This window comes from Anguilla anguilla, chromosome 8 (genome assembly GCF_013347855.1).
Source record: "Anguilla anguilla isolate fAngAng1 chromosome 8, fAngAng1.pri, whole genome shotgun sequence".
Taxonomy (NCBI): Eukaryota; Metazoa; Chordata; class Actinopteri; order Anguilliformes; family Anguillidae; genus Anguilla; species Anguilla anguilla.
This window is the reverse complement of record NC_049208.1, coordinates 50,815,018-50,939,485: the sequence shown is the minus strand read 5'-3', so window position 1 is coordinate 50,939,485 and position 124,468 is coordinate 50,815,018. Positions and strand designations below refer to the sequence as shown.

Genomic DNA, 124,468 nt, shown 5'->3' with positions numbered 1-124,468 from the left:
TAAATCTGTATTGAGCCGGACTGAGCCAGTTCGATCTGCATTGGGCTGGGCTGAGCTAAAGTTAACAGCTGAGAGTTGTGTGTTGTTGAACTCCAAGTCGCCTGTGAGAAAGAAAACAGCACCTGTATTCCAATTAACAGAGAGAGAGAGAGGGAGAAATGGTAAGAAAGGGATGGAGCAGGGTGTGGTCACGAGGAGAGAGGGGAAAGAGGGATGGCGAGGAGGAGAGAAAGAGAGACAGAGGAGCAGCAGCAGCACGAGACCTTTCTATCTGTGTTCTCCCGTCGCCGTGGTAACAGCGGCCGACCGCTTACACACACACTCGCGCGCGCACACACACACACAGGAAGCGTCGCGGAGGACAACAGGAAGTGCCTCGGCTCCAGCGCCGACGAGCCGAGAATTCCAGGAAGTTATTGTACTTTATGGAAGGGGCCGAGGAATGCGGGGACGTCTACGCGCTGGAGGGCCAGCGGTATCGCGGGGGCCCCGGGGGGGGGGCCCGGGCGCTTTGAAGATAACGGGGGCCTGTTTGATGGCCGCGCCGTATTGTTGCTGGCTGAGCTGTTTGTTGCTTTATCGCCGCCCCCCCCCCCACCCCCCACCCCCCACACCCCCCCCATCCACATCTCGAGTCCATGAGTCACGGCAGAAGCAGTGACAGCGTCCCGTCAGGCAGGAATGTCAAACTATTATAACTGCGGGGCAGCCAGGTCCAACCCTGGAATGCTGGGTATTTATTTCTGTGTCACTGAAGAAAAAGAAAAAAAAAAGAGAGCACTTAACTTTGACTTTGAGAGAATGGCCAGGATGATGCATGTCGCCACTGATTGTAAGCATCAAAAGGGGCTCTAATTTCAAGAGACTTCAACAAATATTTCAGCGCAATATCTGTTTTTATTTTATTGTTTTTATTATTATTCTTTACACTGACAGGGGAATATCTTGGATCCGAAAATGGCAGTTCAACATAAAATATGCACACCGCCAAGTTTTACAAAGCAAATATCCGACCAGTGCATGGCACATTATTCCCTGGTCCCTTCAGACGGCTTACCCTTCTCAGCATCGCCCTCCCACAATGCACTGCTACATACGGCTGTGCCCCAGAGCAGATCGAGTTTCCTGTGTAAATTCCTCTTGGCGCTGGGTGTTTGATCTCTCAGAGCAGCACCTGTCTAATGAGGCCCGGCCTCGAACCCGGAGCCCCCGACCCGCGACCTTTGACCTCTTCCTCCTAACGCGTGGACAGAGCTCCCGGAGAGGGGGGGGGTGGTGGTGGTGGGGGTCAGGCCCACTGCTGTACATCACAAGCAATGGGAATCGTACATACGTCTGTCTGCGCTACTTTCTGTCTGTCTTCACTATGCATGTGGGAGGTAGAGTGTGTGTGTTTGTGTGCATGTGTGTGTCTGTGTATGTGTGTGGCTGTGTGTGCATATGTGTGTGTGTGTGTGTGTGCATGTGTATGCGCATGCATGCATGTGTGTGTGTGTGTGAGAGTGTGTGTGTGTGTACATGTGTGCATGTCTAATTGTGCATGCGCTTGTGTGTGTTTGTGTGAGTGTCAGTGGCTGAGTGTGTATATGTTTGTGAGCATTTGTGTGTGTGTGTGTGTGTGTGTTTGTGCATGTGTGTGACCGTTTGTGTGTGTGTGTGTGTGTGCGTGTGTTTGTACATGTGTGTGACCGTTTGTGTGTGTGTGTGTGTGCGTGTGTTTGTACATGTGTGTGAGCGTTTGTGTGAGCGTCTGTGTGTGTGTGTTTGTGTCTGTGTGTCTGTGTTTGTGAGCGTGTGTGAACGTTTGTGCGGGCGTTTGTGTGTGCGTGTGTGTGAAAGACAGCGAGTGTAAGTGGCTGAGTGAGTGAGTGTGTGTGTTGACACATTGGTGTGTAGTATTTCAGTGAATGGGTTTGTGTCGGGGAGAGTTAGGTGTAGAGCACTGCTCTTTGACTCTGGCTGATTGTGTGCGTGTCAGTGGAGAGGTTAACGACTTTAACCCCGTCAGCGCTGGGCAGCACAGAAGGTGCCGAAAGATGTGCCAAAACAAGCCGTGTTCAGCAGGAACTAAATAAGCAATTATCCATGACAACAATGACTGAAAACTACACTGAATCCAGAGAACACCCAACAACCTGGTTTCAAACCGAAGCACAATCCAAATGGGTAATTTTGTATAAAAACAAAAGCTGCTTTAGAAGTTATTTGAGAGCTTTAAAAATTGAACATTGCCTGAAATCGGAGGGGATCCAGGCTCCCCAGGTCAGACAGGCTGAATGTGGAAGCAAATGAGGGAGCGTCTATCTCTATTCTGATTTTCTACCACTTACTCTCTGCTCTGACCTCAAAAGGTCAGGAATGAGCACCGCAGTACTTCACTGTGAGTGTTTGGCGCCCTCTAGCGTTCACTGTATTTAATATTCTCAGAATCTGTTTAATGTCTGACTGTGAGTGTTTGGCGCCCTCTAGTGTCCAGTGCATTCATTATTCTCAGGATCTGCTAAAGAAACATAGAACGACGCTACCCAGTCCAGCTCCGGGAGATCTACTGTCCTGCAGGTTTTAACTTTAGCCCTCACAAAGCACACCTCATTCAACAGCTCTAGCATGAGTACTTAAATCTGGCCCTCAAATCCAAATCCGACTCTGGTTTTCTTTTCCCCCTGATAATTAACTTAACAATAAGTGCTACTGATTGGCCAAACTGTATTCACACCTGACTCCCAGGTAAAGGGAGGGTGGAAAACCAGCAGTTCTTGGACCTTGAGGGTCGTGATTTGAGTAACACAGAGCTATAGACCTCGTTGAGCCGCTAATTAGTAGAACCTGGCGTGCAAAATTAGGGTTGAAATGAAAACCTGCAGGACGGTAGATCTCCTGTAGCAGGGTTGGGCAGCCCTGGTCTGGAATGACTGAATTACTCAGCTTGAGAGGGTGGGTCACCCACAGAGCTGAGAAAACACTGTATAACCCTGCCGTTGTGTTCAGGGTGAAAAATAAATGCTTTTCTTCAGCATGAGTTCGAGGACCATTGCTGTATAAACTGTACGTCTTCAAATGACTGCTTTTGGTCTTCCCATTAAGTACCAGTAGCGCTGACTATCTATAGCTGCGGTTTTACTCGTTTATTTTTTAATAAACTTCCTCTGTGTTTGTAGTCACGAGAGGGGGGGGGTTTGCCTTCACTGACACCCCGTCATGTTAATCGAATGGTTTTTTGTTTTTTTTCTTCGTTCAGCGCAGCTCAGTACAGACACCTTTCCTCACTTCAGTGTCCGCCCTGCCCGGTCTGTGAGATGGACGTCTACAGCAACGCTGAAATAGTGTTCTCTCACCTGGAGGAGAGGCAAGCGGCAGATCTCTTCAAAGGTGAGACCTTTCTTTACAGTACATTACATTACATTACAGGCATTTGGCAGACGCGCTTATCCAGAGCGACGTACAGCAAAGTGTATAACCAAAACCAGGAGCAAGTGTGTTGAATACCCTAGAGGGAAGTACAGTTCCAAGTGCAGGGAACGACTGCATAGACTTTCTCTTTTGCTCCTCTAATTCTTTGAGGGAATACAGCTGAGGTCTGCGCTTGGTCCGCTCCACTGGCTTGGTTCTGGGTACCTCTCCTCACAGAGATCAGGTAGCATTCAAACCCAAAAAGTTAGACAGCAAACAGTTATACGTTCAGCAATATTTAGTCTCCTTCAACAGTCATTTTATGCCATTGTCTTACTGTGTAGGTGACTTGGAATAAAATCTCTCAGTCACTCTTTCAAAAACTACTTATGTAGTTATGTACCAAATTAGTTCAGTTGTCACAGTCATGTTATGTACTGCGTATCCTACCGGAGTTCAGGACTGTGAGCATAGCATTTATTTTATAACCCAGGGGAACCCCTCTAAAATGAATACTAACTTCTTCACATCTTATTGCAAATCATTTTGTTATCAGCTTTCCTTTATATATCGTCAAGTAACAGTGCATTATATTTAATGGACCGAGAAAGAGGCCCCTTTCTTCAAACTCGCTGTCAAACTGCCAGCGCACTTTCACAGTTATTCACTTTCCTTGTGTTGCCCTGTTTGGCCTTCCTTCTATCACACAGATGCCGAACACAGGAAATGTGTGTGCTTTAGTGTGAAGGGCTACAGCATGAGTAGATGGATTGTTGTTCTGAGATGTTTTAGAAACTGTGCTGTGCTGCTCTGAAAATGAAGCCTGCAGTCGGTTTTGTGAAATATGTTTTTGATATTTTCAGTCAGTGTTCTAGATCTCATCGCTGTCCATCACCATTGGCAATTGTTACAGCAGCATTAGAATGTTCAGTTAAGAACGTTCTAATCACGTATTTGTGATCTTACAAATCGAAGGGTTCAAAATCTCCCTTTCTTCCACAGGAGATCAGGATATCTATGCCAATGCTGCTGAGCAGGAGTCAGGAGAGAAACAGAACTGCCCTGTCGGTTAGTATATTCAGTATATGCATCAGAACTCCCTTAGTTCACTTTATTTACGACGTTTACAGAGAGACAGATGCTGTTCTTCATTTTCAAAAAATAGTTTATTCGTTTCCATGGAGGACCACATTGAAAATAAACATTTTCAGTAATGATTTCATGACATATCCTCTGGGCTCAAATATGCTATATGTTATATTTTGTGCAATTTATGAATTTTAGCACACAAAAAGTTTGATCCAACAGAAACCATATAACAAGTTTTAGTAGAAATTTTCGAGTAAATAACAAGCACTACAGGTTCCAGTGATGCACTTCTGTACTGCTGTTACTATTAAAAGCAAACAGCACGATTGTGATGTTATTCTGTGTTCATTGTTTTATATCTTATGTCTATATTAATAACAGACTTTGAGTGCTTTATGTCTTCTGTAGATGTAATAATGAATCCTCACAGAGATCAATATAGTCTGATTTATTAAACAAAATAATAAAAATTGATATTATAAAAAATATATATTATTTTGCCCTCTGAAAGGACATATCTTTCACACCTCTTGCATGGTGACTTGTCCAACATTGATACAATAAACTTCAACAGGTGCTCAGAAATGATAATGTTGTCATTTAATTTACAACATACAGCATATTGAGAAACAAAAACTTTGTTCCATTAACTGTTTAAAATCTTTTGACAAATTTGGCTGAAACCTCAGCTGAAACCTATTTTGTTTCACCGCACAGCCACCTGTACTTTGGCCCGGAGGACAGTTTGGCAAAACAGTAATTTAACGGGTGGTCCAGGTCAACGGCTTGGGTTTTCCCCGATACTGCTTCAGGATTACAGGGAAAAAGTTTTGGGGTAGGCAGACCTGTTATTTTTTGTGACAGATGTATAACCTTCAAGACTTTTTGACCGGTGGAAACAGGCGAGGCTGGAAAAGTAGCAGACGCATGGTGTTCTTAAGCGTTTTCTCACTTTGTTACGGCATGGTCTGGACGGGCAATTAGCCAGATCATGAGTGTGCCTTTGTGACTCATGGCTGTGTGCAGGGTTAGTGAAGAGGGTACCGTCAAATCTACAAGGCATGCATTGCATAACATGTCAACGTTTAAGCTTTTATTCAACTTGGTTTTGATATCAATAATTCAGTTCTAACTAATTATGATTCAAATGCTTGATTTTAACAAGAAATAACTTGAATTCCTGATGTAAACAATTCAGTTTTAACTTGTTAAAATAAGTATTCTTGATATCAAAAACTGAATTTAAAATAGTTCTAATGTTAATGAGCTTCATTGACACGTGTCAGTCTAGGCAGAGCAACATTCTTAAAGGACCAAGAACGAAAATAAGAAAAACACAGAAATAATATTCTATAAAATCCTCTTGAGAGTGTAACAATATGCAAGAAAATGTGGAGTTGCTTTATGATTATACCTTTGGCCCATAATTATAACTTTTAAATGTCAAGCTGAACATATAAACAGGTTTCATGCTCTCAGAGTTGCATTTACGTTTTTCCTTTCTACTCTTGATATTGAGAATTGATTTTTAACTAGTTAAAATTGTTATTCTTGATATCAACAATGGAATTTTAACTAGTTAAAACAGGAATTCTTGACATCAATAATTGAATTTTAACTAGTTAAATCAGGAATTCTTGACATCAATAATTGAATATTAACTAGTTAAAATTTAAATTTCCCATTTAACTAGTTAAAATTCAGTTGCTGATATCAAGAATTCTAATTTTAACTAGGATGGTACGGTGATGCAGTGGGTAGCACTGTTGCCTCACAGCAAGAAGTCCCGGTCTGGGCCTGTCTGTGTCGAGTTCTCCCCGTGTCCGCATGGGTTTCCTCTGGGCACTGGGGTTTCCTCCCAGGCTCACACGGTCCAAAGACATGCAGGCAGACTAAATGGGGCTCTAAATTGCCCATAGGTATGAGTGTGTGGGTGAATGGTGAGTGAATGGTGTGTGTGTTCTACGATAGATTGACGTCCTGTCCAGGGTGTATTCCTGCCTCTCACTCAATGCACACTGGGATAGGCTCCAGCACTCCCTGTAACCCTGCCCAGGATAGCAGGTATAGATAATGGATAGATGGATGGATGGATGGATGGATAATTTTTACTAGTTAAAATTCAATTCCTGGTATCAAGAATTTCAATTTTAATTAGTTCAAATGTAATACTTGATTTCAAAAATACCTATTATAACTAATTAAAATGTAATTCTTGATATAAAAAACAAGTTGAATAAAACCTTAAATGGCTTGCCATAAAAACACCTTTTTCCAATTTCCAAATGCACACCATCTTCCAGCTACCACTTTGCATACTCTGATAAACTCCCCTGTTCATGGTTCTGCCTACCAATGTGCAAAATTGTATCAGAGAATGATTGATCTCGAGACTAAACAGACAGAATCATAGAGATAGATAGGTAGGTAGGTAGGTAGGTAGGTAGGTAGGTAGGTAGGTAGGTAGGTAGATAGATAGATAGATAGATAGATAGATAGATAGATAGATAGATAGATAGATAGATAGATAGATAGATAGATAGATAGATAGATAGATAGATAGATAGATAGATAGATAGATAGATAGATAGATAGATAGATAGATAGATAGATAGATTGATTGATTGATTGACTGACCTGGTGTAACATTGATATAAAACTCATGTTTACTGGCTGTAATGCTCCCTGGCATGCCTCCTGTTTGTTGTGTACAGAACACACAGGCTCCTCTCCTCTTTCTGCAGCTGGGAACGGTGGCGCCCCCTACAGGTGCAACCTGGCCGTGCTAGCTGCACTCTGCCTAGCTCTGCTGGGTGGTCTTAATGCTCTGGGGATCCTGTGTGAGTGTCACCAGCTTCCCTCTAGTCACCATTAACCCTCCTCTGAGCCACTACTATAATACTTAACAACACTTAACTTAACAACAACAATAATAATAATAATAATAATTCTCATTACAGATGGTATCACACAATTTAAGTTTCATGAGACTACAACATTAAGTTTTGGAGCCAAACAACGGTAAATATAAATCTTCTAATTCAAATTCCCACCATTTCTTAAATCTGCCTTCCTGCCACAGACGTTCAGAAAAGCAACCGATCGGATGCCCTGGAGGAGGAGAACAGGGAACTCTCCATCTCTCTGTCTTCTGTGGAGCAGAGGCTAGCAGGTCAGTCTGAAGCCGCAGACTTGTGGCTGAACACATACATGTGAAGAAGCACACATATGCCTAACTTTTAAACAGTCAAACTTAATTTAACAAGAATACTGTACCTTTATAAACTTCAGTTCTTAACGTACTATTTGAGGGGTAGATCTTGGAGAGGGAAAGGCTCACGGGTCACTTGGGAAAAGCTAATAGAAAAGCACATCGTCCATTTTCCTTTAGTGGTGCAGAATGTCCTATCCATTGCCTTCCAGACGACATACAAGACCAGTGTTTATACGACCAGTGCTACCCACTGAACTGCCATGCCTCCTATATATATATATATATATATATATATATAAATCCATCCATCCATTATCTATACCTGCTTATCCTGAGCAGGGTTGCTGCGGGTGCTGGAGCTTATCCCAGCATGCATTGGGCGTGTCCGTGTGGGTTTCCTCCGGGTACTCCGGTGTCCTCCCACAGTCCAAAGACATGCAGGTGAGCTAATTGGAGACTCTAAATTGCTCAAAAGATTGGCAGCCTGTCCAGGGTGTATTCCTGCCTCTCGCCCAATGCATGCTGGGATAGGCTCCAGCACCCCCTGCGACCCTGCTCAGGATAAGCAGGTATAGATAATGGATGGATGGATTGATATATATGTCTAAATATTTGCAATAGATCTACAAAAATAAAGACTTACGAAAAATCTGAGTTATGGTGAATAATATTCCTCTTTATATGACTCAGGAACCGAAAGAAAGTTGGAGGAACTGCAAGTGAGACACAGAAATGCGTCAGAAACACTCTCTGCTTATCGAGGTAAGAGAACTGATGCTACATTTTATTAACTTTTTATTTTATAAATAAAAAATAAAAACACAAAGTGTCTTAGTAAGGTGTTGGGCAACCACGAGCTGCCAGAGAGGCTTCAATGCACCGTGGCATAGATACTGCAAGTCTCTGGAAGTCCGCTGGGGGGGTGGAACAACATTCTTCGTCAAGATATTTCTTAATTTTGTGTTTTGATGGCGGTGGTGGAGAGCGCTGTCTTAGAGGTTGGCCCCATAATTTCCCACAGGTCTTCATCTGGGTTGAGATCTGGTGACTGCGAAGGCCATAGCATGTGATTTAGATCATTTTAATACTCTATTCAGTGACCCCTTGTGCCCAGAGTATGGGGGCATTGTCGTCCTGGAAGACACCACTCCCGTCAGGATAGAAATGATAGGATAAATGTGATCAACTCAGAATAGCTTTGCATTAATTTGCAGTGGCCCTCTCTAAGGGGACAAGTGGATCCAAATCATGCCTCCCACAGCATAACAGAGCCACCAGACCCCCTCACTGTAGGAGTCAATCATTCAGTGCCACACGTGCACTCACCCACTTATCAAAGACATGGTGAAGGATGACTCATCTGACCACATCGCCTAAATGCCCGTACATGTCTTTGCGTGGGCAGAATGGCAAACTCAGACTTCTTGATAAGCTACTTTCAGGTTCACAGGTTAGAAGCTTCCATGAATGGGGTGGACCTCCCTGCCACATGTGAATTGAGCTCTGATGTGTATGACAAAAAAACTATACAAATTATGAGTATTAATTTTATTAAAGTAGCATTAGAAATGTAGCAAATGATTTTACGTTGCTCAGAAGTATGTACTCACAAATGGTCATCATAGCCAACAGCCTTGTTAGTACTTAATTGGGAGAATTGCTGGAAAAGGTTATAATGGTGGTGACCATGGTGCGCCAGTAGACATTGGGGTCTGTGTTTCCTCTTGACGAAGTGGAGACTACTTGTGGGCAGGGGGAAGTTTTTACTGGGGAACAGGGGTGCCACCAGGGATTTTGGCTCCATGAAAAGATCTCACATTGGGCCAGAAAATCCTGTACTCAAATATTTTTTGAGACCCCCTGTTAGTCAAGGCCCCATTCATTTGAAGGTGACAATACACCCTAATCGTATACCCTTATGCATTTGGATTTTTGTTTCTTTTGCACTTTTTGGTAGGAAGTCTTGTAGGCTTATAGACAGAATTTGCTTCATGTGTTTGGGGTAACATAGGGGAGAGTCCTACGCTTAGTTTTTTGTTTTATTTTATTTTTGTTAATTACTTTATTAAATTTGTGGAGGTTACACCATAGCCTTTTTATTTCGATATTTTTGAAGAGATACAGTTTTCGTAATAAACGACTTAAACTATGTTTCCTTTTAAATATTTCATTCTTTTTGGTTTATTTAAACCCATTTTCACAAGTCTTAATGACATAATCGCACCTGAGATATTTTCGTTTTTTTGAAGAAAACAAACACAAACTAAAGCTATTTTGGTTTTGATTAGACAGAAACAGATGTACATCAGCATCTAAACCATTTCAATTCAATTCATTTTACAGTTTGTATGTCAGCAGATTCCAATACCAGGCCTGATTTCTGGTATTTTTGCATTTCGAAGAAAACCTTCCATAAAACAGGGAACTGAAACCATTTTGGTTTCAGTATTAATTTGAGAGTGAGGCCCTGTGTAAGGGAGTGTGTCCACTAAGCTTTTTTTCTGAGTTCCAGAACTTTCTTTCAACAGTTCTCAGCAGGGTCCCAGTGCTAGCCTCTGGATAATGGGCCTCAGCTAGCACCTTTTTTGTGTGGCCACTCTGAATGCGAAAAAAAAAGGTTAAAAATTTTTACAACTATTCAGAAAGGCACTGTGCCCTTTTGAGAACTGAGAAGCTTAGAGGAAATGCCCTGACACAGGAAACAGACGAACACCGCTGTAAACTCGGACACCACATTTGTGTATCACAGCAAGCAGAGGTTATCTTTATTTAATGTAGAGAATATGCAGAATGTTATGCCTAAAGTGTGACAGTGTAGTATAATAGCTAAGGAGTTGGTCTTGTAACCTAAAGGTCGCAGGTTTGATTCCCTAGTAGGACCCTGCAGTTGTACCCTTGAGCAAGGTACTTAACCTGCATTGCTTCAGTATATATCCAGCTGTATAACTGGATACAATCTAAGTCGCTCTGGATAAGAGCGTCTGCTAAATGCCTGTAATGTAATGTTAGACGCCACTGTACCATATTGATCTCTGGCCCCTTGTCTCTATATCACACACAGCTATGGACGGATGTGCATGCCTCACTGGATGGAGAATACATCAGGGAAAGTGTTACTTCTTCTCCACTAAGAAGATGCACTGGTCTCAAAGTCAGGAGTACTGCACCTCGAAGGGGGCACATCTGGTCATCATAAAAAACCAACAGGAACAGGTGAAGGAAAAGAACCCGGCCAATCAGGATCAGGAATGTCATGTGTCATGTGACAGTGGCAGAATCATGTATAGTTAATTGTGTCTTGTGCGTGATACAGTTTGATGGAACAGGGCAAGAAGACAATATCTTGAGACTTTTGTTTAAGCTTCTCTGGTTCTCTCTCGCTTCTCTCTCAAAATGCACAAAATAAAAATGTTATATAGTCCTGCTTTGTTTTCAAGGCAAGCGTTGCATGAAGGCAGAACGAGTTGAAATCGTATTGCATCAGAATTCTGTGTGAAAGCCTTGGTGATCAATAAGCTTTGGAGATATTTGTGTCGACCCACTTGGCGCTGTTCAGATATTTTTTGAGTTAATCTCTTCATTCCTCTTTTTCGTTGAGCAGAATTTTGTGTCGTCCAGTATTCGTGAGACGCACTGGATTGGGCTGAGCGACCGGGACACAGAGGGGCAGTGGGTCTGGGTGGACGGTACGCCTCTTGACAGAAGCGGAACCCAGTAAGGCCCCTGTGCATAATTCCCCTAATGCAGGGGTCTACAGCCCTGGTCCTGGAGAGCTGCAGGGTCTGCTGGTGTTTGCTTTTTAGTGTTAAATACAGTATCAGGATAAAAATAATGTAAAGTAAAATAAATAGGTGGGGCATGCTGGAGATTCTAAACCAGAGGGATACACTCTCGCCCCAGGAGAACCAAAGGGTGTGCACGCTGTGCTGTTATTCAGTTTATTTTCATTTGTGTGTGTGTATGTGTGTGTGTGTGTAGGTATGTATGTGTGAAGTAGTTGCTAATTGCTAACTGCTAATTGCAAAAACCATTACCAGCTACCCTGCAGCTCTGTAAGAGCAAGAGAGAAGACAAGATAAGCAAAGGGCAGTAGGACTGAAAGGAGGAGTCATGGTTGATGGCTTAGGTCTGTGGGGCTGCAGTTGCCCCTGCTGGGGCAGGTTACCACATGTCTCTCTGCCCCCCTGCAGGTACTGGTGGGAAACAGAGCCGGACAACTGGATGGACTCAGGGGACCCGTCCGGAGAAGACTGCGCCAGTCTGGGGGACGACAACCCTGCTTACTGGTTTGATGCTTCTTGTGGAAAAATAAAAAAGTTTGTCTGTGAAACACTTCCTCGAATTTGAACGAATCAGGCCCAGAATATCTTGTTTCGCCCTGAGGTGGCTAATCAGCAGCCACATCCTCTGAAGCACGGGCTCTGACTCATAAAAAGACTAATATGCTGTCAGTATTTTAAAGTTCATATTTATATATGTCCATGAATACATCAGCAGGCCAAGCATTTTTTGTCAGTGCAGTGGTCATCTTTCTAAATCTGTGCTTTCCTATTAAAACTATGTGAGCTATTTTACCAGTGTGCCATTTGCATTGGGTGCCTGTGGGTCACTCTGGATGAGAAAGTCTGTTAAACTCATGTTATGTAATTCTGGATGTTTCCATAAGTGCCTCTCTTGTATCATTTGTATTTCTAGCATTTGTTGTGTCTGCAGATTTTGTGCTGTGGGTACTGTTTGTAATATCCATAGTAATTAAGTGCTGTAAATGTACCTGTGGACTCCCTGATGTGTCCTGTGGTATAGTGTTACGTGCCATGTGTTTCTTTTGTGTGGACTTCCCTGCCTTCACCTGTCAATCACCATCCACCAAGTCCCACCTTCACCAATCCCCACCCTCCGTGTCAATTCTGGACAACCAATCAGAACTCGCCACCTCTGCTATATAAACCGTGACTGTTTGTAATAATGGATGTCTGACTTGTTGCTCTGTGTTGTGTAGTATTTGACTCTATGTTAATCACTCATTTGAACTTGTCTTGTTTTGTGTACACTTCCAAGGCTTGGGACAGGTAAGACTGGGGGCTCCTGTACATATGCCCGTAGGCTATGTTGTGTATAGATCCACTAGTCCTTAGGGATGATTACCAACCAATTGTGTTTTCAGTCTGCTAGTTAGAGTAGATAGGCCTTTTGTTTGTGTACTTGATACACTAGATTAAATTACTCTCTGGTTTAGCTAGCTTGTTTTTCTGTTCTTTTGGCAACATCCAGCGTCCGTTGACCCTGGTAGTGTGTGTCTGGGATGTTGTATGTCCGGTAGTAGTTTGTTGCACCTTTTTGTTTTGTTATCACAGTAAAACACCCATGCACTGAGTTGCTGCTTTTGTCTGTGTTTGATTTATTGTTGTTACCATCTATACAGCCTTAACATCTCCCGGCTATTTTAACATCCAGTTACATACCCCATGCACCCCTAGACCCATGGGGTCGTAACATATAGTCTTATGTTGGCAGTTACGTACAAATCATTTTGCTTCTTTATGAAAGTTACTGTATGTTTTTTAAATTGTCAAATATGTCCCAAACTGGAGTATGTCCAGACTTCTTGGGTCATGTACAACTAAAGGTGTAAATAAATGAGTAGGTCACCTACATGCTGAAGGGACGAGTGCCTGGCGCCCTCTAGTGTTCTGTGTTTTCTATGCCTCTGTTTATTATTTTTTCCTGGCTTTGCGGTCATAAATTCAGTGTTTATGGTTAGAGCATCTTTCCCCAGGGATCCCATGAACTAAGATTTTTATTAATTTAAAAATGTGAATGTCTATAATTAAAAATTCCATTATATAATAATCATAATAATAATAACACAAATAATAATAATAATATTTGTGTGTGTGTGTGCATGCATGCTGTACTTTGCCAAAAGAGGGTGCTGTTGCTATATAAATCTGAATAATAACAGCACTTCAAGTTCTGAAACATTTATAACACAATACATGTGTTGCACAAATATAAATTATAAATATGTGCTTTGACCAGAATCCAGAAGTAATGGGGGACCATCTGGATTAAATCAGAGCTCTTGGGCCTGTTGCTAATTCCCACATACGCCCGGCTCAGTCTATGTGTGCGTGTCAGTGGAGAGGTTAACGACTTTAACCCCGTCAGCGCTGGGCAGCACAGAAGGTGCCGAAAGATGTGCCAAAACAAGCCGTGTTCAGCAGGAACTAAATAAGCAATTATCCATGACAACAATGACTGAAAACTACACTGAATCCAGAGATCACCCAACAACCTGGTTTCAAATAGAACCACCCAATCCAAATGGGTAGTTTTGTATAAAAACAAAAGCTGCTTTAGCAGTTATTTGAGAGCTTTAATAATTGAACATTGCCTGAAATGGCAGGATCTCCAGGCTCCCCGGGTCAGATGGGCTGAATGTGGAAGCAAATGAGGGAGCGTCTATCTCTATTCTGATTTTCTGCCACTTGCTCTCTGCTCTGACCTCAGAAGGTCAGGGAAAATGAGCACCGCGGTACTTCACTGTGAGTGTTTGGCGCCCTCTAGCGTTCACTGTGTTTAATATTCTCAGAATCTGCTTAATGCCTGACTGTGAGTGTTTGGCACCCTCTAGTGTCCAGTGCATTCATTATTCTCAGGATCTCCTAAAGAAACAGAACGACGCTACCCAGTCCTGCTCCGGGAGATCTACTGTCCTGCAGGTTTTAACTTTAGCCCTCACAAAGCACACCTCATTCAACAGCTCTAGCATGAGTACTTAAATCTGGCCCTCAAATCCAAATCCGACTCTGGTTTTCTTTTCCCCCTGATAATTAACTTAACAATAAGTGCTACTGATTGGCCAGACTGTCTTCACACCTGACTCCCAGGTAAAAACCAGCAGTTCTTGGACCTTGAGGGTCGTGATTTGAGTGACAAGGAGCTACAGATCTTGTTGAGCTGCTAATTAGTAGAACCTGGTGTGCAAAATAATGGTTGAAATGAAAACCTGCAGGACGGTAGATCTCCAGCAGCAGGGTTGGGCAGCCCTGCTCTGAAATGACTGAATTACTCAGCTTGAGAGGGTGGGTCACCCACAGAGCTGAGAAAACACATTCTGTATAACCCTCCCATTCTTCTCAGGGTGAAAAAGAAATAAATAAAAATCCAGAGTTTAACGGCAGTGAAAATCTCTAAAATGAATTTTGAGTTTGTGGATCACTGCTGTATAAACTGCACGTCCTCAAATGACTGCTTTCGGTCTTCCCATTAAGTACCAGTAGCGCTGACTGCGGTTTCCTCGTTTATTTCTCAAATTTTCTGTCTGGCGAGAACATATCACCACTTCCTCTGTGTTTGTAGTCACGGCGGGGGGGGGGGGTTGCCTTCACTGACACCCCGTCATGTTAATCAAGTGTTTTTTTTCCCCATTCAGCACAGCTCAGAACAGGCAGCTTTCCTCACTTCAGTGTCTCCCTGCCGAGTATGTGAGATGGACAAAGTCTACGGCAACGCAGAAATGGTGTTCTCTGACCTGGAGGAGAGGCAAGCGGCAGATCTCTTCAAAGGTGAGACCTTTCTTTATATTACATTACAGGCATTTGGCAGACACGCTCTACTCTAATTCTTTGAGGGAATATAGCTGTTGTCTGTGCTTGGTCCGCTCCTGTGGCTTGGTTCTGGTACCTTTCCTCTCAGAAATCAGAGCTTACGTAGGTAGCGTTCATACCCAAAATGTTAAACAGCTAGCACTTATACTTTCAGCAAGATTTAGTCCCGTTCAACAGTCATTTTATGCCACTGTCTTACTGTGTAGGTGACATGGAAAAAAATCTCTCAATCACTCTTTAAAAACCTACTTCTGTCAGTGTGTTGCTTCTTTTGTAAATTAGTTCAGTTGTCACAGTCATGTTATGTACTGCGTATCCTACTGGAGTTCAGGACTGAGAGCATAGCATTTATTTTATGACCCAGGGGAACCCCTCTAAAATGAATACTAACTTCTCCACATCTTATCTGTAATTACTTTTTAATCAGCTTTCCTTTATTTATCATCAAGTAACAGTGTATTATATTTAATGGGCCGAGAAAGAGGCCCACTTCTTCAGGCTCGCTGTCAAACTGCCAGCGCACTTTCACAGTTATTCACTTTCCTTGTGTTGCCTTGTTTGGCCTTCCTTCTTTCACACAGATGCCCAATGCAGGAAATGTGTGTGCTTTACTGTGAAGGGCTACAGCATGAGTAGGTGGATTGTGGTTGTGAGATGTGTTTTAGAAACTGTGCTGTGTTGCTTTGAAAATGAAACCTGCAGTCGGTTTTGTGAAATATATTTTTGAAATGTTAAGTCAGTGTTCTAGATCTCATCGCTGTCCATCACCAGTGGCAATTGTTACAGCAGCATTAGAATGTTCAGTTAAGAACGTTCTAATCACGTATTTGTGATCTTACAAATCGAAGGGTTCAAAATCTCTCTTTCTTCCACAGGAGATCAGGATATCCATGCCAATGCTGCTGAGCAGGAGTCAGGAGAGAAACAGAACTGCCCTGTCGGTTAGTATATTCAGTATATGCATCAGAACTCACTTATTTCTCTTTATTTACGACGTTTACAGTGAGACAGATGCTATTCTTCATTTTCAACAAATTTGTTTCCACGGAGGACCACATTGAAAACAAGCATTTTCAATGATTTCATGACATATCCTCTGGGCTCAAATATGCTATATGTTATATTTTGTGCAATTTATGAATTTTAGCACAGACAAAAAATTAGATCCAACAGAAACCATATAACAAGTTTTAGTAGAAATTTTCGAGTAAATTACAAGCACTACAGGTTCCAGTGATACACTGCTGTACTGCTGTTACTATTAAATGCAAACAGCATGATGAATTCTGTGTTCATTGTTTTATATTTTATGTCTATATTAATAACAGACTTTGAGTGCTTAATGTCTTCTGTAGATGTAAAAATGAATCCTCACTGAGATCAATATAGTCTGATTTATTAAACAAAATAATAAAAATTGATATAATAAAAAAATGTATTATTTTGCCCTCCGAAAGGATATACCTTTCACACCTCTTGCATGGTGAATTGTCCAACATTGATACAATAAACTTCAGCAGGTGCTCAGGAATGATAATGTTGTCATTTAATTTACAACATACATCATACTGACCAACATTGGGTTAGAAACATTGTTACATTAACTGTTTAAAATCTTTTGACAAAGTTGGCTGAAACTTCAGCTGAAACCTATTTTGTTTCACCGCACAGTCACCTGTACTTCGGTCCAGAGGACAGTTTGGCAAAACAGTAATTTAATGGGTGGTCCAGGTCAACGGCTTGGGTTTTCCCCGATACTGCTTCAGGATTACAGGGAAAAAGGTTTGGGGCAGGCAGACCTGTTATTTTTTGTGACAGATGTATAACCTTCAAGACTTTTTGACCGGTGGAAACAGGCGAGGCTGGAAAAGTAGCAGACGCATGGTGTTCTTAAGCGTTTTCTCACTTTGTTACGGCATGGTCTGGACGGGCAATTAGCCAGATCATGAGTGTGCCTTTGTGACTCATGGCTGTGTGCAGGGTTAGTGAAGAGGGTACCGTCAAATCTACAAGGCATGCATTGCATAACATGTCAACGTTTAAGCTTTTATTCAACTTGGTTTTGATATCAATAATTCAGTTCTAACTAATTATGATTCAAATGCTTGATTTTAACAAGAAATAACTTGAATTCCTGATGTAAACAATTCAGTTTTAACTTGTTAAAATAAGTATTCTTGATATCAAAAACTGAATTTAAAATAGTTCTAATGTTAATGAGCTTCATTGACACGTGTCAGTCTAGGCAGAGTAACATTCTTAAAGGACCAAGAACGAAAATAAGAAAAACACAGAAATAATATTCTATAAAATCCTCTTGAGAGTGTAACAATATGCAAGAAAATGTGGAGTTGCTTTATGATTATACCTTTGGCCCATAATTATAACTTTTAAATGTCAAGCTGAACATATAAACAGGTTTCATGCTCTCAGAGTTGCATTTACGTTTTTCCTTTCTACTCTTGATATTGAGAATTGATTTTTAACTAGTTGAAATTGTTATTCTTGATATCAACAATGGAATTTTAACTAGTTAAAACAGGAATTCTTGACATCAATAATTGAATTTTAACTAGTTAAATCAGGAATTCTTGACATCAATAATTGAATATTAACTAGTTAAAATTTAAATTTCCCATTTAACTAGTTAAAATTCAGTTGCTGATATCAAGAATTCTAATTTTAACTAGTTGAAATTGAATTCTTGATATCAAGAATACTAATTTTAACAAGGACGGTACGGTGATGCAGTGGGTAGCACTGTTGCCTCACAGCAAGAAGTCCCAGTCTGGGCCTGTCTGTGTCGAGTTCTCCCCGTGTCCGCATGGGTTTCCTCTGGGCACTGGGGTTTCCTCCCAGGCTCACACGGTCCAAAGACATGCAGGCAGACTAAATGGGGCTCTAAATTGCCCATAGGTATGAGTGTGTGGATGAATGGTGAGTGAATGGTGTGTGTGTTCTACGATAGATTGATGTCCTGTCCAGGGTGTATTCCTGCCTCTCACTCAATGCACACTGGGATAGGCTCCAGCACTCCCTGTAACCCTGCCCAGGATAGCAGGTATAGATAATGGATAGATGGATGGATGGATGGATGGATAATTTTAACTAGTTAAAATTCAATTCCTGGTATCAAGAATTTCAATTTTAATTAGTTCAAATGTAATACTTGATTTCAAAAATACCTATTATAACTAATTAAAATGTAATTCTTGATATAAAAAACAAGTTGAATAAAACCTTAAATGGCTTGCCATAAAAACACCTTTTTCCAATTTCCAAATGCACGCCATCTTCCAGCTACCACTTTGCATACTCTGATAAACTCCCCTGTTCATGGTTCTGCCTACCAATGTGCAAAATTGTATCAGAGAATGATTGATCTCGAGACTAAACAGACAGAATCATAGAGATAGATAGGTAGGTAGGTAGGTAGATAGATAGATAGATAGATAGATAGATTGATTGATTGATTGATTGATTGACTGACCTGGTGTAACATTGATATAAAACTCATGTTTACTGGCTGTAATGCTCCCTGGCATGCCTCCTGTTTGTTGTGTACAGAACACACAGGCTCCTCTCCTCTTTCTGCAGCTGGGAATGGTGGCGCCCCCTACAGGTGCAACCTGGCCGTGCTAGCTGCACTCTGCCTAGCTCTGCTGGGTGGTCTTAATGCTCTGGGGATCCTGTGTGAGTGTCACCAGCTTCCCTCTAGTCACCATTAACCCTCCTCTGAGCCACTACTATAATACTTAACAACAACAACAACAACAGCAACAATAATAATAATAATAATAATAATAATTCTCATTACAGATGGTATCACACAATTTAAGTTTCATGAGACTACAACATTAAGTTTTGGAGCCAAACAACGGTAAATATAAATCTTCTAATTCAAATTCCCACCATTTCTTAAATCTGCCTTCCTGCCACAGACGTTCAGAAAACCAACCAATCGGACGCCCTGGAGGAGGAGAACAGGGAACTCTCCATCTCTCTGTCTTCTGTGGAGCAGAGGCTAGCAGGTCAGTCTGAAACCGCAGACTTGTGGCTGAATGCATACACGTGAAGAAGCACACATACGCCTAACTTTTAAAGGTCAAACTTAATTTAACAAAAATACTGTACATTTATAAACTTAAGTTCTTAACGTACACTGGGCAGATCTTGGAGAGGGAAAGGCTCATGGGTTACTTTCTCTCTTGGCTTCACTCATTTCAGTGTGCAAACAGAAAAGACTGAAGTACCTGTGTACTGTGGAATAAGCTAATGGAAAGGCACATGATTCATTTTCCTTTAGCGGTGCAGAATGTCCTATCCATTGCTTTCCAGACCACATACAAGACCAGTGTTTATACAACCAGTGCTACCCACTGAACCGCCATGCCTCCTATATATATTATCCATCCATCCATTATCTATACCCGCTTATCCTGAGCAGGGTCCCGGGGGGTGCTGGAACCTATCCCAGTATGCATTGGGCGAGAGGCCGAAATACACCCTGGACAGGCCGCCAAACTATCGCAGGTCTATATATAAATATATACAGTACTGTGCAAAAGTTTTAGGCAGGTGTGAAAAAATGCTGTAAAGTAAGAATGCTTTCAAAAATAGAAATTTTAATAGTTTATTTTTATCAATTAACAAAATGCAAAGTGAGTGAACAAAAGAAAAATATAAATCAAATCAATATTTGGTGTTGGTTGTGGAGAGTGACGTCTAACAGGTTGGCCCCAAAATTTCCCACAGGTGTTAATCTGGGTTGAGATCTGGTGACTGCGAAGGCCATAGCATGTGATTTAAATCATCTTAATACTCATCAAACCATTCAGTGACCCCTCGTGCCCAGTGTATGGGGGCATTGTCGTCCTGGAAGACACCACTCCCGTCAGGATAGAAATGATAGGATAAATGTGATCAACTCAGAATAGCTTTGCATTAATTTGCAGTGGCCCTTCTCTCTAAGGGGACAAGTGGATCCAAATCATGTCTCCCACGGCATAACAGAGCCACCAGACCCCCTCACTGTAGGAGTCAATCATTCAGTGCCACACGTGCACTCACCCACTTAACGAGAATATGGTGAAGGATGACTCATCTGACCACATCGCCTAAATGCCCGTACATGTCTTTGCGTGGGCAGAATGGCAAACTTAGACTTCTTGATAAGCTACTTTCAGGTTCATTTGCACCCATGCAAATTTTGATGATACCTGTGCTGCAGTACATATATATGGATTCAGATAGGTATATACCAAAAAGGATAACAGGTAGAGGAGAGATCACAGGTTAGAAGCTTCCATGAATGGGGTGGACCTCCCTGCCACATGGGGGCGCTTGTATGTAGCTCAGCCACCCTATGGACCATGCCCAAGTCCTGGCCTTTTGACCTCTTGGACAGAGTTGCATTTTGCCCCAAGCTTCAAACATTTGTTCACCGACTGTGCAAACGTGTTATTTTGTGGAGACTACTTGTGGGCTGGGGGAAGTTTTTACTGGGGAACAGGGGTGCCACCAGGGATTTTGGCTCCATGAAAAGATCTCACATTGGGCTAGAAATCCTGTACTCAAATATTTTTTGAGGCCCCTTGTTAGTCAAGGCCCCATTCATTTGAAGGTGACAATACACCCTAATCGTATACCCTTATGCATTTGGAGTTTTGTTTCTTTTGCACTTTTTAGTGGGACGTCTTGTAGGCTTATAGACATTACATTACATTATGTATAGACATTATAGACATTACATTACATTACATTACAGGCATTTAGCAGACGCTCTTATCCAGAGTGACGTACAACAAGTGCATTAGTTCAAGGTGCAGAGGTGCAAAAGAAACACACTAGAGTGAAGTAAAGATCACAGTGCCAGAAGTGACCACATAAATCAGGACTCCAACCCTGTAGAGTAACCTGTTCAGCAAACAAACAATCCTGCCAAGTACAAACTAGCACTGAAATCACATTTGCCTAATCAGAATCAGACAAAAACAATCCTGCCAAATAAAAACTAACATGATTGTATTAGCCTAACTAGGTACATTGAGCTAAACTATAGGTTAGGGAGGGGTGGGGAGAGGTGCAGCCTGAAGAGATGAGTCTTTAGTCTGCGTTTGAAGGTAGTCAGATTCTCTGCTGTTCTGACCGCCACGGGGAGGTCATTCCACCAGCGAGGGGCCAGGACAGACAGCAGACGGGAGCGGGAAGTACAGACACGAAGAGGGGGAGGTTCCAAGCTTCCAGATGTGGCAGAACGGAAAGGTCGGGCTGGTGTGTAGGGTCTGATGATCCTCTGGATGTATCCTGGTGCTGACCCCTTAGCTGCCTGGTATGCAAGCACCAAGGTCTTAAATTTGATGCAAGCCATAACAGGCAGCCAGTGGAGGTCAGTGAGCAGGGGGGTGACATGGGAATGTCTGGGGAGGTTGTAGACCAGACGCGCTGCAGCATTCTGGATGAGCTGCAGGGGTCTGATGGCGGATGCTGACAGACCAGCCAGCAGCGAGTTGCAGTAGTCCAAGCGGGACAGGACCATCGCTTGAACCAGGAGCTGGGTTGCGTAGGTGGTGAGGAAGGGGCGGATTCTCCGGATGTTGTACAGGAAGAACCTGCACGTTCGACTCGCTGTGATGTTCTGAGAGAGGGACAGTCTGTTGTCCATCACCACTCCGAGTTTTTTTGTGGTGGGTGATGATGACACCACGGTGTCTCCTAGGGAAATGGAAAAGTCAAGGAGGTTAGAGGATGGAGCAGGGATGAAGATCATCTCTGTCTTACCTGGGTTCAGCTTAAGATCGTGGTTATCCATCCAGCTCTGGATGTCCCTCAGGCAAGCAGAGATGCGAGCGGAGACCTGTGTGTCAGAGGGGGGAAGGAGAGAAAGAGTTGAGTGTCATCGGAAGGTTGACACCCAACTCTTGGAATTTGCTTCATGTGTTTGTGGTAACATTTGTGGTAACATAGGGGAGAGTCCTACGCTTAGTTTTTTGTTTTATTTTATTTTTGTTAATTACTTTATTAAATTTGTGGAGGTTACACCATAGCCTTTTCATTTCGATATTTTTGAAGAGATACAGTTTTCGTAATAAATGACTTAAACTAGGTTTCCTTTTAAATATTTCATTCTTTTTGGTTTATTTAAACACATTTTCACCAGTCTTAATGACATAATCGCACCTGAGATATTTTCGTTTTTTTGAAGAAAACAAACACAAACTAAAGCTATTTTGGTTTTGATTAGATAGAAACAGATGTACATCAGCATCTAAACCATCTGTCATCGCAGCAAGAAGAGGTTACATAATCTCCATTCAATTTACAGTTTGTATGTCAGCAGATTCCACTACCAGGCCTGATTTCTGGTATTTTTGCATTTCGAAGTAAACCTTCCATTAAACAGGAAGGTTTGATTCCCTGGTAGGACCCTGCAGTTGTACCCTTGAGCAAGGTACTTAACCTGCATTGCTCCAGTATATATCCAGCTGTATAACTGGATACAATCTAAGTCGCTCTGGATAAGAGCGTCTGCTAAATGCCTGTAATGTAATGTTAGCAGATGCCACTGTACCGTATTGATCTCTGGCCCCTTGTCTCTATATCACACACAGCTATGGACGGAAGTGCATGCCTCACTGGATGGAGAATACACCAGGGAAAGTTTTACTTCTTCTCCACTGATAAGATGAACTGGTCTCAAAGTCAGGAGTACTGCACCTCGAAGGGGGCACATCTGGTCATCATAAACAACCAACAGGAACAGGTGAAGGAAAAGAACCCAGCCAATCAGGATCAGGAATGTCATGTGTCATGTGACAGTGGCAGAATCATGTATAGTTAATTGTGTCTTGTGCGTGATACAGTTTGATGGAACAGGGCAAGAAGACAATATTTTGAGACTTTTTTTTTTTTTAAGCATCTCTGGTAAAGGTACATTTTTTAATTTTATAAATAATGAAAATGCACTGTTGTATAGCCCTGCTTTGCTTTCATCACAAGGCAAGCGTTGCATGAAGGCAGAACGAGTTGAAATCGTATTGCATCAGAATTCTGTGTGAAAGCCTTGGTGATCAATAAGCTTTGGAGATATTTGTGTCGACACACTTGAGGCTGTTCAGATATTTTTTGAGTTAATCTCTTCATTCCTCTTTGTCGTTGAGCAGAATTTTGTGTCGTCCAGGATTAATGAGACGCACTGGATTGGGCTGAGCGACCAGAACACAGAGGGACAGTGGGTCTGGGAGGACGGTACGCCTCTTGACAGAAGCGGAACCCAGTAAGGCCCCTGTGCATAATTCCCCTAATGCAGGGGTCTACAGCCCTGGTCCTGGAGAGCTGCAGGGTCTGCTGGTGTTTGTTTTCGCCTTAAAATCAGCGACCGGATCAGCCCTGAGAAACCAGGGCCCAGTTTCAGGAAGCAGGATTACCGGGTTAGCTGGAGAACTGCTCTGAGTAAAACCCGGAACCCTCCCAAACCTGGAACATGGACTGAAGTCAAAATAGCTGTTCCAGGTTTCACTCAGCGCAGTTATCCAGCTAACTCAGAAATCCCGCTTTGTCCAATACCCTCCAGGTGAGGTGCGTTATCTGTGTAACCGCTTGCCTTATTTAATCAGCTGGGTACAGGGTAACAACAAAAACCAGCAGATCCTGTAGCTATCCAGGAAGGGTCGCCAACTCCTGCCCCAGCAGAGACTTGACAGAATTCCTACACTTCAGGATAAATTTATTTATTTATTTTGTTTTTTTTTAGTACCATTGACAGACACTTTAAATTGACCTATGCATTACATTCAGTTTATGGTAATTACTGTTAAATGCAGTATCAGGATAAAAATAATGTATAATAAATAAAGTAAAATAAATAGGTGGCATGCTGGAGATTCTAAACCAGTGGGATACACTCTCACCCCAGGAGAACCAAAGGCTGTGCACGCTGTGCTGTTATTCAGTTTATTTTCATTTGTGTGTGTGTTTCTGTGTGCGCTTGTGTGTGTGTGTGTGTCTGTGTGCACGCATGTGTGTGTGTGTGTGCGTCTGTGCACGTGTTTGTGTGTGCACGTGTGTGTGTAGGTATGTATGTGTGAAGTAGTTGCTAATTGCTAACTGCTAATTGCAAAAACCATTTCCAGCCACCCTGCAGCTCTGTAAGAGCAAGAGAGAAGACAAGATAAGAGAAGGACAGTAGGAGCTGGACTGAAAGGAGGAGTCATGGTTGATGGCTCAGGTCTGTGGGGCTGCAGTTGCCCCTGCTGGGGCAGGTTACCACGTGTCTCTCTGCCCCCCTGCAGGTACTGGTGGGAAACAGAGCCGGACAACTGGATGGACTCAGGGGACCCGTCCGGAGAAGACTGCGCAGCTCTGGGGAACAGCAAAAAACACACTGATTACTGGTTTGACAGTTCTTGTCAAAACATGAAAAAGTTTGTCTGTGAAACACTGCCTCGAATTTGAACGAATCAGGTCCAGAATATCTTGTTTCGCCCTGAGGTGGCTAATCAGTAGCCATATCCTCTGAAACACGAGCTTAGACTTATAAAAAGAATAATATGCTGCCAGTGTTTTAAAGTTCATATTTATATGTGTCCATGAAAACATCAGCAGGCTAAGCATTTTTTGTCAGTGCAGTGGTCATTTTTCTAAAGCTGTGCTTTCCTATGAAAACTATTGTATGTTTTAAAAAAATGTATATGCTTGAAATGTATGCGTTTTAAGCACATTGATAACATTTAAATTTTCGGTTTTATACTATCTGAGCTATTTTGCCAGTGTGCCATTTGCATTGTGTGCCTGTGGGTCACTCTGGATGAGAAAGTCTGTTAAACTCATGTTATGTAATTCTGGATGTTTCCATAAGTGTCTCTTGTATCATTTGTATTTCTAGCATTTGTTGTGTTCACAGATTTTGTGCTGTGGGTACTGTTTGTAATATCCATAGTAATTAAGTGCTGTAAATGTACCTGTGGACTCCCTGATGTGTCCTGTGGTATAGTCTTATGTTGGCAGTTATGTACAAATCATTTTGCTTCTTTATGAAAGTTACTGTATGTTTTTAAAAATGCCAAATCTGCCCAAAACTGGAGTATGTCCAGACTTCTTGGGTCATGTACAACTAAAGGTGTAAATAAATGAGTAGGTCAGCTACATGCTGAAGAGACATGACGCTTGTGATGAGTGTATGGCGCCCTTTAGTGTAGTGTGTTTTCTATGCCTGTTCATTATATTTTTGCCTGGCTTTGCGGTCATAAATTCAGTGTTTATGGTTAGAGCATCTTTCCCCAGGGATCCCATGCACTAAGATTTTTATTAATTTAAAAATGTGAATGTCTATAATTGAAAATTACATTATATAATAATCATAATAATAATAAGAACACAAATAATAATAATAATATTTGTGTATGCGTGTGCATGCATGCTGTACTTTGCCAAAAGAGGGTGTTGTTGCCATATAAATCTGAAGTATAACAGCACTTCAAGTTCTGAAACATTTATAAAACAATACTTGTGTTGCACAAATATAAATTATAAATATGTGCTTTGACCAGAATCCAGAAGTAATGGGGGACCATCTGGATTAAATCAGAGCTCTTGGGCCTGTTGCTAATTCCCACAGGCGCATACGCTCAGACTATGTGTGCGTGTCAGTGGAGAGGTTAACGACTTTAACCCCGTCAGCGCTGGGCAGCACAGAAGGTGCCGAAAGATGTGCCAAAACAAGCCGTGTTCAACCAGAACTAAATAAGCAATTATCTATGACAACAATGACTGAAAACTACACTGAATCCAGAGATCACCCAACAACCTGGTTTCAAATAGAACCATCCAATCCAAATGGGTAGTTTTGTATAAAAAAGCTTTGTAAAAAAGCTGCTTTAGCAGTTATTTGAGAGCTTTAAAAACTGAACATTGCCTGAAATGGCAGGGCCTCCAGGCTCCCCGGGTCAGATGGGCTGAATGTGGAAGGAAATGAGGGAGCGTCTATCTCTATTCTGATTTTCTGCCACTTGCTCTCTGCTCTGACCTCAGAAGGTCAGGGAAAATGAGCACCGCGATACTTCACTATGAGTGTTTGGCACCCTCTAGCATTCACTGTGCTTAATATTCTCAGAATCTGCTTAATGCCTGACTGTGAGTGTATGGCGCCCTCTAGTGTCCAGTGCATTAATTATTCTCAGGATCTGCTAAAGAAACAGAACAACGCTACCCAGTCCTGCTCCGGGAGATCTACTGTCCTGCAGGTTTTAACTTTAGCCCTCACAAAGCACACCTCATTCAACAGCTCTAGCATTAATACTTAAATCTGGCCCTCGTTTCCAAATCCGGCCCTGGTTTTCTTTCCCCCTGATAATTAACTGAACAATTAGTGCTACTGATTGGCCAAACTGTCTTCACATCTGACTCCCAGGTAAAAATCAGCAGTTCTTGGACCTTGAGGGTCGTGATTTGAGTGACAAGGAGCTATAGACCTCGTTGAGCCGCTAATTAGTAGAACCTGGTGTGCAAAATTACAGTTGAAATGAAAACCTGCAGCAGCCGTGTTGGGCAGCCCTGGTCTGGAATACTGAATTCCTCAGCTTGAGAGGGTGGGTCACCCACAGAGCTGGGAAAACACATTCTGTATAACCCTCCCATTCTTCTCAGGGTGAAATTTAAAAAAAAATATCCTGAGTTTAACAGCAGTGAAAATCTCTAAAATGATTTTTTTTCAGCATGAGTTTGAGGATCACTTCTGTATAAACTGCACGTCCTCAAATGACTGCTTTCGGTCTTCCCATTAGGTACCAGTAGCGCTGACTATTTATAGCTGCGGTTTCCTCGTTTATTTTTCAAATTTTCTGACTGGCGAGAACATGTCACCACTTCCTCTGTGTTTGTAGTCACGTAGCGGGGGGGGGGGGGGGGTTTGCCTTCACTGACACCCCGTCATGTTAATCAAGCGGTTTTTTTCCCCATTCAGCACAGCTCAGAACAGGCAGCTTTCCTCACTTCAGTGTCTCCCTGCCGAGTATGTGAGATGGACAATGTCTACGGCAACGCAGAAATAGTGTTCTCTCACCTGGAGAAGAGGCAAGCGGCAGATCTCTTCAAAGGTGAGACCTTTCTTTACATTACATTACATTACATTACAGGCATTTGGCAGACTTGCTTATCCAGAGCGACGTACAACAAAGTGTATAACCAAAACCAGGAGCAAGTGTGTTGAATACCCTACAGGGAAGTACAGTTCCAAGTGCAGGGAACGACAGCATAGACTTTCTCTTCTGCTCTACTCTAATTCTTTGAGGGAATATAGCTGTTGTCTGTGCTTGGTCCGCTCCTGTGGCTTGGTTCTGGGTACCTTTCCGCTCATAAATCAGAGCTTACGCAGGTAGCGTTCAAACCCAAAATGTTAAACAGCAAACACTTATACTTTCAGCAAGATTTAGTCTCGTTCAACAGTCATTTCACGCCATTATCTTACTGCGTAGGTGAATTCGAAAAAAATCTCCCAATCACTCTTTAAAAAACTACCTCTGTCAGTGTGTTGCTCTTTTTGTAAATTAGTTCAATCACAGTCATTTTATGTCTCAAAATAGTGTACTGCATATCCTACTGGAGTTCAGGACTGTGAGCATAGCATTTATTTTATAACCCAGGGGAACCCCTCTAAAATGAATACTAACTTCTTCACATCTTATCTGTAATTACTTTTTAATCAGCTTTCCTTTATTTATCGTCAAGTAACAGTGTATTATATTTAATGGGCCGAGAAAGAGGCCCGTTTCTTCAAACTCGCTGTCAAACTGCCAGCGCACTTTCACAGTTATTCACTTTCCTTGTGTTGCCCTGTTTGGCCTTCCTTCTATCACGCAGATGCCGACCACAGGAAATGTGTGTGCTTTACTGTGAAGGGCTACAGCAAGAGTAGATGGATTGTGGTTGTGAGATGTGTTTTAGTAATTCTTCGATTTTCGAGTAAATAACAAGCACTACAGGTTCCAGTGATGCACTTCTGTACTGCTGTTACTATTAAATGCAAACAGCACGATTGTGATGTTATTCTGCGTTCATTATATCTTAAGTCTATATTAATAACAGACTTTGAGTGCTTTATGTCTTCTGTAGATGTAAAAATGACAGGATCAATATAGTCTGATTTATTATACAAAATAATAAAAATTGATATTATAAAAAATACTATTTTGCCCTCCGAGAAGATAAACCTTTCACACCTCTTGCATGGTGACTTGTCCAACACTGATACAATAAACTTCAACAGGTGCTCAGAAACGATAATGTTGTCATTTAGTTTACACCATACAGCATACTGACCAACATTGGGTTAGAAACTTTGTTACATTAACTGTTTAAAATCTTTTGACAAATTTGGCTGAAACTTCAGCTGAAACCTATTTTGTTTCACCGCGCAGTCACCTGTACTTTGGTCCAGAGGACAGTTTGGCAAAACAGTAATTTAATGGGTGGTCCAGGTCAAAAGCTACGGTTTGGTTTTTCCCCGATACTCCTTCAGGATTACAGGGAAAAAGGTTTGTGGCAGGCAGACCTGTTATTTTTTGTGACAGATGTATGACCGTCAAGACTTTTTGACCGGTGGAAACAGGCGAGGCTGGAAAAGTAGCAGACGCATGGTGTTCTTAAGCGTTTTCTCACTTTGTTACGGCATGGTCTGGACGGGCAATTAGCCAGAGCATGAGTGTGCCTTTGTGACTCATGGCTGTGTGCAGGGTTAGTGAAGAGGGTACCGTCAAATCTACAAGGCAAGCATTGTAAAACACATGGCAAAATCGTTTGAGCTTTTATTCAACGTGTTTTTCATATCAAGAATTCAATTTTAACTAGTTATAATTCAAATGCTTGATATCAAGAATTCAATTTTAACTAGTTACAATTTAAAATGCTTGATATCAAGAATTCAATTTTAAAAGAAATAATTTGAATTCCTGATGTCAACAATTCCATTTTAACTTGTTAAAATAAGTATTCTTGATATCAATAATTGAATTTCAAATAGTTCTAATGTTAATGAGCTTCATTGACATGTATCAGTACAGGCAGAGTAACATCCTTAAAGGACCAAGCACCAAAATAAGAAAAACACAGAAAACATATTCCACAATGTCCTCTGGAGAGTGGAACAATCTGCAAGAAAGTGTGTAGTTGCTTTATGATTATACCTTTGGCCCATAATTATAACTTTCACATGCCGAGCTAAACAGCCTACATGCTCTCAGGGTTGCATTTACGTCATGCCCTTCTACTCCTGATATTGAGAATTGAATTTTAACTAGTTAAAAATGTTATTCTTGATATCAGCAATTGAATATTAACTAGTTAAAATTTAAATGTCCCATTTTAACTAGTTAAAATTCAATTGCTGATATCAAGAATACTAATTTTAACTAGTTGAATTTCAATTCTTGATATCAAGAATACTAATTTTAATTAGGATGGTACGGTGATGCAGTGGGTAGCACTGTTACCTCACAGCAAGAAGTCCCAGTCTGGGCCTTTCTGTGTGGAGTTCTCCCTGTGTCCACATGGGTTTCCTCTGGGTACTCCAGTTTCCTCCTACAGTCCAAAGACATGCAGGTAGACTAATTGGGGACTCTAAATTGCCCATAGGCATGAGTGTGTGGGTGAATGGTGAGAGTGTCCTGCTATAGATTGCCGGCATGTCCAGGGTGTATTGCTGACTCTCACCCAGTGCACACTAGGATAGGCTCCAGCACCTCCTGTAACCCTGCCAGTATAGATAATGGATAGATGGATGGATGGATGAATAATTTTAACTAGTTAAAATTCAATTCTTAATATCAAAAAAGAAGAGTTGAATAAAACTTTAAATGGCTTTCCATAAAAACACCTTTTTCCACTTTCCAAATGCACACCATCTACCAGCTACCACTTTTCATCCTCTAATAAACTCCACTGTTCATGATTCTGCCTACCAATGTGTAAAATTTTATCAGAGGATGATTTATCTCAAGACTAAACATTTCTGGCATTACCTGATTGTCCTCAATTTTGAAATGTTTGATATCGTGAAACCTAATAGAATGACTTTTTTTTTTATTTCTGCTGAATACTGCTTTATACAGCTTAACTAACATGAGGATTTGATGCAAAATAAATATCATCTTAATTTTGGAAGGATTTAGACTATTGAATCAGATAGAGATAGAGAGATAGATAGATAGACAGACAGACAGGCAGACAGACAGATAGATAGATAGATAGATAGATAGATAGATAGATAGATAGATAGATAGATAGATAGATAGATCTGGTGTAATATTCAGATAAAAGTCATGTTTACTGGCTGTAATGCCGAGAGTAAACTTCACTATGGCAGTTGATAATGATATCACACTGAGATTAAGTCATACCTCCGGGTTGTTGTGTACAGAACACACAGACTCCTCTCCTCTTTCTGCAGATGGGAAAGGTGGCGCCCCCTGCAGGTGCAGCCTGGCCCTGCTAGCTGTACTCTGCCTTGCTCTGCTGGGTGGTCTTACTGCTCTGGGGATCCTGTGTGAGTGTCACCAGCTTCTCTCTAGTCACCTTCTTACCAGGCTAACCCTCCTCTGAGCCACTACTATAATACAACAACAACAACAACAACAATAATAATAATAATAATAATAATTCTCATTACAGATTTAAGTTTCATTTAATGACAACGTTAAGTTTTGGAGCGAAACAACAGTAAATATAAATCTTCTAATTCAAATTCCCACCATTTCTTAAATCTGCCTTCCTGCCACAGACGTTCAGAAAAGCAACCGATCGGACGCCCTGGAGGAGGAGAACAGGGAACTCTCCATCTCTCTGTCTTCTGTGGAGCAGAGGCTAGCAGGTCAGTCTGAAACCGCAGACTTGTGGCTGAATGCATACATGTGAAGAAGCACACATACGCCTAACTTTTAAACCGCCAAACTTAATTTAACAAGAATACTGTACATCTATAAACTTCAGTTCTTAACGTACTATTTGAGGGGTAGATCTTGGAGACGGAAAGGCTCACGTGTCACTTGGGAAAAGCTAATAGAAAGGCACATCGTTCATTTTCGTTTAGTGGTGCAGAATGTCCTATCCATTGCCTTCCAGACCACATACAAGACCGGTGTTTATATGACCAGTGCTACGCACTGAACCGCCATGCCTCCTATATATATATCAATCCATCAATCCATTATCTATACCCGCTTATCCTGAGCAGGGTTGCTGGGGGTGCTGGAGCTTATCCCAGCATGCATTGGGCGTGTCCGCGTGGGTTTCCTCCGGGTACTCCGGTGTCCTCCCACAGTCCAAAGACATGCAGGTGAGCTAATTGGAGGCTCTAAATTGCTCAAAAGATTGGCAGCCTGTCCAGGGTGTATTCCTGCCTCTCGCCCAATGCATGCTGGGATAGGCTCCAGCACCCCCTGCGACCCTGCTCAGGATAAGCAGGTATAGATAATGGATGGATGGATTGATATATATGTCTAAATATTTGCAATAGATCTACAAAAATACAGACTTATGAAAAATCTGAGTTATGGTGAATAATATTCCTCTTTATATGACTCAGGAACCGAAAGAAAGTTAGAGGAACTGCAAGTGAGACACAGAAATGCGTCAGAAACACTCTCTGCTTATCGAGGTAAGAGAACTGATGCTACATTTTATTAACTTTTTATTTTTTATTTATAAAATAAAAACACGAAGTGTCTTAGTAAGGTGTTGGGCAACCACGAGCTGCCAGAGAAGCTTCAATGCATCGTGGCATAGATACTACAAGTCTCTGGAAGTCCGCTGGGGGGGTTGGAACATTCTTTGTCAAGATTTCTTAATTTGGTGTTTTGGTGGCGGTGGTGGAGAGCGCTGTCTAAGAGGTTGGCCCCATAATTTCCCACAGGTGTTCATCTGGGTTGAGATCTGGTGACTGCGAAGGCCATAGCATGTGATTTAGATCATCTTAATACTCAAACCAAATCAAACCATTCAGTGACCCCTCGTGCCCAGTGTATGGGGGCATTGTCGTCCTGGAAGATACCACTCCCGTCAGGATAGAAATGATAGGATAAATGTGATCAACTCAGAATAGCTTTGCATTAATTTGCAGTGGCCCTTCTCTCTAATGGGACAAGTGGATCCAAATCATGCCTCCCACAGCATAACAGAGCCACCAGACCCCCTCACTGTAGGAGGCAATCATTCAGTGCCACACGTGCACTCACCCACAAAGACATGCTGAAGGATGACTCATCTGACCACATCACCTTTTTTTTCACATCTCTGTAGACCAGTGCCTGGGGTTTTTGCACCTTCGAACTCGCACAAAACAAAGATGCCAACCACAAAGTTGTCATTAAGGTGTTGTATTGGCTGAAATAGCATCACATGTGCACTTTATCGAGTGCGGCACTGGAGCATTTGCGGTGACTCATTTTAAACAACCCATGCACTGCCTCCAACAGACAGCAGCCTAAATGCCCGTACATGTCTTTGCGTTGACAGAATGGCAAACTCAGACTTCTTGATAAGCTACTTTCAGGTTCATTTGCACCCATGCAAACTTTGATGATACCTGTGCTACAGTACATATATATGGATTCAGATAGGTATATACCAAAAAGGATAACAGGTAGAGGAGAGATCACAGGTTAGAAGCTTCCATGAATGGGGTGGACCTCCCTGCCGCATGGGGGCGCTTGTATGTAGCTCGGCCACCCTATGGACCATGCCCAAGTCCTGGCCTTTTGACCTCTTGGATAGAGCTGCATTTTGGCCGAAGCTTCAAACATTTGTTCACCGACTGTGCAAACTTGTTCTTTTGATAAGACAGTAAAAAACATTCACTGTTCTTCGCTAATTTGAGTGTGAGGGCACACAGACTCTCTGTTCTCTCCTGCATCAGACATAAAGAGAAATCTGGAGGAGCTGCAAGTCAAGCATACAGATCTGTTGAAAACTATTTCCCATTACAATGGTGAGTTTTTATCAGAAATCAGAGTCTAAAGGGGTAATTTTTTGTTCCATCATGTGAATTGAGCTCTGATGTGTATGACAAAAAACTACAAATTATGAGTGTTAATTTTTATTAAAGTAGCATTAGAAATGTAGCAAATGATTTTACGTTGCTCAGAAGTATGTACTCACAAATGGTCATCATAGCCAGCAGCCTGGTTAGTACTTAATTGGGAGAATTGCTGGGAAAAGGTTGTAATGGTGGTGACCATGGTGCGCCAGTAGACATTCTGGTCTGTGTTTCCTCTTGACGAAGTGGAGACTACTTGTGGGCAGGGGGAAGTTTTTACTGGGGAACAGAGGTGCCACCAGGGATTTTGGCTCCATGAAAAGGTCTCACATTGGGCCAGAAAATCCTGTACTCAAATATTTTTTGAGGCCCCTTGTTAGTCAAGGCCCCATTCATTTGAAGGTGACAATACAACCTAATCGTATACCCTTATGAATTTGGATTTTTGTTTCTTTTGCACTTTTTGGTAGGAAGTCTTGTAGGCTTATAGACAGAATTTGCTTCATGTGTTTGTGGTAACATAGGGGAGAGACCTACGCTTAGTTTTTTGTTTTATTTTATTTTTGTTAATTACTTTATTTACTTTGTGGAGGTTACACTATAGCCTTTTTATTTCCATATTTTTGAAGAGTTACAGTTTTCATAATAAATTACTTAAACTATGTTTCCTTTTAAATATTTCATTCTTTTTGGTTTATTTAAACCCATTTTCACCAGTCTTAATGACAAAATGGGATAATGGGCCTCAGTTAACACCTTTTTTTTTGTGTGGCCACTCTGAATGGGAAAAAAAAGGTTAAATTTTTTTTCAACTATTCAGAAAGGCACTGTGCCCTTTTGAGAACTGAGAAGCTTAGAGGAAATGCCCTGACACAGGAAACAGACGAACACCGCTGTAAACTCGGACACCGCATTTGTGTATCGCAGCAAGCAGAGGTTATCTTTATTTAATGTAGAGAATATACATAATGTTATGCCTAAAGTGTGACAGTGTAGTATAATAGCTAAGGAGTTGGCCTTGTAACCTAAAGGTCGCAGGTTTGATTCCCTGGTAGGACCCTGTAGTTGTACCCTTGAGCAAGGTACTTAACCTGCATTGCTCCCGTATATATCTAGCTGCATAACTGATTACAATCTAAGTCGCTCTGGATAAGAGCATCTGCTAAATGCCTGTAATGTAATGTTAGCAGATGCCACTGTACCGTATTGATCTCTGGCCCCTTGTCTCTATATCACACACAGCTATGGACGGATGTGCATGCCTCACTGGATGGAGAATACACCAGGGAAAGTGTTACTTCTTCTCCACTGAGAAGATGAACTGGTCTCAAAGTCAGGAGTACTGCACCTCGAAGGGGGCACATCTGGTCATCATAAACAACCAACAAGAACAGGTGAAGGAAAAGGACCTGGCCAATCAGGATCAGGACTATCATGTGTCATGTGACAGTGACAGAATCATGTCGTGTTCTCAGTTAATTGTGTCTTGTGAGTGATACAGTTTGATGGAACAGGGCAGAGGGAATGTCAACATTTTGACACTTATTGTTTTTAAGCTTCTCTGGTAAAGGTACATTTTTTAATTTTATAAATAATGAAAATGCACTGTTGTATAGCCCTGCTTTGTTTTCATCACAAGGCAAGCGTTGCATGAAGGCAGAACGAGTTGAAATCGCATTGCGTCAGAATTCTGTGTGAAAGCCTTGGTGATCAATAAGCTTTGGAGATATTTGTTTCGACCCACTTGGCACTGTTCAGATATTTTTTGAGTTAATCTCTTCATTCCTCTTTTTCGTTGAGCAGAATTTTGTGTCGTCCAGGATTAGTGAGACGCACTGGATTGGGCTGAGCGACCGGGACACAGAGGGACAGTGGGTCTGGGTGGACGGTACGCCTCTTGACAGAAGCGGAACCCAGTAAGGCCCCTGTGCATAATTCCCCTAATGCAGGGGTCTACAGCCCTGGTCCTGGAGAGCTGCAGGGTCTGCTGGTGTTTGTTTTCACCTTAAAATCAGCGACCGGATCAGCCCTGAGAAACCAGGGCCCAGTTTCACGAAGCAGGATTACCAGGTTAGCTGGAGAACTGCTCTGAGTAAAACCCGGAACCCTCCCAAACCTGGAACATGGACTGAAGTAAAAATAGCTGTTCCAGGTTTCACTCAGCGCAGTTATCCAGCTAACTCAGAAATCCTGCTTTGTCCAATACCCTCCAGGTGAGGTGCGTTATCTGTGTAACCGCTTGCCTTATTTAATCAGCTGAGCACAGGGTAACAACAAAAACCAGCAGATCCTGTAGCTATCCAGGAATGGTCGCCAACTCCTGCCCCAGCAGAGACTCAACAGAATTCCTACACTTCAGGATTTTTTTTTATTATTTTTTTTTTAGTACCACTGACAGATGCTTTAAATTGACCTATGCATTAACATTCAGTTTATGGGAATTACTGTTAAATACAGTATCAGGATAAAAATAATGTAAAGTAAAATAAATAGGTGGGACATGCTGGACATTCTAAACCAGAGGGATACACTCTCGCCCCAGGAGAACCAAAGGCTGTGCACGTTGTGCTGTTATTCAGTTTATTTTCAATTTTGTTCTTGCTTGTGTGTGTGTGTGTGTGCATGTGTTTCTGTGTGTGTGTATGTATGCATGTGTGAAGTAGTTGCTAACTGCTAATTGCAAAAACCATTACCAGCTACCCTGCAGCTCTGTAACAGCAAGAGAGAAGACAATATAAGAGAAGGACAGTAGGAGCTGGACTGAAAGGAGGAGTCATGGTTGATGGCTCAGGTCTGTGGGGCTGCAGTTGCCCCTGCTGGGGCAGATTACCACGTGTCTCTCTGCCCCCCTGCAGGTACTGGTGGTCAAAGGAGCCGGACAACTGGATGGGCGCAGGGGACCCGTTCGGAGAAGACTGCGCAGCTCTGGGGGACCACAACGGAAACCACACTTCCTGGTTCGACGCTTCTTGTCGAAACATGAAAAAATTTGTCTGTGAAACTGCCACGAATTTGAACGAAGCAGGTCCAGAATATCTTGTTTCGCCCTGAGGTGGCTAATCAGTAGCCATATCCTCGGAACCACTTAGACTTATAAAAAGAGTAATATGCTGTCAGTGTTTTAAAGTTCATATTTATATATTTCCATGAATACATCAGCAGGCTAACCATTTTTTGTCAGTGCAGTGGTCATTTTTCTAAAGCTGTGCTTTCCTATGAAAATTATTGTATGTTTTAAAAAAATGTATATGCTTGAAATGTATGCGTTTTAAGCACATTGATAACATTTAAATTTTCGGTTTTATACTATCTGAGCTATTTTGCCAGTGTGCCATTTGCATTGTGTGCCTGTGGGTCACTCTGGATGAGAAAGTCTGTTAAACTCATGTTATGTAATTCTGGATGTTTCCATAAGTGCCTCTTGTATCATTTGTATTTCTAGCATTTGTTGTGTCTGCAGATTTTGTGCTGTGGGTACTGTTTGTAATATCCATAGTAATTAAGTGCTGTAAATGTACCTGTGGACTCCCTGATGTGTCCTGTGGTATAGTTTTATATTGGCAGTTATGTACAAATCATTTTGCTTCTTTATGAAAGTTACTGTATGTTTTTAAATATGTCAAATCTGCCCTAAACTGTAGTATGTCCAGACTTCTTGGGTCATGTACAGCTAAAGGTGTAAATAAATGAGGAGGTCACCTACATGCTGAAGGGACATGATGCCTGTGATGAGTGTCTGGCGCCCTCTAGTGTTGTGTGTTTTCTATGCCTCTGTTTATTTTATTTTTTTACTGGCTTTGCGGTCATAAATTCAGTGTTTATGGTTAGAGTATCTTTCCCCAGGGATCCCATGCACTAAGATTTTCATTAATTTAAAAATGTGAATGTCTCTAATTAAATATTCCATTATATAATAATTATAATAATAATAAGAACACTAATAATAATAATAATATTTGTGTGTGTGCGTGCATGCTGTACTTTACCAAAAGAGGGTGCTGTTTCCATATAAATCTGAAGAATAACAGCACTTCAAGTTCTATAACATTTATAACACAATACTTGTGTTGCACTTAGTATTTGAACCAAGACACAAATATAAATTATAAATATGTGCTTTGACCAGAATCCAGAAGTAATGGGGGACCATCTGGATTAAATCAGAGCTCTTGGGCCTGTTGCTAATTCCCACAGGCGCATACGCCCGGCTCAGACTATGTGTGCGTGTCAGTGGAGAGGTTAACGACTTTAACCCCGTCAGCGCTGGGCAGCACAGAAGGTGCCGAAAGATGTGCCAAAACAAGCCGTGTTCAACAGGAGCTAAATAAGCAATTATCCATGACAACAATGACTGAAAACTACACTGAATCCAGAGATCACCCAACAACCTGGTTTCAAATAGAACCACCCAATCCAAATGGGTAGTTTTGTATAAAAACAAAAGCTGCTTTAGCAGTTATTTGAGAGCTTTAAAAATTGAACATTGCCTGAAATGGCAGGATCTCCAGGCTCCCCGGGTCAGACAGGCTGAATGTGGAAGCAGATGAGGGAGCGTCTATCTCTATTGTGATTTTCTGCCACTTGCTCTCTGCTCTGACCTCAGAAGGTCAGGGAAAATGAGCACCGCGGTGCTTCACTGTGAGTGTTTTGCGCCCTCTAGCGTTCACTGTGTTCACTATTCACAGAATCTGCTAAACACCTGACTGTGAGTGTTTGGCGCCCTCTATTGTCCAGTGCATTCATTATTCTCAGGATCTACTACACAGATGTTTTTTTTTTTTTTTCTTTGTTCAGCGCAGCTCAGTACAGACAGCTTTCCTCACTTCAGTGTCCGCCCTGCTGAGTATGTGAGATGGACAATGTCTACGGCAACGCTGAAATAGTGTTCTCTCACCTGGAGAAGAGGCAAGCGGCAGATCTCTTCAAAGGTGAGACCTTTCTTTACATTACATTACAGGCATTTGGCAGACGCGCTTATCCAGAGCGACGTACAGCAAAGTGTATAACCAAAACCAGGAGCAAGTGTGTTGAATACCCTAGAGGGAAGTACAGTTCCAAGTGCAGGGAACGACTGCATAGACTTTCTCTTCTGCTCTACTCTAATTCTTTGAGGGAATACAGCTGATGTCTGTGCTTGGTCCGCTCCTGTGGCTTGGTTCTGGGTACCTCTCCTCACAGAGATCAGGTAGCATTCAAACCCAAAAAGTTAGACAACAAACAGTTCAGCAATATTTAGTCTCCTTCAACAGTCATTTTATGCCATTGTCTTACTGTGTAGGTGACTTGGAATAAAATCTCTCAGTCACTCTTTCAAAAACTACTTATGTAGTTATGTACCAAATTAGTTCAGTTGTCACAGTCATGTTATGTACTGCGTATCCTACCGGAGTTCAGGACTGTGAGCATAGCATTTATTTTATAACCCAGGGGAACCCCTCTAAAATTAATACTAACTTCTTCACATCTTATCTTTAATTACTTTTTAATCAGCTTTCCTTTATATATCGTCAAGTAACAGTGCATTATATTTAATGGACCGAGAAAGAGGCCCGTTTCTTCAAACTTGCTGTCAAACTGCCAGCGCACTTTCACAGTTATTCACTTTCCTTGTGTTACCCTGTTTGACCTTCCTTCTATCACACAGATGCCGAACGCAGGAAATGTGTGTGCTTTAATGTGAAGGGCTACAGCATGAGTAGGTGGATTGTGGTTGTGAGATGTGTTTTAGAAACTTTGCTGTGCTGCTCTAAAAATGAAACCTGCGGTTGGTTTTGTGAAATATATTTTTGAAATTTTCAGTCAGTGTTCTAGATCTCATCGCTGTCCATCACCAGTGGCAATTGTTACAGCAGCATTAGAATGTTCAGTTAAGAACTTTCTAATCACGTATTTGTGATCTTACAAATCGAAGGGTTCAAAATCTCTCTTTCTTCCACAGGAGATCAGGATATCTATGCCAATGCTGCTGAGCAGGAGTCAGGAGAGAAACAGAACTGCCCTGTCGGTTAGTATATTCAGTATATGCATCAGAACTCCCTTAGTTCACTTTATTTACGACGTTTACAGAGAGACAGATGCTGTTCTTCATTTTCAAAAAATAGTTTATTCGTTTCCATGGAGGACCACATTGAAAATAAACATTTTCAGTAATTATTTCATGACATATCCTCTGGGCTCAAATATGCTATATGTTATATTTTGTGCAATTTATGAATTTTAGCACACAAAAAGTTTGATCCAACAGAAACCATATAACAAGTTTTAGTAGAAATTTTCGAGTAAATAACAAGCACTACAGGTTCCAGTGATGCACTTCTGTACTGCTGTTACTATTAAAAGCAAACAGCACGATTGTGATGTTATTCTGTGTTCATTGTTTTATATCTTATGTCTATATTAATAACAGACTTTGAGTGCTTTATGTCTTCTGTAGATGTAATAATGAATCCTCACTGGGATCAATATAGTCTGATTTATTAAACAAAATAATAAAAATTGATATTATAAAAAATATATATTATTTTGCCCGCCGAAAGGACATATCTTTCACACCTCTTGCATGGTGACTTGTCCAACATTGATACAATAAACTTCAACAGGTGCTCAGAAATGATAATGTTGTCATTTAATTTACAACATACAGCATATTGAGAAACACTGGGTTAGAAACTTTGTTCCATTAACTGTTTAAAATCTTTTGACAAATTTGGCTGAAACTTCAGCTGAAACCTATTTTGTTTCACCGCACAGCCACCTGTACTTTGGCCCGGAGGACAGTTTGGCAAAACAGTAATTTAACGGGTGGTCCAGGTCAACGGCTTGGGTTTTCCCCGATACTGCTTCAGGATTACAGGGAAAAAGTTTTGGGGTAGGCAGACCTGTTATTTTTTATGACAGATGTATAACCTTCAAGACTTTTTGACCGGTGGAAACAGGCAAGGCTGGAAAAGTAGCAGACGCATGGTGTTCTTAAGCGTTTTCTCACTTTGTTACGGCATGGTCTGGACGGGCAATTAGCCAGATCATGAGTGTGCCTTTGTGACTCATGGCTGTGTGCAGGGTTAGTGAAGAGGGTACCGTCAAATCTACAAGGCAAGCATTGTAAAACACACGGCAAAGTCGTTTGAGCTTTTATTCAACTTGGGTTTGATATCAAAAATTCAGTTTTAACTCATTCTAATTCAAATGCTTGATATCAAGAATTCAATTTTAACTAGTTACAATTAAAAATGCTTGATATCAAGAATTCAATTTTAACAAGAAATCATTTGAATTCCTGATGTCGACAATTCAGTTTTAACTTGTTAAAATAAGTATTATTGATATCAAAAATTGAATTTCAAATAGTTCTAATGTTACTGAGCTTCATTGACACGTGTCAGTGTAGGCAGAGTAACATTTTTAAAGGACCAAGAAGCAAAATAAGAAAAACACAGAAAAAATATTCTACAAAATCCCCTTGAGAGTGGAACACTGTGCAAGTAATTGTGGAGTTCCTTTATGATTATACCTTTGGCCCATAATTATAACTTTGAAATGCCGAACTGAACCTGCAAACAGGTTTCATGCTCTCAGAGTTGCAATTACGTCTTTCCTTTCTACTCTTGATATTGAGAATTGATTTTTAACTAGTTAAAATTGTTATTCTTGATATCAACAATTGAATTTTAATTAGTTGAAACAGGAATTCTTGACATCAATAATTGAATATTAACTAGTTAAAAATTTAAATTTCCAATTTTAACTAGTTAAAAGTCAGTTGCTGATATCAAGAATTCTAATTTTAACTAGTTGAATTTCAATTCTTGATATCAAGAATACTAATTTAAACTAGGACTGTACGGTGATGCAGTGGGTAGCACTGTTGCCGCACAGCAAGAAGTCCCGGTCTGGGGCTGTCTGTGTGGAGTCCTCCCCGTGTCCGCATGGGTTTCCTCTGGGCACTGGGGTTTCCTCCCCGGCTCACACGGTCCAAAGACATGCAGGCAAACTAAATGGGGCTCTAAATTGCCCATAGGTATGAGTGCGTGGGTGAATGGTGAGTGAATGGTGTGTGTGTCCTGCGAAAGATTGACGTCCTGTCCAGGATGTATTCCTGCCTCTCGCTTAATGCACACTGGGATAGGCTCCAGCACCCCATGTACTGGAGGTAGGTAGGTAGGTAGATTGATTGATTGATTGTTTGATTGATTGATTGATTGATTTACCTGGTGTAACATTGATATATAACTCATGTTTACTGGCTGTAATGCATGCCTCCTCTTTGTTGTGTACAGAACACACAGGCTCCTCTCCTCTTTCGGCAGCAGAGAACAGTGGCGCCACCCGCAGGTGCAGCCTGGCCCTGCTAGCTGTACTCTGCCTCGCTCTGCTGGGTGGTCTCACTGCCCTGGGGATCCTGTGTGAGTGTCACCAGCTTCCCTCTAGTCACCTTCTTACCAGAGTAACCCTCCTCTGAGCCACTACTATAATACTTAAAAAAACAACAACAACAACAACAATAATAATAATAATAATTCTCATTACAGATGGTATCACACAATTTAAGTTTCATTAGACTACAACATTAAGTTTTGGAGCCAAACAACGGTAAATATAAATCTTCTAATTCAAATTTCCACCATTTCTTAAATCTGCCTTCCTGCCACAGACGTTCAGAAAAGCAACAGATCGGATGCCCTGGAGGAGGAGAACAGGGAACTCTCCATCTCTCTGTCTTCTGTGGAGCAGAGGCTAGCAGGTCAGTCTGAAACCGCAGACTTGTGGCTGAATGCATACATGTGAAGAAGCACACATACGCCTAACTTTTAAACGGCCAAACTTAATTTAACAAGAATACTGTACATCTATAAACTTCAGTTCTTAACATACTATTTGAGGGGTAGATCTTGGAGAGGGAAAGGCTCACGGGTCACTTGGGAAAAGCTAATAGAAAGGCACATTGTTCATTTTCCTTTAGTGGTGCAGAATGTCCTATCCATTGCCTTCCAGACGACATACAAGACCAGTGTTTATATGACCAGTGCTACCCACTGAACCGCCATGCCTCCTATATATATATATATATATATATATATATATATATATATATAAATCCATCCATCCATTATCTATACCCGCTTATCCTGAGCAGGGTTGCTGGGGGTGCTGGAGCTTATCCCAGCATGCATTGGGCGTGTCCGCGTGGGTTTCCTCCGGGTACTCCGGTGTCCTCCCACAGTCCAAAGACATGCAGGTGAGCTAATTGGAGACTCTAAATTGCTCAAAAGATTGGCAGCCTGTCCAGGGTGTATTCCTGCCTCTCGCCCAATGCATGCTGGGATAGGCTCCAGCACCCCCTGCGACCCTGCTCAGGATAAGCAGGTATAGATAATGGATGGATGCATTGATATATATGTCTAAATATTTGCAATAGATCTACAAAAATAAAGACTTACGAAAAATCTGAGTTATGGTGAATAATATTCCTCTTTATATGACTCAGGAACTGAAAGAAAGTTGGAGGAACTGCAAGTGAGACACAGAAATGCATCAGAAACACTCTCTGCTTATCGAGGTAAGAGAACTGATGCTACATTTTATTAACTTTTTATTTTTTATTTATAAAATAAAAACACAAAGTGTCTTAGTAAGGTGTTGGGCAACCACGAGCTGCCAGAGAAGCTTCAATGCACCGTGGCATAGATACTACAAGTCTCTGGAAGTCTGCTGGGGGGGTGGAACAACATTCTTCGTCAAGATATTTCTTAATTTGGTGTTTTGGTGGCGGTGGTGGAGAGCGCTGTCTTAGAGGTTGGCCCCAAATTTCCCACAGGTGTTCATCTGGGTTGAGATCTGGTGACTGCGAAGGCCATAGCATGTGATTTAGATCATTTTAATACTCATCAAACCATTCAGTGACCCCTCGTGCCCAGTGTATGGGGGCATTGTCGTCCTGGAAGATACCACTCCCGTCAGGATAGAAATGATAGGATAAAGGAGATCAACTCAGAATAGCTTTGCATTAATTTGCAGTGGCCCTTCTCTCTAAGGGGACAAGTGGATCTAAATCATGTCTCCCACGGCATAACAGAGCCACCAGACCCCCTCACTGTAGGAGTCAAGCATTCAGTGCCACACGTGCACTCACCCACAAAGACATGCTGAAGGATGACTCATCTGACCACATCACCTTTTTTTTCACATCTCTGTAGACCAGTGCCTGGGGTTTTTGCACCTTCAAACTCGCACAAAACAAAGATGCTAACCACAAAGTTGTCATTAAGGTGTTGTATTGGCTGAAATAGCATCACATGTGCACTTTATCGAGTGCGGCACTGGAGCATTTGTGGTGACTCATTTTAAACAACCCATGCACTGCCTCCAACAGACAGCAGCCTAAATGCCTGTACATGTCTTTGCGTGGGCAGAATGGCAAACTCAGATTTCTTGATAAACTACTTTCAGGTTCATTTGCACCCATGCAAACTTTGATGATACCTGTGCTACAGTACATATATATGGATTCAGATAGGTATATACCAAAAAGGATAACAGGTAGAGGAGAGATCACAGGTTAGAAGCTTCCATGAATGGGGTGGACCTCCCTGCCACATGGGGGCGCTTGTATGTAGCTCGGCCACCCTATGGACCATGCCCAAGTCCTGGCCTTTTGACCTCTTGGATAGAGCTGCATTTTGGCCGAAGCTTCAAACATTTGTTCACCGACTTTGCAAACTTGTTCTTTTGATAAGACAGTAAAAACATTCACTGTTCTTCGCTAATTTGAATGTGAGGGCACACAGACTCTCTGTTCTCTCCTGCATCAGACATAAAGAGAAATCTGGAGGAGCTGCAAGTCAAGCATACAGATCTGTTGAAAACTATTTCCCATTACAATGGTGAGTTTTTATCAGAAATCAGAGTCTAAAGGGGTAATTTTTTGTTCCATCATGTGAATTGAGCTCTGATGTGTATGACAAAAAACTACAAATTATGAGTGTTAATTTTTATTAAAGTAGCATTAGAAATGTAGCAAATGATTTTACGTTGCTCAGAAGTATGTACTCACAAATGGTCATCATAGCCAGCAGCCTGGTTAGTACTTAATTGGGAGAATTGCTGGGAAAAGGTTGTAATGGTGGTGACCATAGTGCGCCAGTAGACATTCTGGTCTGTGTTTCCTCTTGACGAAGTGGAGACTACTTGTGGGCAGGGGGAAGTTTTTACTGGGGAACAGGGGTGCCACCAGGGATTTTGGCTCCATGAAAAGATCTCACATTGGGCCAGAAAATCCTGTACTCAAATATTTTTTGAGGCCCCTTGTTAGTCAAGGCCCCATTCATTTGAAGGTGACAATACAACCTAATCGTATACCCTTATGAATTTGGATTTTTGTTTCTTTTGCACTTTTTGGTAGGAAGTCTTGTAGGCTTATAGACAGAATTTGCTTCATGTGTTTGTGGTAACATAGGGGAGAGTCCTACGCTTAGTTTTTTGTTTTATTAAATTTGTGGAGGTTACACCATAGCCTTTTTATTTCGATATTTTTGAAGAGATACAGTTTTCGTAATAAATGACTTAAACTATGTTTCCTTTTAAATATTTCATTCTTTTTGGTTTATTTAAACCCATTTTCACCAGTCTTAATGACATAATCGCACCTGAGATATTTTCGTTTTTTTGAAGAAAACAAACACAAACTAAAGCTATTTTGGTTTTGATTAGACTGAAACAGATGTACATCAGCATCTAAAACATCTGTCATCGCAGCAAGAAGAAGTTATGTAATCTCTATTCAGTTTGCATGTCAGCAGATTCAACTACCAGGTCTGATTTCTGGTATTTCTGCATTTTGAAGAAAACCATAAAATAGGGAACTGAAACCATTTTTGTTTCAGGATTAATTTGAGAGTGAGGCCCTGTGTAAGGGAGTGTGTCCACTAAGCTTTTCTTTCAACTGTTCTCAGCAGGGTCCCAGGGCTAGCCTCTGGATAATGGGCCTCAGCTAGCACCTTTTTTTGTGTTGCCACAAAAAAAAGGTTAAAGTTTTTTTCAACTATTCAGAAAGGCACTGTGGCCTTTTGAGAACTGAGAAGCTTAGAGGAAATGCCCTGAAACAGGAAACAGACGAACACCGCTGTAAACTCAGACACCGCATTTGTGTATTGCAGCAAGCAGAGGTTATCTTTATTTAATGTAGAGAATATGCAGAATGTTATGCCTAAAGTGTGACAGTGTAGTATAATGGCTAAGGAGTTGGTCTTGTAACCTAAAGGTCACAGGTTTGATTCCCTGGTAGGACCCTGCAGTTGTACCCTTGAGCAAGGTACTTAACCTGCATTGCTCCAGTATATATCCAGCTGTATAACTGGATACACCCTAAGTCGCTCTGGATAAGAGCATCTGCTAAATGCCTGTAATGTAATGTTAGCAGACGCCACTGTACCGTATTGATCTCTGGCCCCTTGTCTCTATATCACACACAGCTATGGACGGATGTGCTTGCCTCACTGGATGGAGAATACACCAGGGAAAGTGTTACTACTTCTCCACTGAGAAGATGAACTGGTCTCAAAGTCATGAGTACTGCACCTCGAAGGGGGCACATCTGGTCATCATAAACAACCAACAGGAACAGGTGAAGGAAAAGGACCTGGCCAATCAGGATCAGGACTATCATGTGTCATGTGACAGTGACAGAATCATGTCGTGTTCTCAGTTAATTGTGTCTTGTGAGTGATACAGTTTGATGGAACAGGGCAGAGGGAATGTCAACATTTTGACACTTATTGTTTTTAAGCTTCTCTGGTAAAGGTACATTTTTTAATTTTATAAATAATGAAAATGCACTGTTGTATAGCCCTGCTTTGTTTTCATCACAAGGCAAGCGTTGCATGAAGGCAGAATGAGTTGAAATCGCATTGCGTCAGAATTCTGTGTGGAAGCCTTCGTGATCAATAAGCTTTGGAGATATTTGTGTCGACCCACTTGGCACTGTTCAGATATTTTTTGAGTTAATCTCTTCATTCTTCTTTGTCGTTGAGCAGAATTTTGTGTCGTCCAGGATTAGTGAGACGCACTGGATTGGGCTGAGCGACCGGGACACAGAGGGACAGTGGGTCTGGGTGGACGGGACGCCTCTTGACAGAAGCGGAACCCAGTAAGGCCCCTGTGTATAATTCCCCTAACGCAGGGGTCTACAGCCCTGGTCCTGGAGAGCTGCAGGGTCTGCTGGTGTTTGCTTTTTAGTGTTAAATACAGTATCAGGATAAAAATAATGTAAAGTAAAATAAATAGGTGGGGCATGCTGGAGATTCTAAACCAGAGGGATACACTCTCGCCCCAGGAGAACCAAAGGCTGTGCACGTTGTGCTGTTATTCAGTTTATTTTCATTTGTGTGTGCGCTTGTGTGTGTGTGTATGTGTGTGTGTGTGTAGGTATGTATGTGTGAAGTAGTTGCTAATTGCTAACTGCTAATTGCAAAAACCATTACCAGCTACCCTGCAGCTCTGTAAGAGCAAGAGAGAAGACAAGATAAGCAAAGGGCAGTAGGACTGAAAGGAGGAGTCATGGTTGATGGCTCAGGTCTGTGGGGCTGCAGTTGCCCCTGCTGGGGCAGGTTACCACATGTCTCTCTGCCCCCCTGCAGGTACTGGTGGGAAACGGAGCCGGACAACTGGATGGGCGCAGGGGACCCGTCCGGAGAAGACTGCGCAGCTCTGGGGGACCACAACCCTGCTTACTGGTTTGACGCTTCTTGTGGAAAAATAAAAAAGTTTGTCTGTGAAACACTGCCTCGAATTTGAACGAATCAGGCCCAGAATATCTTGTTTCGCCCTGAGGTGGCTAATCAGTAGCCATATCCTCTGAAGCACGGGCTCTGACTCATAAAAAGAGTAATATGCTGTCAGTATTTTAAAGTTCTATTTTCTATATGTCCATGAATACATCAGCAGGCCAAGCATTTTTTGTCAGTGCAGTGGTGATCTTTCTAAAGCTGTGCTTTCCTATTAAAACTACTGTATGTTTTAAAAAATGTATATGCTTGAAATGTATACATTTTAAGCACATTGATAACATTTAACTTTTCAGTTTTATACTGTGTGAGCTATTTTACCAGTGTGCCATTTGCATTGTGTGCCTGTGCGTCACTCTGGATGAGAAAGTCTGTTAAACTGATGTTATGTAATTCTGGATGTTTCCATAAGTGTCTCTTGTATCATTTGTATTTCTAGCATTTGTTGTGTTCGCAGATTTTGTGCTGTGGGTACTGTTTGTAATATCCATAGTAATTAAGTGCTGTAAATGTACCTGTGGACTCCCTGATGTGTCCTGTGGTATAGTCTTATGTTGGCAGTTATGTACAAATCATTTTGCTTCTTTATGAAAGTTACTGTATGTATTTAAAAATGTCAAATCTGCCCAAAACTGGAGTATGTCCAGACTTCTTGGGCCATGTACAACTAAAGGTGTAAATAAATGAGTAGGTCACCTACATGCTGAAGGGACATGACGCCTGTGATGAGTGTATGGCGCCCTCTAGTGTTGTGTGTTTTCTATGCCTGTTCATTATATTTTTGCCTGGCTTTGCGGTCATAAATTCAGTGTTTATGGTTAGAGCATGTTTCCCCAGGGATCCCATGCACTAAGATTTTTATTAATTTAAAAATGTGAATGTCTATAATTGAAAATTCCATTATATAATAATCTTAATAATAAGAACACAAATAATAATAATAATAATAATAATAATAATAATAATATTTGTGTATGCGTGTGCGTGCATGCTGTACTTTGCCAAAAGAGGGTGCTGTTGCCATATAAATCTGAAGAATAACAGCACTTCAAGTTCTGAAACATTTATAACACAATACTTGTGTTGCACAAATATAAATTATAAATATGTGCTTTGACCAGAATCCAGAAGGAAAGGGGGACCATCTGGATTAAATCAGAGCTCTTGGGCCTGTTGCTAATTCCCACAGGCGCATACGCCCAGCTCAGACTATGTGTGCGTGTCAGTGGAGAGGTTAACGACTTTAACCCCGTCAGCGCTGGGCAGCACAGAAGGTGCCGAAAGATGTGCCAAAACAAGCCGTGTTCAGCAGGAGCTAAATAAGCAATTATCTATGATAACAATGACTGAAAACTACACTGAATCCAGAGATCACCCAACAACCTGGTTTCAAATAGAACCATCCAATCCAAATGGGTAGTTTTGTATAAAAAAGCTTTGTAAAAAAGCTGCTTTAGCAGTTATTTGAGAGCTTTAAAAACTGAACATTGCCTGAAATGGCAGGGCCTCCAGGCTCCCCGGGTCAGATGGGCTGAATGTGGAAGGAAATGAGGGAGCGTCTATCTCTATTCTGATTTTCTGCCACTTGCTCTCTGCTCTGACCTCAGAAGGTCAGGGAAAATGAGCACCGCGATACTTCACTATGAGTGTTTGGCACCCTCTAGCATTCACTGTGCTTAATATTCTCAAAATCTGCTTAATGCCTGACTGTGAGTGTATGGCGCCCTCTAGTGTCCAGTGCATTAATTATTCTCAGGATCTGCTAAAGAAACAGAACAACGCTACCCAGTCCTGCTCTGGGAGATCTACTGTCCTGCAGGTTTTAACTTTAGCCCTCACAAAGCACACCTCATTCAACAGCTCTAGCATTAATACTTAAATCTGGCCCTCGTTTCCAAATCCGGCCCTGGTTTTCTTTCCCCCTGATAATTAACTGAACAATTAGTGCTACTGATTGGCCAAACTGTCTTCACACCTGACTCCCAGGTAAAAATCAGCAGTTCTTGGACCTTGAGGGTCGTGATTTGAGTGACAAGGAGCTATAGACCTCGTTGAGCCGCTAATTAGTAGAACCTGGTGTGCAAAATTACAGTTGAAATGAAAACCTGCAGCAGCCGTGTTGGGCAGCCCTGGTCTGGAATGACTGAATTCCTCAGCTTGAGAGGGTGGGTCACCCACAGAGCTGGGAAAACACATTCTGTATAACCCTCCCATTCTTCTCAGGGTGAAATTTAAAAAAAAATATCCTGAGTTTAACAGCAGTGAAAATCTCTAAAATGATTTTTTTTCAGCATGAGTTTGAGGATCACTTCTGTATAAACTGCACGTCCTCAAATGACTGCTTTCGGTCTTCCCATTAGGTACCAGTAGCGCTGACTATTTATAGCTGCGGTTTCCTCGTTTATTTTTCAAATTTTCTGACTGGCGAGAACATGTCACCACTTCCTCTGTGTTTGTAGTCACGTAGCGGGGGGGGGGGGGGGGGGGTTTTGCCTTAACTGAAACCCCGTCATGTTAATCAAGCGGTTTTTTTCCCCATTCAGCACAGCTCAGAACAGGCAGCTTTCCTCACTTCAGTGTCTCCCTGCCGAGTATGTGAGATGGACAATGTCTACGGCAACGCAGAAATAGTGTTCTCTCACCTGGAGAAGAGGCAAGCGGCAGATCTCTTCAAAGGTGAGACCTTTCTTTACATTACATTACATTACATTACAGGCATTTGGCAGACGCGCTTATCCAGAGCGACGTACAACAAAGTGTATAACCAAAACCAGGAGCAAGTGTGTTGAATACCCTACAGGGAAGTACAGTTCCAAGTGCAGGGAACGACAGCATAGACTTTCTCTTCTGCTCTACTCTAATTCTTTGAGGGAATATAGCTGTTGTCTGTGCTTGGTCCGCTCCTGTGGCTTGGTTCTGGGTACCTTTCCGCTCATAAATCAGAGCTTACGCAGGTAGCGTTCAAACCCAAAATGTTAAACAGCAAACACTTATACTTTCAGCAAGATTTAGTCTCGTTCAACAGTCATTTCACGCCATTATCTTACTGCGTAGGTGAATTCGAAAAAAATCTCCCAATCACTCTTTAAAAAACTACCTCTGTCAGTGTGTTGCTCTTTTTGTAAATTAGTTCAATCACAGTCATTTTATGTCTCAAAATAGTGTACTGCATATCCTACTGGAGTTCAGGACTGTGAGCATAGCATTTATTTTATAACCCAGGGGAACCCCTCTAAAATGAATACTAACTTCTTCACATCTTATCTGTAATTACTTTTTAATCAGCTTTCCTTTATTTATCGTCAAGTAACAGTGTATTATATTTAATGGGCCGAGAAAGAGGCCCGTTTCTTCAAACTCGCTGTCAAACTGCCAGCGCACTTTCACAGTTATTCACTTTCCTTGTGTTGCCCTGTTTGGCCTTCCTTCTATCACACAGATGCCCAACACAGGAAATGTGTGTGCTTTACTGTGAAGGGCTACAGCATGAGTAGGTGGATTGTTGTTCTCAGATGTGTTTTAGTAATTCTTCGATTTTCGAGTAAATAACAAGCACTACAGGTTCCAGTGATGCACTTCTGTACTGCTGTTACTATTAAATGCAAACAGCACGATTGTGATGTTATTCGGCGTTCATTATATCTTAAGTCTATATTAATAACAGACTTTGAGTGCTTTATGTCTTCTGTAGATGTAAAAATGACAGGATCAATATAGTCTGATTTATTATACAAAATAATAAAAATTGATATTATAAAAAATACTATTTTGCCCTCGGAGAAGATAAACCTTTCACACCTCTTGCATGGTGACTTGTCCAACACTGATACAATAAACTTCAACAGGTGCTCAGAAATGATAATGTTGTCATTTAATTTACAACATACAGCATACTGACCAACATTGGGTTAGAAACTTTGTTACATTAACTGTTTAAAATCTTTTGACAAATTTGGCTGAAACTTCAGCTGAAACCTATTTTGTTTTACCGCGCAGTCACCTGTACTTTGGTCCAGAGGACAGTTTGGCAAAACAGTAATTTAATGGGTGGTCCAGGTCAAAAGCTACGGTTTGGTTTTTCCCGATACTCCTTCAGGATTACAGGGAAAAAGGTTTGTGGCAGGCAGACCTGTTATTTTTTGTGACAGATGTATGACCGTCAAGACTTTTTGACCGGTGGAAACAGGCGAGGCTGGAAAAGTAGCAGACGCATGGTGTTCTTAAGCGTTTTCTCACTTTGTTACGGCATGGTCTGGACGGGCAATTAGCCAGAGCATGAGTGTGCCTTTGTGACTCATGGCTGTGTGCAGGGTTAGTGAAGAGGGTACCGTCAAATCTACAAGGCAAGCATTGTAAAACACATGGCAAAATCGTTTGAGCTTTTATTCAACGTGTTTTTCATATCAAGAATTCAATTTTAACTAGTTATAATTCAAATGCTTGATATCAAGAATTCAATTTTAACTAGTTACAATTTAAAATGCTTGATATCAAGAATTCAATTTTAAAGGAAATAATTTGAATTCCTGATGTCAACAATTCCATTTTAACTTGTTAAAATAAGTATTCTTGATATCAAGAATTGAATTTCAAATAGTTCTAATGTTAATGAGCTTCATTGACATGTATCAGTACAGGCAGAGTAACATCCTTAAAGGACCAAGCACCAAAATAAGAAAAACACAGAAAACATATTCCACAATGTCCTCTGGAGAGTGGAACAATCTGCAAGAAAGTGTGGAGTTGCTTTATGATTATACCTTTGGCCCATAATTATAACTTTCACATGCCGAGCTAAACAGCCTACATGCTCTCAGGGTTGTATTTACGTCATGCCCTTCTACTCCTGATATTGAGAATTGAATTTTAACTAGTTAAAAATGTTATTCTTGATATCAGCAATTGAATATTAACTAGTTAAAATTTAAATGTCCCATTTTAGTTAAAATTCAATTGCTGATATCAAGAATACTAATTTTAACTAGTTGAATTTCAATTCTTGATATCAAGAATACTAATTTTAATTAGGATGGTACGGTGATGCAGTGGGTAGCACTATTACCTCACAGCAAGAAGTCCCAGTCTGGGCCTTTCTGTGTGGAGTTCTCCCTGTGTCCACATGGGTTTCCTCTGGGTACTCCAGTTTCCTCCTACAGTCCAAAGACATGCAGGTAGACTAATTGGGGACTCTAAATTGCCCATAGGCATGAGTGTGTGGGTGAATGGTGAGAGTGTCCTGCTATAGATTGCCGGCATGTCCAGGGTGTATTGCTGACTCTCACCCAGGGCACACTAGGATAGGCTCCAGCACCTCCTGTAACCCTGCCAGTATAGATAATGGATAGATGGATGGATGGATGAATAATTTTAACTAGTTAAAATTCAATTCTTAATATCAAAAAAGAAGAGTTGAATAAAACTTTAAATGGCTTGCCATAAAAACACCTTTTTCCACTTTCCAAATGCACACCATCTACCAGCTACCACTTTTCATCCTCTAATAAACTCCACTGTTCATGATTCTGCCTACCAATGTGTAAAATTTTATCAGAGGATGATTTATCTCAAGACTAAACATTTCTGGCATTACCTGATTGTCCTCAATTTTGAAATGTTTGATATCGTGAAACCTAATAGAATGACTTTTTTTTTATTTCTGCTGAATACTGCTTTATACAGCTTAACTAACATGAGGATTTGATGCAAAATAAATATCATCTTAATTTTGGAAGGATTTAGACTATTGAATCAGATAGAGATAGAGAGATAGATAGATAGATAGACAGACAGGCAGACAGATAGATAGATAGATAGATAGATAGATAGATAGATAGATAGATAGATAGATAGATAGATCTGGTGTAATATTCAGATAAAAGTAATGTTTACTGGCTGTAATGCCGAGAGTAAACTTCACTATGGCAGTTGATAATGATATCACACTGAGATTAAGTCATACCTCCGGGTTGTTGTGTACAGAACACACAGACTCCTCTCCTCTTTCTGCAGATGGGAAAGGTGGCGCCCCCTGCAGGTGCAGCCTGGCCCTGCTAGCTGTACTCTGCCTTGCTCTGCTGGGTGGTCTTACTGCTCTGGGGATCCTGTGTGAGTGTCACCAGCTTCTCTCTAGTCACCTTCTTGCCAGAGTAACCCTCCTCTGAGCCACTACTATAATACAACAACAACAACAACAACAATAATAATAATAATAATAATAATTCTCATTACAGATTTAAGTTTCATTTCATGACAACGTTAAGTTTTGGAGCCAAACAACGGTAAATATAAATCTTCTAATTCAAATTCCCACCATTTCTTAAATCTGCCTTCCTGCCACAGACGTTCAGAAAAGCAACCGATCGGACGCCCTGGAGGAGGAGAACAGGGAACTCTCCATCTCTCTGTCTTCTGTGGAGCAGAGGCTAGCAGGTCAGTCTGAAACCGCAGACTTGTGGCTGAATGCATACATGTGAAGAAGCACACATACGCCTAACTTTTAAACCGCCAAACTTAATTTAACAAGAATACTGTACATCTATAAACTTCAGTTCTTAACGTACTATTTGAGGGGTAGATCTTGGAGAGGGAAAGGCTCACGTGTCACTTGGGAAAAGCTAATAGAAAGGCACATCGTTCATTTTCGTTTAGTGGTGCAGAATGTCCTATCCATTGCCTTCCAGACCACATACAAGACCAGTGTTTATATGACCAGTGCTACCCACTGAACCGCCATGCCTCCTATATATATATCAATCCATCAATCCATTATCTATACCCGCTTATCCTGAGCAGGGTTGCTGGGGGTGCTGGAGCTTATCCCAGCATGCATTGGGCGTGTCCGCGTGGGTTTCCTCCGGGTACTCCGGTGTCCTCCCACAGTCCAAAGACATGCAGGTGAGCTAATTGGAGGCTCTAAATTGCTCAAAAGATTGGCAGCCTGTCCAGGGTGTATTCCTGCCTCTCGCCCAATGCATGCTGGGATAGGCTCCAGCACCCCCTGCGACCCTGCTCAGGATAAGCAGGTATAGATAATGGATGGATGGATTGATATATATGTCTAAATATTTGCAATAGATCTACAAAAATACAGACTTATGAAAAATCTGAGTTATGGTGAATAATATTCCTCTTTATATGACTCAGGAACCGAAAGAAAGTTGGAGGAACTGCAAGTGAGACACAGAAATGCGTCAGAAACACTCTCTGCTTATCGAGGTAAGAGAACTGATGCTACATTTTATTAACTTTTTATTTTTTATTTATAAAATAAAAACACGAAGTGTCTTAGTAAGGTGTTGGGCAACCACGAGCTGCCAGAGAAGCTTCAATGCATCGTGGCATAGATACTACAAGTCTCTGGAAGTCCGCTGGGGGGGTTGGAACATTCTTTGTCAAGATTTCTTAATTTGGTGTTTTGGTGGCGGTGGTGGAGAGCGCTGTCTAAGAGGTTGGCCCCATAATTTCCCACAGGTGTTCATCTGGGTTGAGATCTGGTGACTGCGAAGGCCATAGCATGTGATTTAGATCATCTTAATACTCATCAAACCATTCAGTGACCCCTCGTGCCCAGTGTATGGGGGCATTGTCGTCCTGGAAGATACCACTCCAGTCAGGATAGAAATGATAGGATAAATGTGATCAACTCAGAATAGCTTTGCATTAATTTGCAGTGGCCCTTCTCTCTAATGGGACAAGTGGATCCAAATCATGCCTCCCACAGCATAACAGAGCAACCAGACCCCCTCACTGTAGGAGGCAATCATTCAGTGCCACACGTGCACTCACCCACAAAGACATGCTGAAGGATGACTCATCTGACCACATCACCTTTTTTTCACATCTCTGTAGACCAGTGCCTGGGGTTTTTGCACCTTCGAACTCGCACAAAACAAAGATGCCAACCACAAAGTTGTCATTAAAGTGTTGTATTGGCTGAAATAGCATCACATGTGCACTTTATCGAGTGCGGCACTGGAGCATTTGCGGTGACTCATTTTAAACAACCCATGCACTGCCTCCAACAGACAGCAGCCTAAATGCCCGTACATGTCTTTGCGTTGACAGAATGGCAAACTCAGACTTCTTGATAAGCTACTTTCAGGTTCATTTGCACCCATGCAAACTTTGATGATACCTGTGCTACAGTACATATATATGGATTCAGACAGGTATATACCAAAAAGGATAACAGGTAGAGGAGAGATCACAGGTTAGAAGCTTCCATGAATGGGGTGGACCTCCCTGCCACATGGGGGCGCTTGTATGTAGCTCGGCCACCCTATGGACCATGCCCAAGTCCTGGCCTTTTGACCTCTTGGATAGAGCTGCATTTTGGCCGAAGCTTCAAACATTTGTTCACCGACTGTGCAAACTTGTTCTTTTGATAAGACAGTAAAAAACATTCACTGTTCTTCGCTAATTTGAGTGTGAGGGCACACAGACTCTCTGTTCTCTCCTGCATCAGACATAAAGAGAAATCTGGAGGACCTGCAAGTCAAGCATACAGATCTGTTTAAAACTATTTCCCATTACAATGGTGAGTTTCTATCAGAAATCAGAGTCTAAAGGGGTAATTTTTTGTTCCATCATGTGAATTGAGCTCTGATGTGTATGACAAAAAACTACAAATTATGAGTGTTAATTTTCATTAAAGTAGCATTAGAAATGTAGCAAATGATTTTACGTTTCTCAGAAGTATGTACTCACAAATGGTCATCATAGCCAGCAGCCTGGTTAGTACTTAATTGGGAGAATTGCTGGGAAAAGGTTGTAATGGTGGTGACCATGGTGCGCCAGTAGACATTCTGGTCTGTGTTTCCTCTTGACGAAGTGGAGACTACTTGTGAGCAGGGGGAAGTTTTTACTGGGGAACAGGGGTGCCACCAGGGATTTTGGCTCCATGAAAAGGTCTCACATTGGGCCAGAAAATCCTGTACTCAAATATTTTTTGAGGCCCCTTGTTAGTCAAGGCCCCATTCATTTGAAGGTGACAATACAACCTAATCGTATACCCTTATGAATTTGGATTTTTGTTTCTTTTGCACTTTTTGGTAGGAAGTCTTGTAGGCTTATAGACAGAATTTGCTTCATGTGTTTGTGGTAACATAGGGGAGAGTCCTACGCTTAGTTTTTTGTTTTATTTTATTTTTGTTAATTACTTTATTTACTTTGTGGAGGTTACACCATAGCCTTTTTATTTCCATATTTTTGAAGAGTTACAGTTTTCATAATAAATTACTTAAACTATGTTTCCTTTTAAATATTTCATTCTTTTTGGTTTATTTAAACCCATTTTCACCAGTCTTAATGACAAAATGGGATAATGGGCCTCAGTTAACACCTTTTTTTTGTGTGGCCACTCTGAATGGGAAAAAAAAGGTTAAATTTTTTTTCAACTATTCAGAAAGGCACTGTGCCCTTTTGAGAACTGAGAAGCTTAGAGGAAATGCCCTGACACAGGAAACAGACGAACACCGCTGTAAACTCGGACACCGCATTTGTGTATCGCAGCAAGCAGAGGTTATCTTTATTTAATGTAGAGAATATGCATAATGTTATGCCTAAAGTGTGACAGTGTAGTATAATAGCTAAGGAGTTGGTCTTGTAACCTAAAGGTCGCAGGTTTGATTCCCTGGTAGGACCCTGTAGTTGTACCCTTGAGCAAGGTACTTAACCTGCATTGCTCCCGTATATATCTAGCTGCATAACTGATTACAATCTAAGTCGCTCTGGATAAGAGCATCTGCTAAATGCCTGTAATGTAATGTTAGCAGATGCCACTGTACCGTATTGATCTCTGGCCCCTTGTCTCTATATCACACACAGCTATGGACGGATGTGCATGCCTCACTGGATGGAGAATACACCAGGGAAAGTGTTACTTCTTCTCCACTGAGAAGATGAACTGGTCTCAAAGTCAGGAGTACTGCACCTCGAAGGGGGCACATCTGGTCATCATAAACAACCAACAAGAACAGGTGAAGGAAAAGGACCTGGCCAATCAGGATCAGGACTATCATGTGTCATGTGACAGTGACAGAATCATGTCGTGTTCTCAGTTAATTGTGTCTTGTGAGTGATACAGTTTGATGGAACAGGGCAGAGGGAATGTCAACATTTTGACACTTATTGTTTTTAAGCTTCTCTGGTAAAGGTACATTTTTTAATTTTATAAATAATGAAAATGCACTGTTGTATAGCCCTGCTTTGTTTTCATCACAAGGCAAGCGTTGCATGAAGGCAGAACGAGTTGAAATCGCATTGCGTCAGAATTCTGTGTGAAAGCCTTGGTGATCAATAAGCTTTGGAGATATTTGTTTCGACCCACTTGGCACTGTTCAGATATTTTTTGAGTTAATCTCTTCATTCCTCTTTTTCGTTGAGCAGAATTTTGTGTCGTCCAGGATTAGTGAGACGCACTGGATTGGGCTGAGCGACCGGGACACAGAGGGACAGTGGGTCTGGGTGGACGGTACGCCTCTTGACAGAAGCGGAACCCAGTAAGGCCCCTGTGCATAATTCCCCTAATGCAGGGGTCTACAGCCCTGGTCCTGGAGAGCTGCAGGGTCTGCTGGTGTTTGTTTTCACCTTAAAATCAGCGACCGGATCAGCCCTGAGAAACCAGGGCCCAGTTTCACGAAGCAGGATTACCAGGTTAGCTGGAGAACTGCTCTGAGTAAAACCCGGAACCCTCCCAAACCTGGAACATGGACTGAAGTAAAAAGAGCTGTTCCAGGTTTCACTCAGCGCAGTTATCCAGCTAACTCAGAAATCCTGCTTTGTCCAATACCCTCCAGGTGAGGTGCATTATCTGTGTAACCGATAATCAGCTGAGCACAGGGTAACAACAAAAACCTGCAGATCCTGTAGCTATCCAGGAAGGGTCGCCAACTCCTGCCCCAGCAGAGACTCAACAGAATTCCTACACTTCAGGATTTTTTTTAATTATTTTTTTTTTAGTACCACTGACAGATGCTTTAAATTGACCTATGCATTAACATTCAGTTTATGGGAATTACTGTTAAATACAGTATCAGGATAAAAATAATGTAAAGTAAAATAAATATGTGGGGCATGCTGGAGATTCTACACCAGTGGGATACACTCTCGCCCCAGGAGAACCAAAGGCTGTGCACGTTGTGCTGTTATTCAGTTTATTTTCATTTGTGTGTGTGTTTGTGTGTGCGCTTGTGTGTGTGTGTGTGTGTGTGTGTCTGTGTGCACGCATGTACGTACTTGTGTGTGCACGTGTGTGTGTGTGTGTGTGTGTGCACGCATGTGTGTGCATGTGTTTCTGTGTGTGTGTATGTATGCATGTGTGAAGTAGTTGCTAACTGCTAATTGCAAAAACCATTACCAGCTACCCTGCAGCTCTGTAACAGCAAGAGAGAAGACAATATAAGAGAAGGACAGTAGGAGCTGGACTGAAAGGTCTGTGGGGCTGCAGTTGCCCCTGCTGGGGCAGATTACCACGTGTCTCTCTGCCCCCCTGCAGGTACTGGTGGGCAAAGGAGCCGGACAACTGGATGGGCGCAGGGGACCCGTTCGGAGAAGACTGCGCAGCTCTGGGGGACCACAACGGAAACCACACTTCCTGGTTCGACGCTTCTTGTCGAAACATGAAAAAATTTGTCTGTGAAACTGCCACGAATTTGAACGAAGCAGGTTCAGAATATCTTGTTTCGCCCTGAGGTGGTTAATCAGTAGCCATATCCTCGGAACCACTTAGACTTATAAAAAGAGTAATATGCTGTCAGTGTTTTAAAGTTCATATTTATATATTTCCATGAATACATCAGCAGGCTAAGCATTTTTTGTCAGTGCAGTGGTCATTTTTCTAAAGCTGTGCTTTCCTATGAAAACTATTGTATGTTTTAAAAAAATGTATATGCTTGAAATGTATGCGTTTTAAGCACATTGATAACATTTAAATTTTCGGTTTTATACTATCTGAGCTATTTTGCCAGTGTGCCATTTGCATTGTGTGCCTGTGGGTCACTCTGGATGAGAAAGTCTGTTAAACTCATGTTATGTAATTCTGGATGTTTCCATAAGTGTCTCTTGTATCATTTGTATTTCTAGCATTTGTTGTGTCTGCAGATTTTGTGCTGTGGGTATTGTTTGTAATATCCATAGTAATTAAGTGCTGTAAATGTACCTGTGGACTCCCTGATGTGTCCTGTGGTATAGTCTTATGTTGGCAGTTATGTACAAATCATTTTGCTTCTTTATGAACGTTACGTTTTTAAAAATGTCAAATCTGCCCTAAACTGGAGTATATCCAGACTTCTTGGGTCATGTACAGCTAAAGGTGTAAATAAATGAGGAGGTGACCTACATGCTGAAGGGACATGATGCTTGTGATGAGTGTCGGGCGCCCTCTAGTGTTCTGTGTTATCTATGCCTCCGGGGTTTTTTTTTGCCTGGCTTTGCGGTCATAAATTCAGTGTTTATGGTTAGAGTATCTTTCCCCAGGGATCCCATGCACGATTTTTATTAATTTAAAAATTTGAATGTCTCTAATTGAATATTCCATTATATAATAATTATAATAATAATAAGAACACTAATAATAATAATAATAATATTTGTGTGTGTGCGTGCATGCTGTACTTTACCAAAAGAGGGTGGTGTTGCCATATAAATCTGAAGAATAACAGCACTTCAAGTTCTATAACATTTATAACACAATACTTGTGTTGCACTTAGTATTTGAACCAAGACACAAATATAAATTATAAATATGTGCTTTGACCAGAATCCAGAAGTAATAGGGAACCATCTGGATTAAATCAGAGCTCTTGGGCCTGTTGCTAATTCCCACAGGCACATACGCCCGGCTCAGAATATGTGTGCGTGTCAGTGGAGAGGTTAACGACTTTAACCCCGTCAGCGCTGGGCAGCACAGAAGGTGCCGAAAGATGTGCCAAAACAAGCCGTGTTCAGCAGGAACTAAATAAGTAATTATCCATGATAACAATGACTGAAAACTACACTGAATCCAGAGATCACCCCACAACCTGGTTTCAAATAGAACCACCCAATCCAAACGGGTAGTTTTGTATAAAAACAAAAGCTGCTTTAGCAGTTATTTGAGAGCTTTAATAATTGAACATTGCCTGAAATGGCAGGGCCTCCAGGCTCCCCGGGTCAGATGGGCTGAATGTGGAAGCAAATGAGGGAGCGTCTATCTCTATTCTGATTTTCTGCCACTTGCTCTCTGCTCTGACCTCAGAAGGTCAGGGAAAATGAGCACAGCGGTACTTCACCGTGAGTGTTTGGCGCCCTCTAGCGTTCACTGTGTTTAATATTCTCAGAATCTGCTTAATGCCTGACTGTGAGTGTATGGCGTCCTCTAGTGTCCAGGCATTAATTATTCTCAGGATCTCCTAAAGAAACAGAACAACGCTACCCAGTCCTGCTCCGGGAGATCTACTGTCCTGCAGGTTTTAACTTTAGCCCTCACAAAGCACACCTCATTCAACAGCTCTAGCATGAGTACTTAAATCTGGCCCTCAAATCCAAATCCGACCCTGGTTTTCTTTTCCCCCTGATAATTAACTTAACAATTAGTGCTACTGATTGGCCAAACTGTATTCACACCTGACTCCCAGGTAAAGGGAGGGTGGAAAACCAGCAGTTCTTGGACCTTGAGGGTCGTGATTTGAGTAACACAGAGCTATAGACCTCGTTGAGCCGCTAATTAGTAGAACCTGGTGTGCAAAATTAGGGTTGAAATGAAAACCTGCAGGACGGTAGATCTTCTGTAGCAGGGTTGGGCAGCCCTGGTCTGGAATGACTGAATTACTCAGCTTGAGAGGGTGGGTCACCCACAGAGCTGAGAAAACACTGTATAACCCTGCCGTTGTGTTCAGGGTGAAAAATAAATGCTTTTCTTCAGCATGAGTTCCAGGACCACTGCTGTATAAACTGTACGTCTTCAAATGACTGCTTTTGGTCTTCCCATTAAGTACCAGTAGCGCTGACTATCTATAGCTGCGGTTTTACTCGTTTATTTTTTTAAATTTTCTGACTGGCTAGAACATGTCCTCTGTGTTTGTAGTCACGAGAGGGGGGGGGGTTTGCCTTCACTGACACCCCGTCATGTTAATCGAGTGGTTTTTTGTTTTTTTTCTTCGTTCAGCGCAGCTCAGTACAGACAGCTTTCCTCACTTCAGTGTCCGCCCTGCCCGGTCTGTGAGATGGACGTCTACAGCAACGCAGAAATAGTGCTCTCTCACCTGGAGGAGAGGCAAGCGGCAGATCTCTTCAAAGGTGAGACCTTTATTCACATTACATTGCATTACATTACAGGCATTTGGCAGAAGCGCTTATCCAGAGCGACGTACAGCAAAGTGTATAACCAAAACCAGGAGCAAGTGTGTTGAATACCCTAGAGGGAAGTACAGTTCCAAGTGCAGGGAACTTTTGCTCTACTCTAATTCTTTGAGGGAATATAATATAGCTGTTGTCTGTGCTTGGTCCGCTCCTATGGCTTGGTTCTGGGTACCTTTCCTCTCAGAAATCAGAGCTTACGCAGGTAGCGTTCAACCCCAAAAAGTTAGACAGCAATCAGTTATACTTTCAGCGAGATTTAGTCCCGTTCAACAGTCATGTTATGCCATTGTCTTACTGTGTAGGTGACTTGGAAAAAAATCTCTCAATCACTCTTTAAAAACCTACTTCTGTCAGTGTGTTGCTTTTTTTGTAAATTAGTTCAATTGTCACAGTCATTTTACGTCTCAGAATAGTGTACTGCATATCCTACTGGAGTTCAGGACTGTGAGCATAGCATTTATTTTATAACCCAGGGGAACCCCTCTAAAATGAATACTAACTTCTTCACATCATATCTTTAATTACTTTTTAATCAGCTTTCCTTTATTTATCGTCAAGTAACAGTGTATTATATTTAATGGACCGAGAAAGAGGCCCTTTTCTTCAAACTCGCTGTCAAACTGCCAGCGCACTTTCACAGTTATTCACTTTCCTTGTGTTGCCCTGTTTGGCCTTCCTTCTATCACACAGAAGCCAAACTGTGAAGGGCTACAGCATGAGTAGATGGATTGTTGTTCTGAGATGTTTTCGAAACTGTGCTGTGCTGCTCTGAAAATGAAGCCTGCAGTTGGTTTTGTGAAATGTATTTTTGAAATGTCAGTGTTCTAGATCTCATCGCTGTCCATCACCAGTGGCAATTGTTACAGCAGCATTAGAATGTTCAGTTAAGAACGTTCTAATCACGTATTTGTGATCTTACAAATCGAAGGGTTCAAAATCTCTCTTTCTTCCACAGGAGATCAGGATATCTATGCCAATGCTGCTGAGCAGGAGTCAGGAGAGAAACAGAACTGCCCTGTCGGTTAGTATATTCAGTATATGCATCAGAACTCACTTAGTTCACTTTATTTACGACGTTTACGTTACATTACATTACAGGCATTTGGCAGACGCTCTTATCCAGAGCGACATACAACAAAGTGTATAACCAAACCAGGAACAAGTGTGTCGAAAACCCTAGAGAGAAGTACCGTTCCAAGTGCAGGGAACAACCGCATAGTTAAGCTTGGACCCTGTAGGTTAAACTGACCTAGTAGTTAGTTAATGAACTCATTTTAAGTCAACTACGAAACAGCTACCTACAACCCTAAGCTTACAGTCCATTTAGAGATTACAGGCAGGTAGGGAGGGATGGGGAGAGGTGCAGTCTGAAGAGGTGAGTCTTCAGTTGTCGCTTGAAGTGGGTCAGTGTCTCAGCTGTTCTGATCTCCACGGGGAGGTCTATCCACCATCGTGGGGCCAGAACAGACAGGAGATGTGTTCGGGAAGCGCAGGTGCGAAGAGGGGGAGGTGCCAGGCGTCCTGAGGTAGCAGAACAGAGGGGTCTGATTGGTATGTAGGGTTTGAAGATCTTGTGGAGGTATGCTGGGGCTGATCCCTTGACTGCCTGGTATGCTAGGACCAATGTTTTACATTTTATGCAAACGTTTACAGTGAGACAGATGCTGTTCTTCATTTTCAAAAAATAGTTTATTTGTTTCCATGGAGGATCACATTGGGAATAAGGGTTGTCAGAAATGATTTCATGAGATGTCCTCTGGGCTCAAATATGCCATATGTTATATTTCGTGCAATTTATGTTTTTTTTAAAATCACAAATCCAACAGAAACCACATATTTGGACATGTTTTAGTAGAAATTTTCTTGTAAATTACAAGCACTACAGGTTCCAGTGATGCACTTCTACTGCTGTTACTGTACAAACGAGCATGATTGTGATAATGTTTTGTGTTCATTGTTTTATATCCTATGTCTATATTAATAACAGACTTTGAGTGCTTTATGTCTTCTGTAGATGTAATAATGAATCCTCACTGAGATCAATATAGTCTGATTTATTAAACAAAATAATAAAAATTGATATTATAAAAAAATATATTATTTTGCCCTCCGAAAGGACATATCTTTCACACCTCTTGCATGGTGACTTGTCCAACATTGATACAATAAATTTCAATAGGTGCTCAGAAATGATAATGTTGTCATTTAATTTACAACATACAGCATATTGAGAAACACTGGGTTAGAAACTTTGTTCCATTAACTGTTTAAAATCTTTTGACAAATTTGGCTGAAACTTCAGCTGAAACCTATTTTGTTTCACCGCACAGTCACCTGTACTTTGGCCCAGAGGACAGTTTGGCAAAACAGTAATTTAACGGGTGGTCCAGGTCAACGGCTTGGGTTTTCCCCGATACTGCTTCAGGATTACAGGGAAAAAGTTTTGGGGTAGGCAGACCTGTTATTTTTTATGACAGATGTATAACCTTCAAGACTTTTTGACCGGTGGAAACAGGCGAGGCTGGAAAAGTAGCAGACGCATGGTGTTCTTAAGCGTTTTCTCACTTTGTTACGGCATGGTCTGGACGGGCAATTAACCAGATCATGAGTGTGCCTTTGTGACTCATGGCTGTGTCTAGGGTTAGTGAAGAGGGTACCGTCAAATCTACAAGGCAAGCATTGTAAAACACACGGCAAAGTCGTTTGAGCTTTTATTCAACTTGTTTTTGATATCAAGAATTCAATTTTAGCTAGTTATAATTTAAATGCTTGATATCAAGAATTCAATTTTAACAAGAAATAATTTGAATTCCTGATGTCAACAATTCCATTTTAACTTGTTAAAATAAGTATTCTTGATATCAATAATTGAATTTCAAATAGTTCTAATGTTAATGAGTTTCATTGACATGGGTCAGTGAAACTCCCCTGTTCCTAATTCTGCCTACTAATGTGGAAAATTGTATCAGAGAATGATTTATCTCAAGACTAAACATTTCTGGCATGACCTGATTTTCCTGAAATCTGAAGTGTTTGAGATCGAGAGGCCTAATAGAATGACATTTAAAAATTTTTTTTTAAAACAACAATTTACAAACAACAATTTGGAATTTCTAAAATACACATACATAATATTAGGTTTGGGTTTTAAAATGATATATGATGTATTTTCTGCTTTATACAGCTTAACTAACGCAAGGATGTAATGCAAAATAAATGCCATCTTAATTTTGGAAGGATTTTGACTTTTGAATCACGCAGATAGATAGTTTGACAGACAGACAGACCGAGACACAGAGATAGATAGATAGATAGATTGATTGATTGATTGATTGATTGACCTGGTGTAACATTGATATATAACTCATGTTTTCTGGCTGTAATGCATGCCTCCTGTTTGTTGTGTACAGAACACACAGGCTCCTCTCCTCTTTCTGCAGCAGAGAACAGTGGCGCCCCCTGCAGGTGCAGCCTGGCCCTGCTAGCTGTACTCTGCCTCGCTCTGCTGGGTGGTCTCACTGCCCTGGGGATCCTGTGTGAGTGTCACCAGCTTCCCTCTAGTCACCTTCTTACCAGGCTAACCCTCCTCTGAACCACTACTATAATACTAAAAACAACAACAAAAACAATAATAATAATAATAATAATTCTCATTACAGATGGTATCACACAACTGAAGTTTCATTAGACTATAACATTAAGTTTTGGAGCCAAACAACAGTAAATATAAATCTTCTAATTCAAATTCCCACCATTCCTTAAATCTGCCTTCCTGCCACAGACGTTCAGAAAAGCAACCGATCGGACGCCCTGGAGGAGGAGAACAGGGAACTCTCCATCTCTCTGTCATCTGTGGAGCAGAGGCTAGCAGGTCAGTCTGAAGCCGTAGACTTGTGGCTGAACGCATACATGTGAAGAAGCACACATACGCCTAACTTTTAAACCGCCAAACTTAATTTAACAAGAATACTATACATCTATAAACTTCAGTTCTTAACGTACTATTTGAGGGGTAGATCTTGGAGAGGGAAAGGCTCACGGGTCACTTGGGAAAAGCTAATAGAAAAGCACATCGTTCATTTTACTTTAGTGGTGCAGAATGTCCTATCCATTGCCTTCCAGACCACATACAAGACCAGTGTTTATACGACCAGTGCTACCCACTGAACCGCCATGCCTCCTATATATATATATATATATATATCGATCCATCCATTACCCTATACCCGCTTATCCTGAGCAGGCTTGCTGGGGGTGCTGGAGCCCATCCCAGCATGCATTGGGCGTGTCCACGTAAATTTCTTACGGGTACTCCGGTGTCCTCCCACAGCCCAAAGACATGCAGGTGGGCTAATTGGAGACTCAAAATTGTTCAAAAGATTGGCAGCCTGTCCAGGGTGCATTCCTGCCTCTCGCCCAATGCTGGGTTTTGATGGCGGTGGTGGAGAGCGCTGTCTAAGAGGTTGGCCCCAAAATTTCCCACAGGTGTTCATCTGGGTTGAGATCTGGTGACTGCGAAGGCCATAGCATGTGATTTAGATCATCTTAATACTCATCAAACCATTCAGTGACCCCTCGTGCCCAGTGTATGGGGGCATTGTCGTCCTGGAAGATACCACTCCCGTCAGGATAGAAATGATAGGATAAATGTGATCAACTCAGAATAGCTTTGCATTAATTTGCAGTGGCCCTTCTCTCGAAGGGGACAAGTGGATCCAAATCATGCCACCCACAGCATAACAGAGCCACCAGACCCCCTCACTGTAGGAGTCAATCATTCAGTGCCACACGTGCACTCACCCACTTAACGAGAATATGGTGAAGGAGCGGGCGACATAGCTCAGGAGGTAAGACCGATTGTCTGGCAGTCGGAGGGTTGCCGGTTCAAACCCCGCCCTGGGCATGTCGAAGTGTCCTTGAGCAAGACACCTAACCCCTAACAGCTCTGGCGAATGAGAGGCATCAATTGTAAAGCGCTTTGGATAAAAGCGCTATATAAATGCAGTCCATTTACCATTTACCATGACTCATCTGACCACATCACCTAAATGCCCGTACATGTTTTTGCGTGGGCAGAATGGCAAACTTAGACTTCTTGATAAGCTACTTTCAGGTTCATTTGCACCCATGCAAATTTTGATGATACCTGTGCTACAGTACATATATATGGATTCAGATAGGTATATACCAAAAAGGATAACAGGTAGAGGAGAGATCACAGGTTAGAAGCTTCCATGAATGGGGTGGACCTCCCTGCCACATGGGGGCGCTTGTATGTAGCTCGGCCACCCTATGGACCATGCCCAAGTCCTGGCCTTTTGACCTCTTGGACAGAGTTGCATTTTGTCCCAAGCTTCAAACATTTGTTCACCGACTTTGCAAACTTGTTATTTTGATAAGACAGTAAAAACATTCACTGTTCTTTGCTAATTTGAATGTGAGGGCACACGGATTCTCTCTTCTCTCCTGCATCAGACATAAAGAGAAATCTGGAGGAGCTGCAAGTCAAGCATACAGATCTGTTGAAAACTATTTCCCATTATAATGGTGTGTTTTTATCAGAAATCAGAATCTAAAGGGGTAATTTTTTTGTTCCATCATGTGAATTGAGCTCTGGTGTGTATGACAAAAACCTATACAAATTATGAGTATTAATTTTATTAAAGTAGCATTAGAAATGTAGCAAATGATTTTCCGTTGCTCAGAAGTATGTACTCACAAATGGTCATCATAGCCAACAGCCTTGTTAGTACTTAATTGGGAGAATTGCTGGGAAAAGGTTGTAATGGTGGTGACCATGGTGCGCCAGTAGACATTCTGGTCTGTGTTTCCTCTTGACGAAGTGGAGACTACTTGTGGGCAGGGGGAAGTTTTTACTGGGGAACAGGGGTGCCACCAGGGATTTTGGCTCCATGAAAAGATCTCACATTGGGCCAGAAAATCCTGTACTCAAATATTTTTTGAGGCCCCCTGTTAGTCAAGGCCCCATTCATTTGAAGGTGACAATACACCCTAATCGTATACCCTTATGCATTTGGAGTTTTGTTTCTTTTGCACTTTTTAGTGGGACGTCTTGTAGGCTTATAGACATTACATTACATTACATTATGTATAGACATTATAGACATTACATTACATTACAGGCATTTAGCAGACGCTCTTATCCAGAGCGACGTACAACAAGTGCATTAGTTCAAGGTGCAGAGGTGCAAAAGAAACACACTAGAGTGAAGTAAAGATTGCAGTGCCAGAAGTGACCACATAAATCAGGACTCCAACCCTGTAGAGTAACCTGTTCAGCAAACAAACAATCCTGCCAAGTACAAACTAGCACTGAAATCACATTTGCCTAATCAGAATCAGACAAAAACAATCCTGCCAAATAAAAACTAACGTGATTGTATTAGCCTAACTAGGTACATTAAGCTAAACTATAGGCTAGGGAGGGGTGGGGAGAGGTGCAGCCTGAAGAGATGAGTCTTTAGTCTGCGTTTGAAGGTAGTCAGATTCTCTGCTGTTCTGACCGGGGAGGTCATTCCACCAGCGAGGGGCCAGGACAGACACCAGACGGGAGCGGGAAGTACAGACACGAAGAGGGGGAGGTGCCAAGCTTCCAGATGTGGCAGAACGGAGAGGTCTGGCTGGTGTGTAGGGTCTGATGATCCTCTGGATGTATCCTGGTGCTGACCCCTTAGCTGCCTGGTATGCAAGCACCAAGGTCTTAAATTTGATGCAAGCCATAACAGGCAGCCAGTGGAGGTCAGTGAGCAGGGGGGTGACATGGGAATGTCTGGGGAGGTTGTAGACCAGACGCGCTGCAGCATTCTGGATGAGCTGCAGGGGTCTGATGGCGGATGCTGACAGACCAGCCAGCAGCGAGTTGCAGTAGTCCAAGCGGGACAGGACCATCGCTTGAACCAGGAGCTGGGTTGCGTAGGTGGTGAGGAAGGGGCGGATTCTCCGGATGTTGTACAGGAAGAACCTGCACGTTCGACTCGCCGTGATGTTCTGAGAGAGGGACAGTCTGTTGTCCATCACCACTCCGAGGTTTTTTGCGGTGGGTGATGATGACACCACGGTGTCTCCTAGGGAAATGGAAAAGTCAAGGAGGTTAGAGGATGGAGCAGGGATGAAGATCATCTCTGTCTTACCTGGGTTCAGCTTAAGATGGTGGTTATCCATCCAGCTCTGGATGTCCCTCAGGCAAGCAGAGATGCGAGAGGAGACCTATGTGTCAGAGGGGGGGAAGGAGAGAAAGAGTTGGGTGTCATCGGAAGGTTGACACCCAACTCTTGGAATTTGCTTCATGTGTTTGTGGTAACATTTGTGGTAACATAGGGGAGTCCTACGCTTAGTTTTTTTTAAATTTTATTTTTGTTAACCATTTTGGTTTCAGTATTAATTTGACAGTGAGGCCCTGTGTAAGGGAGTGTGTCCACTAAGCTTTTTTTCTGAGTTCCAGAACTTTCTTTCAACAGTTCTCAGCAGGGTCCCAGGGCTAGCCTCCGGATAATGGGCCTCAGCTAGCACCTTTTTTTGTGTTGCCACTCTGAATGCGAAAAAAAAAGGTTAAAGTTTTTTTCAACTATTCAGAAAGGCACTGTGCCCTTTTGAGAACTGAGAAGCTTAGAGGAAATGCCCTGACACAGGAAACAGACGAACACCGCTGTAAACTCGGACACCGCATTTGTGTATTGCAGCAAGCAGAGGTTATTTTTATTTAATGTAGAGAATATGCAGAATGTTATGCCTAAAGTGTGACAGTGTAGTATAATAGCTAAGGAGTTGGTCTTGTAACCTAAAGGTCGCAGGTTTGATTCCCTGGTAGGACCCTGCAGTTGTACCCTTGAGCAAGGTACTTAACCTGCATTGCTCCAGTATATATCCAGCTGTATAACTGATTACAATCTAAGTCGCTCTGGATAAGAGCGTCTGCTAAATGCCTGTAATGTAATGTTAGCAGACGCCACTGTACCGTATTGATCTTTGACCCCTTGTCTCTATATCACACACAGCTATGGAAGGATGTGCATGCCTCACTGGATGGAGAATACACCAGGGAAAGTGTTACTTCTTCTCCACTAAGAAGATGCACTGGTCTCAAAGTCAGGAGTACTGCGCCTCGAAGGTGGCACATCTGGTCATCATAAACAACCAACAGGAACAGGTGAAGGAAAAGAACCCGGCCAATCAGGATCAGGAATGTCATGTGTCATGTGACAGTGGCAGAATCATGTATAGTTAATTGTGTCTTGTGCGTGATACAGTTTGATGGAACAGGGCAAGAAGACAATATTTTGAGACTTTTTTTTTTTTTTAAGCATCTCTGGTAAAGGTAAATTTTTTAATTTTATAAATAATGAAAATGCACTGTTGTATAGCCCTGCTTTGCTTTCATCACAAGGCAAGCATTGCATGAAGGCAGAACGAGTTGATATCGCATTGCGTCAGAATTCTGTGTGAAAGCCTTGGTGATCAATAAGCTTTGGAGATATTTGTGTCGACCCACTTGGCACTGTTCAGATATTTTTTGAGTTAATCTCTTCATTCCTCTTTGTCGTTGAGCAGAATTTTGTGTCGTCCAGGATTAGTGAGACGCACTGGATTGGGCTGAGTGACCAGGACACAGAGGGACAGTGGGTCTGGGTGGACGGTACGCCTCTTGACAGAAGCGGAACCCAGTAAGGCCCCTGTGCATAATTCCCCTAATGCAGGGGTCTACAGCCCTGGTCCTGGAGAGCTGCAGGGTCTGCTGGTGTTTGTTTTCACCTTAAAATCAGCGACCGGATCAGCCCTGAGAAACCAGGGCCCAGTTTCACGAAGCAGGATTACCGGGTTAGCTGGAGAACTGCTCTGAGTAAAACCCGGAACCCTCCCAAATCTGGAACATGGACTGAAGTCAAAAGAGCTGTTCCAGGTTTCACTCAGCGCAGTTATCCAGCTAACTCAGAAATCCCGCTTTGTCCAATACCCTCCAGGTGAGGTGCGTTATCTGTGTAACCGCTTGCCTTATTTAATCAGCTGAGCACAGGGTAACAACAAAAATCAGCAGATCCTGTAGCTATCCAGGAAGAGTCGCCAACTCCTGCCCCAGCAGAGAATTCCTACACTTCAGGATTTTTTAAAATAATTTTTTTTTTAGTACCACTGACAGATGCTTTAAATTGACCTATGCATTAACATTCAGTTCATGGGAATTACTGTTAAATACAGTATCAGGATAAAAATAATGTAAAATAAAGTAAAATAAATAGGTGGCATGCTGGAGATTCTAAACCAGAGGGATACACTCTCACCCCAGGAGAACCACCAAGGGTGTGTACGCTGTGCTGTTATTCGGTTTATTTTCATTTGTGTGCGCTTGTGTGTGGGAGTGTGTGTGTGTGTGTGTGTGTGTGTGTGCACGCATGTACGTACTTGTGTGTGCACGTGTGTGTGTGTGTGTGTGTGTGGGTATGTATGTGTGAAGTAGTTGCTAATTGCTAACTGCTAATTGCAAAAACCATTACCAGCTACCGTGCAGCTCTGTAAGAGCAAGAGAAGACAAGATAAGCGAAGGGCAGTAGGACTGAAAGGAGGAGTCATGGTTGATGGCTCAGGTCTGTGGGGCTGCAGTTGCCCCTGCTGGGGCAGGTTACCACATATCTCTCTGCCCCCCTGCAGGTACTGGTGGGAAACAGAGCCGGACAACTGGATGGACTCAGGGGACCCGTCCGGAGAAGACTGCGCCAGTCTGGGGGACCACAACGGAAACCCCACTCACTGGTTCGACGCTTCTTGTGGAAAAATAAAAAAGTTTGTCTGTGAAACACTGCCTCGAATTTGAATGAATCAGGCCCAGAATATCTTGTTTCGCCCTGAGGCGGCTAATCAGCAGCCACATCCTCTGAACCACTTAGACTTATAAAAAGAGTAATATGCTGTCAGTATTTTAAAGTTCATATTTCTATATGTCCATGAATACATCAGCAGGCCAAGCATTTTTTGTCAGTGCAGTGGTCATCTTTCTAAAGCTGTGCTTTCCTATTAAAACTACTGGGTATGTTTTAAAAAATGTACATGCTTGAAATGTATACATTTTAAGCACATTGATAACATTTAACTTTTCAGTTTTATACTGTGTGAGCTATTTTACCAGTGTGCCATTTGCATTGTGTGCCTGTGCGTCACTCTGGATGAGAAAGTCTGTTAAACTGATGTTATGTAATTCTGGATGTTTCCATAAGTGTCTCTTGTATCATTTGTATTTCTAGCATTTGTTGTGTTCGCAGATTTTGTGCTGTGGGTACTGTTTGTAATATCCATAGTAATTAAGTGCTGTAAATGTACCTGTGGACTCCCTGATGTGTCCTGTGGTATAGTCTTATGTTGGCAGTTATGTACAATTCATTTTGCTTCTTTATGAAAGTTACTGTATGTTTTTAAAAATGTCAAATCTGCCCAAAACTGGAGTATGTCCAGACTTCTTGGGTCATGTACAACTAAAGGTGTAAATAAATGAGGAGGTCACCTACATGCTGAAGGGACATGATGCCTGTGATGAGTGTCTGGCGCCCTCTAGTGTTGTGTGTTTTCTATGCCTGTTCATTATATTTTTGCCTGGCTTTGCGGTCATAAATTCAGTGTTTATGGTTAGAGCATCTTTCCCCAGGGATCCCATGCACTAAGATATTCCATTATATAATAATTATAATAATAATAAGAACACTAATAATAATAATAATATTTGTGTGTGTGCGTGCATGCTGTACTTTCCCAAAAGAGGGTGCTGTTGCCATATAAATCTGAAGAATAACAGCACTTCAAGTTCTGTAACATTTATAACACAATACTTGTGTTGCACTTAATTTTTGAACCAAGACACAAATATAAATTATAAATATGTGCTTTGACCAGAATCCAGAAGTAATGGGGGACCGTCTGGATTAAATCAGAGCTCTTGGGCCTGTTGCTAATTCCCACAGGCGCATTCGCCCGGCTCAGAATATGTGTGCGTGTCAGTGGAGAGGTTAACGACTTTAACCCCGTCAGCGCTGGGCAGCACAGAAGGTGCGGAAAGATGTGCCAAAACAAGCCGTGTTCAACCGGAACTAAATAAGCAATTATCCATGACAACAATGACTGAAAACTACACTGAATCCAGAGATCACCCAACAACCTGGTTTCAAACAGAACCACCCAATCCAAATGGGTAGTTTTGTATAAAAACAAAACTTGCTTTAGCAGTTATTTGAGAGCTTTAAAAATTGAACATTGCCTGAAATAGGAGGATCTCCAGGCTCCCCGGGTCAGATGGGCTGAATGTGGAAGCAGATGAGGGAGCGTCTATCTCTATTCTGATTTTCTGCCACTTGCTCTCTGCTCTGACCTCAGAAGGTCAGGGAAAATGAGCACCTCGGTACTTCACTGTGAGTGTTTGGCGCCCTCTAGCGTTCACTGTATTTAATATTCTCAGAACCTGCTTAATGCCTGGCTGTGAGTGTTTGGCGCCCTCTACTGTCCAGTGCATTAATTATTCTCAGGATCTGCTAAAGAAACAGAACAACACTACCCAGTCCTGCTCTGGGAGATCTACTGTCCTGCAGGTTTTAACTTTAGCCCTGACAAAGCGCACCTCATTCAACAGCTCTAGCATTAAGACTTAAATCTGGCCCTCGAATCCTAATCCGGCCCTGGTTTTCTATTCCCCCTGATAATTAACTGAACAATTAGTGCTACTGATTGGCCAGACTGTCTTCACACCTGACTCCCAGGTAAAAACCAGCAGTTCTTGGACCTTGAGGGTCGTGATTTGAGTGACAAGGAGCTACAGATCTTGTTGAGCTGCTAATTAGTAGAACCTGGTGTGTAAATATAATGGTTGAAATGAAAACCTGCAGGACAGTAGATCTCCAGCAGCAGGGTAGGGCAGCCCTGCTCTGAAATGACTGAATTACTCAGCTTGAGAGGGTGGGTCACCCACAGAGCTGAGAAAACACATTCTGTATAACCCTCCCATTCTTCTCAGGGTGAAATTTAAAAAAAAATATCCGGAGTTTAACAGCAGTGAAAATCTCTAAAATGTTTTTTTTCAGCATGAGTTTGAGGATCACTGCTGTATAAACTGTACGTCCTCAAATGACTGCTTTCGGTCTTCCCATTAAGTACCAGTAGCGCTGACTATTTATGGGTGTGGTTTCCTTGTTTATTTTTCAAATTTTCTGACTGGCGATAACATATCACCACTTCCTCTGTGTTTGTAGTCACGGGGGGGGGGGTGAGGGGGTTAGGACGCCATCATGTTAATCAAGTGTTTTTTTTCCCCATTCAGCACAGCTCAGAACAGACAGCTTTCCTCACTTCAGTGTCTCCCTGCCGAGTATGTGAGATGGACAAAGTCTACGGCAACGCAGAAATAGTGTTCTCTGACCTGGAGGAGAGGCAAGCGGCAGATCTCTTCAAAGGTGAGACCTTTCTTTACATTACATTACATTACAGGCATTTGGCAGACGCTCTTATCCAGAGCGACGTACAACAAAGTGTAAAACCAAAACCAGGAGCAAGTGTGTTGAATACCCTAGAGGAAAGTACAGTTCCAAGTGCAGGGAACGACCGCATAGACTTTCTCTTCTGCTCTACTCTAATTCTTTGAGGGAATATAGCTGTTGTCTGTGCTTGGTCCGCTCCTGTGGCTTGGTTCTGGGTACCTTTCCTCTCAGAAATCAGAGCTTACGCAGGTAGCGTTCAAACCCAAAAAGTTAGACAGCAAACAGTTATACTTTCAGCAAGATTTAGTCCCGTTCAACAGTCATGTTATGCCATTGTCTTACTATGTAGGTGACTTGGAAAAAAATCTCTCAATCACTCTTTAAAAACCTACTTCTGTAAGTGTGTTGCTTTTTTTGTAAATTAGTTCAATTGTCACAGTCATTTTACATCTCAAAATAGTGTACTGCATATCCTACTGGAGTTCAGGACTGAGAGCGTAGCATTTATTTTATGACTCAGGGGAACCCCTCTAAAATGAATACTAACTTCTCTACATCTTATCTTTAATTATTTTTTAATCAGCTTTCCTTTATTTATCGTCAAGTAACAGTGCATTATATTTAATGGACCGAGAAAGAGGCCCCTTTCTTCAAACTCACTGTCAAACTGCCAGCGCACTTTCAGTTTTCATTTTCTTTGTGTTGCCGTTTGACCTTTCTTCTATCACACAGATGCCAAACTGTGAAGGGCTATAGCATGAGTAGATGGATTGTTGTTCTGAGATGTTTTAGAAACTGTGCTGTGCTGCTCTGAAAATGAAGCCTGCAGTTGGTTTTGTGAAATATATTTTTGAAATGTTAAGTCAGTGTTCTAGATCTCATCGCTGTCCATCACCAGTGGCAATTGTTACAGCAGCATTAGAATGTTCAGTTAAGAACGTTCTAATCACATATTTGTGGTCTTACACCTCGAAGGGTTCAAAATCTCTCTTTATTCCACAGGAGATCAGGATATCTATGCCAATGCTGCTGAGCAGGAGTCAGGAGAGAAACAGAACTGCCCTGTCGGTTAGTATATTCACTATATGCATCAGAACTCACTTAGTTCACTTTATTTACGACGTTTACATTACATTACATTACAGGCATTTGGCAGACGCTCTTATCCAGAGCGACATACAACAAAGTGTATAACCAAACCAGGAACAAGTGTGTCGAAAACCCTAGAGAGTTCCAAGTACAGGGAACAACTGCATAGTTAAGCTTGGACCCTGTAGGTTAAACTGACCTAGTACTTAGTTAATGCACTCATCTTAAGTCAACTATGAAACAGCTACCTACAACCCTAAGCTTACAGTCCATTTAGAGATTACAGGGAGGTAGGGAGGGATGGGGAGAGGTGCAGCCTGAAGAGGTGAGTCTTCAGTTGTCGCTTGAAGTGGGTCAGTGTCTCAGCTGTTCTGACCTCCACGGGGAGGTCTATCCACCATCGTGGGGCCAGAACAGACAGGAGACGTGTTCAGGAAGCGCAGGTGCGAAGAGGGGGAGGTGCCAGACGTCCTGAGGTAGCGGAACGGAGGGGTCTGGCTGGTATGTAGGGTTTGAAGATCTTGTGGAGGTATGCTGGGGCTGATCCCTTGACTGCCTGGTATGCTAGGACCAATGTTTTACATTTTATGCAAACGTTTACAGTGAGACAGATGCTGTTCTTCATTTTCAAAAAATAGTTTATTTGTTTCCATGGAGGACCACATTGGGAATAAGTCAGAAATGATTTCATGAGATGTCCTCTGGGCTCAAATATGCCATACGTTATATTTCGTGCAATTTATGTTTTTTTTTTTATCACAAATCCAACAGAAACCACATAATTGGACATGTTTTAGTAAAAATTTTCTTGTAAATTACAAGCACTACAAGTTCCAGTAATGCACTTCTACTGCTGTTACTGTATAAACGAGCATGATTGTGATAATGTTTTGTGTTCATTGTTTTATATCCTATGTCTATATTAATAACAGATTTTGAGTGTTTTATGTCTACTGTAGATGTAAAAATGAATCCTCACTGAGATCAATATAGTCTTATTTGTTATACAAAATAATGAAAATGTATATTCTAAAAAAAATTATTATTTTGCCCTCCGAAAGGACATATCTTTCACACCTCTTGCATGGTGACTTGTCCAACATTGATACAATAAACTGATAGAAATGATAATGTTGTAATTTAGTTTACACTATACAGCATACTGAGAAACACTGGGTTAGAAACAGGGAAAAAGGTTTGGGGTAGGCAGACCTGTTATTTTTTATGACAGATGTATAACCTTCAAGACTTTTTGACCGGTGGAAACAGGCGAGGCTGGAAAAGTAACAGACGCATGGTGTTCTTAAGCGTTTTCTCACTTTGTTGCGGCATGGTCTGGACGGGCAATTAGCCAGATCATGAGTGTGCCTTTGTGACTCATGGCTGTGTCTAGGGTTAGTGAATAGGGTACCATAAAATCTACAAGGCAAGCATTGTAAAACACATGGCAAAGTCGTTTAAGCTTTTATTCAACTTGTTTTTGATATCAAGAATTCAATTTTAACTAGTTATAATTCAAATGCTTGATATCAAGAATTCAATTTTAACTAGTTACGATTTTAAATGCTTGATATCAAGAATTCAATTTTAACAAGAAATAATTTGAATTCCTAATGTCAACAATTCCATTTTAACTTGTTAAAATAAGTACTCTTGATATCAAGAATTGAATTTCAAATAGTTCTAATGTTAATGAGCTTCATTGACATGTATCAGTACAGGCAGAGTAATATCCTTAAAGGACCAAGCACCAAAATAAGAAAAACACAGAAAAAATATTCCACAATGTCCTCTGGAGAATGAAACAATCTGCAAGAAATTGTGGAGTTGCTTTATGATTATACCTTTGGCCCATAATTATAACTTTCACATGCCGAGCTGTACATGCAAACAGCCTGCGTGCTCTCAGAGTTGCATTTACGTCTTTCCTTTCTACTCCTGATATTGAGAATTGAATTTTAACTAGTTAAAAATGTTATTCTTGATATCAGCAATTGAATATTAACTAGTTAAAATTTAAATGTCCCATTTTCAAGAATACTAATTTTAACTAGTTGAATTTCAATTCTTGATATCAAGAACCCTAATTTTAACTAGTTGAATTTCAATTCTTGATATCAAGAATACTAATTTTAACTAGGATGGTACGGTGATGCAGTGGGTAGCACTGTTGCCTCACAGCAAGAAGTCCCGGTCTGGGCCTTTCTGTATGGAGTTCTCCCCGTGTCCACATGGGTTTCCTCTGTGTACTCCAGTTTCCTCCTACAGTCCAAAGACATGCAGGTAGACTAATTGGGGACTCTAAATTGCCCATAGGCATGAGTGTGTGGGTGAATGGTGAGAGTGTCCTGCTATAGATTGCTGGCATGTCCAGGGTGTATTCCTGCCTCTCGCTCAATGCACACTGGGATAGGCTCCAGCACCCCCTGTAACCCTGCCCAGGATAAGCAGGTATAGATGATGGATGGATGGATGGATGGATGGATGGATGGATAATTTTAACTAGTTAAAATTCAATTCCTTTTATCAAGAATTTCAATTTTAATTAGTTCAAATGTAATACTTGATTTCAAAAATACGTATTATAACTAATTTAAATTTAATTCTTGATATCAAAAAAGAGTTGAATAAAACTTTAAATGGCTTGCCATAAAAAGACCTTTTTCCACTTTCCAAATGCACACCATCTACCAGCTACCACTTTTCATCCTCTAATAAACTCCACTGTTCATGATTCTGCCTACCAATGTGTAAAATTGTATCAGAGGATGATTTATCTCAAGACTAAACATTTCTGGCATGACCTGATTTTCCTCAATTCTGAAATGTTTGATATCGAGAGACCTAATAGAATGACGTTTTTATTTTATTTCTGCTGAATACTGCTTTATACAGCTTAACTAACATGAGGATTTGATGCAAAATAAATATCATCTTAATTTTGGAAGGATTTAGACTATTGAATCAGATAGAGATAGATAGACAGACAGACAGACAGACAGACAGACAGACAGATAGATAGATAGATCTGATGTAATATTCAGATAAAAGTCATGTTTACTGGCTGTAATGCCGAGAGTAAACTTCACTCTGGCAGTTGATAATGATATCACACTGAGATTAAGTCATACCTCCGGGTTGTTGTGTACAGAACACACAGACTCCTCTCCTCTTTCTGCAGATGGGAACGGTGGCACCCCCTGCAGGTGCAGCCTGGCCCTGCTAGCTGTACTCTGCCTCGCTCTGCTGGTTGGTCTTACTGCTCTGGGGATCCTGTGTGAGTGTCACCAGCATCCCCCTAGTCACCTTCTTACCAGAGTAACCCTCCTCTGAGCCACTACTATAACACTTAACAACAACATCAATAATAATAATAATAATAATAATAATAATAATAATAATAATTCTCATTACAGATGGTATCACACAATTTAAGTTTCATTAGATGACAACATTAAGTTTTGGAGCCAAACAACGGTAAATATAAATCTTCTAATTCAAATTTCCACCATTTCTTAAATCTGCCTTCCTGCCACAGACGTTCAGAAAAGCAACCGATCGGATGCCCTGGAGGAGGAGAACAGGGAACTCTCCATCTCTCTGTCTTCTGCGGAGCAGAGGCTAGCAGGTCAGTCTGAAACCGCAGACTTGTGGCTGAACGCACACACGTGAAGAAGCACACATACGCCTAACAAAGGGTGACAGGTAGAGGAGGGATCACAGGTTTGAAGCTTCCATGACCTCCTGACCTCCTTGCATTTTGCCCCAAGCTGCCAACATTTGATCACTGACTTTGCAAACTTGTTTTCATAAGCAGTTCACTGTTCTTTGCTAATATGAGTGTGAGTGCACAAAGATTCTCTCTTCTCTCCTGCATCAGACATTAAGAGCAACTTGGAGGAGCTGCAAGTCAAGCATCTGTGGAAAATTATTTCCCATTACAATGGTGAGTTTTTATGAGAAATCAGAATCATTTTTGTGCCATCATGTTAATTGAGCTCTGATGTGTATGACGAAAAAATTTATGTGATTTATGTGTTACTTTTATTAAAGTAACATTAGAAATGTAGCAAATGATTTTACGCTGCTCAGAAGTATGTACTCACAAATGGTCATTATAGCCAGCAGCCTGGTCAGTACATAATTGGGAGAATTGCTGGGAAAAGGTTACAGTGGTGTTGATAATGGTGTGCCAGTAGACATTGGGGTCTGTGTTTCCTCTTGACGAAGTGGAGACTACTTGTGGGCAGGGGGAAGTTTTTACTGGGGAACAGGGGTGCCACCAGGGATTTTGGCTCCCTGAAAAGATTTCACACTGGGCCAGAAAATCCTGTACTCAAATATTTTTTGAGGCCTCCTATTAGTCAAGGCCTCATTTATTTGAACGTGATACTATACCCTAATGGTGTACCCTTATGCATTCAGATTTTTGTTTTTTTGCACTTTTTGGTGGGAAGTCTTGTAGGCTTATAGACAGAATTTGCTTCATGTGTTTGTGGTAACATAGGGGAGAGTTCTACGCTTAGTTTTTTGTTTGTTTTTTTTTTTTTTGTTAATTACTTTATTAACTTTGTGGAGGTTACACCATAGCATTTTTATTTCTATATATTTTTCGTAATAAATTACTTAAACTATGTTTCCTTTTAAATATTTCATTCTTTTTGGTTTATTTAAACCCATATTCACCAGTCTTAATGACATAATCGCACCTGAGATACATACATTTTAACCTTTCGGTGGCATGTTTTATGTTGTGTTGTATTAAAGGTTGTCTGCAACACAGAATCTTGCATTAATCCGCATGACCAGCTAAGCGTTACTGAGAAAGTTTTTGGCCTGAAAGGAATATTACTGACAGAATCTTTGTTTCTAGCCTTTCGCTACTAAGCTTTTTTTTTCTCCAGAGTTCCAGAACGTTCTTTCTCCGGATAATGGGCCTCAGCTAGCACCTTTTTTGTGTGGGCACTCTAAATGCAAAAAAAAGGTTAAAATTTTTTCAACTATTCAGAAAGGCACTGCACCCTTTTGGGAACTGAAAAGCTTAGAGGAAATGCCCTGACACAGGAAACAGATGAACATCGCTGTAAACCCGGACACCACATTTGTTTATCGCAGCAAGCAGAGGTTATCTTTATTTAAAGTAATAATCTCGAAGATTTTCATTAAAATAAATGTCTGTTAAGTCACTATCTATCGCTGAATTAGGTAACACAATGGTGATTGAGCCTATTATTATATTAATTAATATTATTATAATACTAATAATTTATGATTAAAGAACTGGGTGTCTGTGGTGACATTCCCGGGAAAAAAATCACAAGCGCCACCCCCCCCCCCCCCCCCTCCCCCTCCCCCTCCTCTGATGTGTATTCATTTAAGGAAATGACCATTTGGCCCTCTGCATCCTGTTATGCGCGGGAGCGGGCGGTTTGCATCCTGTTATGGTCGGGAGCGGGCGGTTTGTACAAAATATATATTCTAATTTATTACGGAAAACAATCAATCAATACAAAATAATACCGTACATTTATTCGGTATTTAAAGTACATCCCTCGGATTGGACCAGATGCGACCTTGTGCTTGTGGTTCTGTAACCCCTCCCCGACCCACTCAACATCCACTGATACACAGCGGTACTTCATTATCCACCGAGGCGTAACGCTGCATTGCCGAGGTAAAATGAGAAGTGGGAGAGTATTAATCAAGCACAAACATGTGACCGTAATGTTAACATATCAAACGTTAAAACATGTTCGGTAACTTCGCGTGATGATGCATTTCAAGAGGTATATCCTAATGAGATAAATTTGTGTATATAGTTAGCCGTAGTAGTAGCTCGCCTACGATTTAACCTCGTTACGAGACGGCTACGGTGTGAATAACTGATGGAATGATTTAGCTGCAGTAACTCGAACGCCACAGAGACTCCCTGTTCTAACATTGAATCGCGCACACTCTGTTGGAGCAAAATATCAGGAGCAATGGCCGTACCTCCGCCCCGCAAAACTTCCGCACCATGCATTTTGCACATTGTGCATTTATTATTTTGACATTAGCCACTAAGGAGCTTCATGTAATAATTTAGCTAAACCTCTAGTTACAAAGGCCTACATTCCAAGATAATTTTTCAATTGAATACTTTTTTCATTAGCCCTATATGATATGTGCCTATATAGGCTGATTCAATTATTTAATTATTAAATACAAATGGAAATCATGAACAGAAACTTGTTACAAAATATAAATTATTTCCATTTTCATTAAATAATTAAAATGCAATTCACTTATAGTTATCAGTTTGTATAAGCACACATATCATATAATGAAATATTAATCATGAAAAAAATGGGTTTAAGCAGGTGTACTCAAACTTTTGACTTGCAAGTATATCATAATATGGCCCAGTGCAGTGCAAGTGATATTTTAGAATCAGTTCAAATTATACTCTTTTGCCTGATCACTTCTACAGTCAAAACTAGAATTATGAAGCTAGACTTGTGTGTGTGTGTGTGTGTGTGTCTCTTGCAGACTGTCGTGTGCAAAGCAAAGTGGTGCGAAAGCATGTGAACTAAGCATTACTCTGACTGTTGTGGTACTCAGAATATTTTCCCAAGGTTGGCAGGTCTGCCTTAGTTTCGTTCTCCTGCAGAGACATTTACTTTGTGTTGGGATATTCTCCCGTAGGAGCTGAGTCTTCTTTTCGCTATCCCCCTCCTTAAAGTCTCTTTCTGAGACCGAGTGGTTATTCCACTATGGTGGGTAAATCAAAGAAACCGCTTTTGAAATTGAATTCACTGTAGTTGCATGTGGTCGTTACTACTTCCCCACCCTCACAGGGGGTGCTTGGTAAATGCACGACCAGCGCGACAATGGTGGCGCTGCGAAACTCCATATTCGACATAGTTGTCCTGAATCGTCTACTAATAAAGGTAAGAACACCAAGTTTGTGTTTTCAGCTCATAATTTGGTTGCAGGACCACAGAATATCTGAATTGAGCAATCTAGGCACGCCGGCGTGCCGACCACTAGGGGCTTTGCGCTAAGAACTTAAAGGGGAATTTCACTTTGTAACACTTCTGGGCTCATTTTCACACCTACCCGGAGTTTTGTGTGCGTCCCAGACGGTTTTTAGGTTGCTTGCTTCAATATTTAGATATTTGTAGATTTGACTGAAATTGTCCTAATTAATTTGTCGCCCTTCATGAGAATATCAGTCATGAGAAGCAGGGACGTGTGTTTACCAGGGCTGGCCCATGCCTTTATGTGGCCCTAAGCAGAATGTGATTTGGGGGCCCCCCACCGCCACAGCGCCGCCTATTTTATTGACTTTTGTCAGCGCTTGATCGTTTGCACACCTACTGTAAATCTAACACAGCCATTATCAATTTTATTAGTTGTAGCTGTGTTGAACATCATACCAATGTCAGCATGGCATGTTTTTACCCTTCTATGGTTTTTAATCTTAAAAGGTAGCAAACTCACAAGAGTTGTCTGGTGTTAATTTGCACTTTAATATTCAAAGTGATACAGTACTAAGTAGCATACTGAACGTGGTGCACTGAAAAGTAAAAAAATAAACCAGCAGACAATGCATTTACTGTAAACAAGTTAACCACTTTAATTGCTTTTGGTTTAAAAAATATGCAACGTGCAAAAGTGCAGAAAACAATCAACTACAATTAAAATTAAATAACTTGGATAAACAGTACCTCCCTCAGTAAAGTTTCCTTCTTATATAAAAACTAACTAGCTAGCTAACGTTAGCTAACAATATAGCCTAGCTAGTGTAACGAGCCATTTCTTTTATGACAATGGAGAGATGCGAACAACAATACAAGGTCCAGGCAATCAGTTTAGTAAATATACAAAAGAATTTATTATTATAAGATGGCAGCTTGGTACACACACACACACACACAATACGCGGGTCAAGGTGGCTTATTAAATTATTCCTCCTCTTTGCCTCAACTATGGGCCTTGTTGAGCAGCTAGGGGTGGGGACTGGCCGTTAACCCTGGCCAAAGGGCTAAGCTGTACCCTGAGCAATAAAATGCTAAAATAAGGGTATTGCTAATACAGGTATTAAGCTAAAACATCATAATACTAGATTAAAAACAGAAGAGAGAAATCTGAGCGACTTGAGGCAGGTAACGCAGAACACTTATCTGTGCATTCCGAGGAATTCGGTGTCCGTGCAAGTCTATGATCTTTGCAACCCCTTTTCACAAACGGCAGAGCCCCTAGCCTTATTCAGTTTTAGCGCACACACACCTCACCTCACAAAAGAGTCCCTCTTTTATTAGTTCAGTCCTGTTGTCTTGTAGGGCAATTAGTCCAGTCAGGTGCACTCAATTAGGTGTCCATCCAGGTGCGCTAAAATCGGCTATGTGGGCGTGACCTATGGTCAATACAGCCATATTGAAAAAAGTGATCTTTTGGATTGCAATTTCTTCTGAAAATTTTAATGCCTCAAAATGTTGACATTTGATTATTTGACCGATGATGTCCTGCTGTATGTCTCCCCCTAACTGTGAAACTATTTATGTGCAGTTTTCAAATAAACCCACTCCAAAAGATAACTTTTTTCAATATGTATGTAGGCTGTATTGACATGCAAACAAAGTCTGTAGTGGGATTGTTTGAAAATGCTATAGTAAAACTGCACGCATTTGGGCTAGGATGTAGAACAGGACCCCTTCAGCGAGTAACAAGTGTGCGAATTTTCTGAACTTTTAATTTTGGAGACATATTTCAATACAAAAATTCCCTTTTTTTCAATTGACCTCTATTGGATTACATGGAAAGTTTGAAGTAGGATTATTAAAAAATGCTACAGTAAAATTTCACAGAAATGGGGTAGGCTGTAGACCAGGACCTCTTCTGCCAGGAGCAAGTGTCAGAATTTTGTTAACTTGTACATTTGGAGAGAAATTCTTATCCAAACTTTCATATTTTTCAATTGGCGTCTATTGGATTGCATGCAAAGTTTGAAGTAGGATTATTAAAAAATGCTACAGTAAAATTTCACAGAAATGGGGTAGGCTGTAGACCAGGACCCCTTCTGCCAGGAGCAAGTGTCAGAATTTTGTTAACTTGTACATTTAGAGAGAAATTCTTATCCAAACTTTCATATTTTTCAATTGGCGTCTATTGGATTACATGGAAAGTTTGAGGTGGGATTATTAAGAAATGCAATAGTAAAATTTCACAGAACTGGGGTAGGATGTAGACCACTTCAGGAGCCCTTCTGTCATAATTAAATGTCAAATTTCCAGACTTTTAACTTTTTACTTGAATTAGGCTAAATGATGTGCCTTGCATATTGGCAACATGTCTGCTGGTGTCTGAGAACACCGAGGCTGTCTTCTACTGCTAATGACACCAGGACATTTCAGCCTTGATTGTTTGATGACTTCACCTCCAGTATGTTGAAGTGCCCGTTGCCTGAGAGTGGGGCCATGAGCTTGCAAGACCAAGGAATAATAACTACCATCAATATACTGTTACCATTTGACAAGCTGGAGGCATTGAATGTCTTCTGACCTTTGCATATAAAAACACTTTGAAAGGGTAACGGTTGGTTAAGAAAGATCCATCTCTGTGTCTGCTGTGCCACATCAACAGCAGTTTACATATTACTATTCATGAAAGTATGGAAGGATCTCAATGTCTTCTAGTGCACTTAGTGCCGCTACTACACTGGGAGCTGAAAAAACCAAAGGAAGTATGCCAAATTGAGTTGTATCCTGTATCTTGGACCGGTGCTGAGCAGAACACACCCTTATGTTTGAAGGGTTCTACTGTCAAAATGACACCCTTTTACAGGAGAGATACTTTTTAAACTTTTGTGGTGTGCACACTTGTGTATTTTGGGGTTGAGCTTTTGTGCTATTCTAGATACTGCCCTTATGTCTGTTACACACATCTTCAGCAGTTGGGATTCTACTAAGAGAAGAATTCGCTGACTGACTTGTTTACTGTTTTCCTATTGGTGAATTAGTTGTGATCATGCATGTTTGTTTGGTTTTGACCTTTTATGTGATTGGCTGCGCAGTTTGGTTTGTTACATTGTTGTAAATTGATGTCTGGGCTGGAATGGTTACAAAAGAAAACAAAACGATTAGAGATCCTCCTTGGTGAGGGTTGGAGCCAGGGAGAGTTGGGAGAAGGACGGAGAAGGTTGGTGAGACTTAACGACGGGCAAATGCGCAGCCGAATGTCTACAATTCAGAGGACAGACTGTGCTCGTACCCTGGAGAGAACCTACCAGGAGATCGACTCTGGCGTTTCTCAAAGGATTGTTTCCAATGCTGGAATCTCCAAGTTCTTCCTCGCCAAATTCTCTGGAGAACTGTGTAGGCAGCCGTGAGTACGATGACCACAGGTGCCCCAAGGCCACGGAGAAGCGTGCCAAAAGGTTTAATTTTATTGCCCATTTGTGTACGTTTTTTATTTTGTGAATGTGTTTAGATGTATATGGATTAGGGAAGTATTTTGTTCATTGGTTACGAAGGCTATGTGAAGTAGAACAATTTCTTTTAAAACTTACTTATGGATTACCTGGTTTGTGGGTTTTGTGATTTATATGGGGACTCGTGTATATTGTTTTAATTTCACCAAAGTTAACTACGTGGTAACTTATGGTTATAGGGTAGCTCATAGCAAATTCAAAGTCTACATTGCTAGTGAAGTTTAGATGTCGCTGTCTCGTTTCCATCCAGGAAAGAATTAAATTTAAATACTAGATGAGAATTTGTTCTTTACCTCTGCTGGTACAAATTAGATTGATTAGACATGATTTGGAAAGGCACACACCTGTATATGTAAGGTCCCACAGCTGACAGTGCATGTCAGAGCAAAAACCAAGCCATAAAGTTGAAGGAATTGTCTGTAGACCTCCAAGACAGGATTGAATTGATGTACAGATCTGCGGAAGGGTGCAGAAAAATTTCTGCAGCATTGAAGGTCCCGAAGAACAGTGGTTCCTGTTCTTGTCAGTTCTTGTTTGATGTTTGACTGCCCCTTTCAGCAGTGTTGCCAGCGATATCAGTGACAAAAGTTCCATCAAAGATTCAAATCTTGCAATGTACAACTTACTGTAACAAACTTTTAAGAAATAAAAACAGATGCAGTAACAAAATTTTAGTGATACAATTCAAGTATGCTCTATTTCTAACAATGTTCAGTCAAAGGCAAAAAAAGCCTGTTCTTTCTTTCCGTGATGGTCTGAATTAAGCAAGTAAATCCACCAGCCTGTTAATGTATTCAACTTATGGGCTGTTCCTAGTAGCCAGCAAGTGCCCATAGATTTTTTTGAAACAGGCATTTGTTACTGTTGCTATAGTTGCGCATGTTATTTATATGTTTTCCCACTGCTGTGATGTGATCTAATTAATTTAATAAATGAATGTAAACTTCCACTTTTTTTCCAGTTTTTTGTGATTTTCATCAACTTTGTATTTCATTAAAACCGATCATGTCACAGCTGTTCTCAACCTGGGTGTCACTGAATGAGTGATGAAGCAGGGGTTACTATGTTGATTGAAATCCTACCTCACTGAGAAATTGCATAAAGCAGATACAGGATTATACTTTTGAAAAATGTGTCAATTTCAAATTTCAATCTGTATCATATGGAAAGGGCAAAATATCTTATCATAACCTCCAAGGTATTTCATGACTTCCGTGGTGTGGACATGTTTAGAAATAATTGAAAAACTATAGCTTAAAGGCATACTATGCAGGATTTTTAGCCTTGCTGTGGTCCTGTGTTTACAATCGAAGAAGTCTCCTCTGTCTTCAACCTCGCCCACCCACTTCGAGTACCCTACCTAACATAGCAAGCTGAATAGCTAGAGGTAACATTACTTACAGGTCCAGGAGAAACCAAGTGAACTCTGTGCTGCTTTTTGTCCCCTTGGCAAACTTCAGCTGATGCCACTGAGGAAAAGCTATTCCAAGGTTAACTCTAGTCCTTGAATGAACCCTGTCAGTTTGTCTTTTTGCTTCCCTGTATCTGGGTTTCTTCAGCTAGCTAGCAACAAACTCTCTACTAAAATCAGTTCCCAAAGCATAGGATCTGTAGCCACACCCACTCCTCCCCACACAGAACAGAGTGGCACACCCAAAAACATCCTGAACACATTTTAGAATAACAAGTACAGGTAAAGGTCCACAAATTCAGTAAAATTGCGTGAAGACAAAGATTGCTGGTGCATCATAGATATGCGTTAGCATGGTTATTTTTACAATATTTTCAAGGTATTTAAATGCCTTTTTCAACATTTGAACGCCTCTATCTGAGCTTTTGTCAGACACTGAACACCAGCAAGGTCTTGGTCATTTTTTTATTGGCAGTCCTAGCCCATTGAGGTCACACCACTTAGTCTCACCTCTTCTTTGCCTGGGTTTTATGGCGACTACAGCGTGACTATTTGTGATCAACCTTTTTACACAGTTTCTAAACTTATAGTTCTCAAACCTCTCCAATTCATAGTAGCCGTGGAACTCGAGATTACAATTATACTATATTGTTTTTTCTTAATTCATATATGTTAATTACGATTTCTCCTTGTTACTGATTAACACTACAAGCATTGTATCAAATGTTTGTGTACTCATTTTTTCACCATTGTAGAGTAACGCTTTGCATTTAATATTTGTAGTGTTATATTTATCTGTACAAGTTGTTTCTATTTGTGATTGCTTTCAGGTTTTTTAATGTTCTTTAATTCTTCAGAAAAAAATCTAAATATAAAGGATTTCTGTGACATGTCTTGTTTACTCAGAATGCAATAAGAGGAAAGTGGACCTTGCCTTCCTGTTTGATGGGTCAGAAAGCCTGACAGCAGACGATTTTAAGAAGAACAAAGACTTCATTGCTGACATGATGAAGACACTTTCAAATACCTCTACACAGGTCTACACACTTGCACTATATTATGTGTACACCATACACGGCAGCCACTTCATTGACATAATTTGCTAAAAAATATGTCAATGAAGTGGCTGCACCTGCAGATTTGCTTCTTCAGGTGCACATGAAGTGCTTTCTTTGACTCATTCACACCTGACTGCATGTAAACTGCATTGTGATAAAAGCAGCAGTTGATGTCACATGCATTAGAGCACACACACATTAGTAGCAAGTAGCACGATCTTGAAGAAAAATATTTTCTATTGATATCTCCAGCATTCAAACCTTACAGTCATAAAGGTCACACAGTCAACCACACACTGGAATGTGATGCTGATTGCCAAATTTTACTTTACTAATGGACCAACTGAAATTAGCAGATGATGTGTAGCTTGAAATATGAGAACAATCAATCTGGATAATATGGAGTGATGGAGAAAGTGCATGGACCTTGTGGAATAATGTGGAATAATTGTCATGTGGAATAATTGTCATTAAATTGTTATTTCATGAGAAGCTTCTTTTAAATGTTTCAGTTTGCAGCAATGCAGTTTTCGAAGAGGTCCCGCACTGTTTTCACCTTTAAAGACTACCAGGAAAAGAAGGCATTGGATCTCTTAGAAAAGGAACAACACATGAAGGACCTCACCAACACATATGGTGCAATGAACAATGTTCTGTGAGTCACTTTTTTCTTAGATGGCTAAAATCAATGTGTATCAGTGTTGTTTATGCTGAATAGATATTGTGATAACCTTAGTCCTGGGGCCTCATTTATAACACTTTACGAAGGTTCTACACCAGAAGGTGAAGCATGCACAGAAGAAGAAAAGTGCATACGGTCAAAAATATCCTGATTTATAAAACCGTCTGTTCAATCACCTCCATGCAATTTTCTCTTTAAAAATCACAATCAAATTGAAGTTTTTAGTACATGCATGGGCCTTGTATCCTGCCTTGTTAACCATAAAAGGTTAATGGACAGCCCATTGTGAATATGGACATGCATATACAGTCAATCAGCTTGTCATTCCAATAAAATGTCAGGGAGAATGGAAATTCTCTGACATTTCACAGCAACACAAAGAGCAACTTCACGGAGTGTGAAATGGAGATGGTTGTTACGGAGGAAGAGGTCAGATGTACCATACTGTTCAGTGGAAATAGTTCTGGCATATCTATCAATGACACGGTAACAGCATCATTGGAGAACAAGTGCCAAATAGGCAGTTGTGCCCCCCTCCCCCAATTTCAAAGGTTAGTCTACCATAACCAGGAATTTATAATAATTGTTGCGATGAATTGAGTCGTGACACTTACCAGCCCGTGATGAGACATTATTCAAAATCCAATACAACATCATACAATAAGATAGTTGCAAAAATGAGAGACAGATACATTCACACAAAGCATGCAGATATTATATCCATGTAAATATCTCCCCAACCCCTTACCATCAAATTAAAATCACATTGTTGGACCTAACATTTTGCATTTGAATGGATTCTGTGATAAAACATTCACATGAAGCACATACATTGTATAAAATTTCTTATGTTTCAGAAACGATATTTTGAGCAGCACAACAGCTGGTGCCATTCCAGGTGCTACAAAGGTTCTAGTCATCATCACAGATGGAAATCCATCTGACAAGGATTGGACAAAGGTCATCAAAACTATGGATGACAGGCATATCACCCGTTATGTTATTGGGGTAAGATATGTGTAAGAATTGTTTTTCTGATACGTGAAATTACCATATCCAAGAGCGACTTACAAGATATGTATCAGAAAATTGCAATATTGAAAATATCACAACACCGCGTGTTTTTGTTCTTCAGTTGGTCTCATTGCGTCTTTTTGCTCAAAAACAGATAGGCGAACTTTTAACTTCATACACACAATGGACGTTGTACCATCAAATTACATTGTGTGGTATACACTGGAAACTCCTAAATTATTTCTTGCGTGCATTGTTCTCCGATAACATTCTGAAATAAATATATTAAATGATTTTGCTACCATTCTCAGACTGTTCTGCTGCTGTTTATATCTGGAGACATGTGCATTCTGGTCCTGACCCTGACAGTTCTCCAGTTTGTAATAATGATTGAAGTTTTATGGAATTCTGCACTCATAAAAACCTTGGTTTTATTACACTGAAATTCCACAAGTTTACTACCAAAACTGGATTAGCTAAAGGTAAGAGGAGAGAGAGAGGCTGTGCGACCAGTGCACAAGTAAATAGGTAGAGGCAGAGATTCATTTCTTTTACATTGCACATATTATTATCAAGAAAGGGAGGAATTCCTTAAAATGTACAATGTAAACATTGTTTTCCCCAACATCCAAAGTATGAGTGACTTCAAAATTATCTATAATATTAGCAGAACGGCCTATAAGCCCCACAAACAGCTAAACATGTAGCCACATGCCACAAGGTAATGGACATAAAGCGAACACTCTGCATTAAATGTATTGAAAAATGTATTATTTACTGTTAATTGTTTTTTTACATTGTGAACATGTTTTTTAATATTATTGTTTTTGTTGTTGTTATTATTATTATTATTATAGTGCTGTGGGTCATACTTGTTGCATGTTGTATATGTGGTTTCCAGGTTTCTGTGTATTGTATGTGTTGCTTTGGAAATATGACTTGTTGTCCTGCCAATAAAGCACATTGAAATTGAGAGAGAGGGAGAGGGAATAATTCAGTCTCTTATTTGGCAGGTTGGGAATGTCGCCCGGGAGACACTGACAGCCCTGTCATCACATCTCCCCAACAAGAATACTACCTTCCCCATAAATGACTACGATGGACTGAAGGGAGTCTTGGATAGTCTACAGAAACAGATCTACAACATTGAAGGTATTGTCATATTAAGTATCCACCCATGGAATACACTGGTTATTACTTAATTTTTTGTCTTTATGTTTGTGTTTATTCTAATCAACAGTTAAATACTTGGCAAGACACATTTCTAAGCTGTCTGCAGTTCCAGAAGTCATGTAACACGAAACTTGTAAACTTGGCTCTAAAGACTTAGGACTTGCCTTCCAGTAGCCTACATTCTCAGGGCTTTTATAGAACTAATGTAATTATTAATTTCTGTTGTGTGGACCTCTGTAGTGTGGATCTAGGCTTGTGCTAAGATAAGGGGTGGGACCATTTACTTGAGTAAACACTCGCCAGCAGATTCATCATCATTCAGAAAAAAAAAACTGTAAAAGCGTTTAAAAAAAAAATTGCCAGGTTAAAGTGTTCATTACCTATGTGTTGCATGACTGGCCTACAGATCTTTATTGTGTTTTAAAATGTCACTATGTTAATTGTTCAAAACAAGCTTGTGTCTTATGAGAGCATTTTTGCATCACCTAGCTTTATGCATTTGACACTTGTCAGGATTAATACAATGGCAAATCACAGCATAAAGAAAAGCCACATATTCTCTCACGCATATGTATTCTCAATTGTCACATTCTCTTTTGTTTGTTTTGGTTTGGAACCACTGGCAAGTGTAAGAGATGGTTAACATCATTTAGTGTATTTATTTTCCCCCATGCCTCAAATTCCATTATTGTTGTAGTGAGGTTTATTCATATGAATGGAGTTTCAACAACCAATCAGAATTTGGTACGTCAGTAGAGCCCAATTTAATGAAATAACATTGGTCAGAGAGCCAAAGTTCCTGTGTATAGTTAAACATTGTTACATTTCCCCTGTTGGTTCTGAGGGTGATGACGTAAGTCGTCAGCCTTTGGAAACAAGTCATTATACACAGTTTATAAGACACGTTATCCAGGCACTTAATTCAACCACATTATTTAACACTAACATCAAGGGTAGAGTAAGTAAAATCAGGTAATCAGGTATTGCAAGTTTTATGCTATTGTACGGCAGTTCAAAGAAGTCTGCTTCTTATCAGACCCTCAGGGGAAAACAGACTGCTTACTGTGCTGACAGGGAGTCAGAAAGTGTGATGAAGAGACAATTCTCAGTTGAATAACGTCCGATTGGATCAATATTATGTGAACTTTTCCATAACACAATGTAATCATGTTTGTAATGTTGGAAAACTGATGTCATGGGAAACAAGTTGATGTCTTTAGTGGTGGGGTGCTGACTAAATATCTTGATACCTATGGGCCAGCACCCAGCCAGATGCAAAGGTTAACCTCTGCGTGATGCTGACAGAGGTAGTGCAAGCAGGATCATTGATCTATACTGTTTTGCCATGATTGTGTCTTTATTTGATGACTTGATGACTTGGTGTTTTGCTTTGATCGTTTTTGTATATAAGGAGGGAAGTGCAATGGTTTGGGTAGACTTGTCAACATGGTCTCCTGCGTGTGTAAGCCATTTACGCATATAGCCATTTCACCACTCACATTTTGCACCATTGTATGTTGTCATTATTACTAATAATAAACTGCATTCATTTGAAACCTTTCACTCTTACCACAGCACATATAGCAGTTGTAAGGTCCTAGCATACACATAGAACTTAAGATATCTGCACCTCGTAGTCACTCGCCCATATACTGGTGTGGCAGCAGGACACACAATTGTATTTATGCTGGCTACACAGGCCAAAGACATATCCGCATCTACCAAGTTAGACAGCGTTTCGTATAAAGACACACAACTGGCAGACAGCAGTCTCCTCCATCTATGCATGACTGTTAACACAGAGGAAAGGTTAAAACATTATTTTTAGATAACTGAGATAACATTAAATGAATCCCGTTCCAGTAGCAGCAGGTCAAACTACACACATTCCTTACACCACTCAGATACTTCCGCTGTTTGGTTTGCAGAGGGGTTTCTTATAGTTGGTGACCTCGATGCACTGTTTGGTGTATGTGAGGGGGTCTCTAACACTATTCTTTAGTTTGAAGTACATTATTTTCCAATAACGGGACAAATTAATCTCCCTAGCTCTGTCTTGCTTTTTAAAATGTTGCGGTCTCGCAGTGTAGACATAGCGTCTCTCCAAGGCCCTCTGAACCCGGGTTTGAACGCCAGCTACCTTTATGATAGTTTCGCCGTCACTTGTCACCTAGTCCTAGCCAATATTAAAATTCTGGGTTTCAGGTCAGAATGGTCTCACGGCATGTTATCCCGGCTAGCTAGCTAGCTAACTAACTATTGAATTGGATTCAAAACAGCGGTTACTACAAACGCAATCGTTTACAAAGATACGGAGTCCAGTAGCCATGACTGAAATGCGGAACGCCTATTCTACAGGCAACATCCAGGTACTCATAAACCTGTGAGTTGAGTGTGAGGTCTCACAGTGAGAGGCTTTAACACTCCCTGGCTTTTTTTTAACCAGGAGAGGGTGATCCAGTTATTGAAAAGCTATGCAGAATCACGTAAAATAGAGGCATGAGTTTTGTTTTTTGTTCCATTATTGTACTAACCCCTGCATACAAAGTTTTCCTGCAGATTTTAATCAGTATTTCCCTACTGACACTAGTACTGACTTAATGGGCTTAACCTTAACGTGCAGAAATAATAGAAAATAATATAAAAAAATGTTTGTTTTTTATTTTCTTTCTACTTCTGTGCAGATTGACAGCACTGTCATCGTGCTGATGGATGATGCAACTCTGGCAAATTACATCCCCTCCTACAGAGACCAAATTGCCGTCTTCAATTTCAGCAAAAGTCTCCTCTCAAAATGATTAGATGGATTACATCAGTTTTGGTGCTCACAACAATTTCTGCAATGCCGGATTTGGATGACTTAATCAGACTATACTTCAGACTTTCTTTCAGTAACAAAGAAATACTTGCAATTTTAGCACATAACAATGATAAAGAGGCTATATGAAACTATCGGCTAAACATATTTTACTTTTTTTTACCATCAAAATGAAATTGTGTGTTTCATGTATTGTATGCATTATGTAGAATGTTTCATGCAGGGACCGCTTTTAGTTAGCGCTTTAGTTGAGATCTCTTGTAAAGCCTCTTTAACGGTAAAAAGGTTAAATGTTACTTTTAACATTGAAATGTTAGTTTAAAAAATTGACCCATTCTGGTTATGCTCTTTATCGACCTGCCTATCTGGTTATGACATTTAACCATGTCATTATTGGTATTACTAAGAAAATGTATTTTTATATTAATTTTTAATGTGAACTAAATGTTACTTCTTCCACCACATTTGTATTCACGTCTTCAGTTGAATGTTGATCTAATGTTGATCAAACTCCTTATCCATATGGGTAAAAAGTGATGGGGTAAATAAGGTTTAAAATGCAGTTGTTCAAGAATGTTACGGACAGAAGTGTGTGGACAATTTACATGAGTGAAATGCACACTGCATTGCATGGGCATTCTGAGAATACAGTAGGGCTCTGAAATTACAAATAACAACTGACTCATTTAAAGGTGCAGTAAATAATTTCACCAGTACCAGGTGCCAACTAGCCACCATTATACAGAGGTAGGGGTTTACCTAGAAAGAACAGAAGGAAAAATATGAAACCTGAAACGGTTCTACTGAAATAGTAAATGCACATCGGTCATTTTGAACACTCTTAACAAAGACTTGGGGCAGTAATACAAAAACTTGTTCTTGAAAAGAGGGAAAGAGAAATACGACATGAAAATGATGTTGCTGAGGCAGGGTCAAATATTTTTGAAGAATACATGGAATATCAAGGCCTACCATTTTTATTTATACATTTTTGACAAAATGAAATAACTTACAATACCAAGGTGGGTTGTTTTTTACCATCTCATGTTTAAGAAAGTCCTTTCACTGCTTAAGAGCTTTAGAACCCAACTTATTCCTCAATTTTCCTTACTAGATTTAGTACTTAATACATTCATTTGTCCCCATTTTTTTGCAGCAGAATATTTCTTTAAAAAACAAACATTTCGCTGATTACCTTTTATTCAAATGTAGCTACAATTGAGCTATTTTTATAAGGGGTCTTGTGTTGTAGTTTTCTTCTTTCAAACTTCACCTCAAACTGCATGTTTTCCTTTGTATTTAGTAAAAACTGGATTTGTACCATTGATCAAATATGCTGCTGTATTTCCTCTCTTAACATGATGTACAGATCAGCTGCAGCAAGTGGACCTGCTGGAGCATCCCATCCAATCGGCTCCATCAGTAGACAACACAGTTCAAAAACGGTTTGATCGCACGGAAACTGGCCTTTGGGAGCACACTCTTCTCACACAAAGTAACCTCCTCCATGGCAATAGGTTTGAGTCTATCTTCAGCACTGTGCAACTCTGGGAATGAGTACATCACAACTGGTCGACCCGACGCCGCGTCATTACTTGATCTTGGTCTGATTTTGTGTGAATTCCATGTGTTGACGACTTCATCAAGGTCATCCTGCATAAAAAGCAACACAGTAAATACAGAGCCCCCGCCAAGGCGTAACTTGGCGGGATGGCATACCTGCCATCCCAATTACAGACGTGTCAAATAGGTCTTGTACTATGTAACTGCTGCCTGTCTAAATTGAGGCCTAGTTTGCTGCTTTGTCCATGTATGCCTCCATCAGCTAAGTCAATAGTGAACAGACACAGCACGCATTTTCGTTAACGTCAACAATAATCAGCAATAAGACACTTATTACTATCTTTGTTGCTGTGTGTTTATTTTATGAAACCGTGCCAGGTGTATGTAGTAACCGTTTTATTTCCGGTTATACAACGGCTTGGTTGAACTCCATTCTGATTGGCCCAAAGGGTGGGCATTATTTCTCAGTAAAGGGACACCTCAGGCCTTTTAACAATTCTAAAATCAATGCGCTACAAAATCCAGCATTCTAAGCAGTTAAAACAGCAACATTATTCTTTCGGTTTTGCATTGTTGTTACGTCCCCTCCGTTTTGCAATGTCTAATTTCGCAATGGCAACGTTGAATCACGGTTCTAGTTACTGGCTTCATTTAGGAATGCCAACCATCTCGCAAAATACGGAATCGCCCCTTATTTTGACAGTAGAATAGGCGTTCCGTTTTTAAGTCATGGCTACTGGACGCATTTTCATCCGCATCTTTGTAAACAATTGCGTTTGTAGTAAACGCTGTTTTGAATATAATGCATTAGTTAGTTAGCTAGCTAGTTAGCCGGGATAACAAGCATGCCGTGAGACCATTCTGACCTAAAACCCAGATAATATTGGCTAGGACTAGGTCACCTAGTAGGTGACAAGTGACGGCGAAACTATCATAAAGTTAGCTGGCGTTCAAACCCGGTTTCAGAGGGTCTTGGAAAGACGCTATGTCTACACTGCGAGACCGCAACATTTTAAAAAGCAAGACAGAGCTAGGGAGATTAATTTGTCCCGTTATTGGAAAATAATGTAGGCTACGTCGTGGCCGGTTAAGCGACCCTCGGCTTCTCCTCGGGCGCATCACCACCCACGTCGTACATTATTTTTCAATAACGGGACAGCACGTAATGGTTTATTCCTTACATAATTGATACCTCGTTGGGCATTACTCTTACCTGGCTACTTAGCCAAGATTCTCCAGGCATTGTACTCTTAACCACTAACCTCTACACTACTGTTACATGCACAACGTTAGTTTGCAGTAGCTAATGTTAATGTTAGCTAACAAACGTGCTACGAACGTTAGCTAACCCGTGTCTGCATTTCACATCCTTCATATCTGTAGACTTTTCTTTGTTTTTACAAACACCAGGCATCAAACCAACACACATTTCTATTTTTTATTCAACTTTTCTCTTCTTTTAATGAAATGGCTTCCTCAGGGACCACTCGAACACGCAAAAACTCGCTTAAATCCGACATTTTCGGTTCCCCTCGTGCATGACACAGGGTGACTCGTTCACTTAAAATTGGTTCCTTACAGGTACCCATAATTCTGAGATTAAAGTCAGAATTCTGACTTTAAATTCAGAACTCAAAAAAAATGTTCACATGTGGCCCTAATCCTCTTCCGTAAATATATGACCGCAAAGCCAGGCAAAAAATAAAATAAAATAAACAGAGGCGTAGAAAACGCACCACTAGAGGGCGCCAGACACTCGTCACAGGCGTCATGTCCCTTCAGCATGTAGGTGACCTCATTTTACACCTTTAGCTGTACATGACCCAAGAAGTTTGGACATACAGTTTTGGGCAGATTTGAAATTTAAAAAAAAAAACATACAGTAACTTTCATAAAGGAGCAAAAGGATTTATACATAACTGCCAACATAAGACTGTACCACAGGACACATCAGGGAGTCCACAATTACATTAATTACTTAATTACTATGGATAATACAAACAGTACCCACAGCACAAAATCTTCGGACACAACAAATGCTAGAAATACAAATGATACAAGAGACACTTATGGAAACATCCAGAATTACATAACATGAGTTTAACAGACTTTCTCATCCAGAGCGACGCACAGGCACACAATACAAATGGCACACTGGCAAAATAGCTCAGAAAAAAACCAATTTAAATGTGCTTAAAATGCATACATTTTAAGCACATACATTTTTTAAAACATACACTAGTTTTAATTGGAAAGCACAGCTTTAGAAAAATGACCACTGCACTGACAAAAAATGCTTAGCCTGCTGATGTACTCATGGACATATATAAATATAAATTTTAAAATACTGACAGCATATTATTCTTTTTGTAAGTCTAAGTGTTTCAGAGGATATGGCTACTGATTAGCCACCTCAGGGCGAAACAAGATATTCTGGACCTGATTTGCTCAAAATTGTGGCACACAACATTCGTGTTTCACAGACAAATTTTTTCATGTTTCGACAAGAACCGTCGAACCAGTGAGTGGGGTGTTTGTTGTTGTTCCCCAGAGCTGCGCAGTCTTCTCCGGACGGGTCCCCTGCGCCCATCCAGTTGTCCGGCTCCTTTGTCCACCAGTACCTGCAGGGGGGCAGAGAGACACGCGGTAACCTGCCCCAGCAGGGGCAACTGCAGCCCCACAGACCTGAGCCATCAACCATGACTCCTCCTTTCAGTCCAGCTCCTACTGCCCTTCGCTTATCTTGTCTTCTCTCTTGATCTTACAGAGCTGCAGGGTAGCTGGTAATGGTTTTTGCAATTAGCATTTAGAAACTACTTCACACCTACACACACACACACATACATACACACACGTGCACACACACACACACACACACACACACACGTGCACACACAAATACGTGCACAGACGCACACACACACACACACACACACATGCGTGCACACAGACACACACACACACACACACACACACACACACACAAGCGCACACACAAACACGCATACAAATGAAAATAAACTGAATAACAGCACAACGTGCACAGCCTTTGGTTCTCCTGGGGCGAGAGTGTATCCCTCTGGTTTAGAATCTCCAGCATGCCACCTATTTATTTTACTTTACATTATTTTTATCCTGATACTGTATTTAACAGTAATTTCTATAAACTGAATGTAATGCATGGGTCAATTTAAAGTGTCTGTCAATGGTACTAAAAAAAACCTAAATAAATAAATTTATCCTGAAGTGTAGGAATTCTGTCGAGTCTCTGCTGGGGCAGGAGTTGGCGACCCTTCCTGGATAGCTACAGGATCTGCTGGTTTTTGTTGTTACCCAGTGCGCAGCTGATTAATTAAGGCAAGCGGTTACACAGGTAACGCACCTCACCTGGAGGGTATTGGACAAAGCGGGATTCCTGAGTGAAACCTGGAACAGCTCTTTTTACTTCAGTCCATGTTCCAGGTTTGGGAGGGTTCCGGGTTTTACTCAGAGCAGTTCTCCAGCTAACCCAGTAATCCTGCTTCATGAAACTGGGCCCTGGTTTCTCAGGGCTGATCCGGTCGCTGATTTAAAAAAAAAAACAAACACCAGCAGACCCTGCAGCTCTCCAGGACCAGGGCTGTAGACCCCTCCGTTAGGGGAATTATGCACAGGGGCCTTACTGGGTTCCGCTTCTGTCAAGAGGCGTACCGTCCACCCAGACCCACTGTCCCTCTGTGTCCCGGTCGCTCAGCCCAATCCAGTGCGTCTCACGAATACTGGACGACACAAAATTCTGCTCAACGACAAAGAGGAATGAAGAGATTAACTCAAAAAATATCTGAACAGTGCCAAGTGGGTCGACACAAATATCTCCAAAGCTTATTGATCACCAAGGCTTTCACACAGAATTCTGATGCAATGCGATTTCAACTCGTTCTGCCTTCATGCAACGCTTGCCTTGTGATGAAAACAAAGCAGGGCTATACAACAGTGCATTTTCATTATTTATTAAATTAAAAAATGTACCTTTACCAGAGAAGCTTAAAAACAATAAGTGTCAAAATATTGACTTCTTCCCTCTGCCCTGTTCCATCAAACTGTATCACTCACAAGACACAATTAACTGAGAACACGACATGATTCTGCCACTGTCACATGACACGTGAAATTCCTGATCCTGACTGGCCGAGTGCTTTTCCTTTACCTGTTCCTGTTGGTTGTTTATGATGACCAGATGTGCCACCTTCGAGGCACAGTACTCCTGACTTTGAGACCAGTGCATCTTCTCAGTGGAGAAGAAGTAACACTTTCCCTGGTGTAATCTCCATCCAGTGAGGCATGCACATCCATCCATAGCTGTGTGTGATATAGAGACAAGGGGCCAGAGATCAATACAGTACAGTGGTGTCTGCTAACATTACATTACAGGCATTTAGCAGACGCTCTAATCCAGAGCGACTTAGATTGTAATCAGTTATACAGCTGATTACAATTGCTGCGATACACAAATGCGGTGTCCGAGTTTACAGCGGTGTTCGTCTGTTTCCTGTGTCAGGGCATTTCCTCTAAGCTTCTCAGTTCTCAAAAGGGCACAGCGCCTTTCTGAATAGTTGAAAAAATTGTAACCTTTTTTTTTCGCATTCAGAGTGGCCACACAAAAAAAAGGTGCTAGCTGAGGCCCATTATCCAGAGGCTAGCCCTGGGACCCTGCTGAGAACTGTTGAAAGAAAGTTCTGGAACTCAGAAAAACAGCTTAGTGGACACACTCCCTTACACAGGGCCTCACTCTCAAATTAATACTGTTTTATGGAAGGTTTTCTTCGAAATGCAAAAATACCAGAAACCAGGCCTGGTATTGGAATCTGCTGACATACAAACTGTAAATTGAATGGAGATTTCATAACCTCTTCTTGCTGCGATGACAGGTGGTTTAGACTAGGTTGTATTGTCACCTTCAAATGAATGGGGCCTTGACTAACAGGGGGCCTCAAAAAATATTTGAGTGCAGGATTTTCTGGCCCAATGTGAGATCTTTTCATGGAGCCAAAATCCCTGGTGGCACCCCTGTTCCCCAGTAAAAACTTCCCCCTGCCCACAAGTAGTCTCCACTTCGTCAAGAGGAAACACAGACCAGAATGTCTACTGGCGCACCATGGTCACCACCATTACAACCTTTTCCCAGCAATTCTCCCAATTAAGTACTGACCAGGCTGCTGGCTATAATGACCATTTGTGAGTACATACTTCTGAGCAGCGTAAAATCATTTGCTACGTTTCTAATGCTACTTTAATAAAAGTAACACACATAAATCACATAAATTTTTCCGTCATACACATCAGAGCTCATTTAACATGATGGCACAAAAAATTATTCTGATTTCTCATAAAAACTCACCATTGTAATGGGAAATAATTTTCCACAGATCTCTATGCTTGACTTGCAGCTCCTCCAAGTTTCTCTTAATGTCTGATGCAGGAGAGAAGAGAGAATCTTTGTGCACTCACACTCATATTAGCAAAGAACAGTGAACGTCTTATGAAAACAAGTTTGCAAAGTCAGTGAACAAATGTTGGCAGCTTGGGGCAAAATGCAAGGAGGTCAGGAGGTCATGGAAGCTTCTAACCTGTGATCCCTCCTCTACCTGTCACCCTCTGTGCTTTGTACCTTCTTACCTATATATATATATATATATATATATATATATATATATATATGAAAAAACATTCATTTTTGTTTTTTATTATTTTATGTTATTATTAGTTAGCAAGCAAGCTAGCTTCCAAACAAGACAAAGATGCAAACCAAGTTGTTAGAAAGATGTTGTATTGGCTGAAACGGCATCACATGTGCAGTTCCTCATATGTTCATTTTTCAATCCTGCCATTGGCTACTTTGATCAAATGTTGTTATTAGCATCTGCTAAATGTCAGATGGGGAGAATTATTGAGCATGGCACTGGAGCATTTGTGATGACTCATTTTAAACAACCCATGCACTGCCCTAACAGGCAGTAGCCTAAGTGACTGTACATGTCTTTTCATGGGGGGGGGGGGGGGGGGGGGGAGAGGGGGAGGGATAGCAAACTCAGACTTCTTGATAAGCTACTTCCCAGTTTATTTGTACCCATGCAATATTTTTAAAGATTGGGGCCTATTACTGTATTTCCTCTTTTTCTGTTGTCAGAGCGCTCAACAGCTATATGTGCAGTTCCATCTTTTTGTAAGGTTAGACACACATATCCAGTGCTTTTCAAGTCTTTCAACAGCTTGGTGCAATTGTGCATGTTGCACCACTGGCCTTATGTTGTATTTTCAAATAATTCCATTAAATCAAACACTTTGTATTTGAAAATTCAGTATTTTCAACTAACTTTAAAAACATTGCATGGGTACAAATAAAATGGGAGTAGCTTATCAAGAAGTCTGAGTTTGCCATCCCCCCCATGCAAAGACATGTACGGGCATTTTGGCTACTGTCTGTTGGAGGCAGCGCTTGGGTTGCAGGGTTTTCCCTACCCTAGAAAGGGGCAGTGCCTAAGTGATTTTGCGGAGCGCCTTAAGCCGAATGAACGTAAAAAGGCATGCCAGAATGACTGTAAAAACAACGGTGATGCGCTGTCAAAAAAAACGAAAAAAAAAAAAAAAACGGAGAGGTGGCTTTATGATTTTAAACACTCCGCGCTATGATGGCATTATAAGTGGGTGGTTGACGAGCGTTTTTATGCATGGTAGGTTAAATGCATTTACAGAATATAGAGTTTTATTCCCAAAGATGGTATTCCTCGATATAATTGTGCCGCCGTGTTAACACATTACTACGGTTGCGGGTCAGGCACTCTTCACGATAAGAATAAATTTTAGGATAGCGCTTTCGATTTTGCTTGTGTCGAAAGTGCTGCGTAGGAAACACCGATAGATTTACCATAGCGACATCTGTCAAAAATGTAAACAAGTAATCCAGTTTTCACGGACGGGAAAAAATTTATGACAATGTTACATAAAGAACTAACGTTAGTATCTAACGTGGCTTGGTAGCTAAACAAAGTTAGGCTATGTTCACACGTAACGTCTATTTCTGATGAAAACCGCTGGTCAAAGCGTTTTTTTCATATTAAAAAAAATAAATTTAAAAAACTCCGTTCCAAAATATAGTTGAGAACGCCTAAGCCCTCTGAAAACTTAGGAGAAATCCTGAGTTGTTTAAAATGAGTCATCACAAACGCTCCAGTGCCTCAATAAAGTAAACGTGATGCTATTTCAGCAAATACAACAACTTTATGACAACTTTGTGGTTGGCATCTTTGTTTTATGTGAGTTTGACGGTGCAAAAACCACAGGCACTGGTCTACAGAGGTGTGTAAAAAAGGCGATATGGTCAGATGAGTCATCCTTCAAATTCTCGATAAGTGGGTGAGTGCACTTGTGACACTGAATGCTTGACTCCTACACTGAGGGGGGCTGGTGGCTCTATGCTGCGGGAGGCATGATTTGGATCCACTTGTCCCCTTAGAGAGAAGGGCCACTGCAAATTAATGCAAAGCTATTCTGAGTTTCTCTCCTTTATCCTATCATTTCTATCCTGACGGGAGTGGTGTCTTCCAGGACGACAATGCCCCCATACACTGGGCACGAGGGGTCACTGAATGGTTTGATGAGTACTAAGATGATCTAAATCACCTGCTATGGCCTTCGCAGTCACCAGATCTCAACCCAGATGAACACCTGTGGGAAATTTTGGGGCCAACCTGTTAGACAGCGCTCTCCACCACCGCCATCAAAACACCAAATTAAGAAATATCTTGACAAAGAATGTTCCACCCCCCCAGTGGACTTCCAGAGACTTGTAGTATCTATGCCACGGTGCATTGAAGCTATTTTGTCAGCTCGTGGTTTCCAAACACCTTACTAAGACACTTTGTGTTTTTATTTTATAGATAAAAAATGAAAAGTTAATAAAATGTAGCATCAGTTCTCTTACCTCGATAAGTAGAGAGTGTTTCTGACGCATTTCTGTGTCTCACTTGCAGTTCCTCCAACTTTCTTTCGGTTCCTGAGTCATATAAAGAGGAATATTATTCACCATAACTCAGATTTTTCATAAGTCTGTATTTTTCTGAATCTATTGTAAATATTTAGACTTATTTAGATATATATAATAAAAATCTATATATAAATATACATCCATCCATTTCCTATACCTGCTTATCCTGAGCAGGGTCGCGGGGGGTGCTGGAGCCTATCCCAGCATGCATTGGGTGAGAGGCAGGAATGCACCCTGGACAGGCTGCCAATCTTTTGAACAATTTAGAGTCTCCAATTAGCCCACCTGCATGTCTTTGGACTGTGGGAGGACACCGGAGTACCCGTAAGAAATTTACGTGGACATGCCCAATGCATGCTGGGATAGGCTCCACACCCCCAGCAACCCTGCTCAGGATAAGCGGGTATAGATAATGGATGGATGGATTGATATATGTATATATGTATATATATATATATATATATATATGAGGCATGGCGGTTCAGTGGGTAGCACTGGTCATATAAACACTGGTCTTGTATGTGGTCTGGAAGGCAATGGATAGGACATTCTGCACCACTAAAGGAAAATGAACAATGTGCCTTTCTATTAGCTTTTTCCAAGTGACCCGTGAGCCTTTCCCTCTCCAAGATCTACCCCTCAAATAGTACGTTAAGAACTGAAGTTTATAAATGTACAGTGTTCTTGTTAAATTAAGTTTGGCCTTTAAAAGTTAGGCGTATGTGTGCTTCTTCACATGTATGCGTTCAGCCACAAGTCTGCAATTTCAGACTGACCTGCTAGCCTCTGCTCCACAGATGACAGCGAGATGGAGAGTTCCCTGTTCTCCTCCTCCAGGGCGTCCAATCGGTTGCTTTTCTGAAAGTCTGTGGCAGGAAGGCAGATTTAAGAAATGGTGGAAATTTGAATTAGAAGATTTATATTTACCGTTGTTTGGCTCCAAAACTTAATGTTGTAGTGCAATGAAACTTCAGTTGTGTGATACCATCTGTCATGAGAATTATTATTATTATTATTATTATTATTATTATTATTATATTACTGTTATTATTGTTGTTGTTGTTGTTTTTGTTGTTTTTGTTAAGTATTATAATAGTGGCTCAGAGGAGGGTTACTCTGGTAAGAAGGTGACTAGAGGGAAGCTGGTGACACTCACACAGGATCCCCAGGGCAGTGAGACCACCCAGCAGAGCAAGGCAGAGTACAACTAGCAGGGCCAGGCTGCACCTGCAGGGGGCGCCACTGTTCTCTGCTGCAGAAAGAGGAGAGGAGTCTGTGTGTTCTGTACACAACAAACAGGAGGCATGCATTACAGCCAGTAAACATGAGTTATATATCAATGTTACACCAGGTCAATCAATCAATCAAACAATCTATCTATCTATCTATCTCTGTGTCTCGGTCTGTCTGTCTGTCAAACTATCTATTTGCGTGGTTCAAAAGTCAAAATCCTTCCAAAATTAAGATGGCATTTATTTTGCATTAAATCCTTGTGTTAGTTAAGCTGTATAAAGCAGTATTCAGCAGAAAATACATCATATATCATTTAAAAACCAAAACCTAATATTATGTATGTGTATTTTAGAAATCCCAAATTATTGTTTGTAAATTGTTGTTTAAAAAAAAAAAAATTAAGTGTCATTCAATTAGGCCTCACAATGTCAAACATTTCAGATTTCAGGAAAATCAGGTCATGCCAGAAATGTTTAGTCTTGAGATAAATCATTCTCTGATACAATTTTCCACATTAGTAGGACAGGGGAGTTTCACTGACCCATGTCAATGAAGCTCATTAACATTAGAACTATTTGAAATTCAATTCTTGATATCAAGAACACTTATTTTAACAAGTTAAAATGGAATTGTTGACATCAGGAATTCAAATTATTTCTTGTTAAAATTGAATTCTTGATATCAAGCATTTTAAATTGTAACTAGTTAAAATTGAATTCTTGATATCAAGCATTTGAATTATAACTAGTTGAAATTGAATTCTTGATATCAAAAACAAGTTGAATAAAAGCTTAAATGATTTGGCCGTGTGTTTTACAATGCTTGCCTTGTAGATTTTACGGTACCCTCTTCACTAACCCTGCACACAGCCATGAGTCACAAAGGCACACTCATGATCTGGCTAATTGCCCGTCCAGACCAAGCCGTAACAAAGTGAGAAAACGCTTAAGAACACCATGCGTCTGCTACTTTTCCAGCCTCGCCTGTTTCCACCGGTCAAAAAGTCTTGAAGGTCATACATCTGTCACAAAAAATAACAGGTCTGCCTGCCCCAAACATTCTCCCCATAATCCTGAAGCAGTATCGGGGAAAACCCAAACCGTAGTTTTTGGCCCGGACCACCCATCAAATTACTGTTTTGCCAAACTGTCCTCTGGACCAAAGTACAGGTGACTGTGCGGTGAAACAAAATAGGTTTCAGCTGAAGTTTCAGCCAAATTTGTCAAAAGATTTTGAACAGTTAATGGAACAAAGTTTCTAACCCAGTGTTTCTCAATATGCTGTATGGTGTAAACTAAATTACAACATTATCATTTCTGCCCACCTGCTGAAGTTTATTTTATCAATGTTGGACAAGTCACCATGCAAGAGGTGTGATAGATATGTCCTTTCGGAGGGCAAAATAATACATTTTTTTAGAATATACATTTTTATTATTTTGTGTAACAAATAAAACTATATTGATCTCAGTGAGGATTCATTTTTACACCTACAGTAGACATAAAACGCTCAAAATCTGTTATTAATATAGACATAGGATATAAATCAATGAACACAAAACATTATCACAATCATGCTCATTTGTACAGTAACAGCACTAGAAGTGCATCACTGGAACCTGTAGTGCTTGTAATTTACAAGAAGATTTCTACTAAAACATGTCCAAATATGTGGTTTCTGTTGGATTTGTGCTAAAAAAAAAACATAAATTGCACGAAATATAACGTATGGCATATTTGAGCCCAGAGGACATCTCATGAAATCATTTCTGACAACCCTTATTCCCAATGTGGTCCTCCATGGAAACAAATAAACTATTTTTTGAAAATGAAGAACAGCATCTGTCTCACTGTAAACGTTTGCATCAAATGTAAAACATTGGTCCTAGCATACCAGGCAGTCAAGGGATCAGCCCCAGCATACCTCCACAAGATCTTCAAACCCTACATACCAACCAGACCCCTCCGTTCCGCTACCTCAGGACGCCTGGCACCTCCCCCTCTTCGCACCTGCACTTCCCGAACACATCTCCTGTCTGTTCTGGCCCCACGATGGTGGATAGACCTCCCCGTGGAGGTCAGAACAGCTGAGACACTGACCCACTTCAAGCGACAACTGAAGACTCACCTCTTCAGGCTGCACCTCTCCCCATCCCTCCCTACCTCCCTGTAAATGACTGTAAGCTTAGGGTTGTAACTAGGTAGCTGTTTCGTAGGCGACTTAAAATGAGTGCATTAACTAACTACTGCTTGTATTTTTGCATAGACTGCATTGTTGCTGTTCTCGTTAGTGTTAATCAGTTTAACCTACAGGGTCCAAGCTTAACTATGCGGTTGTTCCCTGCACTTGGAATGGTACTTCTCTCTAGGGTTTTCGACACACTTGTTCCTGGTTATGATTATACACTCTGTTGTATGTCGCTCTGGATAAGAGCGTCTGCCAAATGCCTGTAATGTAATGTAATGTAAACGTCGTAAATAAAGTGAACTAAGTGAGTTCTGATGCATATACTGAATATACTAACCGACAGGGCAGTTCTGTTTCTCTCCTGACTCCTGCTCATCAGCATTGGCATAGATATCCTGATCTCCTGTGGAAGAAAGGGAGATTTTGAACCCTTCGATTTGTAAGATCACAAATACGTGATTAGAAAGTTCTTAACTGAACATTCTAATGCTGCTGTAACAATTGCCACTGGTGATGGACAGCGATGAGATCTAGAACACTGACTTAAAATTTCAAAATTATATTTCACAAACCCAACCGCAGGTTTCATTTTCAGAGCAGCACAGCACAGTTTCTAAAACACATCTCACAACCACAATCCACCTACTCATGCTGTAGCCCTTCACAGTAAAGCACACACATTTCCTGTGTTCGGCATCTGCGTGATAGAAGGAAGGCCAAACAGGGCAACACAAGGAAAGTGAATAACTGTGAAAGTGCGCTGGCAGTTTGACAGCGAGCCTGAAGAAGTGGGCCTCTTTCTCGGTCCATTAAATATAATGCACTGTTACTTGACGATAAATAAAGGAAAGCTGATTAAAAAGTAATTAAAGATAAGATGTGGAGAAGTTAGTATTCATTTTAGAGGGGTTCCCCTGGGTTATAAAATAAATGCTATGTTCACAGTCCTGAACTCCTGTAGGATATGCAGTACATAAAATGACTGTGACAACTGAACTAATTTAGTACATAACTACATAATTAGTTTTTGAAAGAGTGACTGAGAGATTTTATTCCAAGTCACCTACACAGTAAGACAACGGCATAAAATGACTGTTGAAGGAGACTAAATATTTCTGAAAGTATAACTGTTTGCTGTCTAACTTTTTGGGTTTGAATGCTACCTGATCTCTGTGAGGAAAGGTACCCAGACCCAAGCCACTGGAGCGAACCAAGCACAGACCTCAGCTGTATTCCCTCAAAGAATTAGAGTAGAGCAAAAGAGAAAGGTCTCACCTTTGAAGAAATCTGCCGCTTGCCTCTTCTCCAGGTGAGAGAGCACTATTTCTGCGTTGCCGTAGACGTTGTCCATCTCACATACTCGGCAGGGCGGACACTGAAGTGAGGAAAGCTGTCTGTACTGAGCTGCGCTGAACGAAGAAAAAAAACAACAAAAAAACACTTGATTAACAACATGGAGGGTCAGCGAAGGCAAACCCCCCCCACCCCCCATGACTACAAACACAGAGGAAGTGGTGGCATCTTCTAGCCAGTCAGAAAATTTGAAAAATAAACTAGGAAACCGCAGCTATCAGCGAGTTTTCTCAGCTCTGTGGGTGACCCACCCTCTCAAGCTGAGTAATTCAGTCATTCCAGACCAGGACTGCCCAACCCTGCTCCTGGAGATCTACCGTTCTGCAGGTTTTCAATTCAACCCTAATTTTGCACATCAGCTTCTACTAATTAGCAGCTCAAGAAGATCTATAGCTCCTTTTTACTTAAATCACGACCCTCCAAGGTCCAAGAACTGCTGGTTTTCCACCCTCCCTTTACCTGGGAGTCAGGTGTGAAGACAGTCTGGCCAATCAGTAGCACTAATTGTTCAGTTAATTATCAGGGGGAAAAGAAAACCAGGGCCGGGTTTGGATTCGAGGGCCAGATTTAAGTATTAATGCTAGAGCTGTTGAATGAGGTGTGCTTTGTGAGGGCTAAAGTAAAAACCTGCAGGACAGTAGATCTCCCGGAGCAGGACTGGGTAGCGTTGTTCTGTTTCTTTAGCAGATCCTGAGAATAATTAATGCACTGGACACTAGAGGGTGCCAAACACTCACAGTCAGGCATTAAGCAGATTCTGAGAATATTAAATACAGTGAACGCTAGAGGGCGCCAAACACTCACAGTGAAGTACTGCGGTGCTCATTCCTGACCTTCTGAGGTCAGAGCAGAGAGCAAGTGGCAGAAAATCAGAATAGAGATAGATGCTCCCTCATTTCTTTCCACATTCAGCCCATCTGACCTGGGGAGCCTGGAGATCCTGCCATTTCAGGCAATGTTCAGTTATTAAAGCTCTCAAATAACTGCTAAAGCAGCTTTTGTTTTTATACAAAACTACCCATTTGGATTGGGTGGTTCTGTTTGAAACCAGGTTGTTGGGTGATCTCTAGATTCAGTGTAGTGTTCAGTCATTGTTGTCACAGATAATTGCTTATTTAGTTCCTGCTGAACACGGCTTGTTTTGGCACATCTTTCGGCACCTTCTGTGCTGCCCAGCGCTGACGGGGTTAAAGTCGTTAACCTCTCCACTGACACGCACACATAGCCTGAGCTGGGCGTATGCGCCTGTGGGAATTAGCAACAGGCCCAAGAGCTCTGATTTAATCCAGACGGTCCCCCATTACTTCTGGATTCTGGTCAAAGCACATATTTATAATTTATATTTGTGTCTTGGTTCAAATACTAAGTGCAACACAAGTATTGTGTTATAAATGTTATAGAACTTGAAGTGCTGTTATTCTTCAGATTTATATGGAAACAGCACCCTCTTTTGGTAAAGTACAGCATGCACGCACATACACAAATATTATTATTATTATTATTAGTGTTCTTATTATTATTATAATTATTATATAATGGAATATTCAATTAGAGACATTCAAATTTTTAAATTAATAAAAATCGTGCATGGGATCCCTGGGGAAAGATACTCTAACCATAAACACTGAATTTATGACCGCAAAGCCAGGGAAAAAAAAAACCCGGAGGCATAGATAACACAGAACACTAGAGGGCGCCAGACACTCATCACAGGCGTCATGCCCCTTCAGCATGTAGGTGACCTCCTCATTTATTTACACCTTTACCTGTACATGACCCAAGAAGTCTGGACATACTCCAGTTTAGGGCAGATTTGACATATTTAAAAACATAATGTTCATAAAGAAGCAAAATGATTTGTACATAACTGCCAACATAAGACTATACCACAGGACACATCAGGGAGTCCACAGGTACATTTACAGCACTTAATTACTATGGATATTACAAACAGTACCCACAGCACAAAATCTGCAGACACAACAAATGCTAGAAATACAAATGAAACAAGAGACACTTATGGAAACATCCAGAATGACATAACATGAGTTTAACAGACTTTCTCATCCAGAGTGACGCACAGGCACACAATGCAAATGGCACACTGGCAAAATAGCTCAGATAGTATAAAACCGAAAATTTAAATGTTATCAATGTGCTTAAAATGCATACATTTCAAGCATATACATTTTTTAAAACATACAATTGTTTTAATAGGAAAGCACAGCTTTAGAAAAATGACCACTGCACTGACAAAAAATGCTTAGCCTGCTGATGTTTTCATGGACACATATAAATATGAACTTTAAAATACTGACAGCATATTACTCTTTTTATAAGTGTTTCAGAGGATATGGCTACTGATTAGCCACCTCAGGGCGAAACAAGATATTCTAGGCCTGATTCGTTCAAATTCGTGGCAGTGTTTCACAGACAAACTTTTTTATTTTTCCACAAGAAGCGTCGAACCAGGTATCAAGGTTTCCGTTGTGGTCCCCCAGACTGGCGCAGTCTTCTCCGGACGGGTCCCCTGAGCCCATCCAGTTGTCCGGCTCCTTTGCCCACCAGTACCTGCAGGGGGGCAGAGAGACACGTGGTAATCTTCCCCAGCAGGGGCAACTGCAGCCCCACAGACCTGAGCCATCAACCATGACTCCTCCTTTCAGTCCAGCTCCTACTGTCCTTCTCTTATCTTGTCTTCTCTCTTGCTCTTACAGAGCTGCAGGGTGGCTGGAAATGGTTTTTGCAATTAGCAGTTAGCAATTAGCAACTACTTCACACATACATACCTACACACACACGTGCACACACAAACACATGCACAGACGCACACACACACACACATGCGTGCACACAGACACACACACACACACAAGCGCACACAGAAACACACACACAATTGAAAATAAACTGAATAACAGCACAACGTGCACAGCCTTTGGTTCTCCTGGGGCGAGAGTGTATCCCTCTGGTTTAGAATGTCCAGCATGCCCCACCTATTTATTTTACTTTACATTATTTTTATCCTGATACTGTATTTAACAGTAATTACCATAAATTGAATGTAATGCATAGGTCAATTTAAAGTGTCTGTCAATGGTACTAAAAAAAAACAAAATAAATAAATAAATTTATCCTGAAGTGTAGGAATTCTGTCGAGTCTCTGCTGGGGTAGTTGTTACCCTGTGCCCAGCTGATTAAATAAGGCAAGCGGTTACACAGGTAACGCACCTCACCTGTAGGGTATTGGACAAAGCGGGATTCCTGAGTTAGCTGGATAACTGCGCTGAGTGAAACCTGGAACAGCTCTTTTGACTTCAGTCCATGTTCCAGGTTTGGGAGGGTTCCGGGTTTTACTCAGAGCAGTTCTCCAGCTAACCCGGTAATCCTGCTTCGTGAAACTGGGCCCTGGTTTCTCAGGGCTGATCCGGTCGCTGATTTTAAGGTGAAAACAAACACCAGCAGACCCTGCAGCTCTCCAGGACCAGGGCTGTAGACCCCTGCATTAGGGGAATTATGCACAGGGGCCTTACTGGGTTCCGCTTCTGTCAAGAGGCGTCCCGTCCACCCAGACCCACTGCCCCTCTGTGTCCTGGTCGCTCAGCCCAATCCAGTGCGTCTCATTAATCCTGGACGACACAAAATTCTGCTCAACGACAAAGAGGAATGAAGAGATTAACTCAAAAAATATCTGAACAGCCTCAAGTGGGTCGACACAAATATCTCCAAAGCTTATTGATCACCAAGACTTTCACACAGAATTCTGACGCAATGTGATTTCAACTCGTTCTGCCTTCATGCAACGCTTGCCTTGAAAACAAAGCAGGACTATATAACATTTTTGTTTTGTGCGTTTTGATTATTTTTTAAATTAAAAAATCTACCTTTACCAGAGAAGCTTAAAAAAAGTCTCAAAATATTGTCTTCTTGCCCTGTTCCATCAAACTGTATCACGCACAAGACACAATTAACTATACATGATTCTGCCACTGTCACATGACACATGACATTCCTGATCCTGATTGGCCGGGTTCTTTTCCTTCACCTGTTCCTGTTGGTTGTTTATGATGACCAGATTTGCCCCCTTCGAGGTGCAGTACTCCTGACTTTGAGACCAGTGCATCTTCTCAGTGGAGAAGAAGTAACACTTTCCCTGGTGTATTCTCCATCCAGTGAGGCATGCACATCCGTCCATAGCTGTGTGTGATATAGAGACAAGGGGCCAGAGATCAATACGGTACAGTGGCATCTGCTAACATTACATTACAGGCATTTAGCAGACGCTCTAATCCAGAGCAACTTAGATTGTAATCAGTTATACAGCTGGATATATACTGGAGCAATGCAGGTTAAGTACCTTTGCTCAAGGGTACAACGGCAGGGTCCTACCAGGGAATCAAACCTGCGACCTTTAGGTTACAAGACCAACTCCTTAGCCATTATACTACACTGTCACACTTTAGGCATAACATTCTGCATACTCTCTACATTAAATAAAGATAACCTCTGCTTGCTGCGATACACAAATGCGGTGTCCGAGTTTACAGCGATGTTCGTCTGTTTCCTGTGTCAGGGCATTTCCTCTAAGCTTCTCAGTTCTCAAAAGGGCGCAGTGCCTTTCTGAATAGTTGAAAAAAATTTTAACCTTTTTTTTTTTCGCATTCAGAGTGGCCACACAAAAAAAGGTGCTAGCTGAGGCCCATTATCCAGAGGCTAGCCCTGGAACCCTGCTGAGAACTGTTGAAAGAAAGTTCTGGAACTCAGAAAAGAAGCTTAGTGGACACACTCCCTTACACAGGGCCTCACTGTCAAATTAATACTGAAACCAAAATGGTTAACAAAAATAAAATAAAACAAAAAACTCCGCGTAGGACTCTCCCCTATGTTACCACAAATGTTACCACAAACACATGAAGCAAATTCCAAGAGTTGGGTGTCAACCTTCCGATGACACCCAACTCTTTCTCTCCTTCCCCCCCTCTGACACACAGGTCTCCGCTCGCATCTCTGCTTGCCTGAGGGACTTCCAGAGCTGGATGGATAACCACCATCTTAAGCTGAACCCAGGTAAGACAGAGATGATCTTCATCCCTGCTCCATCCTCTAACCTCCTTGACTTTTCCATTTCCCTAGGAGACACCGTGGTGTCATCATCACCCACCGCAAAAAACCTCGGAGTGGTGATGGACAACAGACTGTCCCTCTCCCAGAACATCACGGCGAGTCGAACGTGCAGGTTCTTCCTGTACAACATCCGGAGAATCCGCCCCTTCCTCACCACCTACGCAACCCAGCTCCTGGTTCAAGCGATGGTCCTGTCCCGCTTGGACTACTGCAACTCGCTGCTGGCTGGTCTGCCAGCATCCGCCATCAGACCCCTGCAGCTCATCCAGAATGCTGCAGCGCGTCTGGTCTACAACCCCCCCAGACATTCCCATGTCACCCCCCTGCTCACTGACCTCCACTGGCTGCCTGTTATGGCTCGCATCAAATTTAAGACCTTGGTGCTTTCATACCAGGCAGCTAAGGGGTCAGCACCAGGATACATCCAGAGGATCATCAGACCCTATACACCAGCCAGACCTCTCCGTTCTACCACCTCTGGACGCTTGGCACCTCCCCCTCTTCGTGTCTGTACTTCCCGCTCCCGTCTGCTGTCTGTCCTGGCCCCTCGCTGGTGGAATGACCCCCCCGTAGCGGTCAGAACAGCAGAGAATCTGACTACCTTCAAACGCAGACTAAAGACTCATCTCTTCAGATTGCACCTCCCACCCCTCCCTAGCCTATAGTTTAGCTCAATGTACCTAGTTAGGCTAATACAATCACGTTAGTTTTTATTTGGCAGGATTGTTTTTGTCTGATTCTGATTAGGCAAATGTGATTTCAGTGCTAGTTTGTACTTGGCAGGATTGTTTGTTTGCTGAACAGGTTACTCTACAGGGTTGGAGTCCTGATCTATGTGGTCACTTCTGGCACTGCGATCTTTACTTCACTCTAGTGTATTTCTTTTGCACCTCTGCACCTTGAACTAATGCACTTGTTGTACGTCGCTCTGGATAAGAGCATCTGCTAAATGCCTGTAATGTAATGTAATGTAATGTCTATAAGCCGTCCCACTAAAAAGTGCAAAAGAAACAAAAATCCAAATGCATAAGGGTATACGATTAGGGTGTATTGTCACCTTCAAATGAATGGGGCCTTGACTAACAGGGGGCCTCAAAAATATGTGAGTACAGGATTTTCTGGCCCAATGTGAGATCTTTTCATGGAGCCAAAATCCCTGGTGGCACCCCTGTTCCCCAGTAAAAACTTCCCCCTGCCCACAAGTAGTCTCCACTTCGTCAAGAGGAAACACAGACCAGAATGTCTACTGGCGCACCATGGTCACCACCATTACAACCTTTTCCCAGCAATTCTCCCAATTAAGTACTAACAAGGCTGTTGGCTATGATGACCATTTGTGAGTACATACTTCTCAGCAATGTAAAAACATTTGCTACATTTCAAATGCTACTTTAATAAAATTAATACTCATAATTTGTATAGTTTTTTGTCATACACGCTCAATTCACATGATGGAACAAAAAAATTACCCCTTTAGATTCTGATTTCTGATAAAAACTCACCATTGTAATGGGAAATAGTTTTCAACAGATCTGTATGCTTGACTTGCAGGTCCTCCAGATTTCTCTCTATGTCTGATGCAGGAGAGAACAGAGAGTCTGTGTGCCCTCACACTCATATTAGCAAAGAACAGTGAATGTTTTTACTGTCTTATCAAAATAACAAGTTTGCAAAGTCGGTGAACAAATGTTTGAAGCTTGGGACAAAATGCAACTCTGTCCAAGAGGTCAAAAGGCCAGGACTTGGGCATGGTCCATAGGGTGGCTGAGCTACATACAAGCGCCCCCATGTGGCAGGGAGGTCCACCCCATTCATGGAAGCTTCTAACCTGTGATCTCTCCTCTACCTGTTATCCTTTTTGGTATATACCTATCTGAATAAATCCATATATATGTACTGTAGCACGGGTATCGTCAAAATTTGCATGGGTGCAAAAGAACCTGAAAGTAGCTTATCAAGAAGTCTGAGTTTGCCATTCTGCCCACGCAAAGACATGTACGGGCATTTAGGCTGCTGTCTGTTGGAGGCAGTGCATGGGTTGTTTAAAATGAGTCACCACAAATGCTCCAGTGCCGCACTCGATAAAGTGCACATGTGATGCTATTTCAGCCAATACAACACCTTAATGACAACTTTGTGGTTGGCATCTTTGTTTTGTGTGAGTTTGAAGGTGCAAAAACCCCAGGCACTGGTCTACAGAGATGTGAAAAAAAAGTTGATGTGGTCAGATGAGTCATCCTTCACCATGTCTTTGAAAAGTGGGTGAGTGCACGTGTGGCACTGAATGATTGACTCCTACACTGAGGGGGTCTGGTGGCTCTGTTATGCCGTGGGAGACATGATTTGGATCCACTTGTCCCCTTAGAGAGAAGGGCCACTGCAAATTAATGCAAAGCTATTCTGAGTTGATCTCCTTTATCCTATCATTTCTATCCTGACGGGAGTGGTGTCTTCCAGGACGACAATGCCCCCATACACTGGGCACGAGGGGTCACTGAATGGTTTGATGAGTATTAAGATGATCTAAATCACATGCTATGGCCTTCGCAGTCACCAGATCTCAACCCAGATGAACACCTGTGGGAAATTTTGGGGCCAACCTCTTAGACAGCGCTCTCCACAACCGCCATCAAAACCCAGCATACATTGGGCGAGAGGCAGGAATGCACCCTGGACAGGCTGCCAATCTTTTGAACAATTTAGAGTCTCCAATTAGCCCACCTGCATGTCTTTGGACTGTGGGAGGACACCGGAGTACCCGTAAGAAATTTACGTGGACACGCCCAATGCATGCTGGGATAGGCTCCAGCACCCCCAGCAAGCCTGCTCAGGATAAGCGGGTATAGATAATGGATGGATGGATTGATATATGTATATATGTATATATATATATATATATATATATATATATATGTATATATGAGGCATGGCGGTTCAGTGGGTAGCACTGGTCATATAAACACTGGTCTTGTATGTGGTCTGGAAGGCAATGGATAGGACATTCTGCACCACTAAAGGAAAATGAACGATGTGCTTTTCTATTAGCTTTTCCCAAGTGACCCGTGAGCCTTTCCCTCTCCAAGATCTACCCCTCAAATAGTACATTAAGAACTGAAGTTTATAAATGTACAGTATTCTTGTTAAATTAAGTTTGGCCGTTTAAAAGTTAGGCGTATGTGTGCTTCTTCACGTGTATGCGTTCAGCCGCAAGTCTGCGGCTTCAGACTGACCTGCTAGCCTCTGCTTCACAGAGGACAGCAAGATGGAGAGTTCCCTGTTCTCCTCCTCCAGGGCGTCCGATCGGTTGCTTTTCTGAACGTCTGTGGCAGGAAGGCAGATTTAAGAAATGGTGGGAATTTGAATTAGAAGATTTATATTTACTGTTGTTTGGCTCCAAAACTTAATGTTGTAGTCTAATGAAACTTCAGTTGTGTGATACCATCTGTAATGAGAATTATTATTATTATTATTATTATTATTATTATTGTTGTTGTTGTTGTTTTTGTTAAGTATTATAGTAGTGGCTCAGAGGAGGGTTACTCTGGTAAGAAGGTGACTAGAGGGAAGCTGGTGACACTCACACAGGAACCCCAGGGCAGTGAGACCACCCAGCAGAGCGAGGCAGAGTACAGCTAGCAGGGCCAGGCTGCACCTGCAGGGGGCGCCACTGTTCTCTGCTGCAGAAAGAGGAGAGGAGCCTGTGTGTTCTGTACACAACAAAGAGGAGGCATGCATTACAGACAGTAAACATGAGTTATATATCAATGTTACACCAGGTCAATCAATCAATCAATCAATCTATCTATCTATCTATCTCTGTGTCTCGGTCTGTCTGTCTGTCAAACTATCTATCTGTGTGATTCAAAAGTCAAAATCCTTCCAGAATTAAGATGGCATTTATTTTGCATTAAATCCTTGTGTTAGTTAAGCTGTATAAAGCAGTATTCAGCAGAAAATACATCATATATCATTTAAAAACCCAAACCTAATGTTATGTATGTGTATTTTAGAAATCCCAAATTGTTGTTTGTAAATTGTTGTTTTAAAAAAAAAATTTTAAATGTCATTCTGTTGGGCCTCTCGATCTCGAACATTTGAGATTTCAGGAAAATCAGGTCATGCCAGAAATGTTTAGTCTTGAGACAAATCATTCTCTGATACAATTTTCCACATTAGTAGGCAGAATTAGGAAAAGGGGAGTTTCACTGACCCATGTCAATGAAACTCATTAACATTAGAACTATTTGAAATTCAATTATTGATATCAAGAATACTTATTTTAACAAGTTAAAATGAAATTGTTGACATCAGGAATTCAAATTATTTCTTGTTAAATTTGAATTCTTAATATCAAGCCTTTGAATTATAACTAGTTGAAATTGAATTCTTGATATCAAAAAAAAAGTTGAATAAAAGCTTAAATGACTTTGCCATGTGTTTTACAATGCTTGCCTTGTAGATTTGACGGTACCTCCTTCACTAACCCTGCACACAGCCATGATTCACAAAGGCACACTCATGCTCTGGTTCATTGCCCATCCAGACCATGCCGCAACAAAGTGAGAAAACGCTTAAGAACACCATGCGTCTGCTACTTTTCCAGCCTCGCCTGTTTCCACCGGTCAAAAAGTCTTGAAGGTCATACATCAGTCACAAAAAATAACAGGTCTGCCTACCCCAAAACTTTTTCCCCATTTCTAACCCAATGTTTCTCAATATGCTGTATGGTGTAAACTAAATCACAACATTATCATTTCTGCCCACCTGCTGAAGTTTATTGTATCAATGTTGGACAAGTCACCATTCAAGAGGTCTGAAAGATATGTCCTTTCGGAGGGCAAAATAATACATTTTTTTACAATATACATTTTCATTATTTTGTATAACAAATAAGACTATATTTATCTCAGTGAGAATTCATTTTTACATCTACAATAGACATAAAACACTCAAAATCTGTTATTAATATAGACATAGGATATAAATCAATGAACACAAAACATTATCACAATCATGCTCATTTGTACAGTAACAGCACTAGAAGTGCATCACTGGAACCTGTAGTGCTTGTAATTTACAAGAAGATTTCTACTAAAACATGTCCAAATATGTGGTTTCTGTTGGAATTGTGCTAAAAAAAAAACATAAATTGCACGAAATATAACGTATGGCATATTTGAGCCCAGAGGACATCTCATGAAATCATTTCTGACAACCCTTATTCCCAATGTGGTCCTCCATGGAAACAAATAAACTATTTTTAGTAAAAGAAGAACAGCTTCTGTCTCACTGTAAACGTTTGCATCAAATGTAAAACATTGGTCCTAGCATACCAGGCAGTCAAGGGATCAGCCCCAGCATACCTCCACAAGATCTTCAAACCCTACATACCAACCAGACCCCTCCGTTCCGCTACCTCAGGACGCCTGGCACCTCCCCCTCTTCGCACCTGCGCTTCCCGAACACATCTCCTGTCTGTTCTGGCCCCACGATGGTGGATAGACCTCCCCGTGGAGGTCAGAACAGCTGAGACACTGACCCACTTCAAGCGACAACTGAAGACTCACCTCTTCAGGCTGCACCTCTCCCCATCCCTCCCTACCTCCCTGTAATCTCTAAAGGGACTGTAAGCTTAGGGTTGTAGGTAGCTGTTTCGTAGTTGACTTAAGATGAGTGCATTAACTAACTACTAGGTCAGTTTAACCTACAGAGTCCAAGCTTAACTATGCGGTTGTTCCCTGCACTTGGAACGGTACTTCTCTCTAGGGTTTTCGACACACTTGTTCCTGGTTTGGTTATACAATTTGTTGTATGTCGCTCTGGATAAGAGCGACTGCCAAATGCCTGTAATGTAATGTAATGTAAACGTCGTAAATAAAGTGAACTAAGTGAGTTCTGATGCATATAGTGAATATACTAACCGACAGGGCAGTTCTGTTTCTCTCCTGACTCCTGCTCAGCAGCATTGGCATAGATATCCTGATCTCCTGTGGAAGAAAGAGAGATTTTGAACCCTTCGATTTGTAAGATCACAAATACGTGATTAGAACGTTCTTAACTGAACATTCTAATGCTGCTGTAACAATTGCCACTGGTGATGGACAGCGATGAGATCTAGAACACTGACTTAACATTTCAAAAATATATTTCACAAAACCGACCGCAGGTTTCATTTTCAGAGCAGCACAGCACAGTTTCTAAAACACATCTCATAAAAACAATCCACCTACTCATGCTGTAGCCCTTCACATTAAAGCACACACATTTCCTGTGTTCGGCATCTGTGTGATAGAAGGAAGGCCAAACAGGGCAACACAAGGAAAGTGAATAACTGTGAAAGTGCGCTGGCAGTTTGACAGCGAGTTTGAAGAAACGGGCCTCTTTCTTGGTCCATTAAATATAATGCACTGTTACTTGACGATAAATAAAGGAAAGCTGATTAAAAAGTAATTACAGATAAGATGTGGAGAAGTTAGTATTCATTTTAGAGGGGTTCCCCTGGGTTATAAAATAAATGCTATGCTCACAGTCCTGAACTCCAGTAGGATATGCAGTACACTATTTTGAGACGTAAAATGACTGTGACAATTGAACTAATTTACAAAAAAAGCAACACACTGACAGAAGTAGGTTTTTAAAGAGTGATTGAGAGATATTTTTCCATTAGAGGCATTTAGCAGACGCTCTTATCCAGAACGACTTACACAACTTTTTACATAGCATTTTACATTGTATCCATTTATACAGCTGGATATATATTGAAGGGTACAACGGCAGTGTCCTTACCCGGGAATCGAACCTACGACCTTTCGGTTACAAGCCCAGTTCCTTACCCACTGTGCTACACTCCGTCCTACACAGTAAGACAATGGCATAACATGACTGTTGAACAAGACTAAATCGTGCTGAAAGTATAACTGTTTGCTGTCTATCTTTTTGGGGTTGAACGCTACCTGCGTAAGCTCTGATTTCTGAGAGGAAAGGTACCCAGACCCAAGCCACAGGAGCGGACCAAGCACAGACAACAGCTATATTCCCTCAAAGAATTAGAGTAGAGCAAAAGTTCCCTGCACTTGGAACTGTACTTCCCTGTAGGGTTTTCAACACACTTGCTCCTGGTTTTGATTATACACTTTGTTGTATGTTGCTCTGGATAAGAGTGTCTGCCAAATGCCTGTAATGTAATGTAATGTAATGTAATGTAAAGAAAGGTCTCACCTTTGAAGAGATCTGCCGCTTGCCTCTCCTCCAGGTCAAAGAACACTTTTTCTGCATAGCTGTAGATGTCGTCCATCTCACATACTCGGCAGGGAGACACAGAAGTGAGGAAAGGTGCCTGTTCTGAGCTGTGCTGAATGGGAAAAAAAACACTTGATTAACATGACGGGGTGTCAGTGAAGGCAAACACAGACTACAAACACAGAGGAAGTGGTGATATGTTCTCGCCAGTCAGAAAATTTGAGAAATAAACGAGGAAACCGCAGCTATAAATAGTCAGCGCTACTGGTACATAATGGGAAGACCAAAAGCAGTCATTTGAAGACGTACAGTTTATACAGCAGTGATCCTCAAACTCATGCTGAAAAAAAACATTTTAGAGATTTTCACTGCTGTTAAACTCCGGATATTTTTTAAAAAATTTCTCCCTGAGAAGAATGGGAGGGTTATAGATAATGTGTTTTCTCAGCTCTGTGGGTGACCCACCCTCTGAGCTGAGTAATTCAGTCATTCCAGAGCAGGGCTGCCCAACCCTGCTGCTGGAGATCTACCGTCCTGCAGGTTTTCATTTCAACCATAATTTTGTACATCAGGTTCTACTAATTAGCAGCTCAACAAGATCTATAGCTCCTTGTCACTCAAATCACGAACCTCAAGGTCCAAGAACTGCTGGTTTTTACCTGGGAGGTGGTGTGAAGACATTCTGGCCAATCAGTAGCACTAATTGTTCAGTTAATTATCAGGGGGAATAGAAAACCAGGGCCGGATTTGGATTCGAGGGCCAGATTTAAGTCTTAATGCTAGAGCTGTTGAATGAGGTATGCTTTGTGAGGGCTAAAGTTAAAACCTGCAGGACAGTAGATGTCCCGGAGCAGGACTGGGTAGCGTCGTTCTGTTTCTTTAGCAGATCCTGAGAATAATGAATGCACTGACACTAGAGGGCGCCAAACACTCACAGTCAGGCATTAAACAGATTCTGAGAGTATTAAATACAGTGAACGCTAGAGGGCGCCAAACACTCACAGTGAAGTACGGCGGTGCTCATTTTCCCTGACCTTCTGAGGTCAGAGCAGAGAGCAAGTGGCAGAAAATCAGAATAGAGATAGACGCTCCCTCATTTGCTTCCACATTCAGCCCATCTGACCTGGGGAGCCTGGAGATCCTGCCATTTCAGGCAATGTTCAGTTTTTAAAGCTCTCAAATAACTGCTAAAGCAGCTTTTGTTTTTATACAAAACTACCAATTTGGATTGGGTGGTTCTATTTGAAACCAGGTTGTTGGGTGATCTCTGGATTCAGTGTAGTTTTCAGTCATTGTTATCATGGATAATTGCTTATTTAGTTCCTGTTGAACACGGCTTGTTTTGGCACATCTTTCGGCACCTTCTGTGCTGCCCAGCGCTGACGGGGTTAAAGTCGTTAACCTCTCCACTGACACGCACACATATTCTGAGCCAGGCGTATGTGCCTGTGGGAATTAGCAACAGGCCCAAGAGCTCTGATTTAATCCAGATGGTCCCCCATTACTTCTGGATTCTGTTCAAAGCACATATTTATAATTTATATTTGTGTTATAAATGTTTCAGAACTTGAAGTGCTGTTATTATTCAGATTTATATGGCAACAGCACCCTCTTTTGGCAAAGTACAGCATGCACGCACACGCATACACAAATATTATTATTATTATTTGTGTTCTTATTATTATTATGATTATTATATAATGGATTTTTTAATTATAGACATTCACATTTTTAAATTAATTAAAATCTTAGTGCATGGGATCCCTGGGGAAACATGCTCTAACCGTAAACACTGAATTTATGACCGCAAAGCCAGGCAAAAATATAATGAACAGGCATAGAAAACACACAACACTAGAGGGCGCCAGACACTCATCACAGGCGTCATGTCCCTTCAGCATGTAGGTGACCTACTCATTTATTTACACCTTTAGCTGTACATGACCCAAGAAGTCTGGACATACTCCAGTTTATGGCAGATTTGACATATTTAAAAACATACAGTAACTTTCATAAAGAAGCAAAATGATTTGTACATAACTGCCAATATAAAACTATACCACAGGACACATCAGGGAGTCCACAGGTACATTTACAGCACTTAATTACTATGGATATTACAAACAGTACCCACAGCACAAAATCTGCGGACACAACAAATGCTAAAAATACAAATGATATAAGAGACACTTATGGAAACATCCAGAATTACATAACATCAGTTTAACAGACTTTCTCATCCAGAGTGACCCACAGGCACACAATGAAAATGGCACACTGGTAAAATAGCTAACACAGAATAAAACTGAAAATGTAAATGTTATCAATGTGCTTAAAATGTATACATTTTAACATACAGTAGTTTTAATTGGAAAGCACAGCTTTAGAAAAATGACCACTGCACTGACAAAAAATGCTTAGCCTGCTGATGTATTCATGGACATATATAAATATGAACTTTAAAACACTGACAGCATATTACTCTTTTTATAAGTCTAAGTGGTTCAGAGGATGTGGCTGCTGATTAGCCACCTCAGGGCGAAACAAGATATTCTGGACCTGATTCGTTCAAATTCGTGGCAGTTTCACAGACAAATTTTTTCATGTTTTGACAAGAACCGTCGAACCAGTAATCAGGGTGTTCGTTGTTGTTCCCCAGACTGGCGAAGTCTTCTCCGGATGGGTCCCCTGCGCCCATCCAGTTGTCGGGCTCTGTTTCCCACCAGTACCTGCAGGGGGGCAGAGAGATATGTGGTAACCTGCCCCAGCAGGGGCAACTGCAGCCCCACAGACCTGAGCCATCAACCATGACTCCTCCTTTCAGTCCAGCTCCTACTGTCCTTCTCTTATCTTGTCTTCTCTCTTGCTCTTACAGAGCTGCAGGGTAGCTGGTAATGGTTTTTGCAATTAGCAGTTAGCAACTACATCACACATATATACATACACACACATACACACACGTGCACACACACACACAAACACGTGCACACACACACACACACACATGCGTGCACACTAGGGGTGTGCAGAGACGTCATTATCTGTATCTGTATCTGTATCTGTTCAACCAACAAAATTATCTATATATCTATATTATGTCTATATCTGTATTCGGATAGAAATCAGGAAGTGGGCGTGGTTTATACCGGAAGTCACATTAAATCGGGCAGACGTTGTATTATGTATTTTCTAACCTAATATTCATTGGCAATGCTATTGTTGTACCTTCAAAGCATCAAATTGATTCAATATTGTCATATAAATAATTATTAAATATATTTCCACATCCTCATACTGTACTTTTCATCTCTCTCCTTTTTAATTTTTATTTTTAACTAAACTAAGTTTTATGAACTGTCTGAATCCACCCCCCCCCCCCCCCCCCCCCCCCCCCCCCCCCTTTAACTGGGGGAACATTGAACAATCAGAAACTGAAAAATATATACATCGAAAGATTCTGTTTTGCATTGGAAATAGAAACTAGTTACAGTATAGATATATAGAAAAATGTCCTGTTGAAGGGAATAGTCTTAAATTCCAATGATGCTGCGGCGTTCGCGTTTCTTGATGTATTAACGTTACTGCAGTTCGCTAGGGAAACGTGAATTACTACTTTACAATAGTAATTACATAACGGTAACACATAAACTTTTTTTTTGCCTGTTTTATTTTTTATTTTTTCCCCCTACTGAACTAAGACTGCTACGGAAGAGGATTAGGGCCATATGTGGAAAAAAAAATGTGTTCTGACTTTAAAGTCAGAATTCTGAGATTAAAGTCAGAATTCTGACCTTAATCTCAGAATTATAGGTACCTGTAAGGAACCAACTTAAGTGAGAGAGTCCCCCTGTGTCATGCAGGAGGGGAACCACACACTGACTGAATCAAGTAATCAAGATCGAGATCAAGTAATGACGCGGTGTCGGGTCAACCAGTTGTGATGTACTCATTCCCAGAGTTGCACAGTGCTGAGGATAGACTCAAACCTATTGCCATGGAGGAGGTCATTTTGTGTTAGAAGAGTGTACTCCCAAAGGCCAGTTTCCGTGCGATCAAACCGTTTTTGAACTGTGTTGTCTACTGATGGAGCCGATTGGATGGGATGCTCCAGCAGATCCACTTG

General features: G+C 41.3%; 5 protein-coding genes across 6 annotated transcripts; 3 read left to right on the top strand and 2 right to left on the bottom strand.

The window, feature by feature from the left end:
* Window positions 1-3,260: 3,260 nt before the first annotated feature.
* On the top strand, window positions 3,261-25,459 carry LOC118233752 (CD209 antigen-like protein E). 2 transcript variants are annotated; one of them, XM_035429663.1, is made up of 8 exons: window positions 3,261-3,369; window positions 4,393-4,458; window positions 7,194-7,319; window positions 7,562-7,651; window positions 8,384-8,455; window positions 22,914-23,065; window positions 23,466-23,578; window positions 24,594-25,459. In XM_035429663.1, exons 1-8 carry the CDS (start codon window positions 3,297-3,299, stop codon window positions 24,754-24,756), a joined length of 855 nt encoding a protein of 284 aa, XP_035285554.1. In that variant the 5' UTR covers window positions 3,261-3,296; the 3' UTR covers window positions 24,757-25,459. The 2 variants fall into 2 exon arrangements, with proteins under 2 accessions (XP_035285554.1, XP_035285555.1); XM_035429664.1 differs by lacking the exons at window positions 22,914-23,065; window positions 23,466-23,578; window positions 24,594-25,459 and adding exons at window positions 10,755-10,906; window positions 11,295-11,407; window positions 11,884-13,183.
* Window positions 25,460-27,217: 1,758 nt separating this feature from the next.
* Window positions 27,218-94,387, top strand: LOC118233748. Its single transcript, XM_035429651.1, has 19 exons — window positions 27,218-27,395; window positions 39,264-39,329; window positions 41,602-41,727; window positions 41,976-42,065; window positions 42,810-42,881; window positions 44,134-44,205; window positions 56,929-57,080; window positions 57,490-57,602; window positions 58,598-58,699; window positions 61,247-61,377; window positions 74,910-74,975; window positions 78,178-78,273; window positions 78,535-78,624; window positions 78,877-78,942; window positions 87,785-87,915; window positions 88,449-88,591; window positions 89,476-89,626; window positions 90,646-90,784; window positions 93,490-94,387. Exons 1-19 carry the CDS (start codon window positions 27,320-27,322, stop codon window positions 93,492-93,494), a joined length of 1,887 nt encoding a protein of 628 aa, XP_035285542.1. The 5' UTR covers window positions 27,218-27,319; the 3' UTR covers window positions 93,495-94,387.
* On the top strand, window positions 32,997-37,086 carry illr2 (immune-related, lectin-like receptor 2). Its single transcript, XM_035429666.1, has 4 exons — window positions 32,997-33,277; window positions 34,568-34,719; window positions 35,129-35,241; window positions 36,181-37,086. The coding sequence occupies exons 2-4, from the start codon at window positions 34,570-34,572 to the stop codon at window positions 36,374-36,376; spliced, it is 459 nt and encodes a 152-aa protein (XP_035285557.1). The 5' UTR covers window positions 32,997-33,277; window positions 34,568-34,569; the 3' UTR covers window positions 36,377-37,086.
* A 3,212-nt stretch (window positions 94,388-97,599) lies between the features above and the next one.
* LOC118234228 (asialoglycoprotein receptor 1-like) lies at window positions 97,600-120,523 on the bottom strand. The gene is made up of 9 exons (XM_035430637.1): window positions 120,325-120,523; window positions 119,028-119,093; window positions 116,688-116,783; window positions 116,337-116,426; window positions 103,147-103,218; window positions 100,564-100,635; window positions 99,373-99,524; window positions 98,849-98,961; window positions 97,600-97,807 (listed from the first exon to the last, which is right to left on the bottom strand). The coding sequence occupies exons 1-9, from the start codon at window positions 120,398-120,400 to the stop codon at window positions 97,600-97,602; spliced, it is 945 nt and encodes a 314-aa protein (XP_035286528.1). The 5' UTR covers window positions 120,401-120,523.
* On the bottom strand, window positions 109,657-115,235 carry LOC118233755 (C-type lectin domain family 10 member A-like). Its single transcript, XM_035429667.1, has 4 exons — window positions 114,609-115,235; window positions 112,028-112,179; window positions 111,516-111,628; window positions 109,657-110,553 (listed from the first exon to the last, which is right to left on the bottom strand). The coding sequence occupies exons 2-4, from the start codon at window positions 112,175-112,177 to the stop codon at window positions 110,391-110,393; spliced, it is 426 nt and encodes a 141-aa protein (XP_035285558.1). The 5' UTR covers window positions 112,178-112,179; window positions 114,609-115,235; the 3' UTR covers window positions 109,657-110,390.
* Window positions 120,524-124,468: the final 3,945 nt, after the last annotated feature.

Coding starts and splice junctions, on each gene's coding strand:
- LOC118233752 (XM_035429663.1), top strand. CDS start 3,297: ATGGACGTCTACAGCAACGCTGAAATAGTGTTCTCTCACCTGGAGGAG. Junction 3,370..4,392: donor AGCGGCAGATCTCTTCAAAG/GTGAGACCTTTC, acceptor TTTCTTCCACAG/GAGATCAGGATATCTATGCC. Junction 23,579..24,593: donor CTTGACAGAAGCGGAACCCA/GTAAGGCCCCTG, acceptor GCCCCCCTGCAG/GTACTGGTGGGAAACAGAGC.
- LOC118233748 (XM_035429651.1), top strand. CDS start 27,320: ATGGACAATGTCTACGGCAACGCAGAAATAGTGTTCTCTCACCTGGAG. Junction 42,882..44,133: donor AACACTCTCTGCTTATCGAG/GTAAGAGAACTG, acceptor CTCCTGCATCAG/ACATAAAGAGAAATCTGGAG. Junction 61,378..74,909: donor AGCGGCAGATCTCTTCAAAG/GTGAGACCTTTA, acceptor TTTATTCCACAG/GAGATCAGGATATCTATGCC.
- illr2 (XM_035429666.1), top strand. CDS start 34,570: ATGGACGGATGTGCATGCCTCACTGGATGGAGAATACACCAGGGAAAG. Junction 34,720..35,128: donor TAAACAACCAACAAGAACAG/GTGAAGGAAAAG, acceptor TTCGTTGAGCAG/AATTTTGTGTCGTCCAGGAT. Junction 35,242..36,180: donor CTTGACAGAAGCGGAACCCA/GTAAGGCCCCTG, acceptor GCCCCCCTGCAG/GTACTGGTGGTCAAAGGAGC.
- LOC118233755 (XM_035429667.1), bottom strand. CDS start 112,177: ATGGACGGATGTGCATGCCTCACTGGATGGAGAATACACCAGGGAAAG. Junction 111,629..112,027: donor TAAACAACCAACAGGAACAG/GTGAAGGAAAAG, acceptor GTCGTTGAGCAG/AATTTTGTGTCGTCCAGGAT. Junction 110,554..111,515: donor CTTGACAGAAGCGGAACCCA/GTAAGGCCCCTG, acceptor GCCCCCCTGCAG/GTACTGGTGGGCAAAGGAGC.
- LOC118234228 (XM_035430637.1), bottom strand. CDS start 120,400: ATGGACGACATCTACAGCTATGCAGAAAAAGTGTTCTTTGACCTGGAG. Junction 119,094..120,324: donor AGCGGCAGATCTCTTCAAAG/GTGAGACCTTTC, acceptor TTTCTTCCACAG/GAGATCAGGATATCTATGCC. Junction 99,525..100,563: donor AATTATTTCCCATTACAATG/GTGAGTTTTTAT, acceptor TATCACACACAG/CTATGGATGGATGTGCATGC.